Source organism: Syngnathoides biaculeatus, chromosome 19 (genome assembly GCF_019802595.1).
Source record: "Syngnathoides biaculeatus isolate LvHL_M chromosome 19, ASM1980259v1, whole genome shotgun sequence".
Lineage (NCBI taxonomy): Eukaryota > Metazoa > Chordata > Actinopteri > Syngnathiformes > Syngnathidae > Syngnathoides > Syngnathoides biaculeatus.
In genome coordinates this window covers 7,363,578-7,477,033 of record NC_084658.1, presented here as the reverse complement: position 1 = coordinate 7,477,033, position 113,456 = coordinate 7,363,578, and the positions used below count along the sequence as shown (strand labels likewise).

At 39.2% G+C, this 113,456-nt stretch overlaps 2 protein-coding genes and 1 pseudogene across 4 annotated transcripts; 2 read left to right on the top strand and 1 right to left on the bottom strand.

The window, feature by feature from the left end:
• Nucleotides 1-1,637: 1,637 nt before the first annotated feature.
• On the bottom strand, nucleotides 1,638-86,033 carry LOC133492777 (guanine nucleotide exchange factor VAV3). Of its 3 annotated transcripts, none has more exons than XM_061805429.1 (27): nucleotides 85,629-86,033; nucleotides 73,039-73,155; nucleotides 38,202-38,260; nucleotides 38,041-38,106; nucleotides 34,607-34,715; nucleotides 33,573-33,674; nucleotides 32,216-32,284; nucleotides 31,614-31,717; nucleotides 31,384-31,483; nucleotides 30,919-31,014; nucleotides 28,476-28,544; nucleotides 28,307-28,393; nucleotides 28,137-28,222; nucleotides 27,137-27,269; nucleotides 25,854-25,963; nucleotides 24,976-25,077; nucleotides 24,577-24,668; nucleotides 22,440-22,462; nucleotides 21,279-21,297; nucleotides 19,543-19,673; nucleotides 17,626-17,691; nucleotides 17,178-17,212; nucleotides 16,508-16,624; nucleotides 15,678-15,765; nucleotides 14,845-14,974; nucleotides 5,038-5,189; nucleotides 1,638-4,930 (listed from the first exon to the last, which is right to left on the bottom strand). In XM_061805429.1, exons 1-27 carry the CDS (start codon nucleotides 85,833-85,835, stop codon nucleotides 4,886-4,888), a joined length of 2,514 nt encoding a protein of 837 aa, XP_061661413.1. In that variant the 5' UTR covers nucleotides 85,836-86,033; the 3' UTR covers nucleotides 1,638-4,885. The 3 variants fall into 3 exon arrangements, with proteins under 3 accessions (XP_061661413.1, XP_061661415.1, XP_061661414.1); XM_061805431.1 differs by lacking the exon at nucleotides 85,629-86,033 and adding an exon at nucleotides 77,053-77,184; XM_061805430.1 differs by lacking the exon at nucleotides 85,629-86,033 and adding an exon at nucleotides 76,525-76,671.
• Nucleotides 86,034-90,016: 3,983 nt separating this feature from the next.
• LOC133492980 (crystallin J1A-like) lies at nucleotides 90,017-99,514 on the top strand (annotated as a pseudogene).
• A 2,127-nt stretch (nucleotides 99,515-101,641) lies between these two features.
• sh3glb1a (SH3-domain GRB2-like endophilin B1a) lies at nucleotides 101,642-110,220 on the top strand. Its single transcript, XM_061805660.1, has 9 exons — nucleotides 101,642-101,888; nucleotides 102,293-102,434; nucleotides 102,938-103,066; nucleotides 103,219-103,352; nucleotides 105,375-105,467; nucleotides 108,417-108,506; nucleotides 108,792-108,892; nucleotides 108,973-109,201; nucleotides 110,014-110,220. Exons 1-9 carry the CDS (start codon nucleotides 101,826-101,828, stop codon nucleotides 110,119-110,121), a joined length of 1,089 nt encoding a protein of 362 aa, XP_061661644.1. The 5' UTR covers nucleotides 101,642-101,825; the 3' UTR covers nucleotides 110,122-110,220.
• The last annotated feature ends 3,236 nt before the right edge of the window (nucleotides 110,221-113,456 follow it).

The following is a 113,456-nucleotide window of genomic DNA, read 5'->3' as shown; positions in this document are numbered from 1 at the left end:
CTCCCTCGTGGTTCCAAAAGACAGCAATAAACCTTGAGAAAACACGAGCGGCAGTGAGGAATAGACTGGCAAATGCGGAGTGCGGCGGAATTCAGAAGGTAGAAGACGTTATGAGATTTGCTTCTTGAGAAAAAAAAAAATTCTGCAGAAATTATGTTCTCTGTGCAATTAGATGCCACAAAAGCACTTCTGCTTCTAGAGATGTTCCTTTAGTTTAAATTGTTGTGGTAAATGAGTGACTATGTGTTCAGTTGAACATGGGTTAGTCGGCTTTTGTTATATATGTATATACAGTATAAACCCTTTTCACAGTAACTTGAAAAATAACTGATACTTCTGGTTTAAAAGTGGTTAGCCATCAGTTTGTTGTGTATCTGATGAGGCGATCAAACATTATGGTTTGCACTGAGAGAAACTGTAACTACAATATAGTCTTTCAAAATAAAAGCCCAACACATGCAGTAGATCCTGGTGGATACAGGAGGCATCAGTGGCTGCTGCGGCACAAAACCACTTATCATTTTGGTGTCCAGGCTTCAGTCTTGTGCAACTCGCAGGTGATAAGGCCCCAGATGGCCAAAGTGACCGGCATCCGACCCACCCACACACAAACGTCTTAGAATCAACATTCATTCACACTTATTAGACAACAAGCAAGTGACAAACAGCCCCCACACTGACTACAGGTTATTTGAGTCCTGTGGCGATAACAGCATCAGAACACACGTCTAACACCACGACGCTGACATTTAATCAGTGTCGCTAGACTGGCATGACCAAGTCTCGTATTAGCTTCTTCTGATGAAGAATCATTACAATATGTACAGTTCATAACCAAATTAGCAACTATACTATATGGTTCAATTGTGGGATTTCATTGTTTCCAGTTTTGACATATCTGCTCCGCCAATGTTTGTCTGGGTTCCAGTCCGGGGTGTGCCTGTGCCTTGCCTCCTGCCTAAAGTCAACCAAGCTCCAGTTCACCTGTGACAAGTGCTATAAAAAATAAAATAATGGATGGCTTGATGGTACTAAAGATTAAATATCTTTAATAACACCAAGTCATATGTTTTTTTTTTTTTTTATGGAACAATTTCCAGTTACTGTATTTGCAATTGTATGGTGTGTAAAGTTACATGGCTGGCTTTGACCGCAAAAGGGACGCGGTCATTTGATGCTGTCCGTGGAACCGATGCAACAAGCCTATTACCAGATATCTTACCTCTTCAAAACACTAAAATTGTCCAGATGCTTTATGCAAAACAATATATATTAAAGGAAAACAAATGTCATTATCCCAGGAATAAAAAAACACCATTACATTTTTTAAGGGATCTTCATCATTTCTGAACAAATGCAGTTTTCTTTATTCGAAAGCGACAACAATTTATCAAATAAATAATTCATGGCAGGTGTATTTGGCAATTTTTCTGATTAAGAATTTTTTTTTGATTTCAATTCATTTTATTTTATTATCTCAAGTGAGATGTTCCATTAAATGATGACAATATGATTTGTTGATAGAACAATATTTAAAGGCAACCAAATATTTGCAGTATTTGCTGCCTAAATCTATATTTAACCATTAAAGAATTATAGAAAGAATCTTAATTGTCATATGAATGATTGACACCACATTAGGATAAGCAACATATTTTATTAGATACTATTAACATATTTTACATTATGGTACAATAAAAATATACAGGGGAATGCTACACAGGCCTGAGCTGTTTTCGATTCAGGCCACAGCGGTTGTACCATTGTATAAGATAATAATATCGACTGTACAGTAAACAAAGCATACAGTACATCTTTGGTTCAATAACATGAAGCACACAAACCTAAGTCAGTGAGACATGCACACACACACTAATATACACAAAACACGGTAACTTGGTGATGATTTCCTGGATGAAAAAAAAAGATCACGTTTGAAGGGCATCCACGACCTGGTATGTAAAATCAATTTTATAATTCCATTCTAAAACGTTTTGGTTTGGTTGTGAAGTTATGAAGCACATCACACAGCCCTCAGAGCATCATGTGAGGTTGCAGGATCCACACTGAAAATGGGTGGACAGAGATTAGATTAAAGATAGATGGGGGAAGAAGGATTGGCAGGGACTGAGAGGGTAACACCGTGACTTGGGACGAGTGAGAGAGAAACCGAGAGACAGACGGATGCTGCGGGGTCGCCGATGTGTAGAGACGGTGTCGTGATTAGATCGCGGGTACCCTTGAGCCTCCTTCCTGTGCAAAGACATTTTGTGTGTGAAAAATATCTGGAAGCAGACTTGTTGGAAGGAGGGCCTGGACATGTTAATGACTGTGCAGTCATAGAGGAGCAGAGTTGGAGTGGTTTACTATTGTCTGCCGTTAGAGAACCCCACTCCGGGTTTCCCGAGCCGGTCTGTTTCTTCATGGTCTACTAGACAGAGTAAGAATTTTGACTTTCCAAAATTTGCAGCCTCAGCGAAAGGGCAAGAAAAAAAAAATCCTAGGAGTTTCTATTAAACATAGTCATTCTGGAATTATTTTTTTTTCTTACACTAAAAATGTAAAAATGAATTAATTAAAATAGAGAGCATTTATTTTGTTCTACCTCACACTCCTTTAGTGACTTGTTTAAAGTCCACTTTAAATATCGATGAACGCCTAACCTGATGATGTCATCTCCAAACTTTGTCGAACTGAAGGTGACCGGCCAGAAATGAAGGACGCTTCCATCTAGTGGTACTTTATGGACCTACATGTTGGTCAAACCTATGAACCAGTATGTGATCAAATGACGAGCAGGAAGGGAGGGAAAAAATACATATGGCGTAATGATGTGCAGCGACTTTGTCTGCATTCATCATTTCTAAATATAACATCTATAGTATATTTTACAAGTAAGTATGCCTGTTACAAAATCACTTCATGGTGCATTAGCCCAGGGCATCACACACCTGAGGTCACGACACCCTGAGGTGCGTTTCCAGAGGCGGAGTCCATCTGTTCATCACATAAAGTCTCTGACTTCTGACTAACAAGTGGCTCTGCCTCAATGTCACCTCTGGACCATGTGATGATGCGTGCACTGAATATAATCTTATGTGCATTGTGCTTTTTTCGGCTTCCCGCGTATTCTGACAAAAAGCTTCCTTATAGCAAAAAAGGTCAAAAGAGAGGTGATGTTTTTAACATTTCAGACAAAGGTCCGTGGGAAAAGATGGCATTTGTGGAATGAGGGGTAACAGAGAAAATGCAGCCAAATGCCAACTTGAAATGAAATAAATTGTTTGCTTTACTATTGCGTGACTCTGTTTAGCCCTTTAATAGGTTTGAAAAAAAATCCAGGAATTTTCATAATAGGGAAACACCCATTTGCATTAATGACAACTAAGGGCAATATAGAGGAGTTTCAATGGCTGTATAAAAAAAATACACAATGAAGCAAGTGCAGATTTTTTTTCCATAAATGTTGAAATCAAGCCAACTGGGCTGTCTATTGCATCACAATATATCACGTAAAAATAATTTGCCAATAAATTAATTGTGAATATCTGACTTGGAAAATAAACATTATTATAAATGTAACATTTATTTTTAAATATATCCAGTATTGTATAAAATCTTTATCTTGAACATTCCAGTTAATTCCCATTCATTTCTATCCTATACAACATCCTTAAATATTATGTTCAATATGTGTACTCTGTGTGAGATTTATGGAGAAGTCTTTTCTTGGGCTACAATATATACCTTGTATTGATAATTATTGTTTAATACAGTAAAGTTTGTTCTATGTTAGTGTATTGTTCAAGTAAGAAGGGTACAAAAGCAGGAAAGAGCAGCAAAAAAATTACATGTACTTTTTTGATTGAAATTTTTTAAGTGTGTGGCCTCTTATTAATGTTTTGCTCCATGTTGTATTGCAAAAGTGTTTGAATAATATTGTGAAAGAACAAGCATGTAAATAGCGTAGCGGAAGGTCTGATTTCCTCTCAGGTCAGGTGGCCATCAGACTATGTGGCCCGGTCTCCCCGATGGGCCGGTAATACCGCCAATAAGATAAAGCCTCTCGTGAATGGGCTTATGCCACCGATAAGCAAGAGGATCACTAACGGCCGACACAAGCGAAAAACACGAGAGTCTGCGCCTGAGATAAAGAATGTGAGCAGCCAGAGGAAAATGGGAACAAGACCTATCAATTCCTGGCACTGTGCAGCGACGCCATCTTTATCTTACATCTCCTGTATGAGTGGAAGTGCGGCGACTGCAATCAAAGTGGAGCTTTGAGGGGTGGCTGCTGCCCCAGCGTGGGACATCGAGTCATCAATAACTACCGGCATTAGTGGGACATACAAACAGGCAAGGTCAACCCCACAGAAATTTCTTCAAACTGGGAAGAGGATGTGAGACGAAAAAAATATATACAACTTTTTTTTTTTTTTTTACAGTGCAATATTCCAGCCTGGGTGATTCCATTCCCATGGGAAGCAGAAGGTCTGCATGTGTTGTGAATGAACGAATAAGTGCATGAACGGCGACTGGGTTCCTCTTTACTGACAGGTCTGCACCAGCCAAGTTGGCAAGCAGAAACAGGTGGGATTTGTGGCTGGTTCAGGCAGAAAGATGCGGGATATTATGGATGGCTCGGTGTCTGGCGAGCCCGCGTGCCCCCGCTGACAGGCAAGCTGCTACTTGTAGACGGTGGAGTTACTTAGCCACACGAAGCCAAGCGGAAAGGATGAGGGTGACCATCTTTGCGTCACCGGTGTTCAGCAGCCCTCTTTTTTGTTTTGTTTGCTCCTAAAGGTCTCGGGATGGATGAAAGCAACAAGGTTCCTCTGGCTCTGACCTCACTGATTTGACTCACGTCCTTCTTTTGTCTCGTTGGTCACTCCTCGCCTTCCTCTACATATGTGGATGGAAACCAGCCAATCTGATGGGTAAAAAGGGGTGGGCTGTCAGCAATAATTTCGTAGCATTTCTCTTAGATTCCAATACATGTCAATGTGGTCATTTTATATATATAAAAAATTGGCTTACCCTGCCATTGACCTCACCCCTCCACCACCCATTGGCTCCGGACTTAGTGTAAATCTTCACCACGTCACCCTCCTGCAGCGAGAGCTCTCGTGTGTCACGTGAACTGAAATCGTACCGTGCAATCGCCACGCCAATTACTTTTGGCGTAAACACTGCATAAAGACACAAAGAAACAAGTAGCAAAATAATTAGTATTATTACTAAAATCATCAGTTTCAAGAAAAAATAAGAGCCACATAAACACACACACAAAGACAGAGAGTCGAAGGTTGTTCACTCTCACAGTAAATATTTCTCTATTTGCTATGAAATGTGGAATTTAGAGATGTGACGTAAACAAAAGTCGACTCAATATAACGTGCAATAGTTTGCCACTGGTTGCACTAGCTACCCTCACGTCTTGCCGTGGGACCCTTTTTACACCTTGGCAAGTAATATCCTTACATTTTTTGCCTTGGAAAAGTTAACTCACAGTAGTCACCAATTCTAGTGGTTCTTGCATTAGGATAGTGGATATCAAGGTTACATCTGGCTCACAATGAACTCATCAAGTTTGCACAGCGGTATATACATTAAAAAAATAAAATCGTCACATAGCACAGGAAGACCCCATCAGTTAGAGATTTAGGACCCTTTTTGCATGACCAGTGAAAATCTGGTGTGGCAGGTGGTGCAATTTTGTGGAAGGGGCAGGTTAGACTGGTGTTGATAATTTCTTAGACCAGCACTCCCCAGTCGATGAAAACACTGTTGCGTGGTGGCACAAGACGTCATGCTCAGTTAGCACCGCATTATGGATTTTCATACCAATATGTACAGTAATTATGACTTAGCATATAGCAAATATGGTCACCTTTCATGTTCTTTTAGAAAAATGAAGAAAGGAAGAAAACAGTTTCAAAAGTAGATCTGTATCATAACAACAAGTCTCATATGATAATTTCCTAATTAGGTTGAAGTTTCTCCATCTTAAAAAAAACAGCCAATGTGGTTTATGTTCATTGTGCCTACAAAGTGTTTATTTTGCAAAAATATCCCCAAAAGTATGAACGATGAAATAATGATAATTTTGTTGACCTTGAATTACTCAGTTTGAAATCTGGGCCTGTTTAATTGAACACAGAGCTGCGAGCTGGAAGCCATGACTTATTTATTGTGTTAGATAAAAGGCAACAAACAGTTTAAAGCTAAGGTTAATAGTGCCTTCTGACATCTAATGCAAGGGCATTTAAGTGTTCTGCCTGTCAATAAACATCACTAGCACAGATACAGTAGATGAATAAATACTGTAAATAATTTTCGGACAAATTAAATGGAACTGGATAGTTTCCCGCAACGCCTCAGATAATTTCTCAAAGCACACAAATATGCCAGGGGTCTCTGGCTGGAGGGAATTACTGGTATAGATCACTATTAACTTCTGAACTATACTGTATTGCAACTAGGCTGGTCTGACGTGCAGCATTTGTGCGGAATAGACGTCCCGTCAAGCGGTAAGTATGAGAGATACAAGTGGAGCAAGTTAGCTAGTTAGTGCTATTCCATCCTGCCCGTCTGCCCTGCTCCCTCTCTCAGACCTCCAGAGAGCCAAAGTTGTCTCGAGCTGAGCGAGGCTGACATGGAGAAATGGAATGTCAGACCTTTACAACGATGGTCGTGGGGATAGAATATCTGATATAGAGGTGCGCTGCGTGTTTGGATGCTTCCACCTTTCAGTCTGACAAGGAAACAGACGGGGGTAAAGTCACCCACATGGTGTGTAGGTTCAAAAATGCTTTCTTTCGGCACTGGCATTTAGACATGCTCAGGGTTGGATGAAAGCACAGCACACAGGGCCCCAGATATCTTGCAAGGCCCCCCTCAAATTGGCCAGGAAAAAAAATATTTACATTTGTGTTGTTTTTTTAGGGAGGGTGCACCACCACACATGTGCCTGCCCACTTTAAAGCCGCTCCAGTTCCCAAATGTGTGGGGAAAGTACAGGATTTGAACAAGTGTAAAAAGTAATCCCCCTGATATCAATCACATACCATCTAACACAAAGCCCACAAACCTACAAAATCTTGAATATTTTTTTTACATGTTTAAGCTATTATAACTACAAAAGCATGACAAACTCCTTATTTTCTTACATTCTTGAAAGTCAGGTGTCCCGATATTTTTGTCCATTTATTGCCCATTATGTATAAACAAATAAATAATACTCATGATGACACAAATGTACGTAAAACGGAACTTATGTCCACGATTCGGGTGGTTCATTGTCAGAGACTTAGTGTTGGACAGACAGACGGACACAGAAAGAGAAGTGCTACCTGTACCTGACCAGAAGGGGGCAGAGGAAGGAGGTACAAAGCTGTAGCCGGCGGGGGTTACAAAAGAGAGGCTGCAGAGCAATGGGGCTATGGCGAGGCGAGCCAAGCAGGAAGCGGAGGGATGCAAGAGGGACGAGGGAATGGAAGAGAAAGAGAGAAGCAAAGAAAAATGTTTTCACAGGTAACTAAACAACACAGCCTCAGGTAGGAAAGATTCTACAAGTCACAGACGTGAAGTTTATGACTCTTTCGACATCATCTAATTTTCATAAGACCTAGAGGAAGCCCCATTTGGTGTTCTGCTGTCATAAAACTACAAATATTGTCCTTGATTATTTAAAGGTCAATCTTTCCCAAATTGGTGTTAAAAAGAAAGCTGCACACATGAAATGCAAAGGCAAATCCTGAGTGGATCCTGAAAGAGGACTTACATAACATACATCATCTGTTTCAACTTATGTTATGATATAGTCAGAACTGTTGTACATTTTCAAAAGAAATCCCTTGAAATACAAGTTAAATTTTTTTATATCATTATTGCCTTTTGTGAGTCATTGTGGAAGCATTCAATGGCAACGGAGCACATTTCTGTACTTCAAAAACACTAACAGTGTCTTTATCATACAGAGAAATAGGAAAACCTGAGGCCCACAGCGTTTTTATTCCTATTTGACTTCCAATATATAAAAAAGCTACAAACGTTGATCCAATTCCAGAGGCTCTGTGCTGTGCCGTTTGCTCCTAGCAGGGAAAAACTACTTTAAAGTAGTTAACTAGAATGTTGACATGGAAAATATGGCTGAAGTGCATCAGGGATAAATCGTAAAAAGATGGCATCTGCCACAACATCAGATACACTTCCGCAATCTCCTGTAAGCTGTACTAAAGAGTATTCAGTATTCATTCTAGATGTATACAGTATGGTAGTTGTATTTCACTTATATATACATGTATATATTTTCCATATCTGAGTATTATATGACAGTACTTTGTATCACTTCTCTCTGACAACTTCAATGTACAATGCTACTGATACAGCATCCATCCATTTTTTTTCTTTATTCACAATTTTTATGGTGTTTGTAGTTTCAAAAATGTAAATATGCATTGTATCATCCCGAGAGGTTGTTTTTAATGTTTTGGTTACCCCATTTAGCCATGTGAGGGGGTTTTAACATCTGTATTTTATGATGCACCTCTTAATTCAGAACTCATTAGCTATTACAAGGGGGCCCGACAACTGTATACTAAATATGATTGGGCAAAAATCTTGTATGACAGCTATAGTAAATGTTGTTTTTTCATCATTACAGAGGAGTCAACGTTTGTCCTCACTAATGGCAGATCAATGAATGCACTTTAATGAGAGACATGCTGTCCTCAACAATACTTGCTGGCCCGCGTTATTGGTATGCTGTAAAGGGAGATGGGGGAGGTGAGCTCTTCCGCTTTTTGAAATGACTACTAATCATCCCGCTGAGAGACATCTCAGCAACCTCTAACGGAGTACAGGTACAAACGGCACAAGGAAGAACGGCCGTCCATTTCAAACAGATACCGAAAGCACCATCTGAATCCGACGTGCCTATTTTGGCTCAGTCCCTTTTTTTTTGTTTTTGCAAACTACACTGGAAAACATTTGATTACCAGAGCGGTTATAAACAAACAGAACACAAAGCACAGGGAAGAAATCTAATCAGCAAACAAAGTTTGAGGTGAGATCATACCATAGGAACATTCATTCATATTTTAGCTTAGCCTCGGCACTGATCCCGTTGCAGCTCAATCTATTGGCTTCATATGAGCCCTGCCTACTTCTTGTACACAATAATTCAAACAAAGTATTAATTAGCATTCATGCATGGCTGGAAGAATGTGGAAATCAACAAATACTGTATATTATAAAAAAATAAAGCCGGAGTGCGGGATTGTTTTAAAAAGAATTTTGAGTAATAACCAATCTGTTAACATTCATGCTGCCAACAATGTGACCATCAGCATGCTTTCTTCTGTCAGAAGTGATAAATGAGCTTGAGATAAACAAGATTAAAAAAAACATTTGCACTAGTAGAAATAAGTTGTGGGTGATGGTTTAACAACGTGGGTACTGTTGCTTAGTGCGTGGTGCACACACAGAGTTTTTAATGTCTTTTTTTTCCTGGCATTGCTTGAAAGACACAGCTTGGCAGCAGAACTGTGTGGGGTGACACAGCGCACTTTTTGGGGAAGGCAGACAGTCAACTATGAATCTTTAACTATCTCTCGATGTTTTTTTTTGATATTTATTTTATTTTAGCCTTGTTACCACCTGGCGTCGCCTGCCACAGCAATATAAAAAAAATGTTGTCTTCTACTAAAACAAATCCAAGTGTGAGAAATAAAAATACAAACCACTCTCAACAGATTTTAAGCCCTCCTAAAGGTAAAACAAAACATAAACACAGTCAGCTGGGATAGGCCACAGCTCACCTGAGACCCTAATGAGGACAAGCGCTTTCGAGAATGGATGGAGGGATGTAAAGAAATAGTACTTTTCCATAGAAGCCACATCTAAAATACTGTTTTTAACAACTCAAGTATGTTGGAAATTAATGCTGGTCCAGGATGCAAAACTTTAGGTAGAAATTTGGCGCCTGTGATGTTACTTTTAACAAAAGTACATTTTCTGCAAAAGATAGCTTTTTTCAAAGAAATGGAGGATTTGGATAGTTGTACAGTGTACAACTGTACATTCCACAAACTCCACTTTCGCAATCGCCAGGAAACCAGTCCAACATGTACACCACCTCTGGGGCAAGCTGCAGCTCATCCATAACCTCAATGAGGACAAGCAGTATTAAAAAAAAAAGGATGGATGGATGAATGAACTCCACTGAGATGGGTTGAGGTTACAGGTAAACTTTATGTTGTGGCCAGTGAGTACATTTTGATTGATTTATTCATTGAACTGGTTGCCAGTATGTCGCAGGACACATACAAATAAACAACCATTCACACCTAGATCCACACCTATGAGCAATTTAAAGACTCCAATTAACCCATATTGATACATTCAATGTTTAACTCAAGATTCGATGTGTGTCAACACATGTAGAGGAAAACATGGAATTACAGTATTTTCAAATAATGGTACGGAGAGCATCTATTTACTCAATGACAGCGTACCAGGTGTTTTACAAATATTTGAAGGATAGTTGTTTTGTAGCTTTTAGAGTGTCGCCATGGTAACGCTCAAAAATGATCTCATTAAAATCTCTGTTCAAAGTTATGTAAACAACACCTGCTCTCGTCCAAGTCACTAAAGAAAAGAATCTTGGTGCATTTTTATTTCCTTCCTCATTCAGCCCCTAATTAGCTGCTCTAAACTTTGAGAAGTGAGAAGGGATAATGACTGACAAAAGTAAAAATAAATTGCATTTGCATACATAAACACCCATCATATGTTGCAGTCTAAATACAGTTGTGCTGCCCCCACCCAAAATAACAGTTTGAGAAGCGGTAGAAGTTGTTTTGTGTTGAGGTACTGCCAGGAATGTGGGGGAAAAGAAAAAAAGAAAAAAACAGCAGAGAGCATACATTGGAGAAAAAGAAATCCTTGCTCAACCCGCAGCAAACAGCCAAACCGGTAAAAAGTTCTGCAAAATCTTAGTCATTTCAAAGAAATCTTTGGTTGTGAAAAACAGAGTTCTGTTTTCGGGAAGGTCAAACAGAGGCTAAAATATTTTTGACTGAATTTTTGTTTTTCCAAGTTACGAGTTAAGTTTCATAAATACTTTCTGTTGTAGAACAGTGGGTAATATGGTATTGAATTGCATTGAGATAAAAAAAATAATTTTAGGGAATGATATGAATATGTGACAATTTTTTGGCTGGCATTTTGAACAGTATTTCTTTAAACTTTTGAGACTATTGGTATTCAGTGGAACCTTGATAAATCGGAGCCTATATAACGGATATCAGATAAAAAGAACCATTGGGACTCAACAATGTGTCCAAAAATAGTTTTATTTGTCACATAAACTGCTGTCGACTCCGTCTGTCATAAACAATTGGCCACTGTTGTTTACTGGTGCCAATGACGTAGAATAAAAACTAGACTGCGCACAGACCCCTTTCACGTGGCAATCCAGCTTCAACTTCCGGTCAAGAAAAAAACCATGGCTTTGGGTACTATTTCACTTGAAAGTTGACATCCTTTGAGATCCTTACACTTGTATATTGTGAAACATAATAACATCAAATTTATTTGGAATATATTAGGTTTAGCTTTTTTGTTGGGCTGTTGCCTGTCAAAACTGTCCAGTCGATCGCAAAGAAGTAACTTTTCACTGGTAAGTGTGTTTCAGCTTAACCTTCATGATTATCCATCCATTCATTTTCTTTGCTGCGTATCCTCACAAGGGTCACGGGAGTGCTGGAGCCTATCCCAGCTGTCAACGGGCAGGAGGCGGGCTACCCCCTGAACTGATTGCCAGCCAGTCGCAGGGCACAAGGAGGCAGACTACAGTCGCACTCACAATCACACCTATGGCCAATCTATAGTGTTCAATTAATGTTGCATGTTTTTGGGATGTAAGAGGAAACCTGAGTGCCCGGAGAAAGCAAACACAGGCAGGGGAGAGCATTTAAACTCTAGACAGGTGGGTCTGGCATTGAACCCGGGACCTCTGAACTGTGATGCCAACGCTTTCCAGCTGAGCCATCGTGCCGCCACTTCATAATTAATTATTATATATTTATCACATTGTTTTCCATAACAATGTGTGTATGTTTACCATGATTTTTGCCCAGACCGGAAGTCAGAGTCTGTTGACCATGGCAGAACCAATGATGGATGCAGAGTGCATCGTCCAATTTTTACTGGCGCTGTGGCTGTTCCCACGTGGAGGCCATGTTGAATGTGAGGCCATGTCATCATGGATATATCTATTGTTTATTGTACATAGACTCACAGTGTGGTGAGAGATAGAGGAATACAAAAGTATTTGAAGTCTGGAACATGCTATTTTTGGTAGAGTAACAGTTTTTTGAAAAGCCATATACCTTTGGCAAGAAATTTGGAAATAGAAAGCACACAAAATATTCCCGGGCTATGCAAATGTCTTGTTTATGATGAGTACAGTGCTTCGGCAATGTCACCATGACCAAGCAAATTGGCATGGTCCATGTCCATTTTCCAAGCCGCTTATCCTCACAAGGGTCATGGGAGTTCCGGAGCCTATCCCAGCGAACATCAGGCAAATGGCAGACTACATCCTGAGCTGGTCGGTAGTCACGGGGACAGATTGACACCATCACTGAGCAGGAATTGATCCCACGTTGCCCACACCAAAGCCAAGAGTGTGTACTGCTCTGTGACGTACAATGGCGTAGTAAATTTGGATAAAACCCTACAAAACAGTAATATTCTGCGACATTACTATGGGTCCATATGGTTTACAAAAATTCTTCAATGTCACGGACATTCAGCTATATCAGACGATCCCCCGCCCATATGAGCCTGTTCAATCGAGGTTCCCCATTTTTTTTTAAAGTGGAAGCCCCCTTGATTTTAAACTACAGTGATCAACTTTGAAGTACCAAATTTTGCACTAGTATGAATTATATTCCACCTGTGCAATTTGTTATTCTAATTGTTCTTTTAGGGGTTTGATACAATAGCTCACAAAGCAAGATCACTCCGGTTGCATTTTCGATGATTTATCATAACAAGCTAAATGTTTACTTTTTCTGTCATTTTTTAGAAGTAATTTTCAACCTCAGTGTCTCAGCTGGTAAAGCATTGACCTCACAGTTCTGAGGTCCCTGGTTCAATCTCGGACCCGCCTGTGTGGAGTTTGCATGTTCTCCCAGTCCGTGCCTGGGTTTCCTCCGGGCAGTCCGGTTTCGTCCCACATTCCAAAAACATGCAACATTAAATGGACACTCTAAATTGCCCATAGGTGTGATTGTGAGTGCGTCTGTTTGTCTCTATGTGCCCTGCGATTGGCTGGGAACCAGTTCAGGGTGTACCCCCCGCCTCTTGCCCGTTGACAGCTGGGATAGGCTCCAGCACTCACCGCGACCCTCGTGAGGATAAGTGGTGAAGAAAATGGATGGATGGATGGATAGATTTTAACCAACAGTGATTACCTTTTTAACTTGTATTTTGTATGTGTTCTACAACTACAAGAATAAAAAAAAGCTTATTAGGAGCCTCTTTGGAATTACATGAGTAGGAGGCAAGTAGGCCCCAAAGTCCAGACAATATATTTGCCATCACTTTGGTTAGTTCACTGAAGGTTTAACCAGATAATTTAACTCCCTTGGAGTTTATTTGTAGTATTTGGTGGTCTGGAAACTGCAGATACTGTTGTCAAATCTAATGAGACGCAGAGCTCAGGAAGAAGAAAAAAAACACGATAAAAGTCAGTGGAGACTTTTCCAAACAGCAAATAGCTGTGCAGCTCTTTTACTGTAAGGCTGTGAAGATGCTCCCAGGTGAGTTAAAGCGCTGTGAAAAGGATGAAGAAAGCACAGAAAGCACTGAGAGCGGTGGGCAGAAAAATCAGCAGAGCCAGTAACAACAGTATAGCAAGATGGAGGGTTGGAGCATAAACTGTTAAGAGCAAATGGAACACTGTTTGAAGGGTTGGTGGAGAGAAAGTGTCAGATCACAGAACTGCTCGTTCATCAAAATAATGCTCCATGGGGCTACTTGTGGTCTGAAAGTTGACATGCTACTGTTACTGTTGTGATGAATTGCAGACTAACACGTAAAACCAAAGCAGTGCTGTGAGATGTATCTAAAAAAAAAATAATTTGAAACTACACAGAAAAAAGTATTTGGACATCTGGACTACAAAGGTAAAAATAAATTACAATGTGGGGTTTGTTTCCACTTTCTTTAAATTTTGGTTTGTGTCTCCAAGATTTTTTTCTTTCCCTTGTGTGCAATTAAGTTAGAGATCACCAATAAAAGATGAGTGGGGTAAGTTCATGTTTGACAAGTTCTTCCACATTAGACCTATCAAACCATGCATTCGTTTACAAGTTTTGCTTTGTCTACAGGAGGCAGATTCCTTCCAAATCAGAAACATTTGTAATAATATCCCAAACAAGAGCTGTATCAAATGTTTAGTTATAATCGACACTATCAGAGAGGTGACATGTTCATTATTGTGATTGTAGTTTACCGTAGTGTAGAACTGTGCTGCATTAAAATGGGAGTGTAAGTTAAATTATTTTTGTGTAATACTGACATAGATGAATTCATAAATTGAATAAGGGGTGTGTCTCAATAGTTTTGTCCATATCAGCCTGACTTTATTTCCCTTCAGGTGCAGAACTGTACACCACGAAAAACAGGTCTGTCAACCTTTCTGAATAGCGTTTAAACTGTCAAGTTGTGACCTTTATTGAAAGAAAACTGAAAAGGTCGAATGAATAAAAGTGGTAAGCATTTTAACTGCAATGTGTTTGTTTTCTTTCAAAACTCCTCAGGCGTGCTTACTGTTGACACCGGAGCGATTGTGACGATGCATTGCAGAATTCTCCAGTTCCCGGTATGGATACTGCAGTGTGGTGTCCAGACTCCTGAAACCCTCTCTTAGGGAGTGATGTTTATAGTACTCAATCAGCTCCTGAACACACACAAAAGCATGAATTAATTTAAGGTGGAAGACAGCCAGGATTATGGAAAATGTGTGTTTTGTGAAGTTTCAATGCACCACATACTAACAATATATTGTGGGATGTGCTGCCTCTTCGAGTAATATGAGAGTAAACACACTCTGGAAAATATATTATCACGGGCCTAAAACATGTCATTAACTATTGTATATAATGTGTATACAAAGCTTTTGACGTTTTAAAATTATCATTTGGTTTGTATAGTATGTACATTAGTATTATCTGATTTTGTTTTACTCTTACTTTTTGTACACTTTGCTGTTCTAAATTTCTTAGCTATCCCCAGCTAAAATGCTTTGTTCTGACTGTTCCATCCAACTGTTCTCAAGCTTGGGTTGAATAAGCATTCTGGCTCTAATGGTAACGAATAACTGTTTGTTTCAAAATATATACAAAATAGAAAATTATTTTATGGTACAGTATATTCTGTGTAAGTGATGAAACTTTGCAATGTGTTGTACTTATCTATAATGCAAGGGGGCCAGCAAGAACGTGTCTAATCTGAAGTTCTTTTTGTGAACACTGTTAAAATAAAATTAAAGTTCTAACACTTCATTCATGAACACATGATTTATTCATGAATTGCAGTGGTGGGATTGAAAAAAAAAAGGTGAATAAATAAAAGGAAAAACATGAGAGACTAAACAGACTCACAAAGAGACTCCGGAACTTTTTGTTCTCTGCGATGTGGAAGCAGCCCTCCTTCGTCAAGATCTTTATGTGCTTCACGTCGTTGTTGTACCTGTGGGCCATTGAATAAGTTATGAGTGTAATTTCCCTCTCTGATCACCATCATCGATCGGTGGCCGGCCCCTGGCCCCATGGTGAAAATGTAATGGAATGCATAGCGTCCCAAAGGTGGTTGACGTGTGAATGATGGGCGATCTGAGGGGCCGTGTGCCTCTAACGGCTCCCCGCAACCTCAAATTTGTCATTCATAGTCTTGCTCTACTTGAGATTATTCACCTTTGTGCTCTTTGTCTTTAATTTAAAACAGCAATGGCCAGTAATTGTTTACTGATCCTTGGTTTCCCCACAGCTGCGAAGTGTAATTTACTCTGAAGCCAGTTTGGCAAATCCACATTAACAGCCAGACATTATCACAGATTACATAATCGCAGCACCTTTCTTTTTTTTTTAATTGTTAAAACAGAATAAATACCACTTGAAATAGATTATAACAGTATCTAATTTTAATTTTCTGGATTAAATTGTATCTACTGAAGTCACTGATGTTGATTTACATGTATAGTTAAAAGCTATCACACCAGTATGTGTTCCATCATGTCAACCGACTTCTGAAATTCTAAAATAGTTTAATCCAGAGTTTTGCTACACAGCGAAACAAAGTTGATAACTTGGTTATATTAAGCACTTGTGTCAGCGCTGTCATCAACAGTGAAGAGAAACTTCTGTCTTTAAAACAACGTTAAAGCATTGAAAAGTCAACTTTAAGCCAACATTACTCAACAATGTGGACTTACTTAATGCTAATGGCATACTCTGTGTACTCTCTGCTGCGATGGCGGACCAGGTAAGTGCTGTTGACCCGGTTGATGAGTTCTGCCTCTGCCTGGAGTCTCTCCATAGGTCCTGCAAACCTGAAAAGTAAGAAATACTGTACATAATGCAAATCCTTTGTCACAAAACACCACATTTTTATCTGAGGAAAACTACTGGAGAAGATCGCCTTGATATAGATTCAACTTACACAAAAGTAATGAGAAATTGCAAATCATTTGCTCACAATAATTGCATCTAGCCTGTGACCAGTGAACATCATCTTATCTCATGTCTGTCTTTTGAATTCAAGGCCGAATGTGTTTCAGCGTACAGCAAATTTAAAGAATTGGCTTAACTGTTTTAACACACACAGAAGATTTACTTTTTATTTTGTGTTAGCTCATATTCCCATTCATGTGTGAGCTCTCCATTTTCTGCTGTAAACTCCCCATCATGAGACCAAGAAAGCCTTACTCTTTAGTTATTTATCAGTGACAAATGTGTTTCACCAATTTGGAACCTCTTTCAACAGCTAGAAACAGCTCTCTATTTGCTGTGTTTAGTTCGATTCAATAAAGCAGTGATTTAGGAAAGGCGTCTACCTTCTATTGACAATGTAATTAGGTACTAAAAGCTCATTTGTAAACTTACCATGGTTGAGAGGAGTAATCAATGGGTTTTGGGACCTGAAGCAAATAAAAACGGGCAAAAATTTACATGCAGTTTTTGGCTTTGCTAGCAATTAAATCATCATCCAAAATCAACTGAACTGTATGCATTAAACTAATATGGGACCAAATCCAACTTGCAGTGTGTTCAGACTTTTTTTTTTTTTGGTCACCAATAAAGATGCTGCTCAGATTTGCTCTTATCTTTACAACAGAATGTTCTGCGATAATTGTCTTATCTATACTAGGGACGTCATCGTCTCGAAGAGGCTCGTCTGAACTGTGTTTATACTGTGTTATAATATGGTCTGAGACGATGTCATGAAAAAAAAAAAATTATAGTTCTTGGACCGACACATTTTCTTAGTTAAAAATGTTCATTTTGAGTAAGAGAGTATTATGTTGAAGAGCAAGAAGGAAAGGTTGCTTACACATGGGCATGGCTTCACGGCGTCACTTGGAAAGAAGCCAACTTCTTTTGTTGACAGGATTTTCCCCTGAAAGCACAGCGAAGATAATTGTGTTATGTACTGTACATCTGGCTGACTCTGGCTCCATAATTCAACAACAATTAGCCCAGGACACAGAGCAACGCACATATACAGCCCTTGTTACCCTATTGTTGTAATAATGGCTGGGAGGAAGAGAACCCCTTATTTCACCCTTGAGGATCACTCTAATGTCTTGATTTATAAACATTGGGGAGTCCATATGAGGCTGATAGAGCGTTTGTTGGTGACTATAGTGCAGTTATCTCCTTCAGTTCAGGCACTGAAGCTTAACTGTTTGTCTTTGTGTTGTGTGCTATGTGCTGTAAACTTATAATTAGCATTGACATACTTTTTCTCTTTTTAATCACATTTCACCAGATGACCCTCAAAATGGGCATAATTTTTGTATTGCCCATAACATAATGAAAATGAAACACACATGTTGCTCATAAGGTTTGCTTTTTATGCGTTTTTTTGGCATACTTAGTACACAGCTAAAATAACAATGAAAATTTCTGCCTTTAAAAATATAATCATGGTTATGACAATTAATTTCATCATATTTTAGTAACCTGGTTGAGTTTGTGTAGAAGTGTAGTATATCTGAGAGATGTTTCTAATATTTTGGTAACCTCATTTTGCCACCACCTACCATTGGATACCATGAAAGCCCAACCAGGTCATTGCCTGTCGCATATGAGTCCTTGTGGCCAGCCCAGAGCTGTGTGATAGTCTTGCTAAGAATGTAATAATGATTATGGCTTCAGCATTGAGTATGTAAACAGAAGCCAGCCAGTGAGTGAAACCAAATTACTGGGATCGATTCTATTCATCAGGCAGAAGCCACGACAAAAATGATCGCAGTCGCCTGGCTACAAAAGTGATGGATATTGAACGTTTGCCAGCGAGCATATTCAGGTGCCTGCAGTTGAGCTTTGGCACAAGATTAATTAAATTTTTGTATCTGTATTCTGTATTATTTGGTTGATTTCTGGTTGCACACTTGCATGTTAATAGTGCTGAAGCAGTGATAATTATATCTTGGTGAAGGTGAATTTTCTAGCACAAATCAATCAATCAATCAATCAATCGAATCAATGAGAATGTATTTATTTTCCCAACTTACATACAAGGTGTGTCAGTGAAATATATATTTCAGAATCTGAATGTGAATCGATTTTATTGTCATTTGTCAGTGAAAGAAAAGGTAAATTTGCAACAATATATTTTTCAGTATTGTAGTGCAATATGAAACATAGATGGTATTGATACAAAGATCCATATGAATGCTATATAACTTGATTAAGAAGAAGGAGAATAAACAATACGTATAAAATCTAATAGTATTCCCTTTGAAGCTATCCCTAATGTTTAACACTTTAACAGCCTTCTCTGATGAGATTTGATGCAATTTTGAAAGAGTCCTTTTTCTCAACTTTTCTGACATACCTCATTTACTGTATATTTTTAAAAGAATATTTATTTGTTTTGTGATCTACAGGCTAGTAGTTTGAAATAAACAAGTGACTTGTAATTGCAATAATGAGATTCATACAGCTTCCTCTACACAAATGCATTGTGCATTGGTTTTCCTCACTGAACAAATGTGTTATCCCATAAAAACAATTGCATGAAAATATTCTATAAAAGATCATGTTTGTCCATTTTCTGTGGTTGTCTCTAATACTTCAACCATTCGCTAAAACACTATTTAACTGGCATGTCTATGACCGCAAACTTTCATAAAACTAGACTGCTCACAATACATCCCCGTGACCCTGTTATATGACGCTATAAAGTGTCCGTAGAGGTTATGACTTTAATATGTGTGGATTTAGAGGTGGTGTCAACTCTGACCTGCCACCAGGGACTGTGAAGGTCAGCACAGATTAATTCGATGATGTCACCCGCCTGGATGCTGAGGGCCGGACCAGAAGTCGGGCTCGGTGCACCAAAGTAGTTCCTGATCACCATCATTTTAGGCAGACCTGCAACAAGAACAGCGTGAGTATCTGCACAAGTTGTGAAAAAAATTCAATAAGTGATTGTTATTCAAAGTGCTCCTTTAGTTTCCTGTAATATGTTCCCCCCACTGCTAATGCTTTGATTCAGGGTTATGTAGTATGTAGGTGTGTTTCCCGATGACCTCAGGTCTGAATGGGCATGCTTGTCATTCTAAAGCTTTGCGCCACTAAAATATTCATGACTCTTTTTAGGTGATAATCAAAGGGAGTATAGGTTGCATGTGTATGCACATACAAATACAGCCCTTGTCATTCATGTGCTGACCATACAAATCATCTAGACCCATAATTCATTGTCATAACACACACAAATGGGTGATTTGATTTGCTTTATACTGTAGTTGATAAACAAGCACTTAAAAGCAATATAAGATTGGTAGCTTGCGACACAAAAATTCTGAGGAAAGTCACATTGTAATTCATATACACAACTCGTCCCTTCTTTGAAAATACTTCACAATGCGCTTTTTGATCATGCATTATGTCTGACCTCCATAGTGTTTATTTTTCTCTGTGCTGCATGGCGACAGGTTTGTATGGAAATCCAATAAGAGGAAAAGAAGTGGGAGCGAGAGAATGATGAAAAGGGGACAGCTCAAGGCAAATATTGTGCATTTCAACACAGCTAATCTATCTGCAGTGCTCGTGTTCCAGCGCGGTGGCAATGAGGCTGGCAGTCTGACATGCACCAGCCTGCCTGAAAAGCACTTCTAAAGACACACGGTCATGGAGAATTGCGTCTCGGGGGCATCAATTGCATTCCTATCTGCACAAGGACAAACCACGTATTTAGAGCACCTTTTTCAAAATAGACAAAGAGTGCAGTGTTAAAGTGTTACAAAACGCCATAGGCTGGAGCAATCAAATCCCTATTGATTTTAATGTGTGTTCAGTCCAAAAAGATTTGCTGCAGTATAATGAATAGCGAGGAGGAAAAATTATTATCTAGGAGGGGTCTACGAGAGATTGTGCTCAAATGGACACATATATTACCATTTAATCAGCAAAAGGATGGTCAAGTTTAGCACATTTGTTTGAAAGAAAATAAATAAACAGAAATTGAGTGTGGCAACACAAAAACTTTTTTTTGTTTGATTTTCTGCGCACTTGAGTTTGGATTTATTTCGGGTCAATTGCTGACATGAGCTTTGCTTAGTTTTCAAAAGCTTCAGCGACACATCTTCATATTTGACTAAGCAAGGTTATCTTACAATAAAAAAGAAATGACACCAGGACAAATGCATTCTAATGAGCTACTGTATTCAGGGAAGTGCAGAAGTGAATCTAGCCCATGTTGTGCTATAAAATTGAATGTAAAAGTAGAGACAGACACTGACATGTGATAACTGCTTCAACAGTAATCCTACTGCAATATCCACACGATGTGGTTACATTTTGTAGAGGGATTTTATATATTCACAGTTTTGTATTCCTAATCGTACAGTACCATCATCTGACAGAAAATATAAACATGTATTTCTGGGTATGAAGTCAAAAAAGAATGGAGTGACTTCTACACTGCAGGAAATAAGATATTGTTGCTAACACATGACAATTAGGAGTTCTCACCTGGATCTCGATCTTTGATCTGAAATAAATACAAATACCAGGTTTACACAGTGACCAAGAAATTCACATTTGTGATAAAATCCAATTTCATATTGACATACAATTTATGGGCAAAATTATTGAGACAACTTGAATCGCAGATACTAAAAATTAAGAGGGTTTTTTAGCAGTCTTATAATGCCCACATATACTAAAAAGAATATAATTAGAGGGCAGACCTCCCACAATTAAAAAACAACAACTTTGTGGTTATGATAGTTATGGTAAAGAATAGTATATCGTGTAGCATGATTAAAAAAAAATCACATTCCTGTATCCACACCTTTATTCAAGTCCAAACCAAAATATAATTATTTCTTACTTGTTTCATGCACCACCCATCTACAAAGTTTCATGGACATCTGTTTTGTTTTATCTGATTTATTGTGTAATCCTGATTTTCTATTTGAAGTATTATTTAATATTTTGGAAGACATACATTGTACTCTATTGTATGTCAGTATTTCAACATAACATAAGACAGTTATTTTTTGTTATTTCTGCTTGGATAAAAAAAAAAAATAATTCTCCGCTCAACAATAACAAGAAGATTGGTAATTTTGTTCACTGCAGTGTGAAGTTAAATCTCTCAGGCAATGGACCACCTGACCACTTCACTTGGATGTTTAGCAGAACAGTGTCAAAAAGTGATGCCGAAAAGCCCAGTTAACAACGTTAGGGAAGTTCCAAACTGTATTGCTTGGTAGGCTATATGGGTTTACAGTTGTAGGGACTCTTTTCAATGTCACCTCATCACAACTTTCATGATTTTGCTGATCAGCATTGCTTCCAATCGCAGTGTAATCCCCGTAAAACCAGTTACAGTCAAGGCCACTGCTACACTATGTAAGTACAAAGTAGAAATCCTAGTGTCATTTGCTGTGAGCGGGATACTTAAAAGCCATCCACACATCAGCATCGCAGTGCCCAGCAGGAAAGAAAGCTTTTAAGAGACGGTAAACACAATTTGGGGTAAATTTGAACAGGTAGGCTGCACCAAACAAAGTCAATTGGAGTCTCCTTGGCAAACAGCTGCACGAAAGAAGAGCCCTGTCGGTGCAGAACAGCTCAGAAGAAGAGAACGACAGCAGACACACAACCGCTGACACGGCGGCAGCTCACCTGAGTTCTGACGGAGCCGGGATCTGAAAGAGGTTTGACAACAGGCATATTGAGTGACGGGTTAGCGGGTGCATGCAAACACCTGCACGTCTTCGCCGGTACAAGACAACACTCCCTCATTAGTGGTGAAGGCGGACGTCCCGTGTTTGACCGAGGTTCACTTTGTTTTGCTTTGCTGCTGTTACCTGACAGCTCAGGTAGAGGAGGAAACGAGATTGGGGGTTGGACAAGACAAAAGGTTGGCAGATCTGCGTGTGTCTGTTTGTATGTGTGTGTGTTTTTGTTTTTTTTGCTCCACCGGTTTCTGTTATTGGCTCCCAGAGGGACAGCCAACACCTCCTTGAAACAAACACATGCGCTAAGTACACACTCCTCTACCTGTACTGATACAAAACATGTACACATCAACACCCAAGCACACAATGCTAGACTTGTACTTAAAACACACACAAGGCTCTCACTGTAGGCCTTTAGTGAACTTTAACCTGTTATATAAACACATGGTGCTGATAACATGAACAAATGGAGGTAAACAAATCCATGGCCCACGTGCACTCACAAGCATAACAAAATAATGCTGACAGTTTTCATGTTGTGCAGTGTGTTCCGGTTAACCAGTGTAGGATGAGGTTTTTAAAAAGTTATGAATCAAGAAGAATCAAGAAACATGTCTCTACTACCATACACGTGCATTTAAAGTATGTTTAAACTTCTTGAGTCAACTTTGAGAGGGACTTTTCCTCTTACATAAGTATATTTTTTACTGTTGCAGTAGTGGTGGCGCAGCTCTGTGTGGAGGAATGAGTGAGGGAATTCAAACCGACAACACAGCCGACACAGTTCCACGCTCTCCCATCGCAGGTGTCGCCCAAATCTACTCAGGTGCACATAGCGCCTAGGTGGGCCTGGTGGTGACGTTATTGCCTCTGCGACCTGATAGCACAGTGACAGATGCTTGGTCCAACTCGAGCTGGCGGTTCGCTGTGGGGAATGTGCGACACACTTGCGACACACTATTGCCGTACACTGTGTACTTGTGGTTAGAGTGCAATATGCATGCCTGCTTGGGTGTTTCGAAAACTTTATGCATGGATTGGTTTGTGTGGAACACAGCCATGCCCTTCCAAGACCAAAACATTTTTAAAGGTTTGGATTTAGATTTAGCTATCTCCCATTTACACACATATATAACCAGAGGACTAAGCCAGTTTCTGAAGACCTTTTTTCCCCACCTCTTAAGTTCTCCCTCTGTTTCTTTCAGAACAGGCATGGCTCCTGCACAAGGAGCTGAGTGGCAAACACAATAAGGGCACGATAAAAGGGAGGTTTTTTTTTTTAAGGTTTCTCTGTAAAATATTATTAAGCATCGGGGAGCATTGCATGTGTACACACAGTGACGTTGCCTTTAGTCTTCCATGTCAAAACATCCCACCGAAGCAGAGGAGCATTTTAATTTGGATTTAGAAGCACTGAGTGAATATGGAGCTGACCTTGGTTGTTGGAATTAAGGGCATGTTTGAGAATTTAAACACAGAAATTCCCCCAAGTTCAAACTAAAAAAAACATTTTTAAGCAATGACATTGCAAGAAATGTCACATAGACCCACAATTAGTCACATGTGGTACTCATAACGGCTTTTATATCACTGTCAAGAGGCACATATTGTCACGGTATAAAAATGCAGTTGTGTTTATACAATTTGGTTTAATGTCACCTGTGGATACTTTTTACTCAGAGACAAATTGTTGATTTGACAAATGGACTGGGTAAATTAGTAATACAATTTAAAAACAAGACATTTTGTCCCTAAAATAAGGGGAGGGGGGTTCTGCCAATCTGCCAGTAGAACTAGTATGAGTATGAGATTAATCTGAGAAGTAACATGAATCTACTTGATAAAATTCCTAAAATGAGATCTTGTATGTCTTTTTGTCCTGCTAAATTTTTTGGAAATTGTCACAACTGCCTTGAAATATTTACAATGAGATATTTTAATAGATAGATTCACTTAGTCAGAACTTGTGTTTTTGCAGTGTGTGGTTGTCCAGTAATTTGGACAACGAAAGACTAAAATGATATGCACTCTATTTGCATGTGTCTTTGTGTGTGCATGCATGTGGTGAAAAGGTGGCTTACCTGTTTTGCCACAGCAGCCGAGGCGGCCAAGGCATTCTTTATGAGCGCCAAGACCGCACTTGGTGCATAGGTAACCCTGGTTAAATATTCCCCTGCAGAAAGGCAACAAGGACATTTTAATCTGTTAACATTCTCTCTGTGCATGCACAATATAAAGATTAGGAAATGTAGTGAAGAAATTCTACAAATGTCTTTTAACCCCAAAAATTATTGAATAATATACTACATTAAAAAATTAAAATATATTAAAAAAAGAATAAGAAGATGAAGAAGAAGTGTAAAAGACAGAAAAGTGAAAAAGAGAACTGAGCAAAGCTGTTTGAAGGAAAAAAAATTGCCATAAAATGCTTTTGTGCTGCTCTCAGTCTGTGCATGCATGGGTGACTAGTGGCCTCTTACCTCAGTAGCATGTGACAAGAATTGCAGGAGGTAATTCTTTCAAAAGTGTGCATATGAAACTCATGAAAATTGTTTGTTGCATTCTCAGGATGAATGTTGGAGCTAGATAAAACAGAATAGAAACAGTTCATTAAACCTTTTTTTGGGGTGCTAACAGATCATTTTGAACTTCAAAAATTAAAAAATCCAACACCAAGAACAAAATTTAAGATGTTTTAGTATGTGATTTAATGAGTGCCGGAATTGGTTTTGGACAGCTTGTCATAACTTATTAGACTGCTAGTATCAGAATTTCATGTACCTTATTGTATGTAAAATAACGCAAATGACATCCAACAATTTAATGTATAAACATATAATAGTTCCCCTCTTGTTAAAGAAAGACAGTTATCTAATCATTGGATTATTTAGGACTAAAGGTTTTTAGAAAACAAAGGCTGAAAGTATATCATGAGATGAAGATACACTATGTTGCCAAGCCAAGATTGAGTCTGAATTTCCCATCTATCCATCTATTTTCTACAAATTCATCCTGTAGAATTATGATTAGAAGCTGGTGACTGGTTACCAGTCAATCACAGCATCCAGGCAAACATATTGTTATTTTATATATACATTTCTTATGACTCATATTTCAATATTGTGTGTGTTATCGTTCAAAGATAATTTGACTTTTTTTATCTTGAAATTTTAGTTGTTTTGTACTTTTTCCAATTCATTTTTTTTTACATTCAAAACAAAGAATTCCAACAATCAATCAAAGAGGTCTTACTAGTGGAACAGGACAAACAGCATTACTGGTACTTTTCTTGTTGTGACACAGTTACATACACAACACATAGATACATACATACATACATACATACATACATACATACATGGCCATGCCGAACTGCTCCAGCCACTTCTTTTTTAGCTCTTTAGTCTTGAAGAAGAACTCAAAACCATTCTGACCCTGGTTATGAGTCAGGTAGAATCCGTAGGACCACTATAATGGAAAGTAAAACAAACATATGAGAGCAAACAAGACAACAAAGGCTACTCCATGAAGTTGTTGGTGAAACCGATAAGGAGGGGGACAGGATCCAGAGCGACAGATGGATGTAGAGACATGCAAGATCTGTGTCAAAGAGAAAACTATGCCACAGTGTGGGTAAACAAGACGAGTAAAGGTTTTGAGGGCTGCACAACAGACAAAGCAAGAGAGAAAGATGATGAAGAGGAGAATCCAAGTGTGCGATGGCTTTGCTGTATCACTGCTGGACATCACACAGCATGCTCCAACCTAAGAAGGCTGTCAGTTGCCATCACACAACTCCAAGGCTAAATGTGACTCTATTAGCATTTGTACGGTACATATCCTGTTGTTTTTATTATAAGGAGGACTAGACTATTTATGGCTTTTGGTTTTGCTTTTCAAATGTTTAAAAAAAATATCAAGTCATAGGGGAAATCGTCAGAGAGCAACATTGCATCTTTATCAATGAGAATAAAAGAAACGATGCAGATTAAAATTCAAATCAAAATTGTAGTAGTAAAAATTACACACAACCAGGCAGTTACTGGAAACCTCCAACTTAGATATGTTAATCACACATTTGTCTCAACAATTGTAAATTAACATTACATACGTGTTTTGAAAATGTATGAGGTAGATGAAGTACCCGGAGAAAACCCAAATAAGCACAGCAAGAACATGCAAATGTCACTCTAAGCCAAGATTCAAACCACAAACATCAAAACTCTGAGCTAGAAGTGTGAACCATTAACAACCTCGCTACCAACTACAAACTACAGTAAATTCAATAAAAGGTGAAATGTTAACAAAGCAACCCAGGAAAAAGAATAGTGCACCTAACCAATAAACTTGAAACCCGAAAACAAATCATTTCAAACATATATGCTGAAAACTATTTTTGTCTAACTAAACAACTTTGCTGTGCCAGAATAAAAAAAAAAAGACTTTTAACTCTGAAAGGTCAACAACAAAGCAATTTGTTAAAGGAACACTGTTTGCAATAACAAAGCTACACCTATTGTTTATCAAAATGTCAAATGTGATTGTCCTTTTCAGCTTTGTGGAGACTGACACCATCATCACATAGTTTTTTCCATTTGAGTGCAAACTGTGTGCGTCTAGTGTATGCTCTGATGCACAAACCTTACGGTTCTCCTTGTCTGACGTGGGGTTGTTTGTGATTTTAAAGAGGTGCAGGTCTATTACATCTTTCATCTCATAGTTGTCTCCTCTTCGCTTACAAACGATGACAGCAGCATCGAACAAGAAAATATGCCTAGAGTATAAAAAAAACACTTAAGAATGACCTTAACAAAATTGGAACATATAGTGAAAGATGTACAAGTTTCACAACAGTGTGGATTAACATAATTGGAGGTTTTACTGTGCAATTGATGCTTTTAGCTATATTCTGTTGCTTTCTAAAGTGATAAAGCTATGCTCAAAATCAAGGAATTTACATAAGAGTGGGATAAAAGGGGGTATCCACTTCCTATCGTTTTAGCCCATTTTTACATAATTTTAACATTTGTTTTACATTAATGATTAATAATTTCATATCAAAGTCAAGTTTCCAACCCCCCAAATACTAAATGTATTTTATTATATACACAATATACACTGAGGCCACTATATTGTGACCACATGATGAAATACTGATTTCAAATACAACAATTGAAGGAAATAGTTTTCCTTTTGTCATAAGTTCAGTTTTTGTATTTCTTAAAAAAATGGGTATTATTCTGGTGGTCGTTTGCAGTAGTGTACAACTATGTTCCACCAAAGTGGCAGCTGTTTGTAATATTTTTGTTACCACAATTGGTTACATAAGAATGAAAATATTGGAGTAGCTCTCAGTAAGATGCATATACAGGTTTACACCGGTGCAAACTATAACCATAATACCATATTGTTTAATGACCTCTTTGACTATGCCAATCAAAAGTAGCCAGTCATTATGACATTGTGGTCTTAATGTTGCAGGTGTATCAAATGTATATCAGTTAATGTGATTTTATTTTGCCCATTTTGAGACATAAAAGACTTATATTTCCACCAATAATTAAAGGCGCATGAAGTCTGACAGTTCTTCCCTCTGACAATCAATCAACCAGGACACCGCTATCCTGTGCAGATATCTCACCGGTCCTGTTTAGCTCGTTTGTCCACCGAGGCCACACGCACTTCCCCGTCTCCCTTGGGTCTCCCGTAGTTACTCAGAGGTTGATTCTTGAGAGGTACAAGGCACAATGAAGATTTACTGAACTGAAAAGAAAAATGTTATATTGTATTTGGAGGAAATTAGCTGTTTACTAGGTTTTCGATTGATTTCTGATACTGATCTATTTCTCGCAGTGTCTCGTTGTCTCTCTTGACTTCATTGACATACTGGGCCAAGTCCTGCATACAACAAAGCTTGTATTGAATTTTGAGTGTCTTTATGGCCTTAAATCTGCTTATAAACAAAAAAAAAACTATATACCTTCATGGCATCTAACGCCTTCCGTAGGTTGCTTTTGTCTGTGACATCGTGAGTGTGTTTTACGAGCTCCTGTTAGAGGGAAAGAAGTTAGATGAAACAAAACCTCCAAAGTAGATCATGGGAAAACACTGCTTGCTCTTTGTATGAGAAAAAAAATATATGTGTATTTATCCATCAGATGATCGAACACCATAATGTTTTACAAGATTGCAAGTGAAAAAAAATGAATGTGTAAAATACCAAATGCTTCTTGAATTGTATCTATGAGCAAACATATTGTGCAACACAGCTATATCCCACACATGAAGTTAAAACATCAGAAATAAAATGAAAAAGGTAAGCGCAAAAGAAGCATAACCGATTTTGTGCATATGGGTGTGCGTGTACGTGTGTGTCTGTTTCTGAGAGTGTTGAGAACATTTTCATCGGCCTGGAAGGACATGCATGACATGATTCCTCATCCTTTACGGCTGTGGTCTAGATGTATTGTTTATGCTGCAGCCCGGCACTGGCAAGTAATTTTAGATACACACTCAGACACTTGCACACGAATGCATGCACATAAACACACACATGCATACACACACACACAATGAATCCTAGCGGAAGATATGTATATATACGTTTGCTCGGTACTGCTCAAATCCCTGATGTCAGTCATGCTCAACTGGGGCATTATTATCACTGGTAAAATGGCAGAGTTCTATTTTCCACCTTCACACATCCAGAGAGATACAGGGCAAGGGAGTGTACAAACTGATAGTCAGGACAGGACATGATTGAACTGCGCAAGGGGTGAGGGGGGGAGTGCACTGAGCCAGAGAAAAGACTGTCGCACACTGGGAGGGAAAAGTAAGGGTCAATCCCTGTTCTACCCGTGAGCCCTCTTTCCACCCCTCAGCCCACAGTTTTGTGCATTGACAAGAACGAAAGGGTGTCCCAATTCTCCGTCAGGCTTAGGGGTCCATCTATGGAGCCCTTGAAATGAAGACAAAACGCAAAGCCTCTTGATACCTCGGAGCAAGTAGTAGCAAGCAAGATGGCAAACAAAAAGAAGAGGGAAACACAAATGTAAGTCGTATTTATTGATTTTCATTGTAATGACAATCGTTATTTTTTTTAGCTACCCATATTGAAATACTAGCTGTGTTTTGAAATGTTTCGGGGTTTTTGTTGTTTTTGGTAAGTCTCTCGCGAGAGAGATGGCTGACACTGTTGTAGCAAAGACGCAATACTGTTGCTAGAAGTTAGGTAATGTCCCTTCTGAATACTGTGAATTTCACTTTTCATAGTTTAGCTGTCTGACCAATCATGTAATGTAGTCCATATGAGTGACGCAAGGAGAACTACAATAGTGCTACTGCACTGCATCTGATAGGAAGCCGCAGATGCCACACCAATGCACCTTTTTAAGTGGATAGTTAGGACCGGACAGTAAATTACTTTGGGGCAATGATCTACAGTAGTTTTGTTTTTCTGTCCACAGCCTTGCCTCTGATCTTCAGAAAATGTTCACAGAATGATTAACTCAACCATCCAGAATAAGGTACGCATTCTGTTTTGATTTTGTTCAAATGTAGCATGTGATGCCACCTCTACTAGGGCTTACTAATTAAGAATAATCAGTGGGTAAATAAATAATAATAAATGTGTAGCACTTTGTGCAGCACAATAGTAAAATATGTTATGATGTGAAATATTTATAAAGGCCGTCTATCTATTCACCCAATTTAGAATAACAAATAAAACGCCTTGTTTACTATTGTAACTAATTGGCCATTCTAGCCTTGAAGGCTGCAAGACTATAAAAAGGCACAGTTGAATTGAAGTGAAAGAACCGGAGAGCCGTGAGCTTAACCCCATCAAACACATTTGAGGTTCTTTAGAAGAAATTGTGAGCCAGGGACTCTCATTCAATGTCAGTGCCCTCTAACCTCACTAATACACTTCAGACTGCATAACAATTCCCATGAACACAGTCCTAAATTTTGTGCAAAGTACATCCAAAAAGTGGAAATGTGAAGTAGGTGAGTAGGCGTAATGGACTAATGTCCCTCAAATAATGGTATTTTTTTTCTCTTTCTCTGCCAACGTAAAAAATAAAAATAAAAAATAAAGGTACACACCAGCGCCTCTAGTGTGCATGTGTGATTTCTTTTCTGGAAGTACAGTATGTCAAAGATGAATGGCATATGGATTTAAAAAAAAAAACAGCTCCTGTCATTTCCTGACAGCCACTTGTTTGGCCTTCAACACCATTGTCTGAGTTTTGGGAAACATGATTGTATGATGTTTGTCATGCACTTAAAAAAATAATGCAATGGATGTCTGAACTAACCAATGTTCAGATAGTCATAGCGCCCAAAAGTAGGTTATTGATTTAAAGTGCCATGATTAAAAAACAAAAACAAAATCAAAAACGGGCAAAATGAGACCAATGCACCTGCAGGAGGAGATGATACTTTAAGACCCGTTGCATGGGGACCACCAGCAGATCTCTCAGAGTGAATTTGCCATAGTTGGCTCTTTTAGAACACTCCTGCATAAGAAAAAGAAAAGAAAACAATAGAATTTGAAGAAATTAACATGAAGTTGAATGTTTTCAGTGAGTAGTCCAGTCATGTACTGTATTTATCTTTTTATCATGCAATTCTTTAAGTATACACTAGGAGGGACTGTTCGGCTGTTTAATAGAGTCGCTGCAAAACAGCTCGCTGGAAATCAAATTTACTGTACAGTATTAGCTGAGCCCTACGATTGATTGTCTGGTGACTTGTTAGTGGGTGTAGCCCGCCTCTTGCCTGATGTCAGCTGAGATAGGCGTCAGCATACCCACAACCCTCGTGATGATAACCATTTCAGAAAATGGATGGATGGTTGGATGAATTAGCTGAGAATAACTTTTTACCTCGAGCTTCATGCGTACGTCCTCTCTGTCTTTGCATATGCTGTCTAGCGTGGCAATAGCTGTCTCCACATCACTGCAGTATTTCCCATAGATTAGCAATCTAAAATGGATGGCAAAATGTGAAAATATAGATACAAGAAAGCATACATTTCAGTAGTTAGTTTCTTGCAAATGCACTCCTACTTTAGGTGGATTATGAGTATTTCAAGGTTGGAAATTATATAGTGTACCTTTCTTTGAAAGCAATAAAGATCTGGTGAAGATTTTGGGCACTCCTGTGTTGGACGGAGTCTTGAATTTCCTGCAGTAAAGATTTGTGAACTTTCACCAGGTCCTGAAACACACACAAAAAACAATTATACTGTCCCTCTAAATTCAAGCTACAAACCACATACAGTACATTTCAACATTTGTTCTCATTAAATATGTAATTATAAAATACTGATAAGATACAGTGACAGATTGTTTTTTCATTTCCATAGTTTATTGTGATCCAGTTCATGGATCTGTGTTGGGAATACTTTCTGTTATCCAGAAACAAAAAAAAAAAATGTTGTTTCCTTTCCTTTTTTTGACATTTGGAAATATTTGGGACAGAGGAAATTATTGTTGATTCCTTTTTCTGTTTCAGATTTAATTTTCCAAAAATGCAAGGACATGCAACACTCATGGCTATCATTAAAGATTAACATTGCAGAACATGTGAAAAAATAACAAGGGACTGTATTTGAAATTTACTTTGCATGAAACTAAGTATGGGGAAGAAATATTCAGTGAAGTAAGCAAAAGGAATACTTTACAGAGACAGAAAAGAAAAAGAAAAATGACATACCGGTATATTTACAAACACTTTCTCCATCTCGTCCGTGGATAAAAACACAGTGAGAGGTGTCATAAAGTTCTGTGGTAGGGAGAAAGAAAAGGCATGAGAATAAATCTGGTCCCGCTACAAAAAGAGAGGGCGAGTCATTGCGAAAGGCCATTATAACATCCGGCCAGATTGCAGTCACTACCATCAGCGAAAACAAAGAGCACCGCCTGCGTCATGATAATAATCTCATTTTCAGAGTTTGCAATTTAATGATTTCCCCTTGGAAAAAGCTTCCTCTGCCTAGTCACCTCTCCACCTCAAACCAGCGGGCAAGCGTGTGCTAAATTACACCGTCCACTTCATATTGAAAGTCATCTACCGCCGCACTCCACTGGGAAATCAAGAAGGGGCTTTTTCCACACTTTTGAACATCAACAGGAGAGAGAAGACAAGTAGCACTGAATGGGTTGGAAGAGACGCAGCCTCCCACTATTCTGCTGGAGAGCACCTTAACATTTTTCTTACAGAAAATCCCTCACTTGGCTCATTACTGGCTACTGACTTAGAGAAAATGCCTTCCTTAGTTATGATAGTTAATGTTCAGTTTGGTTTAACAATTCTAATCATTATTGTGGTTGCAGTTTGCCATAGTGTAGACTCACATTGAGAAGTGTTTCTAATATTTTGTTGTTTTCAGGTCCAAATACAGCGATAACAAAAAATGACTTCAGTCCCATACAACCACAATAAGTTGGCAATGAAAACTGTATGATACTACTTTTTATTGAATTTTGAAGCTCTCGAATTGGAGCTTTTTAGAATAAGCAAGGAAATCCATAAAATCATTTTTATACCGTGTCAATACGATTTTAAAAGCAACCCAAATTGAGTTCCAACTATTTTAATTAGCATGGCTGATGTTGGTCCAAGTACTTTAAGAGTTTTTCTAAAAAGTGGACACGAATGGCCAATATGGTCAAATTTAAAGAAGAATCATCATTTAAGATGACGGTAACATCAATCCTGAATAAGAATGATTGCACTGAATCATACATGTAAATAAGTTCACACAAACACTAACTGTGTGGGTTTTTTCCGGGCACTCCGGTTTCCTCCCACATCCCAAAAACATCCATTCATTGGAGTCTCTAAATTGCCCCTAGGTGTGATTGTGAGTACGACTATTGGCTTTCTCCATGTGCCCTGTGATTGGCTGGAAGCCATTCGAGGGTGTACCCTGCCTCCTGCTTGATGATAGCTGGGATTGGCTCCAGCACTATAAGCGGCTCGGAAAATGGATGGATGGATGGACATTTTAATGGCCTTAATTTTTACAATAAAATAATGTTAAAAATCACGAGTGTCACTTCACGTGTACCTTTTCTATAGAGTCCAGGGTGTCAGAAAATTTCTCCTCTGTCTGCCTGATTTCTGTTAAACAGCAACTCCTGATGTCAATCTCTGCCTGTTTCTGGAACACCTATACAGTACATACAGACACACACCGACACAAACACACACTATAAACATAACTAACTAAGAAACTCTGAGTAAGTTGAGAGTCAGATATGCAGATTGGACTCTTTGCCTTCCAAAAAGTAGATTGAAAGTATAATTTTCTTGTCATACCATTGTGTATATTTGTTTCAGCAGTTATGCAGTAAAGACCTGACACATCAGAGAATCTTTAATTTTTGGTTTTTAGTTTTCAAACTAAAATTCCAAATTTTCCCATACAGAACATTAGAAATGGTTTAAATGTTCATGTTTACTTAACATGTAGACTACAATTTACAAATTGCAAAAACCTTAAATATACTGATTATAACATTTTTATTATTTAAATTATAAACTATGGTGGAGCAGCTGTAAAGCATTGGCCTCACAGTTCTGAGGTTCAGGGTTCAATCCCAGCCCTGCCTGTGTGGAGTTTGCATGTTCTTCTCGTACCTGTGTGGGTTTTCTCCGGGCACTCCGATTTCCACCGGCTTCCCAAAAACATGCAATATTAATTGGAGACTCTAAATTGCCCCTAGGTGTGATTGTGAGTGCGACTGTTCTCTGTCTCCATGTGCCCTGCGATTGGCTGGCAACCAGTTCAGGGTGTACCCTGCCTCTGCCTGTTGACAGCTGAGATAGGCTCCACCACTCATGCGACCCTTGTGAGAATAAGCGGCTACGAAAATGGATGGATGGATGGATGGAAATTACAAACTATACTGTCCAGTTGTAATTCATCAGTATCCCAATCAATTCCTTCCTGAAGTATTACATACTTCAATCATACTTTCACATCATCTTAATGCTCTCAAATCTGGTGTTCCATCCAAGAACATTGAATGTATGCATGTGTATGATGTATCTGTTGACTCATGTGATGACTCGCAGGTGAAATGTGAGAAGAAGACTGACCGGGGGAGCAAGAGCTTCCGTCTTCATCAGGTCCTCATAGATTTCGCCACCCTCTTCATCTTCATACACACAGTCATACAGATCCTCCTCATCTTCCACTCCGTTCTCGCTGTAGCACACATTACAAAACACATGTACATATATCATGCAGCTGCTTGGTTTTACAGTTAACTCAAGGAGATTCAAGTTGGTTTTGTGTACAGTATTATCTTGTGAATACATTATTGTAAAAACCAAACATGCCCTGCAATTGGCTGTCAACCAATTCAGGGTGCACCCCACCTCCTGCCTCAAGATAGCTAAGATAGGCCCAACCCTTGTGAGGATAAGCAGTTCAGATGATGGATCAATAGTTAAAACCAAACATTTTGTGTGCACATTTAAAGCGAAATTCCAGTGATTTGGATTAACAATGTATCCAATAGGTCATGTAATATTTACTGTATCTTGAAAATGTGATGTTAATCGTCACTGGTTTAATGGGGTTTTGAGAAGATTTTTATCGACAGGAATTTTCAGTGGAGCCACCATTTTGGCGAGTCACATGACCTACGTGCGTGGATGTGACGTATTACGTGCCCCACCAAAGGCTCGATTAGGTGGGAGACAATTATGGCCAGCACTGATTTTTCGGATTTATCCGCATCTGATGAAGAAATAGCAGTATCGGTTGATCGGGATGACAGAGGAATACGTCCATACAGAATTGAACCTGTGGCTGCAAATAATGTTGAATATTTGGATGGTTCTTCGGACGGGGATGACACGGAGTCTTACAAGCGAGCTCCGGCAGCGGGGCCACTCACCGGAGGGAGCTCATCAGACTCCCCATCATTCCCAGGATAGTTCATAACGGGCACTCCCTTCCCACTGACCTGTTACCTTAGGCTTCAAGAATGTTGCTGAAACTACGGAGGAATAGCAACATCAGGAACATTAAAAAAAATAAAAATTCTCATTTGCCAGCAATTCGGTAAATGACTAGCAAGCAAATCAGAGTGAAAGGACCTCAGGCAGCTGAGAGGATTCATAAGTGACACAGGATTAGCAACAGTTCTGCTCGTCAGTTAAGTTTATCCCCTCTTTTTGAATGTTAATTGATTGTACATTCCAGAAACTAAAACTTCAAACGGATTACGTTGAGTACTACAGTAACGTCCCATTATGAATAAGTCATGTTACCAACATCGGCTTGTTTACTGTGTGAATGAGTATTGTTAGCACATATTAATCTTAACATGTTTGAGATTTGTATCTGTGCACCCTAATGAGGGGTGTGGCTTTGACAAAGAGTCGCTGGGTGTAGGGATTAGACAAGTGAGGCTACTTTGAAAACTTGATGGTAGTTTTAATACCCGCAAACTCCTTTAAATTGAATCTCTACTTGCATTTAAGCACAGAGTATGAGTACTTTTGCCACCTCTGTCAATGAACCTCGAGTAAAGTATTTCACTGATTGCTCACAAAGAGGTTTAATATTCACAGATACAATATGAATGGAAAGTCCCTACAATGAAAAGTAGGTGAAAATGTCTCTCCTATTAGTGTAGATGCTTCTGATCTGTATTAACAATTCTCAATTAACATCATCAAACAATGACCCATGAATTGCAGTCAAGAGCAGAACTCTGCTCAGTATAATTACGGCCGCCACATCCACCTCCTACGTGTCCACAGCTGGCCCTTGTCAGGCGCCTATTACATCCCAAATGTCAACACTCACTCGTGGGTTCCCCTCAGCGCCTGAAGCTGTCAGCACTAATGTAGAGCAGAGCATTGTGGTAGTGGGAGGCCTCTCAAAAGCACTTTCACGGTAGCATCGTCCATCAGTTTCAACAGTTACTGTAAATCAACCCGTTCAAATGTTTTTCAATGTCAACCCCAAATGTGTTCAATATAAGTGCAATCTTTGTAATAAAAATAAATAAATAAAAATAATGCATGGACAAAAATACAAATTTGTCAAACTAATAGTGGTAAAATTGTGTTGTCTGATGAAATATAACTATGGACAAAATTTGTTGAATATGAATATGCATGGTGGGTTGGCTGGAAAGCGTTGGCCTCACAGTTCTGAAGTCCCGGGTTCAATCCTGGACCCACCTGTGTGGAGTTTGCATGTTCTCCCCATGTCTGTGTAGGTTTCCTCTGGGCACTCCAGTTTCCACCCACATCCCAAAAACATGCAGCATTAATTGGACACTCTAAATTGCCCCTAGGTGTGATCGTGAGTGTGGCTGTTTGTCTCTATGTGCCCTGCGATTGGCTGGCAATCAGTTCTGGTTGTACCCCGCCTCCTCCCGTTGACAGTTGGGATAGGCTTCAGAACTCCCCGCGACCCTTGTGAGGATAAGCGGTAAAGAAAATGGATGGATGGATGGATGGATGGATGGATGGATGATGGATGGATGGATGGATGGATGGATGGATGGATGGATGGATGGGTGCCTCGAAGCTGAGTGAGATGCAGTGAATTGTTTAAGGCCTTTAAAAAATACAATTTGAATTATCACCTCTGGTGTCTCTTTAGACAAGAAGGCGCATGAGGATGGAAAATGGAGTGTGTTACACCTGACAGCTGGAATAGGCTCCAGCACTCCCCACTACCATTGTGAGGATAAGCGGCAAAGAAAATGGGTAGATGGATAGATAAATAAACTGCAAACAAAACTGCCAACAGCTGCTCCAATTTCCCTAAAATATTTATCTTCAGAACCTTCAAAATCCATATTAGTCACTGCCCTCCAAATCTCTTCCTTTGCTGTCTTGCACTTAGATAGAGGGATTTGTAAAGAATTGTGCCAGGAGCCTTGTTTGCCATGGGGGTGGATTATAAAATATTGACTAGAGTCTTTGTTCTTGTTACAAAATGAATGAAAAGCAGCATTTGTTGTTTTAACAAAAGTCAGTTACAAAAACCCTAACATAAATGTACAACAAATGAGGGGACCATGTACAGGCCTCACATGTTAGGTGACCTATTAAGTTGATTAATCTTCCACTTTTAAACAGGGCTTGAGGCTCTCAATCAACATGCAAATGTGTCCTGTTATAAAATGCATAGATTTTTGTGTGAGAGGGAAAGCTGAGTTGAATAAAAACTGAATGAACAGACGGTCAAACCACAAGGTTTAAATGCCTTGTGGTGGGAGAAAGCTGGGTGAGGTGGCGCTGACAGCCCTGGAGGAGGTGGCCGCCTTCCAGGCAACACCCAGGCAACAAATGTTCCTCAAACATACAACAGCATGGAATGTAGGAGGCAGACTAAATTACCCAAAACCAAAAAGCTACATAATTGCACCAATACAATCATGTTTCTCTAGAAAATGAATAAAAATGTTGCATCCTATAACAAATGTCTCATCCAAATGGATCCAGAAACTGAAGCAGCAGAGAAAACACAGTCAAAAGAAACTATTATCTGTAGGACATACTCTATTAGGTCCTCAAGGTGGTTGTAGATATCTTCATCTTCAACGCTTTCTTCAGTTGGAAAAGACCTTTAAAACAAAGCATACACTTTTCAGTCAATGTTGTAACACTATATAAAATCTAAAAAGTCACATTATTATGTTTTGTGCGAAATGAAACATACCTGATTCCAGTTTGTTGTGCAGTTGATGTGTGAGAAAGCTTAGAAAGTGTGTCCATAACCTTCAATGAAAATGAAGACATTAGTTTATTGGGATTATTCATACCCTCCAAAAAGGTATAATACAATAACAATGTCACAACACAGGCTAATGCATACTATACAGGTAGATCAAGCTCCAGGTACCAAGCAATCATGCCCCCTCTCGGCATGAGGGTAACATGTCAGCCATGTGTGTTTTTCCATTCTACCTCCTTCCTCCCGTGCAGAAACACCTTTAGACTGATTTAGTTTTTCTTTTCTTTTTTAAATTATTATTATAATACAAATCTGTTGAGAAGTAAAGATTATACTAAATTAAACTGTTAAGTAATAATATGTTTTGTTTGTTTGTTTGGTATTTCTAAACAGTGACACATAGCAGTATTAACAAATATAGGCTGTCAGCATTCCCAGTAAATAAAAAAAAGTTAATTTCTGCATCTTTACTTGATAAGTGAAAGCAGTAATTCTAACAATTGACACTAGAGGACAGACTTTTCAAACACTTCAACACAACAGCATGTCAGTAGACAAGTCTCCAAGAGGTTTCAATCGCCAATGAACATCACATTTATCATGCACTATACTTTATAATTACGAACAAAAACAAAAAAGGACAACTGACAGCACTTTTCAACCAGAAGTTTACAACAAATTCATCATACAATGCACTGTGTAACTATTAACAAAAAAAAAAGATGGACGATTGAGCAATGAGCAATGTAACACAAACACATGACTCACTAAGGATGTCATGAAGTTTTAGAGTGAAGATGGATGACTATGATGAGTCATCACCAATATGTTCTGGTGGTTCTTTTTGTTTTTATATGGCAAAGAAGCCACAGGCATCAATTCACTGACACGACACAGAGAGATAAATTTGGCCTGAGGTGTAAGCTCTAACAGATCAGTATTGATCATACAAAAATGGCTTTTCCCGACACTCCACCAGTAACTAGTAGTACAGAAAGGCAAGACAGACAATGGTTATTGCTTCGCTGACAATCATGATCTCCCAAATGCAGCACGATAGGTACCTGAAGTTAAAATTTTAAGATTAACCGCAAACCGGTTTAATCTGGCCTATAAAATGATTTTGAAAAGTATAAAACGTTAGCATGGACATGGGACATAAACGGCAGAGTGCGAAGGTCAAGCACGCAGTCTGGATGAGCTGCTTTATATACTGCCCACACTATTTATTACGGCTTCTATGGTACTTTTAACGTGCGCTTTGCCCCAATATGCAGAGCGCAGCGTGTTCCAAGAAAAATGATGATCCTCCTACTTATTCAAAGAAGTGAATGGGAAAGCTGTACGCGTATTTTTGGTGTTCACAGTATGTTGCAGTGCTGAAAGAATGTAACCTTCGTCGCCCTTTGAGTCTTCATGCCAACCAATATGACAACTTTCAAGGACAGCAGAGAAGAAAGAAAGTGAATTAATTTTCGGCGTGTCTGAAGAAATAGTAGTCTGCATGCACTCACGGCAGAGACATCAGTAACGCTGCTGTGAAGGCTCGCTACGTCGTTGCCAATGAAATCGCAGTGGCTTCAAAAGCATTTAATGAGGTTGAATTTGTATAAACATGCATGATGAAGGCAGCGGAGATTGTATGCCCTGAAAAGCGCCAGGCTTTTGCAAATAAGGGCTCGACATGAAATATGGTTGCAGATGGGAGTTCTATTTTTTTAAGTCATTAAAGTTGGATAACGTGGAACTGTGGTACTGCATGCGCAAGTCTGGTGTGGTGGAGAAATATGTTAGAATAGTACAGGACATGTATGACGGCAACAGAACAGCAGTGAGGTGTGCCATAGGTGTGTCAGAAGAATTTAAGGTGGAGGTGGGACTGCATCAGGGATCCGTGCTGAGCCCCTTCCTGTTTGTGGTAGTGATGGATAGGCTGACAGATGAGGTTAGACTGGCATCCACTTGGACCCTGATGTTTGCAGATGATATTGTGATATGCAGTGAAAGCAGGGAGCAGGCGGAGGAACAATTAGAAAGATGGAGGAACGCACTGGAAAGGAGAGGAATGAAGATTAGCCAAAGTAAAACACAATATATGTTAAGAGATGAAAGTGGACTTTCGTGACAATTACTGAAAATACAAATGTGAGCAGATTGGCATGCCCCCCCCTGGGAAATTTTTGAAAAAATGGATGGCTGTGGTGCATTCTGGCGATATCTGTGAGCAAAATTCCGAAAAAAATTGAAAGTAAAATTTCTAAGTCCTGACCCCCAAAAAATTGGGGAGAAGTTCCCCATAGACCAAGCCCAGATTTTTTTGTCCCCCATCCTCATATCACTGGATAGCACAAAATCACGTTTGTCATTAAAATATGCTTAAAATATGCCACCTTATCTCAAGACAAATGAATTCAGTGAACTATTCAGTAAAAAGACATATAAAATTGTCCTTTTCCCCACATTATATATATTATAGTATAGATATAGAATATACACAAAAATATATCCTAGAATTTCTATGCCCCTACAGCAAAACAGAAGTTGAAGAAGTTGATCTGTAGTAATTACTATTTACATTTAAGTCTCAAACTTGTTACTTCACGTTGTACTAATACACTCGACCACACTGCTACCTATCTTAGATATAGATCTAGTAATACTAATAGTAACTATAATCAGTTGCCTCTAATATTTTATGTATATATATTTACCACGGGACTGCCGTAAATAGGAGGCCGGCTTGCTAGAACGCGCCTTTATGTGCATGCGCTTGACGTATCGGCCACACCTGAATCAAGCGACGAGGTGGATGATATTTGAACGTCTTTTTTTTTTCTTGGGCGGTGGGGCACGCCGTCACACTGCCTCGCGATCGATGAGCACCCGTGGTGTAACTGAATTTCCTTTGACATGGCTCATAATGTTGATGACTTTCGACTCGCATTTCGTGAAGGAGTTCTGAACATGCGGTTTCGTACATGCTCTGTACATGCTCAGTACGGTTAAGTTGCATTTCCTGTTTCCGGGTGAACAGCGGTTGTTTTGGAGCATGCTGAAGAAACAACAGGAAGCAGAGCTGGAGGGAGCAGAAATGAAGATGCTGAGGTTCTCGCTTGGAGTTAACAGGTTAGAGAGGATTAGAAATGAGCTCATTAGAGGGAAAGCCATGGAAGTTTTGGAGACAAGGTTAGAGAGAGCAGACTTAGATGGTTTGGACATGTTCAGAGGCAAGAGAGTGAGTGTATTGGTAGAAGGGTGCCGAGGATGGAGCTTCCAGGCAAAAGAGTGAGAGGAAGACCAAAGAAAACGTTGATGGATGTTGTGAGGGAGGACATGAGGACAGTGGGTGTTAGAGAGGAAGATGCACGAGATAGGCTTGGATGAAAAAAGATGACACGCTGTGGCGACCCCTAACGGGACAAGGTGAAAGGAAAAGAAGAAGATAAAGATGGATAATTTCATGAAGGTGGTCATCAAAACTGTTAATTTTATCTGATCTAGAAGCTTGAATCACCGTCAGTTTGACAACCTTTTCAGTAAGAAAGACCACAACTATGGCCTGCAATACCACACTGAGGGAAATTGGTTAAGCTGCGGTGCTGGGCTGAGGTGTTTCTTTGATTTACGAGAAGAATTTGGAAGAAAATGGCAAACCAGTGTTAGGATTTCATTCTAGAGAATGAATGCAGGACCTTGTATTTATGGTGGATGTTATAAAGCACCTGAATAACTTGAAGAAGCAGCTGCTAGGACACAAGACATTTGTTATCCATGATTATGACAGAATACACTTTTCTTGCACTTGTTTATATATATATATATTATATATATATATATATATATATATATGTCTGAGAAATAACACACCGATATAGTTCCAAGTTTTGTGATATACTTATGTGAATAACTGAGGCATTGTGTGTTCTTTTTCTTAGAATTAAAAATCAAAACTTAATGGTTTAGGATTAATAGTGATATTGGATTTGTACTGTTTTGGACTGTATTAAAACAAAGAAAACCATGAAATTTTAGTTTTGAAATTATGAACTATATAACTTGGTATATATGGGCCTTTATTTACCAGTTCGGCCCTTTTTCCTCCATGTGGCCTAGGGATCGCAAACGGTTACAAAAAATCGGTTATAACCGGTTTTCAAATTTTTAAAACCGAAACCATAATCGGACTTTCGAAATCGGTTAAAATTTCCAATAATTTCTTCCGGTTCCGGTATTCCACATTGCGCTATTTTTTCCAATATAATTTCCACTTTTTTCAAGTTTTGCTGTTAGAGTAAAGTTGGACTCAAAAGAACATTCACTTAAATCAAAGAAAGATCAAACATGGCATTGAGGAAACGCTGAAAAGTATGGGAGTACTTTACAAGAAGTAAAGATTCAAAAGATTAAAGTGAGTGCAATTTATGTAAAAAGCTTATCAAATGTGCATGGGGATCGATGTCCTCAATGGCTGCTCATGCCGAGAAGGTAAACGGCTTGAAGTTGTGTGATGATAAAGACTCAAAAGTTGCAAGAGTTGAGGGTGCGTGTAGTATTGATAAATATCTACTGAAAAAATCAATGACCGAAGAAGTCTCAAAGTTAGCAGCTGTGGGCGGCTTCTCCTTGAATGCAATTGCTAATTCTGAATTTATTCAGAGAAATCTTCGGGGTCAAAAAGATCATTACGACAAACCTCCCCGCTCATGTGGAAACACTGTTAAGGCCATGCGGTATTCATTCTTTCAAACCCAAAAAAATGAACTCACGAAATATTTCAATAACGAAACACAAAACGGTCATAGGTATTTCATCACGCTGGATGAGTACACCACAATCCAAAACAAGCGTTTTATGAACATTAACGTTCATTCCAAGGACGAACATTGGTCCTTAGGATTAGTCGAGATAGACGGATCCCTTGACACTAACAAAGGCGCCCAGACTGTTGGGAAACATTTGTCAGACTTTGGACTCAACGTCCAGAAGGACATCGTGGGCTGCACCACGAACAGTGCAGCTGTCATGGTCAAGTTTAGACGTGAGGTTACCCCCGACAATCAACAATGCATTGCCCATTGTATGCACCTTGCTGTTTGCGATGTTTTCTACAAAGTAAATGAACCCAGACTTCTACAACCCAATGACCACGAGTCTGATAGCCCTGATTCCGAATCTGAGGGGAATGCTGATGAGGAGTCTGAGGGGGAGGGGGATTCAGAAGTTGTAGAGATGTACATGCCGTTGATATCTGAGTACAGAGCAACCATTGACAAGGTCAGAAAAATATTTTGCATCTTTCAAAAATCGCTGTTGAATAATGATAAGGTACAAGACTTTGTCAAAGCCAAATTTCAGAAAGAATTAAAGCTGTTACTTGACTGTAGAACCCGATGGAATAGTATGTTTTACATGGTGGAAAGATTTGTGCTGTTAAAATCCTGCATACCAAATGTTTTGAGGGCTGTTCTCATCCCAGAATCTATGTCTCAAGGGGAGTGGGATATTCTGCAAACTATTGTTGAGACTCTACGGCCAGTTGAAATGATTTTGAAAGCCATCAGTGCCGATGACATGGACTTACTTCAAGCAGAAACCTCAATGGTTTTCCTGTTGGAAAAACTGGACGTTTTGAAAAACCCCCTCTGTATACAGATTCATGCCCAATTGCTTGAACAGTAAAAATGCCGGGGTCAGACCGAGGCGGTTGCGCTACTCCAGTATTTACACAACCCCACATCCGGCGTAAAAATTGTGCCAAACGTATATATGCTTTCATCTGAGATGACACGCTGTGGTGACCCCGAAAGGGACAAGTCGAAAGAAACACACACACTGTCGCAAAAACGGATCGTCCCAGTCTCGAAGCAGAACTTGAAGAGATGTGCCGAGGTCCTGTACAGGAGGCTGTTTCCTGAAGTACTTGACTCCAACGCAGAGGGCCCCGCATCTTAGGAGGACAGAGCCGCTGTTAGTGCCAATTCTGCAGTGAAGGATGAGTCACCTGTGTCATATTCCAGGTTGTTGCAGGAATATACGGCTGCCATGCAACAGATGAAGACCCAGGCTGCCCAGCCAAAACGTGACACCAAAGTGGACATGTCCAAAGAATTCAAGGCTTATGAGTCCAGTTTGACCAGAAGTCCTATCCTCGAATGTCTCTTTAATGCCTTGTTAACATTTAAGCCGACCAGCGTGCAGTCCGAACGGGCCTTTTCAATCGCAGGACAGTTTGCCACAAAATCAAGAGCAAGACTGACAGGGAAAACCTTACATGTTATTTGCTTTCTTAAAGACTACTTTAAGAAATCCAGCAAGCCTTAAATAGCTCATTTTGTTTGTTAACTGTTCTGTGTAGAGTAATCCGTATGATGAGTTCAGAACTTAATGTACCATACATTACAATTTTTCAACTGACTTTGTTTTGTCAAACGTTTTAATTTTTCTACCGTGTATATTTTTCCTATACGGTGCTCCCCCCACCTCATGAGACATGCCGAGGAGGCCAATGGTGATCGGTGAGTGTGCTACTGTAACATGCAAAATAATTTGTATTCGCAGTATATACATATGTTCTAAATGTATGAGGCCATGTGTGTTAATTTTTTTGGGGCTATTTTTGGTAAAGTTATTGATGGTTGAAATGATTGATAAACTTTGTTAAGCAATCATTTATAATGGTATGTGTGCTATTACAAATTTACGATTATATACTGCTGGTATTCTGGTACTAGACATACTTGTATTGTAAGAAATAAAGAACCTGAGAGATCAATTTATTTTCTGTAACAACATTCAAATTTCAAACAGTGAATGTTGGACGTAGGCTGGAAATACCCCTCAAGAATTGGATGCCCTCGGATGACCGCCAAACCTGGCAAGCTGTTCCTTGTTGGTATACTTTCATGCCTTTTCTATAGTCCCAAAGAAGAATGTTAACATTAAAACATTTTTACAAAAAAAAAAAAACCAAAAATTTAACTTACACGAGTGCGTTGTTGAAAGCCACATTCAACAGGCTTGTTTGTCAACATTGTATACAAACTACCCCATTACCGCGGAGTCAATTAACGATTGATGGTACCGATTTTAAAACTGGTTAATCGTTTTTTTGCTACAGGTGTTCGTTTAAAACCGATTATGAAAGTAAGCGTTTTTTTGCGATCCCTAATGTGGCCCCTTAGCCAGAATGAGTTTGACACCCGTGGTCTAGAGACTATCAGCATGCTTTGCACTGAGAATTTTGTGCATGGACTACTTTAGTGTTGGCGTAGTTTTAATCACTGCTGAACTGCAAAGAAGTACATACTGAAAGGTGATTCGAATATTTTGTTTACTTTACTTTTTTACTTTTACTTTTTAGTCTGTGTAGCTCTACCCTCATCTTGCTGATGATGACTGAATAATTCCTCCGTCCATTTTCCAAGACACTTATCCATACAAAGGCACCGGAGTCTATCCCAGTTAACTTCAGGCAAAAGGCAGACTACACCCTGAAACGGTCACCAGTCAGCCACAGAGCACATATTGACAACATCACTGAGCGGGAATTGATCCCACCCTGCCCACACCAAATTCAGGTGTGTGTATCTCTACACCATCGGTTACTGTATATGATGAGTGAATAATCTTCTATATAATTAAAATTACTAAAGTGTTGAAAACTGCTGATATGCAGCACAGAGAATCATTTTTCCCATTCATGTTGAAGTGGTGATCTGTTTAACTATCTGTATATAATAACTATCTCAATGATAATCTACACATATTGGAAAATAATGCATACAAATAATGTTAATATGTTCAGAATGATAGCACTGTTCCCTTCAGCCAAAAACACTTTCTGAAGACTCACATAAACGTCATTAGACAACTCACTAAAAAAAAAAAAGTTTACAAACATGTTAAACAGAATCTCCACAAAGGCAAATTAAGGGTTGGAAGTCCAATTGGCAGTGAATTTGATTTGTGGAGCAAAAATAGTGTGAGTAAATAGCGAAGCAAAAATAAAGATAATTGGTGCTTTTAGAGCATGGCACGAGGATGCCTAAGACATAACAATAGAATGTCGGCGCGAGTCTTGAAAGATGCATATAAATTATAAGCGCTATCGCCCCAATTCATTGATGATATTTTCTTGTCCGGGGCGCACAAATCTTTTTCGACTGACACGTACACTAGCTCCTCTTCAATGTGATCACACCACGTTTATATAAGCACAAATATGTTGCATTTGGTTGTTCAACTGAAATGTGTTCAATTCCCATTGAACTGGACCACATTTAACATAAAGCACTTTTGTTATTGTATATTATTTAATGTAATATCAAATAGTGTATTGTCATTTTTATTTTGATTTTAGCAAAATATATCTAAAGTAAAAAAATGTGAAATAACAATAAAATGCAACTAAATACTTAATACAAGAGGTGATTGAGTTGTGGGGGGAGCATACGTACGAATGCAAATGGTCAAAACAGCACCACATCTACAGTTAAGTAAATAAATATTTGAATACCCTGCAATATTGCAAGTTCTCCCACTTAGAAATCATGGAGGGGTCTGAAATTTTCATTGTAGGAGCATGTGCACTGTGAGAGAGATAATCTAAAAAGAAAAATCCAGAAATCACAATGTATGATTTTTTAAGGATTTATTTGTGTGATAAAGCTCCAAATAAGTATTTGAACACCTGAGAAAACCAATGTTGATATTTGGTACAGTCGCCATTGTTTGCAATTACACAGGTCAAACGTTTCCTGTAATTGTTCACCAGGTTTCCACACACTGCAGGAGGGATTTTGGCCCACTCTTCCACACAGATCTTCTCTAGATCAGACAGGTTCTGAGCTGTCGCTGAGGAACACAGAGTTTCAGCTCCCTCTAAAGATTTTCTATTGGGTTTAGGTCTGGAGACTGGCTCGGCCATGCCAGAACCTTTATATGCTTCTTACAGAGCCACTCCTTGGTTTTCCTGGCTGTGTGCTTCAGGTTATTGTCATGTTGAAAGACCCAGACATGACCCATCTTCAATGCACTGACTGAGGGAAAGAGGTTGTTCCCCAAATACACAGAATACATGGCCGCGGTCATCCTCTCCTTAATACAGTGCAGTCGTCGTGTCCCGTGTGCAGAAAAACACCCCCAAAGCATGATGCTACCACCCCCATGCTTCACAGTAGGGATGGTGTTCTTGGGATGGAACTCATTATTCGTCTTCCTCCAAACACGGCTAGTGGAATTATGACCAAAAAGTTCCATTTTAGTCTCATCTGACCACAAAAACTTCTCCCATGACTCCTCAGTATCATCCAAACGGTCATTAGCAAACGACGAGGCTTGACATGTGCTGGTTTAAGTAGGAGAACATTCCGTGCCATGCATTATTTCATACCACGATGTCTTAGTTTATTACCAACAGTCACCCTTGAAATGGTGGTCCCAGCTCTTTTCAGGTCATTGACCAAGTCCTGCTGTGTAGTTCTGGGCTAATTTTTCACCTTTCAGAGGATCATTGAGACCCCATGAGGTGATATCTTCCGTGGGGCTCCACTCCGATTGAGATTGACAGTCATGTTTAGCTTCTTCCATTTTCTAATGATTGTTCCAACAGTGGACCTTTTTTCACCAAGCTGCTTGGCAATTTCTCCATAGAGCTTTCCAGCCATGTGGAGTTGTACAATTTTGTCTCTGGTGTCTTTGGACAGCTCTTTGGTCTTGGCCATGTGACAAGTTTGACATGATTACGCTAATCTTACTGATTGTATGGGGTGGACACATGTCTTTATACAGATAACGACCGAACACAAGTGCGTCTGATTCAGGATAATACATGGAGTGGAGGTGGACTTTTAAAGGCGGAATAATAGGTCTTTGAAGGTCAGAATTCTAGCTGATAGACAGGTGTTCAAATACTTATTTGCAGCCGTATCATACAAATAAATGGTTAAAAAAATCATACATTGAAATTTCGGGATTTTTCTTTTTAGATTATCTCTCTCACAGTGGACATGCACGATGAAAATTTCAGAGCCCTCCATGATTTCTAAGTGGGAGAACTTGCAATACAGCAGGGTATTCAAATACTTCCTTTCATCACTGTACCTCAAGTTGGACCAGGAAAAACCCTGGGTGCTGCAGTCACGTTGCAGGTGGAACCTGAAGCAGCGTGGACTGGCCCTGATTGGCTCCCGAATAAAGCTGTCATGTCTGATCTAATGATTCAACACCACTCCAATTAAAGCCAGCTGACAAGTGTGTCTGCTCTGATAAAAGGGAGGTGAGAGCGCAGTGGCAGCATGTCTTTGAACACATCATTGTGACTTAACGTCAGTATCCGTTGGCTTAATGAATTTAAAAAAACACATTTGATGTTGGTAGAGGGAGAAAAATAATTGGAGCCACACTTCTAGCCTGTTGTTCCAGTTTCTGATTTTCTGCACTTATTTCATTCTTAATTTATAGATTACCAGCCAAAAATAGTGCAGTCATTTGGGTCATCTATTTTTTCACGCCTACATGTTTTTACATTGAACCCCTAAACAGGATATCAACTGGAAAAAAAATACTAGTACTGTATAAGAATGACAATTTCTGATGTTCAGACCTTCACCAAATAGCACGTGAAGTAAATAAGAATCAAATTGTACACTTACAGATACCCAAATCCAACAGACACAGAATTTTGCAATAATATTCATGTATTGGTCACTGAAAATGTAAACAAAATTTTGAATAATTGCCACTCATCTTCATCACTGAGGTTATTTTGCAAAAACTTCCATGCTAACAAATAACAATGGCTATTATGAAAAAGAAAAATGTTTGCTGGAAGTTTTTTCCAATAGAGTTAGTAATTTGAAATTCGAGAGGAAGAGGCGCAAGCTTTGATGGGAAAAGATGACACGCTGTGGCGACCCCTAAGGGAACAATCTGAAAGGAAAAGAAGAAGAAGATATAAATAGAAACTACAGGAGTGCTTCTTACAACTAACGTGCCCATTACCCAAAACATATTAGAATAATAGTAATAGTAATTGGAGTGATGAAACGTCATAGCAGAAAACAATTTCCAAATGGCACATAACTGGGGATAGAATTTTATGCATGACACAAAATATTCTAACTTTTTCATCTTTAGTCCCACACTTTAAAAAGACGCACAAACAAGGGGATGTTTTATAAATCAACAATCTAGCTGGAAGACGACCTGGGCTCAACTGATTTTGTGATAACCAGGAGCCAAAAACTGAGGGACATATTCAAGAACAGTAAATGAGCAGGTGTGAAAGTCCTTTCATACGATGTTAGCATCAAGTGCGCTTTGCTCCAGCTCTTGATTCTCATTATGTAAGAGACTGTCATGTTGTCTATCTTATAGTGTAAACTAGTGGACAATTTTTTTGAAGTGTGTATCTTCGTGCAGCACTGGACCTACATACATACAATATACATTAGATGCAATAATATACAGGGTGCCCCATTAGTCTCGATACCCAGGACACGTAATACATTCCGTACATATATGGTTCTAACATGTATTTCATTATATTTTAGATAACCCAAATAATGCATTTGAAGAAAGAGGAACCAATTGAAATCATCCTGATGGCCGCTTCAGCAATCGCATTTCACAGAAAACATGGTACAAGTATCATGCGCGACACTCTGGCAAAACTTATTGTCAAGTGAAAACAAACGGGAAGTGTTTTGGAGCAATTTGTGGTCGAAGATGTATGGTGAGCATATTATATAAATAAAGGCATATTATATAAATAAAAATGGTTTATCTAAACAAAGGTTTATGTCTCCTATGCACGGACAGTTATAGGAGACCCATTATGTTGTTTGATAAACTGCCATTGACAAAGTCTGTTAGTTCCATAAATGGTTGCTGTCGTTTACTGGTGTTCTGGCACTGACTTATTTCCAGGTCAAAGGATATACAATGAAAAAGTGATCCAATTCAAAAAGCCATGTCTGCCTACATGGCAACCATGCTCGATGTAGGTTAATGATGTGGTTGCCATGTGTTGATGGTTATATCTATAGTCTATTGTGCCATATAGCAGATTCAAAGACAGAGAGAGAGAGAGGGAGCGACAGAGTGAGGCATGGTGCCATTGTTAACTCGGGAATCCAAAAGTCTCTGGAGTCTGGAACATGCAACGTTTTTTTCTTCAGCTGTTCGCCTTTGGCAATGGATTTGGAACTCAGAATCACATGAACGCCTCTCAATTTATGAAAGCGACTCGTCTACAATTAGTACTGTACGTCAACAATATCACAATTATCAAGCACACTGGCGTGGTAAGTTTAGATAAAATGTGAAAATTTAAAACATTTTCAAGCTCTTTTGATATTTTATGTACAAAAACTTTGTACTGCACTCAATGTTTTACACCAAAAAAATATATATATAAAATAATAATTTGTTACTTCTTGACAGAAATATGGGTGCATATGGCTTTAAAAAAAGTGGATCAATGTAACAGATGATGTGATCAAATGGATAGTAGATTTTGTGAGTCTGAATATACGAAACAAACACCAGGATTTGGCTTTTGAAACCCATTGTGGTTTTAATGACGCCTTAACGACTGTCATAAATTTAATCCCTCTCTCTGTGCCCTTGCCCAGAAAATACTACTCAATATTTTATTGGCAGACCATGTTTAAACAGAGTCAAATCTAAGGCAAAAAACAAAGTCAGTACAATTAAGTAAAAACACAACAAACAGTTTCCTGATGAATATTGTACAATGACTTTAGAATGATCATATTATGTTAATGCAGCTCAAATTTGCACGTACATTGCATTATTTCTTTTTTTCTGATCTCGTGGAACTCAGGTAATGAAAATACAATGTGATTTGTCATTTGCAAGTAACTACAACACAATGTATGTAAGGCCACATGTGGAGCTAAATAGGCAGCCGTTGGGTGTACTGAAGATTATTATTCTTTCACACACATAATCATGCAGTATGCACAGCAAACATGCTATAACAATGTATTGTGTTTTATTGATTTATTTTGTTTTTTTGTCTGTTTGTTTTACACACATCTGTCTCACAGACTCAGCAGAGAACAATATTCAGTTCGCACAGTGAGGACCTGATAAAAATCGGATAAGCTAAGAGACAGAGGCGAGATAATGTTTGGCAATCAAACCATGGTTCATTAACACTCATAATACATAATTAGCAAGACTGGGTATACAGATGTAGAGCTGGTTGGAATGCAGCACACGTATCTGCTCAGTCTTTGTTGCCACTGGAATTTCCTATACAAAGCTACCTCGCACCTTGTGCACACCAGGACTTCATGTGTGGATGTCTGGCATGTTGATGATGATGCATCATCACTGTACAAGAAAGATATTGATCATTTGTACTTTTTTATACTTTTATTTGAATTAAGAATCTTACAATGGAAATTGGAAAAATTTAGCCCTATGGGAGCTCAAGCCAGTACTATCTGTAGGCTGGTCCCAAGCCCGGATAAATGCACAGGAAGGGTAACTGGGATAAAAATTGTGCCAAACAAATATGAGCGTTCATCTAAAAAAATCCCATACCAGATCAGTCGTGGCCCTGGTTAACAATACCCCCCCCCCCCCCCCGGCACCGCTAACCTGCAGGGCGTTGGTGGAAATTCAGCTACTGTGGGTCGAAGACAAAGAAGAGGAGGAAACCGGATCCATCGTCAGAAGAAAAAGAGGAATGCACAGAGCCTACAACTGAGTGTAGGGACTTTGAATGTTGGGACTATGACAGGAAAAGCTCAGGAGTTGGTTGACATGATGATTAGGAGAAAGGTTGATATTCTGTGCATCCAAGAGAACAGGTGGAAAGGTAGCAAGGCAAGAGCTTTAGGAGCAGGGTTTAAATTATTCTACCACGGAGTAGATGTGAAATGAAATGGAGTGCGGATTATTTTAAAGGAAGAGCTCGCTAAGAATGTCTTGGATGTGAAAAGAGAATCAGATCGAGTGATGAGACTGAAATTTGAAATTGAGGGGGTTATGTATAATGTGGTTAGCGGCTATGCCCCACAGGTAGGATGTGACCGAGAGATCAAAGAGAAATTCTGGAAGGAACTAGATGAAGTAGTTCTGAGCATCCCAGAGAGAGAGAGAGTTGTGATTGGTGCAGATTGTAATGGACATGTTGGTGAAGGAAACAGGGGCGATGAAGAAGTGATGGGTAAGTACCGCATCCAGGAAAGGAACTTTGAGGGACAGATTGCGGTGGACTTTGCAAAAAGGATGGAAATGGCTGAAGTGAACACTTATTTCCAGAAGAGGTAGGAACATATCGTGACCTACAAGAGCGGAGGTAGAAGCACGCAGGTGGATTATGTTTTGTGCAGACGATGTCATCTGAAGGAGGTTGCTGACTGTAAAGCAGTAATAGGGGAGAGTGTAGCTTGACAGCATAGGATAGTGGTGTGTAGGATGACTCTGGTGATAGGTAGGAAGATTAAGAAGACAAAAGTGGAGCAGAGAACCATGTGGTGGAAGCTGACAAAAGAAGAATGTTGTGCAGCCTTTCGGAAAGAAGTGAGGCAAGCTCTCAATGGACAGGAGAAGCTTTCGGAAGACTGGACACCCAAGGTGATCAGAGAGACAGGCAAGAGAGTCCTTGGTGTGTCTTCTGGTAGGAAAGGGGAGAAGGAGACTTGGTGGTGGAACCCCAAAATACAGGAAGTCATACAAGGAAAGAGATTAGCGAAGAACAAGTGGGAGACTGAAAGGACTGAAGAGAGATGAAAGGAGTACACTGAGATGCAACGTAGGGCAAAGGTAGAGGTGGCGAAGGCTAAACAAGAGGCATATGACAACATGTACACTAGGTTGCACACACAAGAAGGAGAAAAGGATCTCTACAGGTTGGCCAGACAGATGGATAGAGTTGAGAAGGATGTGCAGCAGGTAAGGGTGGTTAAGGATAGAGATGGAAATGTGTTGACTGGTGCCAGTAGTGTTCTAAATAGATGGAAAGAATACTTCGAGAAGTTGATGAATGAAGAAAATGAGATAGAAGGAAGAGTAGAAGAGGCAAGTGTGAAGGACTAGGACGTGGCAATGATTAGTAAGGGGAAAGTTAGAAAGGCACTACAAAGAATGAAAAATGGAACGTCAGTTGGTCCTGATAACATACCAGTGGAGTTATGGAATCAATTTGGAGAGATGGCTGTGGAGGTTTTGACCAACTTATTCAACAGAATACTAGCAGGCGAAAAGATGCCTGATGTTTGGAGGAAAAGTGTACTAGTTCCCATTTTTAAGAACAAAGGCGATGTTCAGAGCTGTGGGAATTATAGAGGAATAAAGTTGATGAGCCACACAATGAAGTTATGGGTAAGAGTAGTGGAGACCAGACTCAGGAGAAGTATCTGCGAGCAACATAATGTTTTGATGCCTAGAAAGAGTACCACAGATGCCTTATTTGCCTCGAGGATGGTAGTGGAAAAGTACAGAGAAGGTCAGAAGGAGCTCCATTGTGTCTTTGTGGATCTAGAGAAAGCCTATGACAGACTACCAAGAGAGGAACTGTGGTACTGCATGCATAAGTTTGTTGTGATCGAGAAATATGTTAGAACATTTATGATGGAACCAGAACAGTGGTGAGGTGTGCCATAGGTGTGACAGAAGAATTTAGGGTGGAGGTGGGAATGCATCAGGGATCAGCTCTGACCCCCTTCCTGTTTGCATTGGTAATGTATAGACTGACAGATGAGGTTAGACTGGAATCCCCTTGGACCAAGGTGTTGGCAGATGATATTGTGATCTGCTGTGAAAGCAGGGAGCAGGTGGAGGATCAATTAGAAAGATGGAGACATGCACAGGAAAGCAGAGGAATGAAGATTAGTGGGAGTAAAACAGAATATATGTGCGTGAATGAGCGGGTTGTAGGAGGAAGAGTGAAGTTCCAAGTAGAAGAGATAGCAAGGGTGGACGACTTCAAATACTTGGGGTCAACGATACAGAGCAATGGTGAGTGTGGCAAGGAAGTGAAGAAATGGGTCCAAGCGAGATGGAACAGTTGGCGGAAGGTGTCTGGTGTTCTATGTGACAGTCTCCGCTAGAATGATGGGCAAAGTCTATAAAACAGTGGTAAGACTGGCCATGATGTACGGATTAGAGACGGTGGCCCTGAAGAAACAACAGGAAGCAGAACTGGAGGTGGCAGAAATGAAGATGTTGAGGTTCTCGCTCGGAGTGAGCAGGTTGGATAGGATTAGATATGAGGTCATTAGAGGGACAGCCAAAGTTGAATGTTTTGGAGACAAGTTTCTAGAGAGCAGACTTCAATAGTTTGGACATGTCCAGAGGCGAGAGAGTGAGTATATTGGTAGATGGGTGCTGAGGATGGCGCTGCAAGGCAAAAGAGCAAGAGGAAGACCAAAGAGAAGGTTGATGAATGTTGTGAGGGAAGACATGAGGGCAGTTGGGGTTAGACAGGAAGATGCAGGATAGGCTAAGATGGAAAAAGATGACACACTGTGGCGATCCCTAACGGGACAAGCCGAAAGGAAAAGAAGAAGAAGACAAAGGAAATGGAAAAAAAGCTTTCTTAGGGGAAAATGACATACTTGCTAGTTTCTATTGCTGTAATGACCTATTATTTCAGTTCCTCCCTGTGGTCTGCCCGACTGAAATAAAGGCTGTTCAGTGCCATATCACTGTGAAATAAACTAATGAAAATTGATACAGACATGGATCTATCACAGGAATATGAATCCAAAAGGCCGGTAAATAGTGTAAGTCTGATGATCAATAAATTAGCTTATATTCTTATTTATTAAAAACGGGCTATTGCTCACCAATGCCTGACTACAACACATGATATAATTAAAACAGTGCAGACTTTTTTAGGTCTTTTTCAATGCAGTTGCAAAGATTTATTCAGATCAGAAGGACAGGACAAGTCCAAATAAACCTGTCTGATAATAATGGGTGAGGATGTTCCACAAAATGGCCCGACCGATAGTGTTCAATGCTGCAAGTTTATCTATTTTTGTTACTTTATACGAATGACTCAACAATTGGCACAGCTGCTAACATGTCTCATGTTCAAAAATGAATTTTCCAGAACAAAACACTGGAACAGATCCGTCCCAGTGGAAGTTGAAGACACTCCAAGTCCTCGTCTAACTTCAGTCGCACACTTATACAGCTCAGTCATGTGATCTGCTGTAAGTCAAATAATCAACCGCAGCTTTAAGTCTGAGTATGATATGATGATTCCCTCTGCCTCCTGCTGGCTTCCTCCCAAAAGAAAGAGATCAAAATCTACAATTTCTACCCAGGTGAATCGCATCGGTCCTGACAGATACTAGCCCCTCAGGACACATATACAAATGCAATTGTGTACATGTACACAAACAACACATGCACGCCAGTGTTTTCAACCACTTTCGATCAATCAGAATCCTCTAAAATGTTCTTGATCTCCCACAGCATTTTTACATTCATAACAAATGATTCTGTCACATATGGGGTACACACATTTGCACTGGTTTCACACATAGAGACACAAATATGCGCACTGATTGGGATATGCTGATATTCCCACACAGATTGAGACCTTGATGCACAAGCATGTCTGAGCTGCCAAATCTTCACCTTGCTGACAGCTGGAGGGAGGGAACGAACAACTGTCAACATCAACAAGCATTCGTATAAACCTGCTACGCTGATAAAAAGCATGTATATGAATTACACTGTCAAGTCTCCACCGGTTTAACTCGGCTTGCATTGATTGTATGCCAAGAGCCACATGCAACATGCATAAAATGATTAATGAACTGGATTTATATGGATCTATAAGGTGTTCATTTGTCAACATTTAAAAACATCTACTGGAAGACTACTTTCACAGCTGCGTAGGGCTCTGTTAGATCACAGAATTTACAGTATGTGTATATACGCAAATGTGCATTGTTCACGATAAAGTAATTAATTCTGATTAAAGAACACTGAGTCGGCGCATCAAATAATTATTTATTCTAGTGGGGAAAACATAAACCTCAACCTTTCAAAGGCAAACACATAAACCAGAAAGCAATTACAGTATTAGACATCATGGCATTGGAGAGTTGGAGGAAGGACAAACGTGCAGTGAAACTACTATGACGCTTATTGGCAGAGGTTCTCATCCCTATAGTGCTCATAATCCCAAGGGGGGATGAGTGCATGGCATTTGGGAAATGCTATGATGTGCTGTGATGCTTGAACCCACATTCCAGTATATGCCTCAATTTGTTTCAACATTTCAAAATTTTGATCTTCTAATTATCAATCAATTGTGTAAAAAATTGATTTTTCAAGTTGAAGTTGATCATGAAATCTAATTGTACTGGTACTCTTCTATTCTTCTTATTATTGTTCTTTTATTTGTATCATTTTAGTAACAATCACTGGAAAGGTTGGAATTGTTTTTTAACAGTCAAATTATTCCTAAATGAAATACCATGTTATTTGTTTTATTCTTTAGATTGGGATGAATTTAAGTGCATTACATGTTAAGTTCGGTTTTGAAAACTAAATATGTTTAATCGTGCCAAAGATATCATCATATCACCCACTTTCATATTCGTCTATTGCAGGGGTCACCAACGCGGTGCCCGCGGATGGTTGCACACGAGGACCACTTAGGGCACCCGCGAGGCATGTTCTAAAAATGGCACAGGTTGCAAATTTTTATTTTTTCTGCTTTATATTTTGAATCTGACTTGCTTACATTAATGAAATTTCTAAAATAATTTCATATAATATAAAGTATTTACATAGCTGTAAAGTAGAAGGAGTTTTGTCATTTTGGAAGTTTGCTGCAAATGGGTCATATAGCCCTTCAAAAGATCAGTGCTCAGGAAGTAGGCCTCAGCCTCAAAAAGGTTGGTGAGCCCTGGTCTATGGTACAAGGTCTTCTTCTTTTTTTCTTCACATTAAATGTCTTAATCTTGCCACTGAAATTTGACTCAGCATGAACTGGTAGAAACATGAGCGTAGTCTCTATAAACCATTTTCCAATCACAAGTGTTTTGAATGCTTTTGACAGCTACTAAAGTTAAGCTACTTGCAGTCTCATTTGTAGCAAAAAGAAATGCAAATAGGCTTGTTTTGTAAATAGTGACCTGAGGCTTCCAGTATATCCTCCACATTTTTCTCCTCTCTGAGAATTTGATCTTCCCGTGTCATTAAGACACAAAGAAAGTTGAATGTCGTATTTGGAGATTCAAAGTAAAGTTACACTCTGTGCAACTAACTTTAAGCAGGTTTTGAGAGAGAAATTTGGTGAACTTTACTTTCTTTTCAGTTCTTACTGCAGTGATCTAATCAGGAACCAATTTACACTTCAAGACACAAATGTGAATGTAATCAACTAAGCCAGCAGGATTGCATTGTTTTGTCACATCATAGACGTCTCCTCTGAGTCCCCTTGGTCTCTGAGCCAAGGTGGTTGGACTCAAAACTCCCTTTTAGAGTGTTGTCCAAATATGTTTTGAATAAGGCTTTGGATTGTGGAGATAGATAACATGTGGAGTGTTTGTTTTAATCTTAACTATCTGTGCCCTTTCAAATGTTGGAAAATAATAAAACTTGCAGTTTATTATGAATGCTGATTCAGCCACAAAATGTGTTCATTCATGTAATGGTGCATTCACAGGATCACCTCCTAGTTTCATGTAAAGATAGCATTGTCAGTATGATGTGCAAAAGCTACAAAAAAAATTCTAAAATAGGACTACGAGAATTGTAGTTGACAGTCACTTAGTTAATAAAACAATAACCACCTCAAACAAATCCAAAGTCCATCATATTCACCAGCTGCTCGTCCTCCCTGACGAAAAACTCTTACAAATACAGTCCGTGGCTACATGTGAAATTTGACACAAGCTCAACAATAGCAATGTGTTTCAAGGTTTAATGTGTGTTTCTTTCGACTTGTCCCTTTCGGGGTTGCCACAGCGTATCATCTCAGATGAACGCACATATGTTTGGCACAATTTTTACGCCGGATGCCCTTCCTGACGCAACCCTTCTCAGGGAGTGGAGGCCCCAGTGGGATACAAACCCACAACCCCTGGTTTACCAAACCAGTGCTCTAACCACTGAGCTACGGGGGCTCTTGTTTCAAGGTTTAATGACATTTCCTATTCCAAAATGCCAATGTCATGTCATCAAAGTACTGATGCAAAATATATTTATCAATTGTTCACATAAATGAAGCCCATTTGCTCACAAAAAGATGACCTAACGATGGCAGGCCAAGACTTGACAAGACAAGAAGATATTAGTGATGTTGGTGTTTGATCACCTTGCTGCATTCAATCAATCTTGGATTAAAAAAAAAAAAAAAGGATTTACAGTAAAAAGAAGCCTCTATACGTAGAAAGAAAAACTAATATCTCCCAATGCAAATACAGATTAACTGAGCAGAATCTGATACCCCCTGTCACAACACGATTAATGTCTTCCTATATATATTCACATGTACCCAAATTATTCATCCATCTATTTTCTTTGCCACTTATCCTCACGAGGATCGCGGGGCGTGTTGGAGCCTATCCCAGCTGTCAATGGGCAGGAGGCGGGTCCACCTTGAACTGGTTGCCAGCCAATGGCAGGGCACATCGAGAAAAACAGCCGCACTCACAATCACACCGAGGAGAAATTTAGAGTGTCCAATTAATGTTGCATGTTTTTGGGATGTAGGAGGCAACCGGAGTGCCTGGAGAAAACGCACGCATGCATGGGGAGAACATGTACTCACATAGGCGGGTCTGGGATTGAACCCAGGACCTCAGAACTGTGAGACCAACGTTTTCCAACTGATCTACTGTGCTACCCCAAATTATTCACCCACAATTTAGACAGCCATGTCTTCTATGGAGAGTTCAGCCTTGACTGCATCCTAAAGTTTGTGTATTTCCTGTATTGGTGGTATTGGTCCATAATGTTACCATTTTTGGTATAATTTCTATTTCTATTTCAATTGGGCCCTCAATATTAATGCAGCCTTTGTAAAAGTAATTTATTAATTAAGTAATTTTATTTTGTTTAAGAGAAATATTGAACCAGAACACAGGAAAATAGATCAATCCTCTTTCCACAAATCACGTTGTCAAAACATTTCAGCACAACACTGGTCGCTAGCGGAAGACACACGGTATCATCTGTGCGTTCTGATTGGTTCTCAATCATTCCTGCTCTAGGTTAGCAAACAATGTCTGAATCAGGATTATTCATCTTTCTGCACCTTGCACCATGATTCATCATGGTGATTCAAATGTCAGCCATTTTATTACCATCTTCCGCTGAAGTTAGATGATATTGACCAGAGCTATTACTGGCACATATTTAGAGAGACATGTAATACACATCATTCTGTAACAAGTTAAATATGATGACACCTTGCTGCAGATCTTCAAATAGGAGATAAAAAGTCCTATATGGAAGGAAAACTGGTTGGAGTGTCTGCCTCACATTTCTGAAGACCGGGGTTCGAATCCTGGCCCCACCTGTGTGGAATTTGCATGTTCTCCTGTGCATGATGGGTTTTCTTCGGTCGCTCCGGTTTCATCCCACATCCCAAAAAAAAACGTGCAATAATTGGTGATTCTCGATTGCCTTTAGGTGTGATTGTGCGTGCGTATGGTTGTTTGTTTCTATGTGCCCTGTGATTGGCTGGAAACTAGTTCAGGGTGTATGCCCTTCTCTTGCCTGAAGATAGCATTCTCGCAACCCTTGCGAGGATAAGCAGCTCAGATGATGGATGGAGTATTTATATGACAATAAAGAAGCCGACGCATAAGGTATTGTCTCGGACAAAATGCTAAAATTTTTGCAACTCATCATACCTTTATTGGGATAATTGCATTTGCATCAGTAAGAATACCGTCAGGATTATCATGAAGAGTTAAATATGGTGTTAATATCCACAAGAGCTCGCTACACAAATTCTCCACTTTTTATCATGCAGCTGTTCACAATTCAAAATGACTAGTTTAATTTGATGTCAGAGTAAAACAAAGCCATGCAACCATTTCAAAGGCATGAAATGTATTTATCATTTTTACAGAGACAGAGATTCTGAGATTTGAGGATGTTATTTTCATCTTTGTCTTGGAAAAGACCTAATTAAATAACTGTTCAGTTTACCCAACATAACTACAAAACTTTACAACAAAAATGCACAAATTTTCACAAGTTAACAAGCGAGCTGGAGTTTACAGTAACCAAATAACCCAAACAAATTTATTAGGGCTGCATGATTAATTTTAACTATGATTGATTTGGCTTAAATGATTAAATGAGCCTGATCATCTGTGATTTTGTTATTTTTAAAATGCAGACAGTGCAGCATATGAAAAGTTCTTTATTGTCAGCAGTGCCCGCAACCAAGTCAGCCATCTACCTGGGGGCGAACAGATGCTTAAAGCTTCATTAAATTCCAGTGCTGGACTCCAGCTATGAAACTTTTATTTTAAAGTTGGCCCTCTCAGTACATCGGCGGTAAGGAAGGGTGTCATGGTGAGACAGTGTTAGCAATCAATGTAGTAGGTCCCTTGATTTCAAGTTTTCAGCTGGGCTAAGGCCTTTGCCCTCAAAGACAAAAACAGCCGGAGTAAAAAGAAAGGAAAATCACAACTGTGGCATTCTTTGCAGTGGGTGACTGTGTACAACTGAGCAGTGTTCAAGCAGAGGAACGGAAACGAGCCCTTCTTTGACAATTAACTATATTGACAAAGGGGATTTTCAAATGAATCAAATGAGTCTGTGCTTGCACCCTGTTACTGCATTTTATTCATTAACCTTCGATTTAAGTTGTATTGTTTGTTTTGATTTTTTCCTGAGATGAGGAATAATTGCTTACAATATTAACCAATTACCGTATTATTTTGACCCTAATTATGGAGGTGTACAATTGGTAAATGCTCCACACACCTGTTAGTTCTTGATGACATTATTGCAATTTGCCAAGAACTACATAGCACCTCATTCTTCTTCTTTTCCTTTCGGCTTATCCCGTTAGGGGTCGTCACAGCGTGTCATCTTTTTCCATCTAAGCCTATCTCGTGCATCTTCTCCAATACCCACTGTCCTCATGTCCTCCCTCATAACATCCATCATCTTTTTCTTTGGTCTTCCTCTCGCTCTTTTGCATGGCAGCTCCATCCTCAGCACCCTTCTACCAATATACTCACTCTCTCGCCTCTGCACGTCCAAACCATCAAAGTCTTCTCTCTCTAACCTTGTCTCCAAAACATCCAACTTTGGCTGTCCCTCTAATGAGCTCATTTCTAATCCTATCCAACCAGCTCACTCTGAGCGAGAACCTCATTTTATAAGCAATAAATGAAACTCCAAACTGATTCCGACACAATTGCATGTACTTAAAAGTGTACACCTGTACAGAACAATGCATTTTAAACCAGTGTTTCAGCATCAAACATCTGAATATGGAATTAGTATGTAAGCAAGGTGATACTTCACTTGAAATCAATAGTATGACAACAGCTTATTAGGTAACTTTGTCGAATAATGTTGGGATATTGTTAGTTGCCACAGTAATGATGTGAGATGTTTTCTGAACATTACTGTAAAGAAGCTTGATGATGTTCCCCCATATTTTGAAATGCATCCACCTACTCCACCTTCACCTCTGGGAAGCAACAGAGGGAGAAAAAGATCAACTACCATAGTAAGCTTTGAGGGTCTGGAAAATGAATCAATGCACAGCTCCTGAAATCTTTATGTTCCACAATCACATCTCTGGTAGCTTGAAATATCATAAACACCCCTATGAAATCCTATTCATTGTTAGCAGGGATGGCAGATGCCGTCTCCAGCACCTCATTAAAGATTCAAAGGAGTGCTTTCAGAAATGTGTGGGAAAACAGAGATTCCATTTTATTTACTATATAACCTCTCATACTTTGTCTTTCAAACTGAGCCAGAAAATACCCTGGGAAAGGTTGTTTATTCCATAGGGCCATTTTTCCAAATTTGGAGACTAAGCATAAAGGGCAACTCATATAGTCATCAGCAAGAAAGAACCCTCCATTTTACGCAGTCCATGGTAGAAAAACATGACACAAAACATTATGATCATAAACCAAGGTAAGGGATAACGGATTACTGGGTTATCGCATTAGCATGGATATCAATAAACACCATTGTCCCTTATCCTTCTAATCAGTCACACATTCCAACTGGATATGCCACTATATGATAAGTCTGCAAAGTGAATAATTAAGTCCAATATTTAAACAGCGATACTGTAATCCATAGATACAAAGAAAGTAGAACAAATGAGATCAGAAATTATTTTGGGTGTAAAAATGTGAAATGACAGAGGTAAAAAGTATTGAACACGCCAACTTGTCTTTATTTCTTTGTACTAAATCTTTTGTTTGCAATGCCATTTTTAAGATGCCTCCTGTATGGAGAAACTAGTCGTATGTATTGCTGTGTTGTGAATTTTGCACACATGATTTTCTTATGCGGGCCATATGAAATCATATCGGAGGCCGCATCAGGCTCCCAGGCATTTATTTTGACAATTGTGCCATAGTCTATCCCTGCAGTTTCTGCTAGCTCAGCACTGAACAGTGAAGATGTAGGGAAAGCTGTCAGAAAGTAGGACAGTGAGGTGAGGGAGACTAGTTTGTAGACTTACAGTTCATGCTTTAGTCTTTGATCATGTCCACGGTGGCTCAGCTTCACATGCACACCGGCTGGCCCAGACCCAGCGTTGGCCTATAAATATCTGCCATGTATCCTTCCCAGCAACCAGCGTGAGTGAAAAATATTGCCTTCTCACCAAGGTGCCAGAAAACAATTTGTCCTTAATCTGGCTCTTTGTGCACTGTTCTTTCAAAATGCAACTTCACGTCTGAAATTTATATTCGTGTCTAATTTATTGCAAAAAATATAAAACACTGTAAGATACCAAAATACATTTGCACTACATTCAGGATTCAGATGTTTTACTGTGAAAAGATAAAACTATCTATTCAATAATGGAAAAAAATATTTTTTTTCTTGGATCTTCTCTCTTCCCTGCAGCTTTAATGTTCTGAACTCAGTATGAAGCTTCCTTTGAAGCAGTATTATATGTACAGCTAAACACACTTACTCTCAGAGCAAAATGGAATGATGGATGGATGAGTAGCTGGAATATGTTCAACCACTAACAATTTAGCATGAACATTATTGTCACAATTGGATGCCATCTAAAGTTAAATTGTACAAAGTTAAGAAACATATAGTCATACAAACAAGTAACCACCCAAATTTTAAGGAACAAATGCCTAAAACCAAATGTGGAGTCAGGTTAACTCACAAGTTTAACTTCTTCCTACTCTTTTGGTAGTGTTTTAGTATGAGATATTTATATTGTAGATGTTTGCTTTCTTTTCCATATTTCTATTGAACGTTCAAAGTCAAACCTCAATCAAAATTAATCAAACGCCTCAGTTTGAGCGTAAAAACATTAACTCTCTGCCTGTGTTTTGGTTTTCTTTACATGTTCATGACTTGTTTGCAACATTTAATCCAAATAAAGGACCAGCCTTAACAAAAGGTGTTAAAAAAGAACATTGTGCGAAGGGAAGATGAAACAAAAGAACTTTCAAGTGGTCTCACATTCAAAGCACCAGTTTTGAGTGTTTACATTTATCAGTATAGTAATAATACTGATGTATTAACAGTGAACATATTTTATCACATGACATGACATAGGATGAGAGTTTAAGATATCAGTCTCAGAATGGATGGTGTTCAACACGGGCAGTTCCAATGTATGTGATTTGAGGATAAGTACACAACTTTCTTTGATCAGTAGATGTCCTACAGTATAATGCAACACTTTGGTATGTGAGAAATATATTCAGCTGACATTTTAATGAGCACACTCCAACCACCAGGGTGAAATAACTTTTTTCATGTATTGTCTTAGCAGGAAAATATTGGTTTTTTTTTTAATCAAGAAAAAAGATTTTGTCCACCACCCCCGCATGATCCTCATCCATGCCATCAGGTGGTAGTTGTCGCAGCTAAGACATTCAGAGCACTCACACAGGGATCAAACACGGGTCTGCAGTCTTCAAAGACATTTCCCTTTTACACCATGAAACAATCACAGACAATTCGACGCTGCAGCTGGTGGGCGAAGAGGCAGATATCTCATTGGCCCTCAGCTTTGTCTGAACGTGTGTGTGCGTGAGTGTATAGTGGTTGCACATTTGTGAGTGCATTCACGCTTGAAGAAGGCCAACAGAAGTGTGACTCAAGTAGTTGCAAGCGCCATGCAGTCAAAAACCAGGAGTCCATGAATTATCCAAAGATGTGTGAGCACAGTGACTTAAAAGCTTCCATCATATTGTTCAAATTTAAATGCAAAATTTATAACCTTTGTATGTGGGAAGTAAAGTGTGCACAGAAAATTAACGCTACTGTAACCAATAAACAAGCAGCCCTCTGTAATTTAGGATTTAAATAGTTTTGGGATAAGCCAATTTTGCTTGATGACTCCAAGTACAGTATTTAAATTAGATTCAGTGTTAGTGGTGGAACCCGCTGAGACAGTTGTGGGATTTTTTTTCCCCGGCAGCAATTTATTCAACTAAATTTTGATTTTTCTTTCATTTTATTGTAGCTTTCAATTGCTAAAATCTTTATGTGAAATGGCACCCAAGAGAGAAGAAAATCCATTTTAGTTGAATTACATTTTACAGGGAGAAAAAAAGGCCAGAGCAGCTGGAAAATTACCTACAAGAAACTACACAATGTTATAGAAATGTAACAGAGGAACAATCCAGAGTTACACTGACAATAAATAACTTTGCTGACTTAAACCTGTCATCATGGAAATGTTTCCCCATTGTGAGTAACACAAGTATGCTATTTGCTATCCTGAATGGCCAACATAAGACATGGAGGAAAATTGTCAATGTAAAAAGTAGACCACACAGAAGCTAAGGCAAAAACTGCAAAGATTACCCCGAAGTATCCATTAACACAGATGACATATGATATGTAGTCACGAAAATTGTCTGCATAGAAAACAGCTGAAGGGTAAAGGGGAGAGGAAGGAGAAAGGAAAGGGAAGCTAGTTGGAGTTGAGTGGATTTCCATCATTAAACATGTCACTGTTACCTGACAGGAAAACAACTATTCAATAGAACTCTATCCCCTGCTTCCTTTGCATTTTTTTATGCCTAACATGTCTTTATCCACCACCCCTTACCCAAAAGAGCACTCAGCAAAATACTTGTGACAAGCTGTTGTAGAGAAAATGTCATTCATTCTGACACAAGGGTGTCATTTTAGTTTGCAAAACCGAGCAAAGGATGTACTTCTTGTGTCTTCTGAGGACGCACGGCCAGTCACAAGAGCTGCTGAGACAGTTCTACACTGTGGTTAGCCAATCAGTACCGTGTAGCCCCATTACGGTCTTTTTGGGGCCGCCACAAAAAAGGACAAACTCAGACTGCAATGGACAATCAAAACCACTGAACGCATCGTTGGCACCACGCTACCCACTATTGAGGGCTTGCATGCAACGCGAACGAGGTACAGAGCAGGCAGGAATCTTTTGAATCCTAAGCATTCTGGCCACCAGCTCTTCCAGCTCCTTCCGTCGGTAAGGCGCTACAGATCGATGAAAGTCAAAAATAGCAGGCATTCGAACAGTTTTTTCCCTCTGGCAATTAACTCATTAAATTCTTGATCAGAGAACCTACTATTGATCTGCCTTGTGCCATGTTAGGACACTCACTCACATCCTGCTGGTCCAATCAGTATTAGTATTAGTAATATATACTGTATATTTATATTCATTTTTTATATTTTGTATTATATTTTGTTCACTCTTTGCACAATTGACATTGCACTGGTATGGTAAGGGCATTCTGTACAAGCTTAACACACTGTGGGACCTTAACACACTTAGCTCTTACCTGTTCTGGATGAAGAAAATATTACGTCTTGTACGACACTTCCTATAAACAGAAATGTCTCTTGTTCTTTGTTCTTGTTACTATGTTGTTCCTTTTTCTTTGTTCTGAATGAATGTCGTACCAGGGTGGGCCCGACTGCCAGAGAAAAATTCATTGTTTTTACTCACTTGACTAATAAAGCTTATTCAGATTCTGATAAATATTGACCTCTTTAAAGACACGAGTTTGGTACTCTTGTGCCCCTCAAGTTAAACTCTCTGCAAATAAAGAATGTGAATAAAAAGATGATATAACACTCATGCCTAATAAACTGGATCTATATCCAAACAAGGGTAGTAATCATTAGACCATGGTCTAAGGTTAAACGCAACAAATCTGACAAAACTGTGCCAAACAAATATGAGCGTTCATGTGAGATGTCATGCTGTGGCGACCCCTAATGGGACAAGCCAAAAGAAACTTACTTACTTTATCTACACATGCAACAACCTAAGACCCGAGAACTTCACCATTACCGCCCCCACCCTCTGTAACTCCCTCCGACCACACATCCATGCTTTTGACTCACTACAATCATTCAAAAAACAAAAAAAGTCTTTCAGTTAGCATTTAACCTCCATTAACCTATCAACCTCCCCTCCTTCAGCTGTCACCTTATCGTGGTGGAGGGGTTTGTGTGTCCCAATGATCCTAGGAGCTAAGTTGCCTGGGGCTTCGTGCCGCTGGTAGGGTCACCCATGGAAAACAGGTACGAGGTGAAGGAACAGGCAACCCAAGGCTGCCTAAATCCCCATGATGAGCAATAAAATTGGATGTAGGCGGCCTTGCCCAAACATGGTTCACTGGGGCCCCCCTTTGGAGCTTGGCCTAGAGGTCGGGCTTGAAGGCTAGCGCCTGGTGGCCAGACCTGCACCCATGGGGACAAAGGGTAATGTGGGTCCCCCGTCCCAAGGGCTCAACCCCTGTGGGAGGGGTCATAATGGTGAGATGCAGTGTGGGCTGAGTGCTGGCAAAAAGCGGGGATTTTGGTGATCCGATCTTCAACTACAGAGACTGGCTCTCGGGATGAGGACTGTCAGCTCTCTGGCAGGAAAGGAGCATGAGCATGTATGAAGTTGAGAAGTTCCGGGTAGATATTGTCGGCCTTTCCTCCACACACAGCTTGGGCTGGTACCAGTCCTTTTGAGAGTGGTTTGACTCTTTTCCACTCTGGAGATGCCCATGATGACCACTTTATGGTTGTGTCATCAACCGCATATCTTGGCCAGTCGGGTGGAGTGATGTTGCTTGTCAGTTTCCCTTGTTTTTCGTTATTTTTTTAATTGTTTTTTTTAACTTTGTTATTTATTTTAAAATTATTCCACGGACATCGTTTACTCGTTTTTTTTTTTTTTTTAATTCCCTCACGACCGCCCGCCTCCCTGCTTCACTGTGCTTGGGTCCACCATTTCTTGCCTGCAACACTATGAATAGCCCAGTATTGACAAAAACATAAAAATAAAAAGACAACAATGTATTCAAAATACATTTCTGCAGATACTACATTTCAATGTAATCACTTCTACATTCCTTGGCAAATCACAACATCACATCACTGGTGAGCTATTTTTAGAACTGGTTGACAAGTTACTCGTATCTTGTTTCTCCTGCCATATTTCTTTCCTACTGAAAGCTTAATAGAGACCTCACAACCATTTCTGTGAAGTGATGAGATAATAAATGACACAAGCCGAGATTGTTCATGTCCAATGCCTACTCACAGGAAACACTTAGTTGGATTTGTACAATACAAGATGCAGTGGGGTTCCACCCACAAAGTGTCGCAAACTGCAATATTATTCTTCAGGTCAGTGTATGATGTAATATTTTCGAGTACTTAGTAACTTGTCCATCAGTGGCATTAAGCATGGAAATGTTTGGTCAGCATTTTGGATCCATTTTAAAACAAGCTCCAATGACATGAGTTGAGTCAGAAATGAGTGAGATCATTCTGGATTACAGTAACATTTGGGTTACAAAGCAAAGGAATTCCAAAGCTTACTTAAATACTTTGTACTGTTAAACAAAATCCTTTGTCGCTTTCTTTGCTGGGTGCTAAATGTCTGGGTTAATCTTTGCCCGTTGAAGCCAAGAATCACCTCCCCAATGTCTGAAACCCCACATGGAGGGTTTCAGACATTGGGGAGGTGATTCTTGGCTTCTACAAGACAGCTGTTTAAACCAGATGTTCTTGCACCAAAGAACAACAACCACAGACAGATTTGATGCACATGACTGTGTTTTTCAGCAATGCAGTGTTTGCAGCTTTGAATGAGTATAGCCACCGTCAAGCAGTTTTTAGTTCCAGTTTTGTCATGTTTTCACAGATCTCTTGACCCCATAAGTGATTCCTCTTTTGCTAATGGGTTCTATCCCAGATTTTAAAGGCAAAGAAGGTCAGAAGGATCTTAACTCTAGCGAAGTGAATTTTTTATGTGAGTCCATCACTATACGAACGCTACAATGAACAGACTCTTGATGTTTTATTCATGGGAAGCAAGGCAGCTATTTTTAAAACCAAAAAAATGCAGGTGAGTGGCAGCTTAGCCCATTCCCCCCGCTCCTTGCTCCATTAGCTTCTGCAGAGCCACCCAAGCGAGCATTACAGTTGCCGGCTTGCTGTCTAATTTCAGAGATGTAAAATTTACTCTGGGCAATGTAGGAGTCACTCAACAGAGTCATCAAAAGTATTCTGCCTAAATCAACTGGAATACTGGGAGGAAAAATGAAATTACACCTAAATAAAAATGTTAGTAATTTACATTTAAATTATAAACAATTTGTCACAAAAATTGATGTAAAATATTTCATGCATGTTAAGAGAGACGAGTTTATTGTTTTCCCTACAATCTACAATTTTGAGGCATTCTCTGACAGCATAGTTTCTTCAAAACCATGATGGATGGATGAAATCATTGATTAATCACCTTTTTGAAGCGGAATCAAGAATCTGGTTGATTGTCTGGAGTTCAATGTTGATTAATCATGTATATGACTCATTGCAACAAGCAGAGAAGCCGTTTATCCTCACAAGGCTCGCGGGAGTGATGGAGCCTATCCCAGCTGTCAACGGGCAGGAGGCAGGGTACACCCTGAACTGGTTGCCAGTCAATCACAGGGCACATCGAGACAAAACAGCCGCACTCACAATCACACCTCGGGGCAACTTTAGAGTGTCCAATTAATGTTGCATGTTTTTGGAATGTGGAAGGAAAACGGAGTACACGGAGGAAACCCACGCAGGCACGGGGAGACCATGCAAACTCCACACAGGTGGGTCCGGGATTGAACCCGGGACCTCAGAACTGTGAGGCCAACGCTTTACCAGCTGATCCACCGTGCCGCCCAGTGAATAACTATTCATATTAAATTCTCAGGAGATCAGCCTCCTTAAAGTCTCAGAATGCTAACACCACCGGCATCAGCATGATTTTTGTGATTTCTTCACTTCCCCAAATGTCATTTCTTTAGACAAACATTGCAGTTTATGAAAACCTTGTGTTGATTTTTTTTCTTTTTTTTTTTTTTGTTGTTGTTGTCCCGTTTGGCTGTTAGGTCATGCAGAATGGGGAATTTGTATTCTTTTTATGCCCAGTTTTACTGTGTCACAATGGACTTTTTAAGGTGTCACTGCCATTTCTTAGTACTGCAATGGGTATTTATTGTGAATCAAAGTTGAACAGTCGAACAGAACAGGTATTCTAGAAGGGAGTGAGGAAAGAAGATGGCAAAAGACAAAAAAACTAAATGTAAACAAGATTAAAAAAAAAGTAAATCCTTGTAGATCTAGAACAATGACTGATATGAGTGTTACAGGGGAGAGTAGTGCTACACCCTGTGAGGGAAGGACAGGACAAGATAGAGACAAACAACCATTCGCAGTCACCATCACACCTAAGGGCATCTTGGAGTCTCCAATCAATGCATGATTTTGTGATGTGGGAGGAAACCAGAGTGCCCAGAAAAAAACAACACAGGCAAGGGGAATACATGACAACTCCACACTGGTTAGGTTGGGCTTTGAACCTCGGTCCTCTGAACTGTGAGGCCAACATGTAACACCATGCCTGAAAAATCAACTCTACTAAATTGAATGATAACATGACCCCTTAAAGATTAAAACCTCCTGCAGGATGTGTTTTGATTAACAGACGACTTCTCTCAGGCATTTAATAGAACTCATCAATGAGGCAACATTTAAGTAGTTAAGCAGGACGGTTGAGGAATACAAACCATTTAAACACTTCTCAGAGATCTTGTTTCAAAGCTATTACTCCATTAATAAGTTACTCCCTGAAACAATGTTACCATGTTTCACTGAAAAACGGGAGCCTTGTTAACCAATTACTCAATAAAATTTTTTTCAAAACATAAATTTGGTACTTCAGAAAATGAACTATTATTTTTCATTGTTTTAGAATATGTTTTTCATTAGTGTCAGCCAATCACTCAGTCCCATTCTTGTGTTTTATCACACACGCTTTACTGCCAGTGATTAGTACAATTTTATATGGTTCTGCAGTTTCAGTTAATCCCTAACATGCTGCTACTATATGTTGATGTCTTTAATTGAATGAATTATAAGGTTGTTCTTGTGTTGTTATTTTTGGTATTTTTTCAGATGCTGCATTTCGGTCCACCCAATGGCCAAGAGTGAACATTTAAAAAAAAATATAGCAAAACTAAATGAACATCAAAGCACCATCTTTCAGGAGGTCTGCTGCACAACTGAAATCAATTTTTTAACCTATTAATCTATTAGACTCACAATAGTCCCTCAAGGATAAACTCAATGTGCACTCTGCTGTATTTTTATGTTGTAAACTATATTGAGAACAAGATTAAAAAAAATATGCTGGCAGGGAAGGAGAGAGTCAGAATTAAAGAAGTGCTCACCACATGAGTTGGGGGAATATAGTCAATGCCGTATTCAACTGTACCTAGACAAGAGCAAGCAAGCAGACTAGCAGCTATAGCACAAATAGTTGCCATTTTATCTGCAGTTTCAAACCAATGAGCCTTTGGCTCCAAAGGCCAAATCCTTCTCGATGAGCTACTCCCACCCATCATCCTAGTTATGAATGTCATCGTTCATTCACTCAATTTACTACTGTATTATGTCCACTTATTTTCTGAACCACTTATCCTCGCTTCGGTCAGAGGAGACCTGACACCTATCTCAGCTGACTTCAGGCGAGAGCCGGGGTGCACCGTGAAATGGTCGCCAGTCAGTAGCATGGCATCTATAAACAATCATTTCCCATCACAGTCAACACCAGGGGACAATTTGAGTTTTTTATTAATTATTTAATTATGCTTGTTTTTGGAATGTGAGAGGAAACAAGAGTACCCATCGCAGACCCACACAGACATGCGCCCAAAACACCTCACCAGGAAGGCGCTTCCGGGAGACATCCTATCCAGATGCCAAGTCACCTCATCTGGCTCCTCTCAAAGTGGAGGATTAGCACTTCAACTCTGAGCCCTCCTGGATGAACGAGCTTCTGATCCTATCTCTAAGGGAGAGACTATGGAAAAACTCATTTCGGCCGCTTGTATTCACAATTTTGTTCTTTCTGTCACAGCCCACAGCTCATGACCATATGTGAGAGTAGGAACGTAAATCAACCGGTAAATCAGGAGCTTTGCATTTCAAATCAACTCCTTCTTTAGCACAATAGACTGATACTGACAAGACAATGTAAAACATGAGCATGTTGGCTTCCAATGGTTCTGGTCAATTCACCAATTAAAGTTTTTGACAGCTTCATTTTGAGTAGATGTTGTTATCTTGTTGAATCATGAAGTCATAATTTAGGACAAATGGGAATGCCAGGTGACAAACATTTGGGAAACAATCTGTGCCTCATTGCTTTCATTTGAAAATATCAAACTTTAATAAGCAATATTCAGCATTTTTTATATTCGTCCATTTTAGGGTTAGGGTTTTACATATACCTGTACATTGTTTAACATCCTGACCCCCACGCAGAAATTCTCAAAAAGAAAAGTCGAAACATTTCATAATGTGTGCCAGCATCCAGGCCCAGAGAATTTTAATTCAACCTCCTCAGGGGACATCCCTAGGTCGGCCAGAGGCTTGTCAAAGAACAGTAGATGCACTTACAGCTTTCCAAGCAAAGAATCAGCAACCTTATCAAGAGGAATGAACCCTTATACAGACATTTTAACCCCCCTGAAAAAAATCACGCCGAGATATTTTTCCCTTAATTTAGGGGAATTGATTAAAATGCCACGTCATGCTGCTGCTTACTTCAGCTTTGGGTTAAGAGAGTTGCATTGGGCATATTGTTGAAAGCAGGTTTTCAGTTAAAACAGGAAAATGTTAAAGACATAAAGCATATTCACTTGGAAAAAACTGCAAGTCTAACTCTATAGAGTGCAACAATAGACAATGTTCTGAATATGAACATCTATTTTTACATTATTAGCAGTTGTATTCATTCGTTCATTCCTTCACATGTGTAGTGATGATTTTAAACAGGTGATTCAGTACCCCAAGTTGGCTAAAGAGTGAAATAAATCCTCATTAAGGTGTGCTTGACTATGAATCCTAGCTATTTATACAGTATTGATATATTTTTGAAGCATCAATATTCAGGAGGAGGAATTTTCATTGCAATGTTCGGGAGGTGAACAACATCTTTCATTCATAATCTCCAGGCAAAGGTAAAGTGGCAAAATGGGCTGATTCTGTTGAGTGCTTGAACAGCACAGAGGGTAAATTCATGCCACCTCTCCCAAGTATTCGGACAAGCTTCTCCTTCTGCTAATGAACATGCGTACCTTACCTTTCCAAAATCCCTGACGTCAAAAAGGTCAAACGCCTCAAACAGCTCGCTCTTCTTCATGCCAAATGCGTCATTGCACACTGCCAGAAAAGTCCTGATGTTCTTCAGGCATAGGAACTATGTTGGGAAGAGAAACATCATCAGTGTACATGATAAACTGTACACTCAGTACAGTACAAGCAACATGATTTGCGCCAAAGATCTAACCTTATTTTATTGTTTCATTTCACAAGGGCTGAATGTATTAGTTAATAGAATCAGACCAAGCTACTTTTAAGTTTCCATTCTTGAAAATAATTACTTGAAGTGGTTGAATTGGAAAGGATGAGGGAATTCCAGAGCAGGAAATGCTCGGTGCAGCAAGAAAGTGTTTTCCCATAAATTTTCATAATCAAGTGCAATTACAGTCACTTTTGAAATTTAATAAATTGATCAATATTTGATTTCTCTTTTTAGAAACTATTTACTTGGGTTGTAAATGTACAACATTCAATTTTAGTCTTCTGATGTCACTGAGTCTTTGTTGAAATGCTAATTGCCAAATGCTGGATGAAATGGAGAAAACTGTGAGGTTAAAATCTGGAATTAGGTGCTAGGTAATTAGGTAATGTTTACTGAAAACCCTTTTTCAGTCTTTGATGTGTCTTTATAAGGAAAGCAGTGATGCAGATGGGAAGTGAAGGAGAAGGTGTCACCAGACTGAAGTCAACCAACCCACGGTATCTCTGGCTTGTGGCTGCTATCCTTCCTGTAATTGATACAGGATGGAACTGAGGAGCATGCTGATGAAAGAACTTTTTTGAGGAAGTGATGTTTTTGCCACATCACTATCCACCCACACTCATGGGACTGGGTTAACAAGATGACCTCATGTGTAAATGTCAATTGTACAAGGAAAAGAGCATTGCATGCATTAGTAAAGGCCTTCAGTAAATCAGCCATCAAAAATGTGTATCTAAGAAAACAATATATAATATAACAATTATAAAAACATAAATATATATATATATATATATATATATAGAGAGAGAGAGAGCGATCCATCCATTTTCTTAGCCGTTTATCCTCACGTGGCTCGCGGGAGTGATGGAGCCTATCCAAGCTGTCAATGGGCAGGGGGCAGGGTACACCCTGAACTGGTTGCCAGCCAATCGCAGGGCACATCGAGACAAACAGTCACACTCACAATCACATCTCGGGGCAATTTAGAGTGTCCAATTAATATTGCATGTTTTTGGGATGTGGGAGGAAACCGGAGTGCCCGGAGAAAACCCACGCAGGCACGGGGAGAACATGCAAACTCCACACAGGGAGGGCTGGGATCGAACCAGGGTCCTTGGAATTGTGAGGCCAACGCTTTTCAGCTGAGCCACGTGCCACCCAGAGAGTGAGATTTTTTTCTTCAATTTGAAGAAAATCAAATTGATGAGTGGTAAACTGCATTGGAGGTATCAGTTATTTTGGTACCCTAGTTCTTTGGTGCCAAAACTTCTATGGTATAAAACTAAACGAAAAAATTACTGTTTGGTGTAAACAGTAGCAAAATATTCAGTATATTTAATGGCAACAACAACTGTATATTAACCATATATTTAGATTTTTTTTTAAATTGAGATATTTTGCCTCTTTTTATTAGTGAACTGCTTTCTCCATATTGTTTTTATCTTTGAAATATTACATCTGTGTTCATCTGAGATGACACGCCATGGCGACCCTTAACGGGACAAGCCGAAAGAAATACATACATACATTGTAAATGCAAGAATTTCGTCTCTAGAACTACCAGATATCAAGAATTAAGATGGGAGAAAATAATTTATTAATTGACATCTCAGAAATCAAAGCGCTCAGTTGAAAGAGAAAGGCTGCAGGCCGTATTCTGTTATTCACAACACACCTTCACTCATAAACAAAGAATAATGAAATCCATCTGAATAGAGCATAAAATATGAAATGCTCCGCTCTCCAACTGAGTTAGGTTTTGGAGACATATTCTCGAGAAAAAGAACAGCCCCTAAACCAGTGAGCTCCAGATTAAATGCAGAGTAAGAGCAGCAGGCAAGCTGCAAGTGACTACTGTAACCGTGTTATTGAATGTTTACATTTGTACACATCAGTCTATTTTATCAGACAAGCACATCTTGTCCGCCTGCAGTCTCTGGAGAGTCCCTCAGGATTCACTACATTATCTAAGGGAAGCAGCTTCCCAGAGCACATAAGAAGGACAGTGTGTCGGCTACAAAGAGATGAGGACGGTTGTGGGAAAGCCAAAGAGAACTTTTCCACGGGCACCATGTCTTCTGCATTACAAGACTAATACATCAGTTGTACTGTCATTCGGTCTTAACCCAGATTAAACAAGCCCACAAGGACGCAGACCTTTAAACAAAATTAAAACAATCTATTGACAGGTACGATGTATAGCTGAAAAGCTAAAAAGGTACAAAATTGCATTCATATTGAGATGAAAAGGGGAGTACAATTAAAATGGGGTCTATATATCATTTTCCTGTAATATTGCACTCCAACATGAGGTTTGCTTTGTTCTGATGATCACAGAGACTTTAAATAGAGAACCCTCAACTGCCAACAAATATGATTTCATGATCCAAAATCATCTACATACAGCAACACTGGCGGATACAGGTAAGTGTCCACCAAATAAATAAAACTGAACTGGGAATTTTTTTTGTCACGCATAAACTTCACAGACTGTGTTGTGTATATGCATACCTTAGCAGTTTTTTGTTAATTTGGCAATTTACGTACATGGTCTGTGTCAAACAAGATAAAAGATTAAATGAGAACTGTAACAGAAGGAATAAAAGGATTGGAAATACAATGATAAATGTTAATTAATTTGTGGTATCTTTAAAAAATAAATAAAATTAAATAAGAAACATCATTTCGGAAAATCAATAACCACCTTTACAACAAGCCGAAAGGAAAAGAAGAAGAATCAATGCTGTGGATTAAAAAAAGTGAGAGAAGTTGAACCAAGTAAGGAAAGATTGGTTGGGAGGTTAGAATTATGTCATTTCATGTTAGGATATAACATCAAAGAAATATCCTGTAAGATAATATAGTATGGGCAGTAAAAAAAAATACAGTATATAAAGTCACTATTCGTACATATTATTGATAAAAAAAAATAACATTTGTTTGATGGTTAAAACGACTACAGAGGTTGTGCTCATTTCAATTAGCCCGGAGCATTTCCTATTGAATATCAGGGTTAAAGTGGATTTATGTTACGCTAACAAAAATGGCAATGATACGGAACTTCAAATAAACATTTATGCCAAATTAACAGCTTTCAGCAGAAAGACTGCATCTTGTTCAGTAAACTGCTAGGTAGCTAGCTAACACTGGGTGTTTAGGGAGGATAGAACAAATACAAAATATAACAAAAGCAGCTAACACTACTGCCCAGAAATAAGTGGAAACAATAAAAAGTAACAGAGGCAAAAAAAATACTTCTCCTACCACAAAATACCCATTCATCCTTTTCGTGTATCAGCTATCCTCATTAGTCGTGCGTGTGTGCAGGTTTGAAGATACTAAACTTCAGATAAACATTGATGTCAAATGAACAGCTTGCAGAAAAAGAGACTGCATTTTGTCCAGTGTAATGCTAGCTACCTAGCTAGCTAGCTAACACTGGGTGTTTAGGGAGGATAGAATAAATACAATATACAACAAGCTAAAAAGCTATACTACTGCCCAGAAATAAGTGGAAACAATAAAACGTAACACAGAAGCAAAATAAATAAATAATAAATAAATAAAATACTGCTCCTACCACCACAAAATACCCATTCTTCCTTTTTTGTGTATCAGCTATCCTCATTAGTTATGTGGGTGTGCGGGACCCTATCATTCATTCATCTCAGCTGACTTTGACCAAGGTTCACCTTAGACTGACCACTCATCCACCATCCTGTGTATAGTATATTTAAATAATGGAAAAGTATCAAAGCTTGTTTTGCCCATTATTAATGAGATTAGTCTTACCAGGTTCTAGGGAACTTCTAGTCATTCCAAATAATGTTGGGATCTGCAGCCAAAAATAAAAATAAAAATGCTGATAAGAACACCCTTCTCGGTGGTATATAATGCAGCAAGGTTTAACCAAGCCTCACAAGAAATGTTAAGTGGGGTAAGGCGACTTTGCTGTTTGACCTTGGTCCTTTGATCATCATCATGAAAGATTACAGTTGCTGGTGTTCATCAAACAGTGGGCAGGAGCATTTAATCAGTCAGCTGTAGCAAGCAGGGCTTCATTCCACTTGTGGATGGCTGAAGCTGGACATGGTACTGTTCACTGATAGGTCAATGTGAAATTGTTTCCTACATATTACAAATAGCATATTATGTAGCTCTGGCAGCTATTGGTGTCTTGCCTACACTACAAATAGAAATGCAATTAGGGGGTAGTGTACCAAATTTAACTGAATCACCTTGTGGGTATATGGGTTTTGTCAAAGTAATTTCACCAATTATTTTGGGGGAAGAGATGGGAAAAATGAAGTGTGCCAACAATTGTCATTAGCATGGCTGCCTTACACTCAAGAAGTTCTGGGTATGATTTTCTGCTTCGGCCCTCCTGTTTTGAGTTTCCATGTTCTCTCAGTGTTTGCGTGGGTTTTTAAATGGGTACTCCGAGTCCCAATCACATTCTCAATACGAGCCTGTTGGGTTTTGGCTAACCCAAGGCTTGTGGGCCAGATCCAGTGATTAATGTCATTTGATGTGACCTGCAAAAGCTTGCTACAATTTTTTCCATGATTTATGTTCACAAATAGTCTGTTGTTTTCCAGAGATCCCGCACAGAACATATTGGGCAATGGACAGGAATTGTAACTGCTTTGGGCTCGAGCAACACGCCTAATCTTCAACAAACTGAAGCACAGCTTCTGGCTAACGGACATAGTATCACACAAGATTTGTACCATTCTTTCTGGTCATGTGTTACTCGACAATTGATGAAATAAAACCACAATTCTGGCATGAAGAAAATATGTGTTCATCTGAGATGACACGCTGTGACGACCCCTAGCGGGACAAGCCGAAAGGAAAAGAAGAAGAATGATATTAATAATAATTAGTATTATCATTATTATAGACACTTTTCTGCATTTTATAATGTCTTGTATTACCCTCTACTTATTGCAAATGAAACCTATTAAAAATCTCCTGGGGAAGAGTAGGAAACTGTCATCATATCAAATCGCAAATCACACACACTCACTATTGCAAAGTTTATAAAAGAATTGTCTGTAAAGAGATTCAAATCTCACCACTACTTTTAATCGTAGACTAACCATCTGGAATATCAAACAAAAATGAGGCCTGAGAGTCAAGTCATCTCACTGCTGCTCTTTTTGATATGCATTGGGCCATGCTTTGTGTCCTCAATACGTATCCACTTTCTCCTTATGTATTCCTTCATACAAGTCCAAGCTCCATAGCAACAAGCTGAAGCCTTTTTATGGCCCCCGTGCGTATTGTAGAGCGTAATGAAATGCAGTTTGTGCACGCTCACTGCTCACTCCACAGCTCAAGGCTTGTTTCTCGTCGTATAATCCTTGATGAGCGCCAATAGTAGATGATCATCAAACAGACTGCAAAGGTAAGGTTGTCATTTAGGACATTTAAAACATGCCCGACTATACACTCTGAGGACAGACACTTCATTAGATACATTATAGACTGAATTTACACTACATTAGATTGACAACTTCTGATACTGTATTCTTGCATGTAACAATGGAAAGGAGCCAAAAATATTGAAAACACATCTGAAAGTAGCCAAATAGGGTCAGCAAAGCTTTTATGCAATGTGATGCAGTTCTCAAGACTGTTTACTGTAATCACAACAGTCATAGTCACAGTGTATGTATTAAATAATGGAAAGTAGTGTAATTATGCTGGTGCCTCTTGGCTTGTTTAAGAAAGATATGGGTATGTGACAAAAGAAAAAGATGTTTCATTGTGTTTTCTTACAAATGTCAATTATGGTAATCTATTTTTTCTTCAAGTTAAAGGAAACCTTCGGAAATAAATTAGCCTTTAGCAACTTATATTTTATTTTATTTTATCTTCCGTCAAGCTTTTTTTTTTTTTTTAAAGCGCCAGCTCCCATGTCGGATGTATGATAAACAAATGAAGCCACCAAATCCCATCAATGACATGTGGCCTTTGTGTGCTGTCTAACCAGGAAATGAGAGGTGCCACACAAACGAAGACGCTGTTTTATTTCACATTAACAGTCTCCGTTGTTGGGTTCACTGCAACGGCCCAGGAGACAGCAGGGGAATGGCACATTACATTTGACATCATGCACCTAGTACCACTTTTCAATGAAGCAGCAGTGGATGGAGTTGATGTGCTGACTCCATCCAAAGGTTTAAACTTTATTTACTGTCTTTCCAGTTCTTTTTCCCAGGCAATTAGGTTACACCTCCTTATCACGTTTCCTTCAAGTGATGTTTTTTTTCCACTCACACTGGCACTTTTGCTCTCTTTAGTTAGGAGGGATCAACTCTGCTTGGTGTGCATGGGGGCCGCTAACCACCTGCTTTTGTCATCAATCCACCCATTTTATACTGCTTATCCTTGTCAAGGTAACCTGTGAGTTGGAGCCTATCAGAGTCTGGGTTATACTCTGGATTGGCTACTGGGCAATTACTGGGCACAGAGAAGAAAGAAGAAAAATTTAATGTCAAATCACCTTTGTTGGAAAAATGACATTTTAGCATTAGTCACTAAATAATGCTATCAGGTTAATGACAACATTTTGGGATAATGGATATGGAGTGGTATTGTATGTTCTCCATTAGGAGAGGCTGACAACTGCATTCTAACGATGATCCATTCCTGTTGTTAATGCAATTTTAGATCCAGACAACTGAGAATCAATCAGCCACTTCAAAATCATTTTTTCGTATACAGCAGAGTGACATTACCGCCCCTAAATTGTAAGCCATCCAATTGTTAAATCGATAAAGCAAACTAAAAGCCCGTTTGTCTCATCCACTCTGTACTTGGCATAGCACTCCCAATACAATATAACAAAGATATAGAAAAGTGTCACATGTTTTTCTTCCAATTTATGTCGGGCAAACATCAAAGTGTTCAGTAAGTCATTTGTACCAGCTGCAGTTTGAACAGATTTTAAAGTTATAGAAAAAAAAATACAACTATAGAGCAATCAATCCTACATACAGACACAGAGCTCTACATTATCCACGCTTCACAGTTTTCTTAATGTAAAGACAATCAGGAGGAGACACCCCCCCCACACACACACACACACACACACACACATACACACACACACTCCCAGCATGCTTGCTACCTCCCCCACATTGCCAATAAATATTTCCAAAGCCACTTTCAATGAAATCCTAGTTTTAACCCCATTGACCCCCACATATACACAAAGCCTGAACCCCATCCCCCACTAGGAGAAGGAATTGAATTACGGCCACCATGTGTGATATGAATCCTGTTTGTTACAAGAGCCCAGATCATGTAGTTTCAGCTGATTCACTTGTGAAAAGGAGATGTACAATTTAATCAGTTGCATATGGCAACCAAATTTTTATTAGTCTTGCAGTGCAGCTTTGCAACACCGCGAACACAAAATTAAAACAAATGGCTACGTTTTAAAATGTACAAATCCTCCTCAGTGTAGCAAATAGTCTTCATCACACAAATAAGTGAATTCACACTATTCACAATATTGACAAAAGTCATCTATCACTTGGCTTTGCACATTAATCTCCCTACTGACCCCCATGGAGTCAATAATCTGTTGAAATTTACAAGGCTCTTTGGCTCTATTCATGCTGTCCACACTTTCGGACTACCCAAGTGTGTTGTTATCAGCAATGTGTGCCTAGCTAGTCTGCAGTTTTCCACCACAGCGATGCTGACAGTAAAATGTTATGGAGACTCTGCTGCAGGACACAAGGATGAATATACACTCGGTATTAGAGTCGGTGGCTTTCTCAAAATAACATTGATGATCATGATGGAATTGATTTCTTGAACAGTTATTAACAAAATAGAGCCCTCCATGCAGTGTAACATAATACTTGTTGTAGTAACACTCACCACCTGAATATCTCCTGATAAAAATTTCAAAGTAATATCCTATATTTCAGTGTGCATGGTAGCAGAGTCTTTACAGGATGGCCATGACCAATGATTGTTGCCTTGGTGATGTTCAGTACGCTCTGTGCCGGAGCAGTATACATGCATCAGTGCAATGGGAGATACTCTTGTCTTTGCCAGTATATATTTATGCAAGTCACTGTGCATTTAGCAGCACATGCACATGCATGACATTGAGATGGCACTGCAGAACAACCCAGTGTGACTGTACTAAACTGCACTGAAATAGTAAAACAAGGGGCCTTGAGTGGACATGACATCCATGGCTGCTGTAACGTGCTATTTGCATTTTAGTGGAATCATTGTGAAATCAAGACGCCTTGGACTAAATCCCGATGACTGTGAATAGTGGATTATTACATATAAAATGATCAATATTTGCAACATTAGGCCAAATGAGAAGGTATTTGTTTTGAGCAACCCGGGCTGGAGTCAGTGCCCCTGTTGGCATTCACTAGCCCACGCCCCTTAAAGCTAAGTATCACACAAATATTCGAGTGTGCAATGTGTGGCTTTTTTTGTACATTTTTACACTTCATGAATCAGTTCATTTCATTGCATAGTCTTTTTATTGTCTTTTATTTAGAGTTTATAGTACAGTGTTATTTTGCTTTATCAAAAACGTCAGTTACGAGCTTGGTCACAGGACAAATTAAACTTGTATGGCCAGGTACCACTGTACCTGTTTTTGACATTGTAAAAATGTCATTGTAGTGACTGCAATATGCTAATGTGTGGTGGGAAAGAGGGTCAGTATTCCAATGTCCATATTTATGATTTTTAGAAGCATCTGTGACTTATTACACCATCCATTAAGCCTCTGTCATATGTCTTCCAAGTCCATACTGAAATAATTATGAGGTTTTTTTGCTTGTTTTCTTTATATCTTGTCAAGTACAGCTGTATGTTTTTTTAACACTTTTGTGGCAGTAAAAAAAAAATACCTGTTACATGTAATGATGGTTTTACAGATTTTTACCCTATTTCCCATGAAAATGTGTTTGATCTGATTTTCAACTGTATGTATGACAAACTTTCCCTCCTACGTGCTGTCTAAATTAGTTACTGTATAATGCTGCAAACTTTGACTATTTCCTGCCCTGGTATAACCTGACACCTCAATCATAAAGCAAAGGAATAGAAACACTCATCATCATGAAACGTCTGCTGCTCATTTTCAAATATTTGTCTATGAAAGTGACTTGCAAGTGTCGCAGGCTTTGAAGCTTCACTGTGTGAAAAGTTTTCTCCTCAGTGTTTGGTATCACAGATTTATGGTGTCGGCTTGATTAAATATACATAGGAACCATTTATTATGTATAATGCTGTTCTCAAAGTGTACAAAAGTAAAGTGCATCAGCTACAGTATGTTGTATTGTAGCAGACTGTAAGGTACCGGCTGAGTAAATATGTGTGAAGACTTACATGTATGGTAATTGATGAATGCTAAAATCGAGGCATCATGCCATGTTTTTTTTCGTTGAGAATATGTTGACATTGTAATATAACAGACCTCGGTGTACTTTCCTGCTCTCTTTATGGTTGTTAGAATTAGACCACACTCTTACTGGGACACTGTCTTCATCTCTCGCTTTCACTTTCCAAAAATGAAGATCAAGACTTAGAAGGTGGCTCTGCACAAGCAAAGTAGCTTTTTTTTTTTTGTGTGTGAAGAGAGGCGGCTTTTCTTTTCATTGTCTGACATGTCGCTGTTTTTGGTTGAGCTTTATTGAGGGCATGTTTAGTTTCACTTCCTTCCTCTATTCCGTTTCCTGATTTTCTGTGCTGCTGCTGATCTATGTGGGAGATGGGTTCGGTTGTTGTAAGTGTTGCGACAATGTTCTATAATCTTGTGTTTTTGGACAAGAAGGCAACAACAACCTCCCAAGGACAAAAACCTGAAAAACATTCAAGTTGTGACTTCCAGTTAATTCATGGTTTCTAGTTAAACCACAGTGGATTTCATCATTTTTAACTCTTAGGTAAAAGTAAAATGTGGCAATTATTGTGGTTTTCAATACATTACTGTGTAATTGAATAAATACAGCCTTATAAAACAATGATCAAAGAGCTTCATTTTTGTTCTTGAGGCCATAACTACAAATTTATTTCACTCTTTTGTAAATGTTTATTGCATACATTGGAAACAATATAATTCCATACAGCCATGCATTCATATACACAGCATACGGCCCATCAATTAAAGCGCATTTTCACCACAACTACACAAGTAATTTCCTGATCATAAAAACAGATCCAAACTACTTCATGTCATAATCTAAAAACTGTTTCCAAACAAGCAGCCTGCTGACTTATACTTTATAGCATGGCTCCCTTTCTTGGGAAATTCACGTACGCGGAAAATCACTTACAAATATAAATAAATAAAGTAAATGTCGATGTTAACGCAGAATTAGAAGCAACTCGTCCCAATGGCAAAATCAAACACTTTGGAGCCTCTGATGCTTTAATTATGCAGTCAACATAAGCACGGTTGGGGCAAGCCCCTTTAGTGCTATTTTGCATCCTCGGAATTAGGAGTCTATAGGGATCCAAACAGTCGCTTTGTAGGCTGGTCCTATTACTGCTTTTTTCTTTCCATCTTGAAGGTCCCACGGGTAAAGTCACGGTGGCATCACATGTGTGCTTATTGGGCAATGACAAAAAAGCTGCTGGGATCCCTCATGAATTATGCACAGCGAAAGGGAAATTCAACTCCACCCTCAATTATGTAAATATAGGTTAGAGAAGAGGGTAGCGTGACATTGATTTTCAACTGAACAGTGATGACCAAAGTCAGGACTCGGAATTATCAAGTGTCAACGTGTGGATGAATTGTACTCTAGCAGAGTCTATTTGTATCCTAACTTATGAAGAACACCAGATAAACTGTTACATGACATGACAAACGACAACATGTATCCATGCGCTTCTATCTAGCTATCTGCCATTTCCAGTCATGTTACCATACAAATTTCCCTCTAAATGTAGCAACAGTACTAGCTCCCAGTGTGAGCAAGCCATTCAACCAAGCATAAAACAAACACTGCCTATAAATAACCCAATCATAGCCAGGTCAGGCACTGTGCACAAGTATGACATTGCAGTTATTTTACAGCATTATATCATGATCGACACAAAACACTAATACTCACTCGCACGAATGTCTACCCCTGTAATTGGTATTATTAGCTGCAAGCTTAACTTCTTTCAGCAAAGGCTTCTCCTCTTACAACCTCAATCAAGTTTTTGCATGGTAAAAGGATCCTTCAATAGTTGTTTCCATCGCCAATGATGCCATTACAATTGCAAATGGTGACTTAAATTGTCCACTTGATCTGCTGGAGCTGACAAACGGATACCCCGTTCGATTGTGAGAGACCACTGTATTATATTGACCCGGCCACTGTGGCATTGTGTTTGGAGAGCTTTTTCCAGGAAACAAGCCTAATACCACTCACTGTCCATGTGGCACTACATCAATACAATATATATTGTATTTTTTTTACTTCAAATGTTTGGTACCGTGTCAAACCAAAGTTGCTCAGCAGGCTCAGTCGGTGAGGTTTGCAGTCACCGTCTGTGGTTACTGTGCTCAACACTCAATATTAATTTGGCCCGCTGTCCTGTTATCGAGGCAGATGGTATCTGATAAACAGGAACCATGTGGCCACAACTCTTTATCATTTCATCTACTGTAGGCAACGCATGGACATCTCTAATGGAGGCACTGATTTACTACAACTATACGTTGCTGTGGTCTTCAAAGTGCAGATAAGTGTTGGATTGCAAGTAACAATGTAAACCACAGCAAAATTGTGTTGAGAGAGGTTGTCTTTCTTCATGATATGATCAAGCGAGCTGACGAAAAAAAATACAGAGGTACTGTATATCTCTTAAATGTCACTTTAAAATTTTAATTCCATTCCCACTTTGCCTTAATCGACTGTGTATCGTCACCCATACACTGTATTTTGGGGGATGTACTGTATAAACATGAATGTAATTGTTCAGAGTTGAAGAATGAGTAAAATCAAGTAATCAAACCAAATTTGCTCCACTCAACGTTTAATTTAAAGCTCATCTCCACCCTAGAAATAATGGGTGTTTCATAAAATAAAACTAAATACCCTGTGTGGCGGTTTTAGGGGTTGCGGTGCATTCGGCAATCAAAAATGTTGACGACCACTATGGAATGATTCGTTATTTTGTGACTAAAACAGATAGCAGGGCGGTAATGGGTCTACATAATGCCAAACTCTTGAACCACTCTCTCATGCACATGTGTTGAATGTGTTGTTACATACGTTTGTTTTCCGAGAGGTAAGAGTTTTTAAAGTGGGGTCAATGATAAAGAAGTCTGTCATAAGAGCGACGATGCAGATTGACCGCAGTTTCTCGTCTCTTACCTGTGACATTTGAGGTCGCAGGTTGATCTCCTTCAGGTTGATCGAATGTGGCCTGAGGTTGTTGAGAAGGTGGCAAAGAAGCACCCCATCCCGAAGGGTTTGGGCCAAGTCAAATACCTGCGCAGTCTCCCACGTAACCCGATGATTTGCTGGAAGCACCTTGCAGTTGATCAACCACAGCGCACACTGCCTCCAATACTCCATCATTACTACTCGCACTTGAGCCAACAGTGAGACGAATTGCGCGTGTTCTGACAAGTGGGCTAGCTTGCGTGGTGCGCCTTCAGAGGGTGTCCATGTTCCGACCCGAGAGAAAATAACGGAGCAGGACCGCGGTCGCAGACGAACGGGCGGACGAGTCGATGTGATGACAGCCTAGTGTGCTCGTATGACTGGATGGAGTGCTCCCTCTCTCTCTCACTCTCTCTCTCTCTCTCCTCTCTCTCTCTCTCTCTCTCTCTCTCTCTCTCTCTCTCTCTTTCTCTCTCTCTCTCTCTCCGTTTCTTCCTCCCTCTCGTTCTCTTCCCTCCCCCTCATCCTCTTCCGCTTGAAAACTGCATAATTGTAGAAGACGTTAGAACACGCGGAGACTTTCGATTGCAGGATTCAGCAATGTTTTTTGGGGAAATTTTTTTTTTGTTTATTTTTTAGGTGTCTGGGTATTTGTAACAATGTTGCTCTAAATACAGAACGGGACGAATGAAAAATCTGATTTTTTTCAAGTGTAACATATGACGTTGATTACAAATTTTTTAAATAGGGTTTTTTTTTTCTTTCAAAAGGCGCCATGCACTGTATAGGCTTACTGTACTGAAGTAGGTTTTTCAGGTATCTTGTACTTTACGTGAGTATTATTTTTCAGACAACTTGTTACAATTACTCCCTACATATGAAAACAAACATTTGTACTTTTTTATTTGCTAAAAAAGTTTTTCAACCTCCTAATGACTACGAGTGCTTGGAAAATAGACAACCACATTGTACCGAACGATTGTTTGGCACTGTCGACGTACCATATAAGATGTTCTGCAAAACAAACAGCTTCTAATAATTAACTCAACATTCCAAATGCCTTTTGAATGACAAAAAACGTCTCAGACAAAATATTAAAAAGCTACATTCCTTTTATTAAGGTGTGAAGTTCTACACAAATTCACTCTAACCACAAATGCAATTAATAAAATACATTATATATTGGAGATTGTCTATCTATCGTTCTATTGCCCTATGCAATATGCTAATGATCTCTTGATGTTTTTCTGGATATATGTTATGAGTATTGTAATATGTATAACTGTAGATTCTGAATAGCTGCTTTATATTTCTTTCTCTACTGATTAAATGCACCATCTCACAAATTGTCACAGCCCCAACATGCATTATATCTTTTCACAATGAAACCCTTTTAGGCCTCCTTCCCCATCTACGACACACTATTATTGTAAATTAACAATCTGACGACACCATTGTTTCCACTGTGAGCGAACACAGCAGTTCCTGTTTATAGTATCGTACGATGACAAAAAGGTCATTCAGGATTTGTCGGCTACCAACCTATACCATGCCTATTAACGATAATTAAACTGATACAGTGACGTGTCGTGGCTTAGGAAGAACTCCGTCAGTACAAATACTGATGATAAATTATGATGTATTAATTTTATCGTTCTACCACAAGTTTAGAATGTTCAGGGTTTTTTTTTTCCAAATGCATTTTCATGGGCATAGACGATGCACTCTTTGCTTTGCTTCATATTCATCAAATAACAATCAGTTCACTCTTTGCTGAATTTTCCATTATTCATTTATTTATTTAGCTCACCCTCTGAATCCAGACAAGTAAATCTAATAGATTTGAAAAAGAGATCTTGAAAAATATTTCTTTAATAAAGTACCACTATGTCTACTATCCCTCAACTGTTTATAGTAGTGCATACAGTATGTAATAAATGTAAAAGAAAACAATCACACTGTTGACTTCAGAACATAGAGTAGAAATGTGAAGTATCTTCCCTTTCTGCTAAAAGAACAATCACCGCAGCAGTCCACGTGAGATCGTATTGGTCCACTTTTGTATTCACAACAAAAGCAAGTGACATCTTAGTGTAAATAAAACTTCACACAGGTGGAGCTGGGATGGCCAACGTTCTAACCAGTCGGTCTTCCGTACTGCTGAGAGGCTTGCAGTATCCCATTTTAAAAAAAGAAAAAAATGGAAGCAAGAGACTAAAACCACAAGTGTGTTACTTTATCTCTGCTGAAAGAAAAAACACCGAAAGAAGAAACTGTGACCAAAAGTGCACCATTAAGAATGTGTGACAATTAATCCCCCCGATATGCATTTATAAACAGCAGCTCGGCACACAGGCTTGTGGAAACAATGCATGTGCAGATTAGTGTACAGATTATGTTGTTGTCAACACGTCTATGAGCATCCCTGCTCTACTCCCTTCAATCGCAATTCTTAAAACATGCCTTTATATTTATGCAGAGGTTTTGGTGGAAATGAGGACTCTGTTTAAATTAAGGCTTGACTGAGAAAAGTCTTGGTTAACTTTCAGTCATGCGACACTATCTTCCATCAGATGCCATGGGTGGCATAGCGCAAATGACAGAAGAGGTGACAGGCGGCCGGATGCTGATGTACTGCTTAGCACCGTTCTCGTGTTACAGCTTCCCCTACCACACTAGAAAAGGGGACATGCAGCAGGAGAATTATCAGCATTCATTGGGTTAATGCAGGGCAAGGGCTGAAAGGTAAAACATGACCCCACGTGCAATTTAACCTTGTTTTTAATAAAGGTGTTCTTTTAATTAGGCTTTGTTGAAGTACAAGTAAAGTATTGGACAAAAATGGCAGTGTTGTTGCAGACCAGAATTAGAAAGTAATGACACAATGCGAGCCTCAAGTAGACAGTTTGATTATGTCCCGGCATATACAGTATGATCATTGCCAGTATTTTAAGTACTGTAAATAAATAAATACGTCATTTTCCGCACTATAAGGCGCACCGCATTATAAGGCGCACCCTCAATGAATGGCCTATTTTAAAAAATTATTTTCATATATAAGACTCACCGCATTTTAAGGAGCATAGAATAGACCGCGACAGTCCAAGTCGGGGTTATGTTATGCATCCATTAGAATCTAATGATTAGATGGAGCTGCAGTAAAGGCTCAATATGGATCCATGTATAAGGTGGCACCGTTGGCTTTTGAGAAAATTAAAGGCTTTTAGGTGTGCCTTATAGTGCGGAAAATACACTATATGTAAAATATATGTCACCAAGATGGTTTTACAGAAGGAACACATGTGTCCAATATGTGGATTAAATTGTTGAAAGACTGGGCATTATCAGAAATTTATATATTTGTGTATTTATATATTAAATGTATTTAATATTATTTCTCAAATTATATGTTATTATTATTTTATTACACTTGATCCCCATGTTAATTCTAAAATTGTCATGTTCTGTACAGGTACAGTGTATGAAACCAAAGAATAGTACCTGTAATTGAGAAATGTTAATATACTATATAACAATACAAACATTATAAAAGCTGTTGCTCATCAAGTTGAATTTTTTCAGCCACTGTCCTCTATTCATATTTAAATGAAATAGTTATCATGTTTGACGACTTGCAGTTATTACATTTGTGAAGACAAGCATCATCCTCATTATCATTATCCTCCTCATCATCGTCTGTCAAAATAAAATCAAATTGTCATCTTTTGAAAATATATCTTAAGGTGCAACAGTGTATTAGAACTTGATAATTACATAAACAAAATTGTATAATTCTAAAAGACATTCATACAATGTCATTTGTGCCCACGTTCTTGTTTTCCATCCCTGCGATAATGAAGTTTGTAAGTATTTGGCTAAATGTTAATACTTAACAGGTTTTAGCATGATTCGCACCCTCCCACTGCCCGGGCAGATGCTCATTGCTCCAAAATGTCCGCATATCCCCCATGCACATGAGCAACCCTGCTAGTTGTTAATGATAGATGTCCAGCCTGTTCTTCGTGTTACTTGATCTGGAGACAGTGGTGGATCTATTTATGTATTCCCAGCATTGAGATTCTTGCTCTCCTTTTACTTGAATAAACTGTAATAAACTATATATATATATATATATACATACATATATATATATATATATATATATATATATATATATATATATATATACACACACACACACACCGTATATACAAACGCATAGCTCTAACTAATAGAGAACAACTCACAATGTTTTGTGAATGTGACTTTATTTGTGTTTGTGTTCATTGTTGTTAACCGGAATTGATTGGGTAAGTCTATTTTGTTCGCTTGGAAGCCCATAAGAGAAATAATGGCCTTGGATCCCCCAGAGAGATCTGGGACAAATGGAGCCTGGCCAGGCCTTGCAGGGTCTCAGCCGAGTGGAATCACCAATGGGGATCAGCTGGGAAAGCATCAGGATGGAGGCAATGGAGTGGAAGGTATTCAGAGAGAGTGGGCATGACGCATCAGATTGGCTTCTGGTCGCCCTCCCTAGTCTGTGAAAGCTGCTTCAATGTGTCATCATTGGTTACTTTCTATCAGTAGAGTTTAAAAAATAACTTGATGACATAAAAGCATTGCTAAGATATATTTGACCAATGTAAGCTAAACTTACCACATCCTTTGTTTTGCCATTGGCGCTTCATTATCGGGGGGCAGGTGGTACCCTCCCCCTGGTTTCAAGGGGAGGGAAAAGATGATGTTTCAAAACATGACAAGTGGATAACGACAAGGTCATAAAAGTACGGCAAGGTAAGAGTAAATGTAATTTCATACACTGTACTGAACATACGTAGCGTTTTTATTGAAAGAATTTGGTTTTCTATTGTGTAGAATGAGAAAATATTTATTTTGGTTGTCATAGTTCATTGAGTATTGTATTTTATCTTCAATAGTGTAGAAACATCCCTTTTTAAACTATGTCCTACAAACTGTTTATTGAATCCATCATTTCAAGATAGACATTCCGTTATATATTAAATGACAAGTATTTGTGCCATGTGAAATGTTGCAGTATTTCACTTCAGTTGCCCTTTCTCCAATTGGGTTGAAAACAGATGGCTTTGAGTGTGCAAGACAGGGCTGTTGGGGCCATTATCGGGGCAGCAGTAGCAGATGCAGCAGGTAAGATAAAATGTGTGATGAAAGGAATTTATGTTTTTACAAAAACAGGAAAATTTTTGGTTTGGATTCAAAATACTGAATTTGCATTTAAAATTCTGAATTTGCATGTGATGTGTTACACTGTTTTTTTTTTTATTATTATTTGTATTTTATTAGATTATTTATTGCACAGCCAATCAAATGTTGACATTATTTTTTACATATGATGACAATTATGGGAATAAACAAAAGTAAATATTTTAATTAAAAAGCATTATACATTATCTGTTTACATAATTTTTGGTTAACGTCGTTATGTAGGCCATAAATAGAGACCTGCGTCAACAGTAGATGCATCTTGATGCATCTGTGCGTACTGATAAAAAAAAAAAAAAAGAGGCCGGGTGGCTCTTCAGACGATTTGACTGCAGGTTTATGGTGGTAGAGTCTCAATATCTTAAATAAGCAGCAAACAGCTTTTGGCAGTGAGATTACTTTGCAGCTACGCAAAATACATTCTTATAAACGATTGTTTTCTTTTGTCTGTGTGTCTTTCCCTTGCAGCCCAGCCCATGCACTGGATTTACAATCTAGACAGACTCAGAGAACTTCTGGCTGACCTGGAACCCACACCAGAGTTTCGTGCCGACTCTGCAAATCCTTTCTACCGCAGGAAGACAGGCGAGCAGACGTGCTATGGCGACCAAGCTTACGTCCTGATGGAATCACTGAGTCAGTGTGGAGGTACACAACTGAGTCAGGCGGGACAGTGTGTCACATTGTCTAAACATTTTTGTAAAGACTTACCGTGCGTGTCATCACCACTGAGTACTATAGCGTGTGAAAGGAGAATATTTGAATACTCAAAAATCACTGTCGTTTTTATGAATCAGCCAGGGAATGCACTGTTCCCTTGTGGTTAGCACTAAAGTTCTGAGGTTTAGTGTGAGACACTGAGTTTCAGACTTCCACTGTGGAGTTTGCATGTTCTCCACATGGCCGCTTGGGTTTGTACCCCAGCATCCTCCTACATTCCAAAAGCATGCATTTTAGGTAAATTGAAGACTATAAATTGTCCATTGGTGTAAAAGTGTATGTGAATATTTTGTCTACATGTGCCCATGCGTTTGCGGGAAATCGTAAACGAGATTTTTAGTGCAGGAAAGTAATCGTACAAAATCTCGTGGTCATGCATGTGGTCACACAATAGCTCAGTAACCTCACTCAAGCTCATTTCAGCAAACAGCAAAGGAGTTTTGCTCCATTGTGTGTGGGCAGGTGTCAACGTGGAGGATTTGACTCAACGTATCTACAAGTTCTTTGGTGCAGGGACGGTGTACGACCTGCCGCTTAATGACGCCTACCGCAAGAAAGGAGGTACAGTACATTTATACAGTATTACACGAGTATATGTAACTTAAATTTTTTGTCATTACAATATTCCCGTCATTGCCAACACAACAGCCACAACAATTTGGTTGGCCAAATGAAGAAAAAAAAGCGTAGTCTACATAAAACTAACTCAAAGTCAGGCTTGGCCATCTTTGTTCTTTTTATGTTTTGTTTTGTTTTGTTTTGTTTTTAATAAGAAAACACAGCTACATCATTCATAATTATGGAGAAACATGGCAAGACAACAGCTCTCTACTTCACCAAGTTAAAACGTGTCAAAGGGGGAAAAAAAAGAGTCGCACAGTGAATGGAGAAAGAAACTATTTGATGAGTTATTAGTTATTATATCTACAGAAACAGCATCATTTAATAAGACTTAATCTGTCCCAAAAAGATGGCATGAATATGAAAAAAAGTGATTCCATTTCCTAGGTCCTAAAGCTGTCCTTCCTATCGATGGTCCTTGGAGGAATGGGAGCCTGAAAGCTTTCATCAGAAATGTGGATGCTGGCAAAGAAGAAACTGGTAAATAATAACAATCACATGAATGACTGATATTTTGGGTTGTGAAATATTTGCATGTCCGTGTGATTGAGGTTGTGACAAGGACTGCCAAATGGACGGCATCACCAAACTGGCTCCAGTAGTGGCCCTTTATGCTGGACAAAATGAAATGCTGGAGAAAGTGGAGAAAGTGATAAGGGTGACCCAGAATAATGACATGTGTGTGGCTGTAACATTGGCTGCAGCCCGGTAAGGAAAAACATGGAAAACATTCCATTCTTAATATTTGGGTTCTCATTGGTGGAAAAGTTCTCATTTTCAACCCTTTTGTCTGTCTGTTTTATGAATGTGGTCAGGATTTTGGAATATTTCATTCTGAACGGCCCAAGTTCGAAAGCTCTGGAAGCAGTTTTGTCTCAGTTGAATGATCCACAAAGAAAGAACCCTCAAGAGCTTGATAATGCAGTCATTGGTAAGACTACACTATCCATAAAAACAAGCACTACGGTGCACCCACACCAGGCCATTGGAATGTGCTGGACTTGGGTGTTTCCCTCTCCAATTCCCTGCTCGCCTTTTTAAAAACAGTTTTAATCATTTTAATTCTTTATTTGCATTATGTCTGGTGCCTGTTATGATGAATAACTGTAGAAGAATTAACGCATTGCAGTAGGGGGACGATGAAACACAAATTTGTACATAAGTTGGAACATCTACAGTACCTTGGATATTGCAGTAGTACAATCATCATCAAAGTAAATATGGTTTAAGTTTAAGCTTTAAGTACGCGTGACAACCTTACACAAATCAAACTACTGAACTTCGGCTACTGTTCAAAAGGTCTCGACCACAGTTTGAAAGGTCTAGTGTGAGTTTGCCCCTAAATCGTCTCATGAATACAATTTAGTTGCTACTCAATAAAATTGAGAATGATGATATCCCACTCATAGGCTATTGATTAATTTGTACTCGAAACATCAACAATGTGAGCTGTCTGGCAGTAGTAATTTTCAACCAATGCAAATAATCTTTTCTCCATTTATTTGGATAGCGCTCATTCAGAGAGAAATGTGAAGATGTAGATCTTTCACGATATACACTATATTTACACATTAAATCTACCTTAATCTTCTCATACCTCTGTGAAAGCACATATCCACCAAGTGAGGAACAACCTGGCCAAGACATCCCAGCAGCTCATACCGGCTGTCTTCACAAACACATGAGGTAAGTGAGTTCGATAGTTTGATGACTTGGCAAAAAGTCTTCTACCCCTCAGTTCCAGCCTTTCATCTCTGCACTAATGATCTCCTTTCAACTGGCTTTTAATTTTCCCCTTCCTACTGTGTCTCAAGTTTTACAAGACTAAAAGCTGCAAACAGTAAACGCTCACGTGAAACGTTCTGGAGCGAGAGGGTAGTCATGATACGCTGCTGATTGTCGTTTCTGTCCAGCTTTGCCTGGTGCATTCCAAGGAGCGCTACATGGAGTCCTGACGTTGAGCCAGTTGGATGAAGCTGTCAGGGACACCATGCGCTGCGGGGGATGCACCGCCAGCCGGGCTTCTTTCATTGGAGCCTGCTTCGGGGCACAGGTACAGTAGAGGGGGCAGAATTGACTGTACAGAAGAAGGCCCTTAACTCTCCTTCCAGATTGACTATAGTCGTGTTCTGAGTATCTGAGTATGCATGCTTAAATGGGAAATCCATTGGTTTGCATGAACAATGTATCCAATAGGTCAGTGATTTCCAACCTTTATAGAACCAAGGCACATTTTTTACAGTTGAAAAATCCCACGGCACACCAACACAAGTAAATGTCACCAAAAATGGATCGATGAATTACTGGATGTACTTCCTGCCATCTAATAGAAGAGGATTTTTTTGTTCTGTCTATCATTGTGTCTCACTGGCATAAATAGATGAATAAAGATTCATTATTTATTGGAATAAATGGTTTTTTTTTTAGCAATTACATAAAATTGGATAACTTCCCACGGCACACCTGAAGAGCACTCACGGCACACTGTTTGGGAATTACTGCAATAGGTCATGTAATATGTACTCTATTTGGACAATGTGATGATTTCTCGGATTTATCCTGATCTGATGAAGAAATAGCAGCATCGGTTGATTGGGAAGACAGAGGAATGCTTCCATACACAGGGCTAACCCTTTCCCATCAACCGAGCGGCGGAGCGTCTCACGGCTGTGTTTGGAAGTATTCCTCCATCTTCCTTATCAACCGATACTGTTATTTCTTTATCAGATGAAGATAAATCCGAGAAATCAGCACTGGGCGTAAATGGTGTCCCATGTAATCGAGCCTTTGTTGCGGCACGGTACACGTCACATCCGCGCACGTAGGTCATGTGACTCGCGAAAATGGCAGCGCCCCTGAAAATGTGACATTTGATAAAAATCTTCTCAAAACATTATTAAATGAGAGAGGATTTAACATCACATTGTCAAAATAAAGTACATGTTACATGACCTATTGGATACATTGTTAATGCAAACCAGTGGATTTCCCCTTTAACAAGTTTTTTTAGCCCACCACCCAATGTTCGGTTTATTTTACAGCTGCCCTACATGAGGAGCATTGGTAATTACCCACATCACTTTCATATTTCTGTAATGATTGATACACTAATATATAGGAACTGAATAAAATTTTTGGTGCTAAATTACAATGTAATTTTACAAAAAATAGCTAAACAAAAATAATAAACCACATAATTATTTCTTGATTAAGAGGCCCAATTACATTTTTTTACTTCAACAGAAAACATAACAATAAATGGGTTAACACCTAAATAACACCAATTATGAACAAATGTATTTTTTTCATGAAATAAAAAAAAAGGTAGTGAAAGAGCATTCACTTCAACAAACTGTAGACAAATATATAAAAGCATTCTGTGTCTCTTTTTGTATACTACCAAGATTAAACCAAAAGCAGTCCATATCCCTTTGTGAAGGCCAAAAAAAAGCAACAACATGTTCCTGATCCCTAACAAAATGTAACATATTCTTCCTGATCGCATGCACCAGTCTCCCCTTTCCCAAATATTCATGCAAATCAGATAGATTTCCATAATTATAGTGACTAACTACACAAACTGCTCAGTCTGGACAGCCGTATCTAGAATGCAATACCCTTCTATTGTTACTTCCCCATTTTGTATATACACATGCATATTACATCGATTGTCACCCTTTTACGATCTGTAACAGAGTTTAAAATGGCAATGTATCAAACTGCTCCACTGAGGAAACATTGTCAAAAAGGCAAGGAAAATGTCAGCTTTAAAAAGGGAAAGACATTAGTGTCCATTTCGTATCTGGGAAAGCCGCCAAAATAGAGTAAGCTGTACTGTCAGAGTTGTGCTTGAATCTCACATCAAGAATCAATTATATGTGGACCTTCCACTAATCAATGTAAAATATTTAAAGATTCTAACTTGGGATCAGTACTCATAATCTTGGGTTACATGAGGCCCATAATTCAATTCTCCATAGCATGATTTGGAGCAATTGAATTGGCTTGTGTTTCCACTGTGGGGGTGAGTAGGCGGGATAGTGATAGCTGCGTCAGCTACAATGACATCATAGCGGCGTGACACTGTGTAACCTGCCAATTAATTGAGAAAAGAAAAGGACACACAATAAACAGAAGACAATGATGGAAGATACTTATTTTGCATTTTTTTTCCTCCTTGGCACTTGGTTATCCCATATTCAAAGAAAATAAGATTGATTCCTCCCATTCAGTTCCTGTTGTCATCTGGACAATTCTCGTCAAGAGACCGCAGTACGGCTAACTCCAGTTAGTAGGTACTATACAATTTCAGCACCATCACCAGTAGGAGAGGGTGCCAAAAATTCTATGGTACACATAAATTGGGTAGAGAAGAACATCCATTGTGGAACAATTATAATCTCCAATACTGGTTGATTTAGAAGCTTTACAAATTATTTCAACATCTCTCCAAAAGTAAATAAAAAATTGTTTTTGTTCCTGGATCAGACTATCACATATACAGGGAGTCCCTCGACTGAGATCCATTCCTACAGTAGTGACTTAACTGAAATTTCGACTTAAGTCGGATTCCACCATGAAAGTCAGAATTTACATCAAAATACTTTGTATAAAAAACAAATACATTGAAATAAACAAGATGATGTACTTAGCATCACTGCTTAGAGGTGTACGGAGAAGAAGAAGGGGAGGCTGTGCTTAACTATTGGAAAGGAAATCACAATGTATGATTTTTTTTAACGATTTATTTGTGTGATACAGCTGCAAATAAGTATTTGAACACCTGAGAAAACCAATGTTAGTATTTGGTACAGTAGTCTTTGTTTGCAATTACAGAGATCAAACGTTTCCTTTAGGTGTTCACCAGGTTTGCACACATTGCAGGAGAGATTATGGCCCACTCCTCCACACAGATCTTCTCTAGATCAGACAGGTTTCTGGGCTGTCGCTGAGAAACATTTTTTGAAAAGCATTTTTTTATTGGATTCGGGTCTGGAGAGTGGCGAGGCCACACCAGAAGCTTGATATGCTTCTTACAGAGCCACTCCTTGGTTTTCTTGGCTGTGTGCTTCAGGTCATTGTCATGTTGAAAGACCCAGCCACGACCCATCTTCAATGCTCTGACTGAGGGAAAGCAGTTGTTCCCCAAAATCTCACAATACATGGCCGCGGTCATCCTCTCCTTAATACAGTGCAGTCGTCCTGTCCCATGGTCCCAAAAATCCCCCCAAATCATGACGCTACCATGCCTATGCTTCACAGTAGGGATGGTGTTCTTGGGATGGAACTCATCATTCGTCTTCCTCCGAACACTGCTAGTGGAATTATGACCAAAAAGTTCCATTTTGGTCTCATCTGACCACAAAACTTTCTCCCATGACTCCTCTGTATCGTCCAAATGCTCATTGGCAATCTTAAAACGGGCCTCGAGGTGCTGGTTTAAGCAGGAGAACATTTCGTGCCATGCATGATTTCAAACCATGATGTCTGAGTGTATTACCAACAGTCACCATGGAAACGGTGGTCCCAGCTCTTTTCAGGTCATTGACCAAGTCCTGTTGTGTAGCCCTGGCCTGATTCCTCACCTTTGTAAGGATCATTGAGACCCCACGAGGTGATATCTTGCATGGGGCTCCACTCCGATTGAGATTGACTGTCACGTTTAGCTTCTTCCATTTTCTAATGATTGGTCCAACAGTGGACATTTTTTCACCAAGCTGCTTGGCAATTTCTCCGTAGCCCTTTCCAGCCATGTGGAGTTCGACAATTTTGTCTCTGGTATTTTTTGGACAGCTCTTTGGTCTTGGCCATGTTACAAGTTAGAGTCTTACTGAGTGTATGGGGTGGACAGGTGTCTTTGTAGCTTACGACCACACACAGGTGCATCTGATTCAGGATAATACATGGAGTGGAGGTGAACTTTTAAAGACGGACTAACAGGTCTTTGAGGGTCAGAATTGTAGCTGATAGACAGGTGTTCAAATACTTATTTACAGCTGTATCACACAAATAAATCATTAAAAAAAATCATACATTGTAATTTCTGGATGTTTCTTTTTAGATTATCTCACAGTGGACATGCACTTACGATGAAAATTTCAGACCCCTCCATGATTTCTAAGTGGGAGAACTTGCAATATAGCAGGGTGTTCAAATACTTATTTTCTTCACTGTATATATATATATATATATATATATATATGTATATAAAGAGTTCAGACGCTAAAGCCGTAAAAGGAGATATATCCATTTCTTAAAGAAAGAATAAAAATGGGTGTATCTGCTTTTGCATCTGAACTCTTCATATATACTCTTGTGTAGACAATTTTTGGGCCAATTCCTACAAAATACCTCAGGCTGTAACATAGTAGATGCTCACTGAACTGAAATCTTACGAGATCTGACATGACAGTATGGTTGATCATGTAGTTTTTTTTCTTTCATGTTTGAGGCATATTTACCCTTAGATGTTGGGCTAAACACCAACCGGTACCGATTTTTAGAGTTTGAGTCTAAATTCCCTTCTGTTAAATATATGTCAATGATTCCTGTGTTCTATGATGTCTTTGCAGACTGGCCTCCAAGGAATCCCAGAGTCTTGGAGGAAGAGGACACTCAGATATCCTCGTCTGCTGGAGCTAGTTCAAAATATGTTCCAAAAAACAGCCTAAATTGTAGTTAGTCTTTGAGATTGCCTTGCATGATCACCTAAAAAGTAGTGGTGGTGGTTAGTTCCTTTCAATGCTATTGATGACGACTTTCCTTTGGATGCAGATGTGTGCTTTGAAATGACAATTCATGACAGTCTTGTTTAAAAAGTCTTGGACTGAATGAGGCTTGAATCTGTTTGTTGTATCAAAGTTTTATTATGTAAGAAGAGGGGGAATATGTGCCAAGTGCTTGAGTTCGTTAAGAACAAGAGACTGCTGTTAAAAACTATCAGTTACGAATAAAGGATAACATTACTTGCATGTGCATGATGTTTTAATTGAAGTTCCTAAGTGCAAGACGGAAAGCTGAGGTTTCTTAAGATCTGGAAACAAAATCGTTTTTGCTGAAGCAAAGAATTTATTTGGATTTTATCTTCCCACTCGGTGGAGCATGCTTGGTTATTGAGAAGTGAAAGAGCAGATTTACTACGGGAACAATCCAAGACTGAAAATAATGCTTCCCTCAAAGGAGCTGTTCTGCGTTACAGAAAGTGCTGACTTCTATATTCATTGATTTTAAACATTCATAGCAACAAATCTGAAGCTGGTACATACAAAATTTTGATATCTTTCACATTAGGGATGAAATATAAAGAAGTACATTAAAAAAATCTCTCTGAAATCTGGTTCATCTTTTCTCTAACAGAACAGCCTCAGCTTTTCCTTCTTTCCTTCTTTCTTTCTTTCTTCCTTTCTTTCTTTCTTTCTTTCTTTCTTTCTTTCTTTCTTTCTTTCTAACATGTCCTTTTCAGCCACATGGCGATGCTGAATAGTGGATCAATATGCTTTTTGTGCTGGAGCAGTTTTGTTGTGCAACAGGGGAGTTTGAAATACAACCTCGCCTTATTTTTTTACTATTATTTTTTTTCTCATGTTTATTGAAAATGAAATCCAGACAGAGAACCCTTGAGCTTTTGAGGCTTTCCTTTTCAAAGCAATGAATTGTATGTACGTATGCAAATGAATCAACATTTTTATATTGTATAACAAACTATAGAAATATAAAACAATACTTGTAAAGCTCTAGGAACACGTCCATAATTATGTGGCCCGAGAATAACACAAGAATGAAATTGATGATTAAACTTCCACAGCATTATTTAGCTGGGTAAATAGGTCACAGCTATGAGTGCATAGGTAACAAACAGAAGGGAAGTCATTTGATTTCTCCCTGTGCCTGACTTCCTCCCACACAGCAGGTAGTTCTGCATGTCTGGCATAATTATATCCAGACCTGAGAGGGTTTTTTTTTTCCCTCAATCTGCCAAAGTCCACTTCCACAAGGAACATTTTCGTAGAAATGGAGGAGGTTTGTAAAATAAATTAAACTGGAAATGATGTATTGCCATCTTCCTAGTGTCAATATCTTGGTAAATAAACAACAACAAAAACGTCCATCCGGTGCCTGAAATCATAAAAATGCTACTATACATTCATGTTTACGGTTCAAATTAGCATACAATATATTTTGGAGGGAAAAAGCCAATGAGGACCGACAGTCTAGAGTGTAAAGAGGTCAAATTTTCATGGCCATAAAATCACCATGGATGTGTGGGCAGCCTACTGGTTAGCACATCTGACTTGATAGTTTTGAGGTTCTGCATTTGAATCTTGAGTACAGTGTTTCTGTGTGGAGTTTGCATGTTCGCCCTGAGCTTACATGGGTTTCTTCTTCGGGCATAAAAAAAAAAAAATCCATGTTAGGTTAATTGAGGACTCAAAATTGTACATAAATATGAAGGTTGTGTATTGACAAGTGCCTTGTGATTGGTCAGTGACCAGTCCCAGATGTATTGTTCCTGTCCCTCGCCCAGTCAGATGGAATCAACTCCAGCTCAATGGAGACCCTAAATCGGACAAGTGGTGTCAATAAATGGATCCATGGATTGTATGGGTCACAACTCCATCTATTTTCTGTACCGTTCATCCTCATTAGGGTCACGGGTGTGATGGATCTTAGCCCAGTTATCTTTGGGCGAGAGCAAGGGTACACCCTGAACCACCGGTGTCAAACTCAAGGCCTGGGGGCCAGATCTGGCCCGCCACATGATTTTATGTGGCCCGCAAAGCCAACTCTAGAGTGGCAATTTCCATGATTCTTGTAAAGATTTGCACCAAAATTTCAAATTGGCATATATCATAAATATTAATGTTGAGATATTACAAGCATTTTTTGTGTTACCAACGTGAATAGTTAAAAAACCTCGATCATAAATTGATGATGTAAATATTTTTGTTCCACAGTCATAATGGCCCTCTGAGGCAAACCGGAACAACAATGTGACCTGTGAGAAAAATTAGTTTGACACCGTTGCCCTAAACTCTTTGCCAGCCTTTCGCAGGACATATAGAAACAAACAACTATTCACACCCACGTTCACATCTATGGTCAATTTAGACTCTTCAATCAACCTATCATGTACAACAAGGTCGAGATTGGAACCTACATCTTCAGAAGTGTGAGGCAGATGCGCTCACCAATCACAACTCACAAATGGTACTAAAAACATGGAACTAAAGCGCCTTATAAAATATTAAATCATGTACATTTTCGTATCTCAAATAAAAACTGTCAAACGCTTCCCCTTGATTTCTATGTTACGTAAATAAACGTGATTTGCAAAGCAGAACGTGTGAAACAAGAGAGAAATCCTAAACAAGCCCCATCTTTTCCAGTCGCCTAAAGACCGCATGCGCAGTATTGGTCCGACTGTTAAAGTGCTTCGCGGTGAAGGGGGAGTTTCTTGTCGCTATTGTATCATCTTTGTTACATTCAACAGCTGGGTGGCACTCCCGACAAAATCTTGCTTCTGTGACGTTTCAAACGAGATAGAAGTTGGACATCTTTAAAATACGCTTATCGCGCTATTAAGGGCCCATTATCGCCATTGTCATGGATTTTAATGTCAAGCGACTAGCTGCAGACGCAGGTACCTTCCTGAGTCGTGCTGTACAAGTAAGTTTTAAACGTTTTGTTGGTGGAAGTTATTGCTAATTAGCCGCTAGCTTACCCTCAAATACCTTTGAAAATTTCGCTTCACTTTGATAAATGTTTTGATAAATATCGGCATTTGGGTCTCACACGCTACCACATTATGCCAGCTCATGCAGCAGGCAATGGTTTTGTGCCCATTAGTCAGTAGTAGCCGAGCACAACCATCAAAACAGGTTACTAAAAAGATAATGCTCTTCATGACGTTGGGTTTTGTCGAGCTGATAATATTAGGGGAAACGTTAAAACCACCCGGAAAAAATAAATGAATAACTAGAAAATTATGCCGAACATTTGATGTCTTTGTCTTTTGATATGCGCTGTTCGATGTGTATTTCTATTTATCATTTGGGTTGTTTGTTTTCAAGTTCACAGAGGAGAAGTTCGGCCAGGCTGAGAAGACTGAGCTGGATGCCCATTTGGAGACCCTTTTGGTAAGAGCCGAGGCCACCAAACAATGGACCGAGAAGATTATGAAGCAGACTGAAGTCTTATTGCAGCCCAACCCAAGTAAGAACAATCACTTTGTTCCTAATTCAAATAGATTTCAGACATTCACACTTTTATGTATAGGATCATTATATTCTGTGATGTTGTTGACTTATACAGTATGTTGGATTTTGCATTCGCAAGCAGATGAACATCTCCAAATTGGTTTTCTAATTGCATCCATATGCAGCATTGTGTGTGTGACATCTGTAAATTTAGCTCTGCATCTCCCTTCGTTTGCACCACATTCCATTGAGGAAAAAAAAAAAAAAAACAGACCACCTGGTGCTAGCAGCCTTGGTTGGACATGTTGAACAGAATTTGTTCTATATTTGTCCCATGGACAATCAACTATTTCCCCAATATATGTTTTTCTTTAATTGCTTTTAATAGATTGGCTGTCAATTATGAAGTATTCCATGTTCTGGAGCTTTCTTGTGCTCACTGTATTGAATTTAGTGTCCGCATGGTTTCCTCACTTTTGTCTCATGACTTGGTAATTGAGTTTCTCTTGTAATTTCCAGATGTCCGACTAGAAGAATTTGTGTATGAGAAGCTGGAAAAAAAGGTCCCAACACGAATGAACAACCATGAATTGTTGGGCCAGTCCATGATTGACTCAGGCAATGAATGTGGTCCTGGCACTGCATATGGTGAGTATCAGTTGTGTATGTATGCGGTACATACAGTGCTCTGTGTTGTCCAATGGCAGGCCTTAGTTACTGTAATAGTTTCTAGATTGTACCATCTCCTGTCTAGCGCAATAATGGGAGTGATGTTTTGTTTGTGCCGCTCACTATTGTAGGAAATGCTTTGATAAAGTGTGGCGAAACCCAGAAGCAGATTGGCGGCGCAGAGCGAGAGTTAATTCAAAGTTCTGCCATCAATTTCCTGACCCCTTTCAGGAACTTTCTGGAGGGGGATTTCAAAACAATCCTGGTGAGCTGGTACTGATCGATGGCGTTGGCTTGGTTTTCTTCTCTTTTCCTGCAATTTTAACTTCAATCGAATCTTACATTTACTGCAATTTTAACTGCAGTCTGATCTTAAGTAATTCACAATGCTCATGGTTGAATAACAGCTGGTCTCTATTCATTAAGTTTTACCTCAGTGGCCATTTTCAACATAATTATTTTTTTTCTTTTCTTGGAAACTGTTTGAAAAAGTAAAAAATGTAAAAACAAAATTGTCATACGAAGTGACAAGGTCAAACACGACTGAAATGTCACACAGCGTGCAGGATTTTCTCTTTCACACTTTTGCTCCAATTTGAAATTTTAATCAAATGGCAATGTGGGATTGGAAGCGGAACAGCGAATAAAGCACGCCATCATGTATCACATGATATTTCACAAGGTTTCTGGGAATACTGTATAGTGAGATCCAGCCGGCTGCTGCCAAGCCACACCAAAACCAGTGAATATATACAGTCCTGTGAAAAAATATTTACCCATTTCTAAAATTCATACATTTTAGCATAGTTTCCCTACTTTATGATCATCAACAAATCTAAATATCACACAAATATAACCCAAGTGAAGTAAAATGCTGTTTTTATATTTTTCATTAACTAGGGGAAATAAACTAAACTATTCGGTTACCTGGCCATGTGTGGAAAAAGTATTTATCCCCTTTGTTAAATCATGAATGAATTGTGGCCAATCACAATCACTTAATTTTCACTGATGACACCCAAGCCTGATTACCTGCAGGCCTGCTCGATCATGAAATCACTTAAACAGAATTTGTTCTGACAAAATCAAGTCAGACCAAAGATCAAATCCAAAGAAATTCTATGACAGTTAAAAAATACAATAATTGACATCAGTCTAGAAAGGATTTTAAAAGTCATTTTCAAAGGTATTCCAGCGAACCATAGGGAGACTCATTATCCTCACATCGAGAAAACATGGGACAGTGGTGAACCTTTGTAGGAGTGGCCAGCCTCCAAAGACTGCTATTCCAAGAGAACAGCATTTAATCATCCAGGAAGCCACAAGCAAACTCAGGCCAACTTGTAAAGATCTACAGGCATCCCTTGTCTCAGTTAAGGTCAATGTTCTTGACACAAAAATGAGACTGAGCAAAAATGTCTAAAAAAACTACTGCCTATCAAGAAGGTAAAGTTTGTTTTACTTTCGCAAAAAAAAAAAAAAGAAAACCCTGGATGATTCCCATTACTTGGGAGAATATTATAGACTGACAATATGAAAATCTTATCTTTTGAAAGGTGTCTTGTCTCATTACATCCGGCGTTATGTAGCACAGTATTTAAGAAAAAGAACATCATACTAAAGGGTACTTTATACTCCTCCGGGCACGGGGCTGAAAACGACCGCATTGCATCACTTGACCTATGCATTGCCACGTGCAGCAAGCTCCTCTGCATAGCTTCTGCGTCGGCTGCCATGCACACATCAAAAAAAGTTGCTGAACCACGCATCTCATCTGTTGTGATTGGAACGTTCAATCTCATGCTGTGATGATGTACTGAACATTCCTCCCTGCTCCACATATCTACTTCGCCGCCGCCTTGATCAATATCGCAGCATAATTAAACGGATCATCTGGTCATTTAGGTCCATTTGTTCAAGCAGACCTTCCACAGCTGCCATTGTTGTTGCTTTGTTCATTGTTATGGAAAGGAAAATAAAAACTGTTCCTTCAGTACATGAATAACTTTCTGTGATTGATGGAGCCATGAATTCTGTTCTTTAACAGAAAATGCTAAACAAAGATATGCAGCCAGTTCAGTTTGTGATCCCAGACTGAAGCAAACTCCTACTGGGTAGGTTCTACAGCAGGATAGCGATAGTTTGTCAGGTTACCACTAGTTACTGAAAGAGTTCTTAAGGCCTCCAAAGTATGAACCTGGAAAAACTAAATAGGGAGGAAAATAGCAGCAATATTGTTCAAATGTACCAGGAAACTGAAAGATGAATTTTAATTGTTTGTGCACAGAAAGAACGGAAGCTTCTGCAGGTCAAGCGCTTGGATCTAGATGCAGCCAAAACAAGACTCAAGAAGGCCCGCATGGGAGATGCAAGAGCTGCGGTATACACTTGTTCTTTTACAACGTGGTGTCTTTGTTATTTTAACATTGATCAGCCGTCAAAATGCTTGCTTCCCTAAAAATGTGCAGCAATATCCTGTCGAAGGACGGAAACAGTACCCGGGGCCAGTAACTCTGTATGAAGTCACATGACTGAATGAGCAATTGTGACACATTTATGCTTCCCTTTTCTGACCAGTTGCTCATTTCTGATGACACCCCCTTTTCCACTGTCACTCCATTGTTTTTATCTTGGTCCTTTAAATATCATTCAAGTCTAAGACTTTTCTAAAACCAAATTGGGGTAACGTGGGAATCCATTTTCATATTTACATTTTCTGTTACTGATCATAATACAGAATCAAAATACAGTCGTGTAAAACATTCAGTAGGTATTGCAATGTTTTTGCTGTAATGGACCTTTCCAACTGGCGATTTTGAGCGGCGCCCCCTAAGCTACTGTTGCCATGTCCCACAAGCTTCCAAAATGGCAACTGAACAGAACAGGTTTGAAGTCGATTCTCTATCTCGTATTCCAGATAATATTGCGGTATGTTTTTTCCCCAAATGCGTCACACTTCTCCAAGAGAGTTCTACACAGAGGTCTCATCTATTTCACGCACGGAATTAAGATTTTGGATGGAGCAGGACGCAATATCAGAGTTACAGCAAAATGTTGGTGATGTAAAAATGTTTTGACGCCTCACAAACTTCATTCATATTCATACTTCATATTTAAATCCAACAGGATAAAATAGTGGAATCATACTACACATGTAAAGCAGGGTGAGTACTTCTTACTTGGAAAGATCATGAGTAATATTGTAGTCTTTATAAGTGAGTGAGGTTTGATTTTCTACAAGTGCATTTAAACAATGGTGATTAACTCAGTGAGTAACGTAGTCACCAGATGAAAAAGTTCGACTTGGCTCGTAATCATAATCTGTCTTAAAAGTCTGATGTGATACAAATGGGCAAATGGACATTTATTTCTCTAGCTTGACATCGCGCATTTACATATCACTAACCCAACTCTTCGGCATAAAACGTTAAATTCTTAATTCAGCCGGTCAGTGGTACACGAACAAAGTGAAAGTTGCTCTCCTGCAATGTATAAAGCACTGATAATAATTTCTATCAAACTCAGAGAAGATACTTCTCCCTCACTTACCTTCAAACATACAGCCTTGTGTTTGTTGATATTGTTCACATTTATTTGTACGTGTGCTCTTTCGTGAGCCTTAATCCATCGTAGACACTTTGTCAACTGTGTTTTAAGCTTTGGAAAATGAATCAACCTAGCAGGATATCATTCATCAGAATTGCGCATCTGAGGACCGTTTTCTTCACAACATTAACTTTTCCAAGCGCATGCTACTGACAACGAGTATTGCTTGTGGGACAAGATGGTGGCAGGGGCATGTCAAGCCAGGGGTTAAGACAATGCGGCTACCTGATTGGCTATTATTGTACAAGTGATTGACAGGTTGGAAAGGTCCTTTTTTTTTTTTTTATTTCTTTCTTTTTCAAAACATCTTGTAATCTCCCTGGTCTCCAGTCTTTGTGCCACCATTTTTCATGTTAGCTTCTCCCATAAGAGCGCTTTCGGGTTGTGGTTGAAGCAATTAAGAGCAGAAACAAACTGTGCGATTAAGAGAAATGAGGTCCTCCCATAGTCCGTAAAACTGCTCATTCTATGCAGCCTGCGCTCAGTGCACAAATAAACAAAACTCCCTTTCAGTAATTGTAACGTTACAGGAATGGACTAATGTTCAAGGTTTTAGTGATAATGATTCAAAAGTTGTTTTGTTACATAGAAAGGTGACTGTTAATAATGTGTGCCCGAGTGATGTTCAAAAACTATTTTGTCATGCGCTGTAAGCATCATCTGCAGTTACACAACAGCTGTAGCTCTAACTGATGTCACTGTTTTTTAAATTGCAAAGCAGCAGATGTGAGCAGAGGAAGTGACAGAGGTGAGTGGAATGTTGGAGCCATGTTTGACCTTTAAAAAAAAAAAAAAAAAAAAAAAACAATGGAAAACACTTGGACATTTAAAGTACACACACAGAAGGCATCTCTTTCCCAAGTAATATTTTCCCCGGTCAAACTTGTTCCTGTGAATGGAAGCCTGACAAGAGGCTAAATCTGCAGTTATAGGCATTTCCTCCTGATATCAATCTAGGTGTGTACTGTACTGTGTAAAGTAATGTGCAGGAGAGTGAAGCCATTGTCACCCGCACCAACGCATACTAATAAAATCAAGTCATGTGTTGACTCCCGATGCACACAAACTTTTCATTTATTTATTTATTTATTTATTTATTTTTAAACTGTATATTGCTCCAAATCCTTAGTGGTTATTTTAATCCACAGGAGTCCAACTCAAGACATGGGGTCAACTCAGACCTGCTCTCCCCCCCCATCATTTTATGAGGCCCCCAAAGCAATTCACTTGTCAACATCATATTTTAGGAAAAATCTGTACAAAAGATGCTAATCATTACCCAAATGCAAATTAAGAATGAAATTATTCTTTTGTCACCACGCTGTTGAAAAAAAACTTAAATATGTCAATTTGCTGTGTATATGTAATACGATGAGGCAATAATGTACCTTTATGGTTTCACAGTCGTAACGGTTCTCTTGGGGAAATAGTAACTACAATCTGACCCTCGACAATGATTTAATTGCCCCTATTCTACTCAGACATGTTTTTATCATTACAATTTCCGATATTTTGAGTGACCAATCCTTTCAAGATTAAAAAGTATTTTTGTTTTTCTAAGTCAAACTCTGTTTCTTTTCATGTGTGACAAATGTGTCCTTTGATCCTCCCCCCTTTTTTTTTTTTGGTTTTAAGGGACATAACACTTGTCTCGTGTTCTGTTCTGTGTTGAACATGTCCTTGGTAGAGATGCTCTAAAAATCACTTTTATTCTCTCCCGCAGGCAGAACAGGAGTTAAGGATGACTCAGAGTGAATTTGACCGTCAGGCTGAGATCACCCGACTGCTGCTCGAAGGCGTCAGCAGCACCCATGTGTGTATCCCAGCCTGCCGAAACACAACGTGTCACCTCAATCTCAAGTCACCCAACACATTTGAAAATAAAAAAAAATAAACTCGCATATGAACTGTAAGTGGGTTAGCCCACAAGAGAACTTTATACAAGGAGGGGATTCTGATTAAGTTGAAAATGCAATTGCTAAGTTACAATTGCCAAGTGCAAAATAGCTGGTGGGATAATGAAGCGATGAAATGTCTTGAATTCAAAGGGAATTTAGTAAAGCTTCGTAAACTTGACACATTTATTGTGTGAAATCAGGCACATCACCTCCGCTGCTTGAATGACTTTGTGGAGGCTCAGGTGATATACTATGCTCAATGTTTCCAGTACATGGTGAATCTGCAAAAGCAACTGGGAAGGTGAAGTTAATTTTCTGACCATTTCCAATTCAGATGCTTTTTAGTATGTCATCCTTACTTATTTCTAATTCCCCCACTAGTTTTCCTTCATCATTCTCCAATAACAACCAGTCATTGTCTGAAGCGGCCAGGATCTCGGTGCCCACCATACCAGTGTTGGCCTCCCTGCCCAGCTCCTCTACCGGCGGCGGCTCCCCCACTTCAGGTGGCTTCAGTGAATTGCGTAGCTCCAGTGGCAGCCGCAGTGCAAGGGTCCTTTACGATTATGATGCCGCGAGTAGCAATGAACTGTCCCTGCTGGCTGATGAGGTGAGCCACACTTGTAGCTGTCAGCAAGGTAGCACTGTGTCTTTGCTTCTAGCAAGGAGCTAATATTTTATTCATGGGCGTTTTTACATTTTGTGTGCATGATTACATTTTGTTGACTACTCATTTGCCAGAGGGACTCATTTATTTCTTCAGATAAGGAAGAACATAAAATGTATTTATTCAGGTCCTGTATGAAAACTAATAGCTAGTAACACGTTGGGCTGGTCACCAGCAAATTGTAGATGTGAAAAAGTAAGGAGCACTAACCACAAACCAAAGCTATCACAACCAAACATTAGGTTCAGGGACAATTACTTTTTTTACATCTGGACACATATGTCTGGATATAATCCTTGTTTAGAAATTCCCAATATATACTAGTTTTTGTGACTTTAAAATGTGATGATCTAAAATGTGTGTAAATGTGCAAAGATATCTGGAAGGGGGCAAGTACTTTTACACAAGACTAGCTAGCAGAAAAAGCCACTTTTTCCCTGGTAGTCAAGCCATGTTGTGTGTGCCTCAGTAAAATATTGTATGACATGCTTCAAAACTTAGTTTCCCTGATGAGAACACCAAGGGTTCACGTTTTTGTTGTAACGAGTTTGGGGTCATCCTTAAAAATACGAGGGTTAACTCTTAACTTATTTGTTTGTCCAGACGGTTTATGGCACCCTCACCCTGGTAATATTAATTAGCCAACGTTTTATCTGCGTACTGCGCCATAGCAAACTCGCACGTTTATCAGTGATAAATGAATGTAATTATCTGAGATGGGTCCCACAGTAACAGATGAAACACTACGTTTACAGGTGATCACAGTCAGCTGTGAGCCTGGCATTGGCTCAGACTGGCTGATGGGAGAGCGAGGCAGCCAGAAAGGAATAGTGCCAATCACCTACCTGGAACTACTTAACTGAAAGATGCAAATAGCCCCTTCACTTGTGAGCTTGCATTGCCTTGTCGGGAGTCACCACCTCTTCCATTCCATTTTTTTATATATATATATATATATATATATATATATAATATATATATATATATATAATATATATATATATATATATATATATATAAACACACACACACACACAAAAAGCAAAGCTCTATTTTCGTGGGGACACTTGAACTCATTGAAGCTGGAATCAATGCATTTAAGGAGGGGAAATTGAGCTTTTTTTTTTTTTTTCGCTTTGTTTTGTTTTTTTGTGCAACTTCCTTACATTTCAAACCTTCCATGCCTTTTATATTTGTTTTGATGTGCCAGAACATCTCACAAGGGTTTCCATGGGTTTGTTTTTGGTTACATTGTATGTAATCTCAGCTGGTGGCCAAAATAGGTAAGTTTGGGGTCTCTCTACATCCCTCACTGCTACCACCAACTACATTCGTTTGAATTACATTATGTTATGGTGCAGTGTTGGATAACCTAAAAATTATTTCGTTTATCATATTGTTACTGAAATAGTAGTGGGGGGGGGACAGCTGGTGACATATTACATATGTGAGCAGTTTTAACATTTAGGTGTCAGACATGCAGCTTATTAAATCACATTTATTTAAAAAAAAAAAAAGTCTTGCACCAATAATACCAACAGTATTAAGATAATGAATTAGTTATCCGGTTTCAGTCATGACTTTGGTTTCTTAATATTTATTGCTAATTGGAACACTCAATTTTCACATCACTGTAGGACAGTGTCCACCCAAAGCAGCTTTTGAGAGTAAGTTATGACTGAGTGGGTTCCTTGCAAGTATTTTGTTTTATTGTATGATGCAGTTATTGTGTTGATACTGATGTGTGGCATGGCTAACATCCTTCCTGAACCCTAAATTGCATCTCAATACAGAAATAAAAATTGCTGCCTTTACAGTGTGTAAGCTTTGAATACATGTCGTATTTAGTTGATAATATTGGCAAAGTGAAAACATTGAAAAGAAGAAATGCAAATATGTCGGGACACATGTGAGTGCAATGAAAACCTGTATTTATTGTGTTACCAAAAAGAGCCAGCAGGTGTCAGAACAACACTGTTTGTCCTGCTTGATCACAACAGTGGGTACACCAATGGGTACACTGGACATATTTTAACATCATTCTGCCATTGTGAAGATAAACAGTGATCAGTTTGATATGTGGTGGTGTAGAAATTCAGCATGCTGGGAGCTGTTTCTGGTTTTTACCTAATGGGCATGGCTATACAGAAGGCTACTAAACGATAGAATTTGTAGGGCTATATTACCAATCCTTAATGGAATTCGACACAATTCCCTAGGAACCACAATAATAAATGTTCATTACGTCGTGTAATTTTAATGTACGAGTAACAGAGTAAATAGCATAAAGTAGTCACTGACTTGGTAGCTGGAGCCTAGACAATCTGAAGTGGAGTACACCTGGAGTTGACGACTGTTGTTGCTCTAGTTGATAACAGAGCCATGGTGAAACCTATCACATTGTAATGTAACGGTAATATAAATATTTTTTGGGGTGTGGCAGCAACATGCTCCCATAGCTTCTTCTTCTTTTCCTTTCGGCTTGTCCCGTTAGGGGTCGCCACAGCGTGTCATCTTGTGCCATCTTAGCCTATCTCCTGCATCTTCCTCTCTAACCCCAACTGCCCTCATGTCTTCCCTCACCACATCCATAAACCTTCTCTTTGGTCTTCCTCTCGCTCTTTTGCCTGGGAGCTCCATCCTCAGCATCCTTCTACCAATATACTCACTCTCTCGCCTCTGGACATGTTCAAACCATCGAAGTCTGCTCTCTCGAATCTTGTCTCCAAAACATCCAGCTTTGGCTGTCCCTCTAATGAGCTCATTTCTAATCCTATCCAACCTGGTCACTCCGAGCGAGAACCTCAACATCTTCATTTCTGCCACCTCCAGTTCAGATTCCTGTTGTTTCTTCAGTGCCACTGTCTCTAATCCGTACATCATGGCCGGCCTCACCACTGTTTTGTAAACTTTGCCCTTCATCCTAGCAGACACTCTTCTGTCACATAACACACCAGACACCTTTCGCCAGCTGTTCCAACCTGCTTGGACCCGTTTCTTCACTTCCTGACCACACTCTCCATTGCTCTGGATTGTTCACCCTCAGTATTTGAAATCGTCCACCCTTGCTATCTCTTCTCCTTGGAGCTTTGCTCTCCCCCCTCCACCCTTCTCATTCACGCACATATATTCTGTTTTACTTCGGCTAATCTTCATTCCTCTCCTTTCCAGTGCATGTCTCCATCTTTCCAATTGTTCCTCTGCATGCTCCCTGCTTTCACTGCATATGACAATATCATCTGCGAACATCATGGTCCAAGGGGATTCCAGTCTAACCTCATCTGTCAGCCTATCCATTACCACTGCAAACAGGAAGGGGCTCAGAGCTGATCCCTGATGCAGTCCCACCTCCACCTTAAATTCCTCTGTCACACCTAAGGCACACCTCACCATTGTTCTGCTGCCATCATACATGTCCTGTACTATTTTAACATACTTCTCTGCCACACCAGACTTACGCATGCAGTACCACAGTTCCTCTCTTGGTACTCTGTCATAGGCTTTCTCTAGATCCACAAAGACACAATGTAGCTCCTTCTGACCTTCTCTGTACTTTTCCACGAGCATCCTCAAGGCAAATAATGCATCTGTGGTACTCTTTCTAGGCATGAAACCATACTGTTGCTCGCAGATACTTACTTCTGTCCTGAGTCTAGCCTCCACTACTCTTTCCCATAACTTCATTGTGTGGCTCATCAACTTTATTCCTCTATAGTTCCCACAGCTCTGAACATCCCCTTTGTTCTTAAAAATGGGAACTAGAACACTTTTCCTCCATTCTTCAGGCATCTTTTCGCCCGCTAGTATTCTGTTGAATAAGTTGGTCAAAAACTCCACAGCCATCTCTCCAAATTGCTTCCATACCTCTACCAGTATGTCATCAGGACCAACTGCCTTCCCATTTTTCATCCTTTGTAATGCCTTTCTGACTTCCCCCTTAGTAATCATTGCCACTTCCTGGTCCTTCAAACTCGCCTCTTCAACTCTTCTTTCTGTCTCATTTTCTTCATTCATCAACTTCTCAAAGTATTCTTTCCATCTATTTAGCACACAACCGGCACCAGTCAACACATTTCCATCTCTATCCTTAATCACCCTAACCTTCTGCACATCCTTCCCATCTCTATCCCTCTGTCTGGCCAACCTGTAGAGATCCTTTTCTCCTTCTTTCGTGTCCAACCTGGTATACATGTCTTCA

Excerpts from the sequence above, each read along its gene's own strand:
- sh3glb1a (XM_061805660.1), top strand. The coding sequence starts at position 101,826 with ATGGATTTTAATGTCAAGCGACTAGCTGCAGACGCAGGTACCTTCCTG. Across the intron at positions 103,353-105,374 it reads GGGATTTCAAAACAATCCTG|AAAGAACGGAAGCTTCTGCA; the intron begins GTGAGCTGGTAC and ends GTTTGTGCACAG. Across the intron at positions 105,468-108,416 it reads TGGGAGATGCAAGAGCTGCG|GCAGAACAGGAGTTAAGGAT; the intron begins GTATACACTTGT and ends TCTCTCCCGCAG.
- LOC133492777 (XM_061805429.1), bottom strand. The coding sequence starts at position 85,835 with ATGATGGAGTATTGGAGGCAGTGTGCGCTGTGGTTGATCAACTGCAAG. Across the intron at positions 38,107-38,201 it reads GCACAACAAACTGGAATCAG|GTCTTTTCCAACTGAAGAAA; the intron begins GTATGTTTCATT and ends TTTGTTTTAAAG. Across the intron at positions 31,015-31,383 it reads ACGTACGCATGAAGCTCGAG|GAGTGTTCTAAAAGAGCCAA; the intron begins GTAAAAAGTTAT and ends TTTCTTATGCAG.